The sequence below is a fragment of the Capra hircus genome, chromosome 8 (assembly GCF_001704415.2).
Source record: "Capra hircus breed San Clemente chromosome 8, ASM170441v1, whole genome shotgun sequence".
NCBI lineage: Eukaryota > Metazoa > Chordata > Mammalia > Artiodactyla > Bovidae > Capra > Capra hircus.
In genome coordinates, this window is record NC_030815.1 from 31,351,780 (window position 1) to 31,495,958 (window position 144,179).

At 37.9% G+C, this 144,179-nt stretch overlaps 1 protein-coding gene across 1 annotated transcript; it reads right to left on the reverse strand.

The window, feature by feature from the left end:
* On the reverse strand, window positions 35,163-84,331 carry LURAP1L (leucine rich adaptor protein 1 like). The gene is made up of 2 exons (XM_018051969.1): window positions 83,328-84,331; window positions 35,163-35,868 (listed from the first exon to the last, which is right to left on the reverse strand). Exons 1-2 carry the CDS (start codon window positions 83,631-83,633, stop codon window positions 35,494-35,496), a joined length of 681 nt encoding a protein of 226 aa, XP_017907458.1. The 5' UTR covers window positions 83,634-84,331; the 3' UTR covers window positions 35,163-35,493.

Below are 144,179 nucleotides of genomic sequence, written 5' to 3' on the forward strand. Positions count from 1 at the left end.
CCCATAGCATCCGAACTCCCTCACGTGAGTGTTGCTGTGAGCAGGCTTCCTGGTAAGCCACACCTCACGGTCAACAGGAAAGCCTTGCAATAAAAGGCAAGAGGCCTTATATTAGACATGAACCAAATTGTGCTAACTTGAGCTGGTGGGAATCACCTAGAACTTAGCCCAAGTTGATTGCTGCAGCAGAGTTAGAGATTTAATAAAAGGCAAGGCTAATAGGTGAATAGGGTCTGAACTATGGCATGAATAATGTGATACATCATGCTATTGAAGATGCTTTAAAGCTAGTCTTTCCATAGATATACAATATACTTCATTTCATTGTTCCAGTGATGTGCCCTGATCTGTTGTAACATTCCCTAATTGTTAGATTATTTCCCTTCAATTATTAATATATTCCCAGTAATTTTTTATATGAAAACAGGCATTCATTATAGAACAATTTTTTAAAATTATTTACAAGCTTTAAACCAAAAATACATAACTGAACACACTGACATTGACTTGGTAGCATGGAAACACTTCAGCCCAAAGTGAAGTGAATTTGTCTTTGATGAATTTATATATAATAAATTCTCATGACATGATTCAAAAATATATGTATGAACTGATGTGGCATGATTATAAACATAAAATAAATTTAAATACTGGTATTACTTAACATGATTTCAATTTAAGGTCAATGACTGGAGAGTTGTATTTTTTAAAAAATCTGAGATAAAATATTCTTTAAGAAGCTACCATGTACCTATGTACAACTGAAGATCAAGTGTTAAAAATCCACTCTTTATGAACACATTAAGCAAAGGATACAACCTCCATCACACATCTGTTCCCAAAGCAGCATGTTTCCAAAAGTATACATTTCTCTACAAATAAACATTGCAACATTAATATAGAGAAACCAACAGAATGAGTTCCAAAATATAATCACAGTAATAAAGCTTAGTTTTGAATGACTTATCAATAGGTGATTCAAATTTAACCCAAGCTTAACTCTTGGGGCTTTAGCATTAGATACCCTTATCAGCGTGATATTTTCTGGTGATCTTGATTTGTGGCTGAAGTAGAAATACCCAAACTGAATTCAAGCTGGACTTTCTAAGTGGCATCACTGTGTAACAGAGAAATGGAGGTGCTGCTTCTTTTTCCATTTGATGCCTTTAAAGTCAGTTTTTTTCCTTCCATATTTGTTGAGCCCTTAGTATGTGCCAAGTGCTGAGCTAGAAGTTGGAGATACAAAAATAAGTAAGATATAACCCTCTGTCACAAAGAATCCTGATCCAGTGCAGAAACAGGGTTACTACGAATGTAGTTGTCTAAGAACCACTTCTCAACATTTCCCATCTACATAATAATTTGCATATGAGGGAATATAACATATTATTTGCAATTGAAATGGCTGGATAGTCCATAACAGGGATTCTATTAATAGTTCTTAAAAAAAAAAAAAGGTCAGGTAGGAAGATTATACGGCTTTTGTGGCAGAATGTTTTTCAGAGTTAGGGAACATCGGATTCAATATGATCTCCCAGCAGTAATAACACCACATGGAAAGATAAAATGTTATTGTTCGAACCTCTCATTTCACTTTCATTTCACTGAGAGTTAATTCTCTATGCCAGGATGGAGCTGAGTCAGGTCTCTTCTCTGTGGTTCCAGAGTGAGCTTGCTGGGGTGTGGGGGAAGGAAATTAGCTTCTTCATGGTGATTATTTAAATATGTCAATGTTGTCCTTAATGTGAATTTGAAAATCCTGTGAGCTGAAAAATCAGAAACTTATACCTCAGTGGTTACAGTGACATAGTTTGAGGATGAAGGACATGGGTAAATTGTAATCTGAATTAGGTAGGTAGCCTAACTTGAGTCTGCACGTATTAAACATATTAACTGCCAAACCACATATTAAACACTGTTCCTTTTGTGGGTTAGCACCTTGATACTGTCTCATGCAACGTTAAGTGCTGGTTATAATAAAAAAGAAACATATGAGCTCTCTTCAGTGGCTACTTTTCATAAAAGAGTCATACTCTCTATTCCAAAATCCTGACAGGGATCTCCTAGGAATTACTGGAGTCTGTGTATTTAGAAAATCACACTGCTCCTTTATTGCACTTCCTTCCCTAAAGTGACTAAAACCATAAAATCTTATAAAATGGGACAGAGTAAAGGGAGAAACAGCCAAATTGATATTGGTTGTGGGACTTCTCAAAGCAATAAGGCAAGGTTCTCACTGTTTTTCCTCTCTCAGTTTCTCCCTCTTTCTTTTTCCCTTTCCCCTTCCTCTCTCTCTTTAAAGTATTATAGTACTATGACCTTTTTTCCCATTAGTAAAAATTTCAGTTCTTTCAGTTTTGTCCTATTGCCATCCACTCCCCATCTCTTACATGATGTTATAAGAAAGAAAATTCTCTGCCGAGAAACATATTGTAATTTTGGAATCCTAGCAAAGATGACAACTTTCTTAAATGTATCCTATTGCTCATGACATAAAGTGTAATCCCATCAAATATATTTGTCTTGTTAAATATGCACCAGCATCAGCAATACTTTCAAAACTGAGCTTTGTCAGTGGGAGTACTTGGCTGTACTGACAACACTACTTCATCTTTCTGCATCTTCTGCCACTGAGCTGTAGACTTTCTAAAAGTCAGAACCAAAAGGCCAAAAGAAGAATATTCCTGCTTCCCATTTTCTGTCATGTAGGTCTTATCCATCTCTCTTCTACTAAGTAAATTGTCTCAGGCTTTCTTCCTCTTAGTTTTGTCTAACTGCCCAAATACCTTCTTGTCTTTTGGATTCAAAAGACACCCTCTGACGTTTCCAATCAGATCATCTGAGACTGATGGGATGTATGTACTCTCTCTTGGTTGCTTTGTGAGAAAGTTCTGCTGAAAAAGCCTTGTGTTTCTCTCTAAGACAGTGGCACCTGTCCAGCACTCTGCCCAGTTTGTCAAGAGGGTCTGACTGAAGCTCTTCATTATTGTCTGTTGTGAAATAATTTGCCTGAAGGGGAAATGGCTCCTTAATAAGAGGAATGAATGGTGCATTGTTTTTGCCAAATACTCACAGAGCTTCTTCCTTGTAACTTCTGTTCCTGGCCTTTGCTTCTAAGTGTCTACCTGCTTAGCAAGCTTCTGTGTGAGAATTTAGGCAGTGGCCATGAGCAGTGTGTTGCTAATGCCAGAGTTACCTGAGGGAACTGAATCACAGAGTAGATCAGAAAGCCTTTTGTGTTTTCTGTAAAAGGAACTAATCATTACAAAACACTTGTGTTTAGGTCCTGAGGCCTTTTCTCAGACCCTGAACCTCAATTCAAAGTGAGGCCAAAGGTGGTACTAATGGTGCAGACAGATATTTCAAGACACAAAGGCTAGTTTTGGGTAGGACAGCTTAGAATAGACATATGTAAAGTATTTGACCTTGTTGACAACACCATTTTACGTGTCTGTCTAAAGGTTGGATTTCTAGTAGCCAGATTTGTTTTCAACTCCCTGTGATGAGAAATGTTTAATACCATGGTGAGATTAAGGCAACCTCTTTTTCCCTGTCTTGAAAACTGAGAAGAGACCAAGAAACAATGAATGGATCCTGTGTATGCTGAGAAGTCTAACTTAACTCAGGAACATGGAACATTCATATTTTCCTGTGTGCACTTCAAAGCAAGGAAAGCCAATTTCCATAGAGGAATGTACATAAGGGAAGTTGAGAGGATTCCACCAAGATTCTTGATATCTTTTCTGTCCTGAGGACTGTCTGAATTCCTTCTTTTCCCCTCAGCTGGAGCTAGCTTGAGTAACTGCCAATTATTTGCAGTTAAGAGTCTTGAATAATAGTAATACACAAGTAAATAGAGGTAGATGCTCCTTTATACTCCCAGAAATCAAAATTGACAATTTTGCACAAAGAAACCAACCAGGTGGAAACATTGTATTTTAATAGTATGACACACGTAAAACAGAGAGTGAGAGTTGACAGTTCCCTTGGATGGCACACTGGCTCATGCAGCAGGCAAGGAAACAAACATGGAAACAAGACATGTCAAAAAGCTCAAGTTTCTAAGCAGTGCAATTCCATAGCAACTTCAGTGGGAGTAACTTGGGATAAGCTGGATTGACACAAATATTTACATAGAAGAAAACGTAGTCATGCAGTGGTATTATAATCATTATTTATGAAAATGTGTCACTGCAAATCATAATCTCTGGAGGGATAATTTATAGCCAGAGTTATTTTAGTTGCTTTGTACCACCCTCTGTTCTAATTGTCTTATTAGGAAGATATTAAATAAAAACAAAACCTCTGACAACATGGCTCTTCATTTCTTTAAATAAAAAAATATTCATTTAGCTAAAATATAAACATCCAAGACTTTAAAAATGTACTCATGTTTGTTTGTTTTTACTATGGAGACTGCTCATTCTTAAGAGAAAGGAAAATTCTGTGTATGTGTCATCACAGCTAATGAAGGGAAGAGCTTTATAAGACATTAGAAACTACTCTTGAATTTTTCTCACTTCTTGTCATAAAGTTACACTACCATAGTATATTTCAAAGATTATTTTTGTTAAATGTCTGGACAAATAGGATTTAATTTCTCCTAAAAATGAAGATAGACTTTAAAAAATTAATCTATACTTGATAATTCCAACATATATTTATTCAGTTTTTCCATCCCTTCTAGAAATAGTGATCTTAATATTTTTAGCATAAAATAGCAAAGAAATAAAGCATTAACTCTTTACATATATAACAGTTGCTTTTCACTCCTATTATTTACTGAACCATGAATATCATTTCTATTTTTTAAGTTGAAAATGGAGATACAAATCCACCATGGAACCTGTCCACATTTCTTATAGCCAGGCTTTTGGGGAGGATACTAAGCCCACATTACCTGCAGAGCAGCCTAGATAACAGAGCCTTTCAGAGAGATAGGCACACAGACCTTAGAAAGGCAAAGTATACTCAGCACCAGATTCCAGGGGCAGTAAAGGTGTCCTGTTAGGCAGATGAAACAGAGGCAGGGAACCTGAATTGTGTAGTTTTAACCTAAAAGACTAGATCACTTTATGGTTGTGTCTGGAACAGGAACTAACAAAGCAACATATACAGGAACCAAAGCAGAACGTTAGTGTCAGAGACCAGAATGAATAGGCACTGATGGACTTCAACTTCATGGGGTTGGAAAGTAGACACAGTAAGCTGCTCTCGGTCCTGAAAAAGAAGGAAATTGCTGAAGTTTTTTTCAACCTTGCTGGTTCTACATCCCAGTGATTCAGGGTGTTGGGATGGTAACTGATTGCACAGATGGAGCACAGGGAAAGCAAAGGATTAATCTACAGCTGTTAGGTAAAATATCAATACCTGAATCCTATCGTTGTATCCAGTTTGCTTAGTGTTGAGGGGTTTCTTCTGCTGATAATGTTCTAGCTTAATTCTCTTATTTCTCCTTCCTCACTCATCGGTACAGCGAAACTTATCTATTTGATACCCTACTTCTTTCCTTTTGCCCATACAATTTCATATCTTTGGATATTCCTACCTGCGTCAGTTCTATCTTCAAGTCCCAACTCAGGTTTTATTTTATGCTAATTCTCCAGAGTTGGGAAAAAATTAGTTTTTCATGATTCCTTTAAAATATTGTTATAAAATATATCACATCAGATATAAAAGTACAAAACAATTCATTTTAAAGAATCATCTATGTAACCGCTACCCAGGTGAAGAAACAAGACCCTTTTAACATCTCTTTAAAAGTCCTTTATATGATACACCTCCAGATGATGTCCTCTTTGTTCTTCTTTGGAGGTAATCTCTGTCTTGACTTTGTACTAATCATGCCCTTTTGTTTAATAAACTTATTGTATTTTATTTGGACTTATGCTGCCTATGCACAGTGCTTTAAGTAATGTTGTTTAATGATATAATTGCATCTTACTATGCATATTTTGTTCTTCTTTTGGTCAACATTTATGTTTCATCTGTTTTTATTGCTTGTGGCTAAAGTTCAGTTACATTTTTTATAGGATTCCCTTGTCTAAATATTATATAATTTATTTATTCTTTGTACTATTCATCAACATTTGGGCTGTTTCTAGTTTAAGGCTGTTATGAACATTCTTATGTAAGTATCCTGGTGCATGTGTTCTTAAATCATTTAAATTATTTAACTTTATGAGCAAATATTTACCCTATATTTTAAAATATCATAAAAATTTCAGTTGTTATATAGTATTCTAGCTTGTGTTCTTAGCACAATGTATAGAATTGTTACTCTGTTTTAGGTGTCTTGGTATCTGTTATAGATAACACTCTAATGAATACTCTGAATATTGTTGTTGTTCAGTTGCTCAGTCATGTCCAACTCTTTGCGACCCTGTGAACTGCAGCATACCTGGTCCCTGTCCTTCACTATCTCCTGGAGCTTGCTCAAATTCATGTCCTTTGAGTCAGTGACACCATCCAACCATCTCATCATCTGTCTCCTCCTTCTCCTCCTGCCCTCAGTCTTTCCCAGCATCGGGGTCTTTTCCAATGAATCAGGACTATAGCCCACCAGGCTCCTCTGTCCCTAGAATTCTCTAGGCAAGGATACTGGACTGGGTAGTCATTCCCTTCTCTCAGGAATCTTCCTGACTCAGGGACTGAACCTGTGTCTCCTGAATTGCAGGCAGATTCTTTACCATCTGAACCATCAGGGAAGCCCACTCAGGAATATATTTTCTTCCTATATGAGGTTACTTCTATAGCAAACATCTGCTTATTGGAATTGTCAGGTCAAAGGGTATGAATATTTAAAGATTCTTGATTTAATAAAGAAAAATGACTTGCCAAGGTTGTAACACACATTTATATTGACTGCTTGTTTTTGGTAAGGAATTGTTTTTGGAAGAGACCAAATATGCTAATTGGCTTTAGGAACAACTGATCTTCATATTGTAACCATTACGTCATGTATTCTTTCTTACATAAGTTAGGAAAAAGGAAACCTGTTCTTTTTCTGGATTACTAGGAACTAATTCTCTATCTCTGACTGAAAATTTGTCACACTGTCTTCAATATTTTGTCACAGTCAACTTTTTGATGGAAGGTAAGGTCCAGTGGTCATGTATGGATGTGAGAGTTGGACTGTGAAGAAAGCTGAGCACCGAAGAATTGATGCTTTTGAACTGTGGTGTTGGAGAAGACTCTTGAGAGTCCCTTGAACTGCAAGGAGATGCAACTGGTCCATTCTAAAGGAGATCAGCTCTGGGTGTTCTTTGGAAGGAATGATGCTAAAGCTGAAACTCCAGTACTTTGGCCACCTCATGCGAAAAGTTGACTCATTGGAAAAGACTCTGATGCTGGAAGGGTTTGGGGACAGGAGGAAAAGGGGACGACAGAGGATGAGATGGCTGGATGGCATCACCGCCTTGATGGACATGAGTTTGAGTGAACTCCGGGAGTTGGTGATGGACAGGGAGGCCTGGCATGCTGTGATTTATGGGGTTGCAAACAGTCAGACACAACTGAGCGACTGAACTGAAGAATATTAGACTGATTAGAAATACTAGCCATCTAATAACTCAATCAGCTGGATGAGGAAGAAGTACTCTAGAATAAGATGTGATAATTGTCTATTAAACAATTAAATATCCTTTACTTTGGTAACATCTCCAGACCATAATTTTTGCAAGAGATTGGTACACACACACAAACATACAAGATGTACATAAAGAGGACAAATGCTTGAAAATTAATATTAAGGTGGAGTCTTTTCTCATCCATTTTACCACCTGATTACATCTTCCCCAAATCCATTTGCCAGTTGGTGTACGTGTGTGCTCAATCGTGTTGTCAGACTTTTTGTGACCCCATGGACTGTAGCCTGCCAGGTTCCTCTGTTCGCAGAATTTTCTAGACAAGAATCCTGAAGTGGATTGCCATTTCCTGTTTCAGAGATCTTCCCTACCCAAAGACTGAGCCAGCATCTCTCAAGTCTTCTGCATTTACATCATAATATATTTGCCGCTCTTCTCAGGCTGACTGTGACGGTACATGGTACATCTTTTTTACGTCCCTCAGTGATAGGAACCAGTGGTCAGAAACATGGGAAAATACAAGATGATAAACGGAACTGGCTGTTCTCCAAGCTTAAACGATTGCAAGTATCAGGAGTCTGTACCATTGTGATATTTGTGGAAAGGAGCAATGAGACAATGATTATAAAATAAGGGCCATGTCCTCTGCTAATAAGACAAACTGGTTGAGTTCAGCAGTTCTGCCTTTAAGTGTTCTGTAGGATCCAAACAGGAAAAATCCATTTATCTTACATTTGTGCCTTCCAATTAAAACATGCCTTACTTTCTGTATCAATCTGTAACTCTTTTGGCTGTTATCGCAAAGAGACAATAGTATAAATATATCAACAATGTTTAGCAATATTAGGTTTGATTTACCTTGTTAAAAACTGAAAATGTGCTTTTTGTATATTTTGACCGTAACAGCATGCATGTGACCTTCTTAAACTCATAAATTAATGTTAAAATCACAGGCTCCCCACTTTTAGATTTAGTCTTCTTAAAAGTAATTCTTCCTTACAAATGAGACACTCAGTATTAATCTGCAGGTCCTCATGTCTCAGGTAAATGGCATGGTTCTTTTTTGTGGAAAAATATAGCTTGCTTATTGACATAGGAGCCTTCTGGAGTTCTTAAAGGTAAAGTGTTCATAAGGCTGCAGACAGGGTTTCTAGGTTGTTATAAAATCAGGAGCCATTATCTTGACAATAATCTTATCCCAGTAGAAGCTATGAATTTGTTTCATTTTTTCCTCTCTTCTTCTGCAAGAAACACCTAGATTCTTTCTGACTTTTAATAGTTTTCTTCCATAAGGACACAAATCAGAGGAATTGCAGGTGCAGAAAGTAAGGATATAACATAGATTTAAAGTCACTTGGTGGGTGAGAAACCTGTAAGAGTCATATGTTAAATATGGATTACCTATTTGATTACTCAAGTACTCTCTTTAATGTGTGTCTGTGTGCTCAGTTACTCAGTTGTGTCTGATTCTTTGCGACCCCATGGACCATAGCCCCCTAGGCTCCTCTGTCCATGGAGTTCTCCAGGCAAGAATACTGGAGTGGGTTGCCATTTCCTACTCCAGGGGGTCTTCCTAACCCCAGGATTGAACCTGTGTCTCTTGCGTCTCCTACATTGGCAAGCTGATTCTTTATCACTGTGCTACCTGGGAAGACCCACTCTTTTTAATATTGCCTCTAACCTGTTAGCAGTGGTATTTTTGGCTAAAGATTGCATGAATCCTCTGTCTTCATTACATAAGCCAATCTGAAAATCATATGGACAATAAGATTCTAAAATTGTTTTACTGTTTTACTATAATTTCTCCATTTCAAATCTTTGATGCTTATGAACTCACGCTAAGCTATAGGCTTTTCTTAATCGTGTCCCAGTCAAACTCTGTAACCTTATTTTGCATCATTTGTACCTCATTATGAGACCTAAACATATTGAATGCCTCTCATTTCACTAAAATTAACATTATCCTGCTTAATGTCATTCTTACAAGCCCTATCACCCATTCTTATGCAGACAAGAATTAATTGCCTTATTCCCCATTCATAATCATGTGACAGTCATTTCAGGGGTAGTTTCCCACCTAGATGGTATCCCTAATATCATTAACTATATTATGTTATCATACAGTTCTTGTGTTTGCTGTTCATATAGCTGTTCATATGGTATTATTGTCACAATATACTTGTCTTCTATTCTTTTCTGCTGTTACTCAAATATTATGTTAATTTTAAGAGTGTCTGGCATTTCAGAGTAGGTGTTGAAAATTATTAAATAAGTAAGAAAGTAAATAAAGTGAGCAGCCACAATATAATAAAAAGTACATCTCTAACCTCATAATTCGAGGTGAAGCTTTAGACAGTTTGAAAGTAAAGAACCAACACATTTGTTTTCCTGTTTTTAATTAAGTAAATGCTAAAATCCAATAGCTAAATAATATTAATTTGATTTGATCTATCTATATAGCTTTGCTGTAAACATGGGCTGATTCTTTCAAATCTTAAAATGAAAAGGAATAGTCTTGTTTAGGGAGAGTAAAATGAATCATATGTATAATCTTTGAGAGAAACACTAAATCTACTCCTTCCATTCTGGTGAATCAGATTAAGCATAATGTCTTCAAGGCCAGAATTAAGCCAATGAGCTTAAATTTTATTACCATTATGTCATGATGTGCATAAAGGAGGTTTTTACATCTTTTTATGAAGGAACACAGGAGAAGACTGGAGTGCAGAATCCAAATTCTGTGATTATTTCCATACCTACACTTAAAAGAGATATCAATACAAACATAGATGTTCTGGCATTCATATCATCAAAATACAGAGATGTTGCTGCCTTAGAGGCAATTATACTCCTTTTCTTTGATTTAAACTTCCAGGGAAATTTGTTAATTGAAAATGTTTTGGCAGGGGAATCAAGATGGTGGAGTCAAATGACCTGATCTCACTACCTCCCGTGGGTACACTCAAGGATAGTTATCTATGAGAAAGACCTGAAAACTAACAGGAAATATTTTCTGCAGCTAAGGATATAAAGAAGGAACCACAGGGTGATGGATAGGAGGGATGGAGATGTCATACAGTTAGGATCCACACCTCCCATTTAGTGACTCACACACAGTGAGACTATCACAACCACAGGAATCCTCCCTGAAGAGTGAGGGATCTGAAGCCCACAAGGAGCTCTCAAGCATAGGGTTCTGCACCAGGAGGACAAGCCCTCAGAGAGTTAGTCTGTGAAAATCAGAAGAGCTTACATTCAGGAGAGCCAGAGGGCTGCCAGAGACTCCGTTCTGAAAGGACACATGAAATCTCATATTCTCTGAGTCCTGCAAGTGCAGATGTAGCAGCTGGAAAAATGCCTGAGTCAGAACCATGTGCTGATCTTGGCAAGTTCCTCAGAGAGGCAGGAGGTGGCCAGAACTCACCTGGGAAATGCAGTCGCTTGGCAGCAGTCATTTTTGAGATCTTGTTCTTTCACCACTGGCACCAGTGCTGGGAAGCACCATTTCAGAATCCTTTGTCTAGCCTGCTAGTTCCAGGGGCTTGCCTCACCCTCCAGCAGGCTTGCAGTAGACATGAAGGGCTGAGCCACACAGCCAGCCACATGGGTGAAATGCTCCATCTACCAACAGGTGTGCAGCTGTCATGAACCACTAGGCTGCAGAGCCAGCCTCTCGGGCAGACTGCGCTGCCCACCACTGAATCTACCCCAGGTGTGTACTGTCTGGAATTAAAACCAGCAACGCCAGGTTTCCTGCTCCACCTACCAGCAAACCCATAACAACCACACAAGTTAGGTCCTCACAGGCTGCTGAGCCAGGGGCCCGCTCGCCTATAGATACCTAGTTATTGGCTTTGCCACAATAGAAGAGCATATACAGCTCACTCTGGATGTACCCCTGGAACATCTAGCTCTGATGGCCAGAGGGGAGCATGCTCATGCATCCTGTACCTAGTAGGATATTCCATAAAGCCACTTCTCCAAGATCAAAACACATAGTGGACCTGCTCAGTACATAGAAATAAAACGGGAAATTGGGCAAATTGAGAATACAGAGAAATATGTTCCAAACAAAGGAATAAGACAAAACACCAGGAAAAGAACTAAATGAAATAGAGATAAGCAGTCTGCCCTGTAAAGAGTTTGAGGTAAGGATGTTCACTGAACTTAGGAGAAGTTGGATGAACACAGTCAGAGTTTTAACAGAGTTAAAAAAATATAATCAATTAGAGCTGAAGGTTACAATGACTATAAATGAAAATATAGAGTAGAATGTATCAACAGAAGATGTTGTAGAAGAATGAAATAGTAATCTGGAAGACAGAGTAGTGGAATCACCCAAGATAACAGAAAAAATAATTTTAAAAACTGAGAATAGGGTGAGACCTCTGGAACCATGTCAAGTGTACTAACATTGACTTTATAGGGGTCAAGAAAGAGAAAAACAGGCAGAAAACGTTTTTGAAGAAATAGTAGTTTAATAATTTCCTAACCTGGGAAGAAAACAGACATCCAGATCATGGAAACAGACATCCAGATCTAGGAAGCACAGAAAATCCCAAACAAGCTGAACCCAAAGAAGTCTACATCAAAACATCTACATGTACATTACACTGAGAAAGTTAAAAAAAAATCAATATTAAGAGAGAATCTCTTAAACAGCAAGAGAAAGGAAACTAGTTAACATACAAAAGAATTTCCATAAGGCTATCAGCTGATTTTCAGTGGAATTTTTCATACCAGAGAGAGTGGCGCAATATAGTCAGAGTGCTGAGAAAACTTGCCTTCCATGAAGCCCCACAATGGAAACTCTGCGATGAGGGTGCTAGATTGCTAAATGTAAAAAGCCAGCTTATACTGTGAAGGCAGGTTAGGCATACAGTAAACCTTCCTTTAAGACACATATTGTTGAGAATTGGCTTCATCTCTAAAGATGGCTAGCTTTAAGAAAGGCTATAACCCCGAATATCTTATTTGCAAAACAGACAAATTCAGGGATAGTACTTCTGTTTTTCAGAATACTGACATTGCAGAATACACTTCCTCTGCATATAGTTACTTAAAAATCCATCTCTTTTTAACATCTGAACTGTGAGTCAGTTTTATCTGCCTTGCTGCAGTAACTCACTAATGGGGAAGGTGAATCATATAGAATTCATAATATATGAATAATCATGCAGCTAGTAGAATGGATAATTGAAGAGGATATGCTGCTGCTTTAGATGACAATAATGAACTTGATACACAGATGCTGGATCTGTGTCAGTGAGGAAGACTTCCAGCTAGCAGTGCAGGCAATGTTAGAATAGTATTATATCTTGGATCACAGCACAGTGTTATTGTAATGGACAGAGAAGGCTTTCATGCTAAAGTGAACAGATCCCCCTTTCTAGCTCTGTTACCTACTGGCTATATGACCTTGATTATACATCGATATAGTTTCCCTTGCCCCATAATTTCCTTATCTGTAAAATGAGACAATGACATTTAAGTTGTAAACACATGCCACAAAATAAATAAAATAAATTTACCTCATGTGGTTTCTAATAGTAATTAGTGTATACTAATGGTAGCATTTTAAAATTATTATTCTTATTTATATATTTTGGGAGTGTAAAATGGATCCATGTTATATAGAAAGTGTAGAAAAATGGGATAACAACGTGTGTTGTAACAAGTCTGTAGTTACTAACTATATGTCAACTAAATGTCCTCTGAATTTTATGTGTGTGATAGATGTATTTCATTCTGTGTATCTACAACCTATTTTTTTTAAGCTGTGTTTCTTTTCAGAGATAAACCATTTTTAATTATTCATTCACTTATTTTTAATATTAATGCCAAATCTTATTTTAAGGAAAGGTTAGTGAGAAAAAAAAGAACAACATTCATTTAATTTTTTTTAATCCTTTGCCATTTGTGGAATGGCTGTTTGTTTTGTGGGAGAATGTTTGCAGCCCACTGTAGCTATAGTAAACCCAAAACTAACTTGAGAAAGCCATACTTGTACTATCTCAGTAACATTTAGTTTTCTTTTTTTAAAAAGAGCAAAATTTATTTCTAATAAACGGCACTCATCTTCAAGTTCATTATTGACAGGTCCATTGTGTTAGGGGTACATTTTTTTCTCTGTGCTGGCTTAAAAATATACACATGCATCATGAAGAAGTAAACCTTTTTTTTTTTTTTAGTTTTTTATTTTTTAAATATTAAAATCTTTAATTCTTACATGCGTTCCCAAACATGAACCCCCCTCCCACCTCCCTCCCCATAACATCTCTCTGGGTCATCCCCATGCACCAGCCCCAAGCATGCTGCATCCTGCGTCAGACATAGACTGGCGATTCAATTCTTACATGATAGTATACATGTTAGAATGCCATTCTCCCAAATCATCCCACCCTCTCCCTCTCCCTCTGAGTCCAAAAGTCCGTTATACACATCTGTGTCTTTTTTCCTGTCTTGCATACAGGGTCGTCATTGCCATCTTCCTAAATTCCATATATATGTGTTAGTATACTGTATTGGTGGTTTTCTTTCTGGCTTACTTCACTCTGTATAATCGGCTCCAGTTTCATCCATCTCATCAGAACTGATTGAAATGAATTCTTTTTAATGGCTGAGTAATACTCCATTGTGTATATGTACCACAGCTTTCTTATCCATTCATCTGCTGATGGACATCTAGGTTGTTTCCATGTCCTGGCTATTATAAACAGTGCTGCAATGAACATTGGGGTACATGTGTCTCTTTCAATTCTGGTTTCCTCGGTGTGTATGCCCAGCAGTGGGATTGCTGGGTCATAAGGCAGTTCTATTTGCAATTTTTAAAGGAATCTCCACACTTTTCTCCATAGTGGCTGTACTAGTTTGCATTCCCACCAACAGTGTAGGAGGGTTCCCTTTTCTCCACACTCTCTCCAGAATTTATTGCTTGCAGATTTTTGGATCGCAGCCATTCTGACTGGTGTGAAGTGGTACCTCATTGTGGTTTTGATTTGCATTTCTCTAATAATGAGTGATGTTGAGCATCTTTTCATGTGTTTGTTAGCCATCCGTATGTCTTCTTTGGAGAAATGTCTATTTAGTTCTTTGGCCCATTTTTTGATTGGGTCATTTATTTTTCTGGAATTGAGCTGCATAAGTTGCTTGTATATTTTTGAGATGAGTTGTTTGTCAGTTGCTTCATTTGCTATTATTTTCTCCCATTCAGAAGGCGGTCTTTTCACCTTGCTTATATTTTCCTTTGTTGTGCAGAAGCTTTTAATTTTAATTAGATCCCATTTGTTTATTTTTGCTTTTATTTCCAGAATTCTGGGAGGTGGATCATAGAGGATCCTGCTGTGATTTATGTCGGAGAGTGTTTTGCCTATGTTCTCCTCTAGGAGTTTTATAGTTTCTGATCTTACATTTAGATCTTTAATCCATTTTGAGTTTATTTTTGTGTGCAGTGTTAGAAAGTGATCTAGTTTCATTCTTTTACAAGTGGTTGACCAGTTTTCCCAGCACCACTTGTTAAAGAGATTGTCTTTTCTCCATTGTATATTCTTGCCTCCTTTGTCAAAGATAAGGTGTCCATATGTGTGTGGATTTATCTCTGGGCTTTCTATTTTGTTCCATTGATCTATATGTCTGTCTTTGTGCCAGTACCATACTGTCTTGATGACTGTGGTTTTGTAGTAGAGCCTGAAGTCAGGCAAGTTGATTCCTCCAGTTCCATTCTTCTTTCTCAAGATTGCTTTGGCTATTCGAGGTTTTTTGTATTTCCATACAAATCTTGAAATTATTTGTTCTAGTTCTGTGAAAAATGTGGCTGGTAGCTTGATAGGGATTGCATTGAATTTGTAAATTGCTTTGGGTAGTATACTCATTTTCACTATATTGATTCTTCCGATCCATGAACATGGTATATTTCTCCATCTATTAGTGTCCTCTTTGATTTCTTTCATCAGTGTTTTATAGTTTTCTATATATAGGTCTTTAGTTTCTTTAGAAGTAAACCTTTTTTACAAAAATTTTCACATTTACTTAAATGTAAATTTCACTCTTTTTTTATTGAGGTATAATTGACATGCAACATTATATTAGTTTTAGTTATATAATATAATGGATCACAGCTTTGAGGGTGAGATACAATAGCCATGTAATCAGGCCTTGCTTACAAATGATACCCCTTAGAAGGAGTGGAGAGAAAGGTAAATACTTGTGTTTTTATTATTGTGATTTCTGCCACATTCTTATAGCACTTACCATACTTTATGATTGTTCTTATGTGACTGTGAAATATTCAACATCAAATTAAGCCTTTCCCTTTTTAGCTTAACCTCCAGCACAGCACCCATCTCAGTGAGAGTACAGTTTGTTGAATGAATGATCTCTTGAAAGATTAGATCTGTTTTCATAAAACTGTTTCTCATCTTCCCAGTTCTCTTGCTTTTCTTCTAAAAGTGTGAGTGTTGACCTGGAATAGATTAGTTGTATATTTTATGTTTTTTGTCAGAAATCTTAAAATAGGGTAATATTTTCTTTCATAAAATCACACAGAGATCAGCTTCCTACCATTTCCTTTATTTGTATGTAAACATATTTTTTCTCTTTACAAATTTAAGAAACTCTACTAAACTCTTGGGATTAAAAGGAGGTTCTCAGTTCTCTTGTGAGAATTTGACTTAGACTAAAATGGCGGTTAAATTGTAAGTTAAGAAGAAAGAAAGTAAGCATAAAATAGACATTGAGTGTGGTTTCAATGAAAGCCAATTTAACTCAGAGTTTAATTCTGAAATCAAGCAGAGCCACATGTGAATACGTACAAATCAAAATGGTAACTGTGCCAGTCTAAGAAGTAAACAGCATTATTATTGCAAAATTGTATTATACCAATTCAGATTATAAACTTGTTTTTAAACTAACCAAATAACAACAAAAGGCTTTCTGGAAAATTCCTTGTAAGCAGTATAATTTTATGTTATAATTCATGTAATATGTGCTTACTATCTACTATGTGTTTGGCACTAACTTAAATAATTCCATCATTCTTGGTGAGGACAGAAAAACAATTCTTAGTGATAATAGCTTTCGACCACTGTTTTAAAATTTTTTTCATGGCTAGACATCAGATATTCTTTTGTGACCGTTTCACGGCATGAAATCAAAATATATAAACCTTAGATTTCAATAATAATGGTTCTTAGAACTATGGAATTATCAATGAATCTTGTTTAATAGAACATTTCATTTGAAATAATTTCAAATGAACATCACCAGCACCAAACAATAGTAAATTATTGATAAAAGCTTTCCCGTCGAGCTGCTTTCTATAATTACATCCTTTTTACTCTATTTGCTGCAGTTGTTTTTTTCTGAATCTGTTTATCTTTTTTCTAAATTTCAGAGCTGTAACTTATAAATACACATTTTTTTTATCATTTTAATTCCTGATTTTTATCCCAATGTTTGAAATTTAAAATGTTTTCTTCTCTAGCTCTCTTATGGTAATTTTTAAAACTAACACTATAATGCACATGGGATTAATTTGGCTTATGTTGTAAATTGTAGCTCCAAAGCAAATTTTTGTCTTCAAATTCCCAACATTTTATCTCAGTGTTACTGATTAAATAAGCTGTTTTCCCATTATTTTCAGATGCTTCTTTTGTAAATATTAAATCTTTATGTACAATTTTTCTATTTCCTTGTGGAAGTTTTTTTTTTTTTTTTGTACCAGTGACACACTGTTTTAATTATTATAGGTCCAAAAAAGTTGATTGTCTGGTAAGAAATTTCTTCCTTGCTGAATATATTCTTGCATGTTTTTACCCATTCTTCCTTACTTGATTTAGATATTATTCTTTTTTTTAAAATTCTGCAGCAGTATGTATCACCTGCTTATATAGTTCCATAAATAAACAAATAAACAAATAAATAAACTGGGAAAAAATTGCACATTATAATATCTTTCCATCCTTTCAACTTTTATATTATCTTTCTGGAAAGTTTACCATTTCTTCATTCAGTCAAATAATTTCTCATTAAAATTATTGTTAATTATTTTACATATTGGGGGCAGGAGGAGAAAGGGACGACAGAGGATGAGATGGCTGGATGGCATCACTGACTCGATGGACGTGAGTCTGAGTGAACTCCGGGAGTTGGTGATGGACAGGGAGGCCTGGCGTGCTGCGATTCATGGGGTCGCAAAGACTTGGACACCACTGAGCGACTGAACTGAACTGAACTGAACTGATTGTCAATTATATCTCCTGGTACATTTCTCAAATGACTCTGGTGTATAACAAAATGATATATTTTTAAAATTATTGGCTTATTCATTTAATTTATTTAAATGAGAAGTAAATGGCAACCCACTCCAGTATTCTTTCCTGGAGAATCCCATGGACAGAGGAGCCAGTCCATGGGGTTGGAAAGAGTCAGACATGACTGAGCAGCCAACACTTAACAGCCTTCATATATCACATGCAGCAGTTTTAATTATATTTATCATATTGTGTATTACATCCCTGGTACTTACTTATCATATAACTGAAAGTTTGTGCCTTTTGGCTTCCCTCACCTGATTTCCCCTCATCACCCCCACTGGCCCTGGTACCACAAATCTGACCGACCTCTTTTTCTGTGAGTTTGATTTTGAAATATAATTGACCTACAACACTATGTCAGTTCCTATTACAAAACCCTGTAAATTTTTATTTCTATACATTTCAAAATGTTACTGTATGTCACCACACAAAGATATAATTACTGACTGTATTCTCCACACTGTACATTTCATAGACATGACTCATGTATTTTGCAACTTGAAAGTTTGTACCTCTTAATTTCCTACACCTTTTTTTCCCCTCCCTCTACTCCCTTCCCCTCTGGCAATCACCTATTTGATCTCTGTATCTAGAACGCTGTTTCTGTTTTGTTATGTTTGTTCTTTTTTTTTTTTTTTTTAAGATTCCATGTATAAGTAAAATCACACAGTATTTGTCTTTTTCTCACTTATCTCACTTATTTCAAAATGCCCTCTAGATCTGTCACAAATGGTAAGATTTCATTTTTTTAATGGCTAATTTTCCATGGTATTAATATGTGACATCTTCTTTATCCATTCATTTATTGATTGACAAATAGCGCTTGGGTTGCTTCCTTATCTTGGCTATCGTAAACAATGCTGCAGTGAACATAAGATGCATATATCTTTTCTAATTAATTTTTTGTTTTCTTTGATTAAATACCCAGGATTTAGAATTGCTCACCATATGATAGTTCTGTTTTTATTTGAGGAAATTCCATATTATTTTCTATAGTGACTGCACAAATTTACCTTTCCAAAAGTGGTGCAAGAGGGTGCCTTTTTCTCCACATCCTTGTCAACAATTGTAATATGTCATCTTTTTGGTAACAGTCATTCTGACAAATATGACATGATATCTCATTGTGGTTTTAATTTGCATTTCCCTGATGCTTAGTAATGTTGAGTGTTTTTTTTTTTTTTTGGTATGTCTACTGGCCATCTGCATGTCTTCTTTGGGAAAATTTCTCTTTGGATCCTATTCCATTTTTAAATAGTGTTATTTTTTTGATGTTGAGTTGTGTGCATTTTTAGTGACTTTGGATATTAACCCTTTATCAGATACATAGTTTGCAAATACCTTATCTCATCAAGTGGTGACCGCTTGATTTTTCTAATAGTTTTCTTTGCTGTGTAAAAGCTTTTTAGTTTTATATAGTCCTATTTGTTTATTTTTGCTTTTGTTTCCCTTGCCTGGTGAAATATAGCCAAAACTTTTTACCAAGACAGATGTTAAAGAACTTACTTCCTATGTTTTTTCAAGAAGTTTTATGGTTTCAGGTCTTAAATTTAAGCCTTTAATCCATTTTGAATTTTGAATGTATTTTAAATTTAAACTTAATATTTATAAAATATCCCATTGTTTCTTTCTTTGATGTCTTTTATTTCTCTTCTCATATTTTTTAGCCATCTATTAAAGACAATGACATCTATTAAAGACATTCAAAAAACTAAGATCATGGCATCTGGTCACATCACTTCATGGCAAATAGGTGGGGGAACAGAGGAAATGGTGACAGACTTTATATTTTTGGGCTCCAAAATCACTGCAGATGGTGACTGTAGCCATGAAATTATGACGCTTACTCCTTGGAAGAAAAGTCATGACCAACCTAAACAGCATATTAAAAAGCAGAGACATTGCTTTGCCAACAAAGTCCATCTAGTCAAAGCTATGGTTTTTCCAGTAGTTATGTATCAATGTGCTGCTGCTGCTGCTAAGTCACTTCCTTTGTGTCCAACTCTGTGCGACCCCATAGACGGCAGCCCACCAGGCTCCCCCGTCCCTGGGTGTGAGAGTAGGGCTATAAAGAAAGCTGAGTGCCAAAGAATTTAGGCTTTTGCACTGTAGTGTTGGAGAAGACTCTTGAGAATCCCTTGGATGGCAAGGAGATCCAACCAGTCCACCCTAAAGGAAAGCAGTCCTGAATATTCATTAGAAGGACTGATGTTGAAGCTGAAACTCCAATACTTTGGCCACCTGATGCAAAGAACTGACTCATTGGAAAAGACCCTGATGCTCGAAAAGATTGAAGGCAGGAGGAGAAAGGGAAGACAGAGGATTAGATGGTTGGATGGCATCACTAACTCAATGGGCATGAATTTGAGTAAACTCCAGGAGTTGGTGATGGACAGGGGGGCCTGGCATGCTGCAGTCCTTGGGGTCACAAAGAGTCAGACACGACTGAGTGACTGAACTCAAAGACAATTTAAATAATGGTAATATGTTGATGGTATGAATAATTTTTCTGCTGATTTTAATAACTGTGAAATTTCATTTGATAGTGCTTACAAATAAACTCAAGTAAGTTTCTTCTAGAAATATCTGTTGAATATATACTAAGAATGAATATTATGAAATATGAAACATTAAGGCAGTAAGGAGTAAAGTTTAGGAGTCTACCATCGAATTACTTACACATATATATATTCACATACACATATACTTACATCATATTATAGAAAATTCTTAAGTTCCAAAGCTCACAGTACAGTCAACAAATACTGTAGGTTTGCAGTAAAGGTGACTGCACCTCAAGAAGATATTCAAAGATAAATGGATTTGGATAGAGGACAGGCAGAAGGGAATTCTTGAGCATGGGGAAGGAAGAGCAAAGACATGGATACAGTATTCTCAAGGTATGCTCATATTATAGTCAGACCTGTTCAAGGTGAGAATAGTGGGCATGGCATATCCATGGTTCATTTATCTAGCTTGTCTCACTCATGAGCCACACTTCTGCTCTTCTCTAGAACTGCCCAGTGTTTTGGATAGTGGGTGAGAGTTTACTCCTCTTCCCTGTTTGAACCCTAACCTCTTTCCCTGGTGTCCTTTTGCAAGATTAAACACTTTTAGCTTTGTATCCGGATTTACTCTCTAATGTGGTCTTTTTGTGATTATCTCCCTGGTCCTTTGACTTTGGTTGTTGAGCATGCTTTGTGGCTTTGCAACTGTGTACTATTGGCTTCAATACTGACTTGATGATGAAGAAAATCATTATTTGGTTTTTTCCCTTAGATCTTTATGACAACAGTCATTTTACTCCTCCCGTTGGGAAGGAAGAATATTCTTATTTTGCAGAGCTAACATGGGCAGATAAAATTGCAGGTGTGAATACTAAGGTAAGGGAATTATTTTGCAATAGAAAGCTCTCAAAGGGAATATGTTACAGTATATAACTATAGAATAACTATGATTAAAGGGAAGTTATACACAAAAATGTTTTATAGTTACTTCTTCAAAAAGAATTTAAGTATAATGTGACATACCATAGACTTTCATTCTTAGGAACACAAGCCTCTGTGAAAATATGGAAGTTATTTGCATTACTAAAAGAAAGAATGTATCACAATATTTATTTAAAAGTGAATTGTTTAACATAAAATTAAATAGTTCCCCATTAGCAAATAACAGTGATCCCAGTAACTAGTAATTCAGATTTCCCTGAAGAACTCTTAAGATACAACCTTGTGGTGAAAACTATATATTGTTTATTTTCTGTTCTTCATTCCTGAGCAAAATTTTGACATTGATATTTGAAGGCCTTCAAAGTCTGTGAGTTCATACATATTTCTCATCAAATGTAAGGATCTCAAATTTAAAAAAAAAAAACACACATTTTCTGGTGATATTTTCATTTTTCCAAAAAATATTAAAAAAAACTCAATTTGTCTAATTTTGCAAATTCATCAAGAGTCTCAGGGTTTTAACATTTCTTAGTCATTGTAGAACACACTACATGAAATTTTAACCATTTTCATAGATCTGCCTATCTTTTAGAATTCTGACATAGTCAGGCTTGCTCTTTGATAACTTTTCATCCTAACTACTGGCAGATATTTAAGCCTAGATCCATATTAAAGATCCAGATATTTAAGCTAGTGAAAATCCACTAGAATTTTAATGTTTCAAAGTTCTATAGGTAGTAAGCATTTGGAAGAAGATACAGTTATGATAGGGTTTCAAAAAATAAATCACTGAACTCTTACTGAATTAAATGTACTCTATGACAAGTGGTACTTGTGACTACAAATGATATCACTGGCTATCATTATGTTACCTATTGTTTTCCCACTGATTGATAGGATGAACCTAGTAGGAAAAGTGGGTCTGATACAGTTATATGTTAAATTTTGTTCATATTTATATTGGCTTTGTTTTTCATTCTACAATAAATCAACTAAAATAATAGTTTTCTGTTACTGTATGTGTATGGGAGCTAAAACAAAAAAGTTAAATATAGATATTCCTTTTCCTTTTCTAAAAAACATAGCTCCACATGAATTTGAGACAGCAAATTAACAGTGTTTCAGAAAATATTGTCTAAAGAATTCTCTATGTAGATGATTGGTTTCCAAAAGCTAAATTTGAAAAAAACTAGAATCTGAATTCAGCATTTTCTTGTCATTCTGAAGACTTGACTTGCTCTAAAGCATGTACTATAAAAACAAAAGCTTGTTTGGCTTAAAAAAAAGACTTATTAGCAGTATTATCATGACCCTTAGGGCAAAAGAAAAACAACTGTGTTCAGTTTGTCTAATTCAGTGCTGGCATTGAGTGTTAACAGTCCTAAAAATGCAAGTTGTACTTTTAATGCCTTTACTTGCAAGAGTTTTACAACTGCCATAGGAAATAAGAATGTGAGAAGCTCAAAATATTCTGAGTTCAGGAATGGTTTATATAAACAGCTCAAAGTCAGCAAAAGGGTTTCCAGAAACTCTTGTCAGATTTCTGCTTACAACTTATTGGACAAAGTTTTGTCCCACGACCATGGCTAGCTCCAGGAGAGCTATTTAACTTCTGTTGGGAAGAGGGAGTTTATCAACACAGAAGTTAGTTGTGAATAATATTGGATCATATAGCAGTATATGTACCTATACTATATGCCCCATAATAGGCCATCATTAATTTCTTCCTTCTTCAATTTAAACAAATTCCTTTACTTAACTAGTTGTTATAATAGTAGTAACATAATTTATCAAGCATTTCTGGGTGCTCAGTCATATTTCAAGCACTTTCCAAACAATTCTGGGGCAGGCTGCATTAAGCCCATTTTACAGATGAGAAAACTGAGGCACAAAGAAATAAAGTTAGTTATTTCAAAGTTAATATATGTAGTAATTGGCAGAAGGAAATACTCCGAAACCAGCGTCTTCATACTTTTGTCCCACCCCTTAATTGTAGGTTAATGACTATGCCATTTCATTTCTTCAATGTCTTTCTTTTCCCTTTTTGTATTATGTTATTAACATTTTAAGTAGAATTCATTGTTTTACTTAAAAAAACTTAAGCCATTTATTCTTTGCAGCAAGAACATTTTCTAAAGATCAGATCTAAGATCAGATCATTTTCTAAATCATAATTCAGAAAGACTTATCCACATTGTCTATCATATGTTACAAGCTGCCCAGGAATGCTTCATGTAGCATATTTGCAAAATGATAGATTATTCTCCATGCCCTCTAACAGCCCTTCAAGATCCATCATCATATAATCTCTGATTTAAAAAAATCAGATCTTTGAGGGTCCAGCAGAATATGTGACCTCAGTTCATTTTTTATGAGGGACAAAATTGTCAGATGGTTTGAGAGATTCATCCCTAGTAAGTTTGCAAAGAATCATCAAGAAAGAAAGACAACAATAATGCTTTGAGGTGAGGGCCAAGTGACAAGAAACTGGAATGCATCAGTTATAAAGGAGTAGGAGGTCTTCTGACTTCTTACATATATCCCTTTCCATAGGAGGGAAAAAATGCAGAGTTAATAGCTAAAATTGTATTTGATTTATAGGTGGATTTGGCTGATGTAAAAATAATTATAAATCACTCTGAGAATAATCTAAAAACATCAAGAATGCAACATATCCCTATTGGTACATGATCCCTTATTAGTAAAGAATGAAATAATGCAGGCTCTGATAATTCTTTCTCCCACGTTGGACAAACAGGCAGGATATTAGTGACTTGAAAGAATGCCAATGTGAGGCAATGTTTGGAATTTAACTAGTGCTCATAAATACAGGTAGATGTCATACGATCCTAGCACTGGGTCTGGTTTGGTTTGACCAGGCCTTTGATGAAGCATGCTATACAATAATCCAGAGTAATAGGTGAGAAGCTTTGAAAGAGTGTTGTTTAACATTTATGGGAATGCTCTACTAAACATTTAAACAATGGTAACTGTGGTTCCATAGAAACAGTGTGAGATGTACCAGTCAACAAAATCCAAGCAGAAACTGTATCCTGTGCAAGGAATTAAAACCCTGTGCAAATCAATTCTAACTCCTTCTCTCTTCTTCCTTCATACCACTATTATATTTCCATACTTACTCTGAGAAATCCTTCTTCTTTGCAAAACTGGATTTAAGTCTTCTAGACTTAAACAGATAGCATGATAATGGACTGTAATAAAAATGTTAGCTATAAATATAACTGTACGCAGAAAAGTCTTATTTTGGTACATCTCAGGCCAAGAAAAGATATTTTGAGTTAAGCATAATATTTTTTTTTTTGCTATACTCTGCATGCTGTAAGTTTTGGAGTCTGTAATGCTTAAATTAGCATCTTCGATCTGACCATTATTATTTGAATGAACTTGAGTGATTTATTTAAAGATTTATTTGGGTTGAAAATAACATGGGTTTGCTATTGTATCCATGGTCATTAGACAACTCCCAGCAGAAAAACATTCTTGATTCCATGAGATGCAGTTTCTGGTAGTTAGTATCTGGTAGTAATCATGGAAATAGGTATTCTCATTCTCTCTTATTTTTATTCTGATTCTGTTCAATAAATCCATCCCCTTGGAACAGTAACAAATGTAAGCTATATTAGAAAAAATCTATTGACAAACTCTAAGCCATCTATTTACTAGCATTATCTTAAGTTTTATTGAATTAAACACAATTTAAAGGTAGAAAGATTTATGCAGAAATAGTTGAATTATACTATGTCTCTCTCAGTAATGAGAAAACAAATAATAAATCAGTGTCCCTAAGATATGCTTTTGATATTTACCAAGGACATATTTTACAGATTTTGCATTAAATCACCAATACCACTTCCCATGTTAGACCATACTTCTTACTCAGCAACTATCATACTGTATTGTAATTGTCTTCATTCCTCCTGAGATTATAAGCTCTTATATAAGCAAGACAAATAACTAAAATATTTTAGAAGGTTTTAAAATCTGGGGGCTGTGGTTCAGGTGATATTTAAAATATGAAGAAATGGAGGCAATCTATTGGCTACAAATGCATTTTACTGAAATAATAGTACTGTCTTAATATCCATTTTGACAGTATAGAAAATGTGCCTGAAGCTCAACAGCTCTTCAAACAAATGGCCATCAAATGGTAAACACAAAATGAAGGGTAACTCTGAATGTGTCATAAGGATCACTGAGGAAATAATAAAACAAAAATTGTATTGTTGAAATTAAAAACCTGGTTTTAAAAGGTGACTTATCTCTTGATTAACCAGTGTGCTAGGGAGGAGACCATAGAGTACACAGCTGACTGGTTCATGTAATATGGTTCAAGTCGCCCTCCTACGTGTCCTAAATGCTTCTTAGAAAGATATGACTTTCAGAACATTTTCCCAGAATGGAGGTTACTACTGGCATCACTTCACCTGTTAGGAGCCCAGGCATGTTTATATTTGTCATGTTTATTCATGAAATTAGAAGGAATAGGAATTTGGTCCTACATGAATTATCTTAAAACAGGATTTGTGAAAATTGTGGGTACCTAGCTGCATCCTGTTGTATTCTCTATTATAATACAGCCCAGAACTCTTTCTTGTTGAGTATCTACCGTCTTCTTTGGTAATAATAATAAAAAAAGCACAGAACTACAACAGAGAAAGACGCTTGGGTAGAGGCGTTATGTTAGTAAGGTAATATTAGGTAACATAATCACAGGTTTTTAAAAATTGGGAGGTAGATATCTCTGGGGGTTCATTACACTTCATAACAAAGTCTGCTCTCTGGACCTCACAGTGTATAACCATCTCACATGTAAAATTCATTCACTCCATCTAAACATTACCAAATGTCTCAATTCAACATAGCATCTCATCACCTCAGAAGTCCCACATTTATTCAGCTAAATCATCTAAATCAGGTATGCATGTGGCTTGGGTATAATCCATTCCCAAAACACAATTCTTCTCTATGTTCAAACCTGTGAAACTCAAGAAATAAATTATATGCTCCCAAAATACAGTGGTGGGGCATTTATAGGATAGCAGTAATTTGATATCTCTATTCCTTTCAGTCCAAAGGATTCCTTTCAGTCCAAAGGATTCCTTTCAGTACCAACAAAGGATTTGCTGGTATAAGATTATCAAGAACGTTATGAGTCTCCTGTGTATGTCACAGAAATTCATTCCATTAGATAAGAAGCCCTTCCATGGGCCTTTCTTAGAAAATTCCATCTCTATCTTTGGCTTTCGCTCGCATAGTTGAGGGAATCCATTAGTCAGTCACATGTCTGATCTCTTCAAAGAGACATCACTGTGCTTGAACACTCAGAACTTTGGATTTTTCTAAAGCATTAGAAAAAGCTTGTCCAGACACAATCTTGGCTTTTCCTCCAGATCATTCTTTCTCAACGGTGACTCTCCTAACAGTAGTGTCTTTTGCAATCTAGACAGCTAAGAACTCTCTATTTCATCAAGTCCTGACTTCCTTTTGACTAAACTCTCCTCTTCCTTATCTTTTTCCTCTTGCATTTTACTATAAGAAGCAGTAAGAAACCAAGCCATATCTTCAACATCTTCAACACTTTCCTGGGTTCAGAAAAAATATCCAAGTTCATCACTTAAAAGTTCTGCTTTCCATGTAACTGTAGGACACAGTTCTGCTAAACTTTCCACCTCCATATAACCAGAATTTTCTTTCTGCCAATTTCTGGTAATGTTTCTCATTTCCTTTTGAGCCTTTACCAACAATGCTTTTACATTCCTTTCAAGAGCCAGCTTATGATAACTAAGTATTCTCTAAGAAAATACAGCTTTTCTCTACTTTTCTTCTCACTTCCAAGTCTTTACTAGCAGAGTCATTAAAATCCATATTTTCACCAACAGTCTTTTCAGAGCAATCTGGGCTTTTTCTATCATGCCCCTCAAAATTCATCCAGTAACTATTCAAAGTCACTTCCACATTTTTAGATACTTCTTTCAGCAGCATCTCACTTTTTGTTACAGAAGTCTTAATAGTGTCCTATTGCTACTTAACCAAATTACTACAAACTTCATGACTTTAGTGACTTAAAACAACACTAATTCATTGTTTTATAATTATGGAGGTCAGGAGACCAAAATACATCTTACTCGGCTAAGATAAAGATGTCAATCGAGTTCTAGGTGATATTTATTCCTTTGTCTTTTGAAGCTTCTAGAAGCTTTGCCTATGTGGATAATCCAGGGACACCTTCCCATCTCAAGATTCTTACCTTAGTCACATTTGTGAAGTTTCTTTTTCTCCATGTAAGGCATTCACAGTTTCCAGGGATTAGGACATGACATCTTTGGGTGATGGGAGTGAGTATTATTATTTCCTACCATGAAAACATACTACACAAAAGAGTTTCTTGAGATCAGGGCTTGTACCTTCCTTTTTGCATCACAAATCCCTAGAACAGTCATTGCCTGTTACCTAGAAGGCATTCAGCAAATTAATAATTGTTTCAGTAAAAATAAAAATGTATTTGGTATCTATTGTAAGACACAGATTTTCTAGCTGATGGGAGATACAGTGGTAGATGAAACATAGTTCTTGTTTTCCTAGAACTTATATTCTAGTGTGAGAAAGCACAAAATATACACACAAAATAGGTATCAGATGATAATATGAAGAAAAATAAACTAGGGTAAGAACAAAATGTTCTAGGTGTGCTTTGTAAGAAATCCCTTGCCATTTGATTGGACATTGGAAAGAACTGGGTAATCAAGACTTATGAACATTCAGTAGATGAACATTTCAGAAAGAGGATATAAGAAGTGCAAAGATTCTAATGTAGGAACTTGTATAGATTTTGAAATTTTTAAAGAATTGTAAGGATGTAAATAAGGCTTAAAATGAGAGAGGGTGGAGAATGGTATAAGGTGAGTTCAGACACTAGAAAGGGGAAAGACTGCATAGGATTTTGCAGTCTATGGTAAAGAGTTGACTTATATACAGACATGAAGTATAAAAACGTTACAGCATTGGAATTCAGTTCAGTCTCTCAGTCATGTCCAACTCCTTGTGACCCCATGAACTGCAGCACGCCAGCCCTCCCTGTCCATCACCAACTCCTGGAGTTTACTCAAACTCATGTCCATTGAGTCAGTAATGCCATCCAATCATCTCATCCTCTGTCGTCCCCTTCTCCTTCCACCTTTAATCCCTCCCAGCATCAGGGTCTTTTCCGGTCAGTTCTTCACATCAGATGGCCAAAGTACTGGAGTTTCAGCTTCAGCATCAGTCCTTCCAATAAATACTCAGGACTGATTTCTTTAGGATGGACTGGTTGGATCACCATGCTATCCAAGGGACTCTCAAGGGTCTTCTCCAACACCACAGTTCAAAAGGAATCAGTTCAGTACAGTTCAGTCACTCAGTTGTGTCTGCCTCTTTGCAACCCCATGAATTGCAGGTTGCCAGGCCTCCCGGTCCATCACTAACTCCTGGAGCCCACCCAAACCCATGTTAATCGAGTTGGTGATGCCATCCAACCATCTCATTCTCTGTCATCCCCTTCTCCTCCTGCCCCCAATCCCTCCCAGCATCAGGGTCTTTTCCAATGAGTCAACTCTTCACATGAGGTGGCCGAAGTATTGGAGTTTCAGCTTTAGCATCAGTTCCAAAGAACACCCAGGACTGATCTCCTTTAGAATGGACTGGTTGGATCTCCTTGAAGTCCAAGGGACTCTCGAGAGTCTTCTCCAACACCACAGTTCAAAAGCATCAATTCTTCGGTGCTCAGCCTTCTTCACAGTCCAACTCTCACATCCATACATGACCACTGGAAAAACCATAGCCTTGACTAATCAGAGCTTTGTTGGCAAAGTAATGTCTCTGCTTTTGAATATGCTATCTAGGTTGGTCATAACTTTCCTTCCAAGGAGTAAGTGTCTTTTAATTTCATGGCTGCAGTCACCATCTGCAGTGATTTTGGAGCCCCAAAAAATAAAGTCTGACACTGTTTCCATTGTTTCTCCATCTATTTGCCATGAAGTGATGGGACCAGATGCCATGATCTTCGTTTTCTTAATGTTGAGCTTTAAGTCAACTTTTTCACTCTCCACTTTCGCTTTCATCAAGAGGCTTTTTAGTTCCTCTTCACTTTCTGCCATTAGGGCGATGTTATCTGCATATCTGAGGTTATTGATATTTCTCCTGGCAATCTTGATTCCAGCTTGTGCTTCTTCCAGCCCAGCGTTTCTCATGATGTACTCTGCATATAAGTTAAATAAGCAGGGTGACAATATACAACCTTGATGTACTCCTTTTCCTATTTGGAACCGGTCTGTTGTTCATGTCCAGCTCTAACTGTTGCTTCCTGACCTACATATAGGTTTATCAAGAGGCAGGTCAGGTGGTCTGGTATTCCCGTCTCTTTCAGAATTTTCCACAGTTTGCTGTGATCCATAGAGTCAAAGGCTTTGACATAGTCAATAAAGCAGAAATAGATGTTTTTGTGGAACTCTCTTGCTTTTACCATGATCCAGCAGATGTTGGCAATTTGATCTCTGGTTCCTCTGCCTTTTCTAAAACCAGCTTGAACATATGGAATTTCATGGTTCACTGATTGCTGAAGCCTGGCTTGGAGAATTTTGAGCATTACTAGCGTATGAGATGAGTGCAATTGTGTAGTAGTTTGAGCTTTCTTTGGCATTGCCTTTCTTTGGGTTTGGAATGAAAATTGACCTTTTCCATTCCTATGGCCACTACTGAGTTTTCCAAATTTGCTGGCATATTGAGTGCAGCACTTTTACAGCATCATCTTTCAAGATTTGAAAGAGCTCAACTGGAATGCCATCACCTCCACTAGCTTTGTTCATAGTGATGCTTTCTAAGGCCCATTTGACTTCACATTCCAGGATGTCTGGCTTTAGGTGAGTGATCATACCATCACGATTATCTGGGTCATGAAGATCTTTTTTGTACAGTTCTTCTGTGTATTCTTGCCACCTCTTCTTAATATCTTCTGCTTCTGTTAGGTCCATACCATTTCTGTCCTTTATCGAGCCCATCTTTGCATGAAATGTTCCCTTGGTATCTCCAATTTTCATGAAGAGATCTCTAGTCTTTCCCACTCTGTCATTTTCCTCTATTTCTTTGCATTGATTGCTGAGGAAGGCTTTCTTATTTCTCCTTGCTATTCTTTGGAACTCTGTATTCAGATGCTTATATCTTTCCTTTTCTCCTTTGCTTTCCGCTTCTCTTCTTTTGACAGCTATTTGTAAGGCCTCCCCAGACAGCCATTTGGCTTTTTTTGCATTTCTTTTCCATGGGGATGGTCTTGATCCCTGTCTCCTGTACAATGTCATGAACCTCCGTCCATAGTTCATCAGGCACTCTATCTATCAGATCTAGTCTCTTAAGTCTATTTCTCACTTCCACTGTATAATCATAAGGGATTTGATTTAGAGCATACCTGAATGGGCTAGTGGAGGTAAGGTGAAGTCGTTCAGTCGTGTCCGACTAACTCTTTGCGACCCTGTGGACTGTAACCTACTAGGCTTCTCCGTCCATGGGATTCTCCAGGCAAGAATACTGGAGTGGATTGCTGTTTCCTTCTCCAGGGGATCTTCCCCACCCAGGGATCGAACCCGGATCTCCTGCGTTGGAGGCAGATGCTTTAACCTCTGAACCACTGGGGAAGGTCTAGTGGAGAGAGGCTGGCAAAAATCCAACTTGTTTCTTAATAGATTACTCTTGTTGCTGTGATGGAAATTAACTGTGGGGAGGTAAAGGTAGAAGCAGTTTAAGACAAGACAGGGCTATTTAAATAATCCCAGGGATAAGTGACGCTGACTTGATAAGACTCAAAACAGGGGTAAGGGACACAGATGTAGGGAACAAACATACGGACACCAGGGTGAAGAGGGGGTGCGATAAATGGGGAGTTTGGCATTGACATGTTTACACTACTACGTATAAACCAGATAACCAATGAGACCTACTCTATACCACAGAAAGCTCTATTCAATGGTCTGTGGTGACCTAAATGGGAAGGAAATCCATAAAAAGAAAGGGATTTGTAGTTGTTTAGACACTAAGTCATGTCCAATTCTTCGTGACCCCATGGGCTTTAGCCTGCCAGGCTCCTCAGTTCATGTAATTCCTGAGGCAAGAATACTGAAGTGGGTTGCCGTTTTCTTATCCAAGGGATCTTTCTGACCCAGCGATCAAACCCATGTCTCCTGCTTGGCAGGTCTTCACCACTGAGCAACCTGGAAATTCTACCTAAAATGAAGGGATATATGTATACACATAGCTGATTTACTTTGCTGTACAACAGAAACTAACACAACATTGTAAAATAACTGCACTTGGTAAACATTTTTAAAAATCTATAGCTCACTCTGGATATATTTCTAAGGTGGTTCTTTTATGATTTACATGACAGATTGCATGTGGTAGATGTGATGTGAAAGAGAGCACCTTAAGATATGATTTCAAGGATCTGGGCTGAGCATTTGGTAATTAGAGGAAGCATTTACTGAACTGGGGAAGATTACAGAACAAGAGCACAGTTTCAATGTTGGTTATGTTTTGACTGAGATTTTTATCAGAGATCAAGTAGAGATGCTGTGGAATCAGATGGATATGGGAGACTGGAGTTCAGAAGGGAGACTGGGGCTAGAGATAGACTTGGAGGAATCTCAGCATGTAGATGACATTTAAAGCTATAAAATGGATGAAATCCCTATGGGAACAATTTCAGAAAATAAATGTTGCCAGAACTGAGCCAAGAGACACTCTTGTGTATGGAGGTCAGGAGAATGAAGAAAATCTTGCAACAGAGTATTCCAACAAGCAGGCAGCAGCAATGAAGGAATGCATGAGATAGGGATGTTCCAGATGTCAGGTGAAGACAGTCTTTCAAGAAAGGAGTGATCAAATTTGTCAGTTTTTGCTGAGATGTCAATGATATGAGAACATCAAAATAACCGTTCATTTTGGCATCACGGAGCCAATCGTGGTTTGATGGACTCAGGAATAAGAATACATATTGACGATGTTAATCGCGGAGTCCCAAGTACCTTTACAATTCACTCAGCGACAAAGAATCATATTGCATTTCTTGTTGTTGTTCAGTTGCTAAGTCATCAGCAACCCCATTGACTGTAGCCCACTAGGCTTTTTGGGCCATGGAATTCTCTAGGCAAGAATACTGGAGTGGGTTGCCATTTCCTTCTTCAGGATATCTTCCTAACTCAGGCATCAAATTCAAGTCTCCTGCCTTAGCAGGCAGATTCTTTACCACTGAGCCATCGGGAAAGCCCACATTGCATTTCTAATGGTTGGTAAATACCTAGAACTAATTGATGCTGTGTATGCAGTTTGGGGCTGACATAGTATAAATACTGGAGTTTCTTTGAAATTAAGACTTCTAGGTTGATTATCTTGAGTTTCTTTATTTGCAGAACTCCAAATATGTACTAGCTTTAAATTGCCTAAATTCCTTACCAGTAGAAGACAGTATACCACCAGTATACTTACCAGTATAAGACAGACAAATTCATAAAATGTAGAGGCTACTGTAATGGAGGAAAATCCCATTTTTCTGGGAGAACACAACTCAATGCAGGCAGAATAGTTTGAAGGCACTTTAACTTTTTACCTCATTTCTTCATGGTGCTGACAGAGATAAAGTATCAAGTATTCCAGCTCACACATTGGTTATGGGAATTATTTATTTGAAAATGCATCCATTCTCTTGAGACCAATGAATATGCCAATAATTAGTGTTTAGCTTCATATTCCCCTCTTCTTAGTAAAATCAACTATCAAAACATTGTTGGCTTATATGTGACTCCATATGTCTAAATCATAGACTGTATATTTGGCATCTTCTACGAAAAATAGGAACTACAGTAAAGTACATAAAATCGTGACACTTATATAGCCAAAACATTTTCAAGTTTTCTGCCAGTGTTCCTTATAGATCCCTTAAAATAAGATGCATAAATGAAAACAGTTCTGCACATTTCATTCATATTGTATTCAGGCTTTTTCATTTCCTTTCTATAGAGATGAAATTTATAGAGGGCCTGGGATGGACAGGTAGCAGGGGAACACAACTGGAAAAAGGGGCGTGTGAAAGAAATTGGTCAGATTGAATTTACAACGTGAAACAGTGATCCGAGGACAGAACTCATCTTTCCTGTGCCTGGCTTATTCTAGACAAATCTCAGGTTTTGAAGAGGTTAGAATTTAGCCTTGATGCCTCTTACAGTTTTGCTGTCTCCTCGTTTCCCTCTTGTTGAACACGTTCTTGCAGTGCTGTAGACGTATGGTTACAAACGTCATTGCTCTCTGTTTGAAATTCATTAGTCTTAGTTCTACCGGCTAGATCATAATGCATGTTCTTGGATTTTAATCTGGTAAAAAAAAAAATCTGTGCTGAAAGTTGCTTAGTTTAATTCCGCATTAAAACCAAACAAAATAGCCAACCCACCAGCCTTTACTAAAAGTTTAAAATGAAAGCAAGTAGAAAGGGGTAAAAAAAATGGGGGATAGCTGGCACGTGGCCAACTCCTTGCTTCACCTATAAAAACAACACTGACTGTGGACGTGTGATGACAGGAATGGACTCAAAAACCTCAGGATTTGAGCATGTAGGTCCTACTAATTTAGAGGAAAAATGATAGGTCACTTTTTGTCATGGGTTAAGTTTACTTTCTCATCTCCACTTTATTATTTAACTTCCCTAGGTACCAAGTTTTATTGTTAGAATTAGACAGGCTTAAGTATAAATCCCAATTTTGACACTTACTGGGAGATTTGATCCAGTTACCTACGTTCTTTGTGTTTCATTTTCCTCAAACACAGAAGGGAGACAATCCTGACATCGTGAGATTGTTGTTGATGAGGATTTTATCTACAATTTATGAAAAAAGGACCAGTGTGAAATATAGACCCTATAGATCTTAATTGGAAATTGAATAATATATAACTTGGAAATAATAAATTTGACTGTGTGTAATATGTATAATAACAAAGCAAATTTGGGGGAAATTATTTCTGGAGTATGGCCATTTTTCAGTTACAAGTAGCGTTTTTGGTTCACACTGTGAAGTGTTTAGTGCAGAAACATATATCATTACAGAGAACAGTTTGAAATCTCAATTATATTTACTCATGAGGAATCATCAAGGTAAAAGAAATATAGATTAATATCACATTGAAATTTTCACTACATGAATGATATTTCAGATGTCATTCCAGAAAACAAAGAAATTATTTATTCTTCTCAGAATGAAAGGATCTATTAGGTTTTGTAAGTAAATAGTGATACTACTTCCGACTTCATTCATCCATCATCCATCCATTGTATAAATCTATATTTTTACATATCCTATAATCGTAAAATGCTTATAGTAAACATCAACAAAATCTCAGAATACAATAAATCTAGGACACCTTAACCTCTAATCACCTTCTTACTTAATTTCAGTTATTCTTTGAAATTTGGGAGAATCATATATTTAATTACACAAATTTGTCTACAGCTTGAGTTAGAATCACTGGTGACAAAATGATCATCTACAGTATGAACACAAAGTTGAACCGAGTAGATTCCATAGAGTTGGGGCTTCCTAATGGTTCTCATGAGAAGTGTGTGGTTAACGGTATTATTGATTTCACACTAGGAACTTGTGGCCTCAAAATAATGCCTAGCTTAGTCCCAAGCATGTTGTCCAACCTAATATAAAAACAGTAACAAACCTCAGTGTCTTCTGGAAAACAAACCTTTGAATCATTTAAGAATACAGACAACAAAATCAACTATTATCAGACTTTGGTTTATTGTAAAATTTAGTGAAGTATATCTTGTAATCCCTGACCCCTTGCTCTGAAAACAAAAGCAAAGATATAATTATTGCTTATTCTTTTCCCCCTACTTTATTTGTGCCACTGTGAAAGGGAGAAATCAGTCCAGATGAGAAATACTAGGAGCAATAGAAATACCATCAAGCCATTCAAAATAAGCTTCCTTTTAAAAGGTTGTCGTACTTAAAAAAAAAAAAAAAATTCACACCAAAAATATAGCAGCGGAGAAGGAGGATAAATACAAGTTAATTGCACACCAATCCCATGCATAAAACTGGGGCATTAGCCAAAGCAGTAGTATTCAGAATCCAATTTGGGACGCTTGTACAGTGCATGTGAGTCCCCTATGACTGAACTGTCACTGAACTGGTCCAAGTCTGAGGGGGTGTGGTGGCCTGGGACGTCATCTGCCAAAGTGTCCAGGTAGCTCCCAACGGAGATGCCGTCTAGCCCGTCACTGCCATCGTGGAGGCTGGTGCAGCTGCCATGTAAGGAGGTGCTCTGGCTCTCCAGTAAGCTGCACAGGCTGCCACTCAGACTGCTGCCCCGGCTGGTGATGGTGGCTTTCTCTTCAATCATCCACTTGATGGACTCGATGCTCTCGTTGATGAGGAGCAACTGGCGCATGAGCTTCCCGTCTGTGGCTCTGAGGTTAACCTGTGGAGGGCAGGGAGAGGGGAGAGACCTGCCAGTTATTCTGTGCTCTTGAAAGACCCCAGAGCCATTTAAATTCTGCCTCCTGCAGTCCATCATTTTACATTCAGAGAATAAAATACAAAGTTACTTGAGCACAGGATCTTTTTGAAAACTGCTTACAAAGGGTAGGAGTCATACTCAAAGAACTCACCTCCTTCCAGCCCTAACAGGCTCTGAAAGGGACTATAAACTCTCACTGCATCTCTGACCCTCACCAAGCTGCCTGGAAATATCCTATTGAATGACAGATTCTGTCCAGAGACTTGTTCTCTCTATGCCCAGATTGTTTGTGGTTGTTTTAGTTGCTTAGCTGTGTCTGACTCTTTTGTGACCCCATGGACTGTAGTCCTCTATCCATGTGATTTCCCAGGCAACAATACTAGAGTGGGTTGCCATTTCCTTCTCCAGGGGATCTTCCTAACCCAGGGATTGAACCTGTGTCTCCTGCATTGGCAGGCAGAATTCTTTACCACTGAGCCACCAGGGAAGCTCAGATTTAATAGTTTATCCTTGTTAATTGAGAGTATGTGTATGGCTATTGAGAGAAGGGGGGATAGGAATCTGTAGAAATTAAGGAATCATCATCATCATCATTGTAGCAGCTCCTATTTTAGAGAGATTATGTGACAAACACCATTTATAAAAGCTCAACACGCATTATATTGGGTTGGCCAAAAAGTTTGTTCAGGTTTTTTGATGTTACGGAAAAACCCAAGCGAACATTTGGTCAACTCAGTAATAACCCTGTGCCTTAAGTATTATTATTTTTATCCCTCTTTTATAGATGAAGAAACTGAAATCTGCAAATAAAAAATTAAGAGTACAGAAAATGTCTGCACCTTTCATGACTATACTGACAAATATGTAGTGCTGAGTAATGCTTTCATGTTTAACAGGAACCAAATTGTTTCAATATTTCCTGAATCCAAGAGGCTGATAAATGAGGCTGATCTACTTTACACGGTGAAGTGTACAAGTATTTTCTGTAGATTTCATTATTTCCTTCAGATGTGTCAAGAGCAGCTCCAGTCAAAACTGGGATATGAGACTGGGACAGTTCCCTTACATGACTTCTAGGTATGTAGTCTTTCTGATGGTTTTAAATTACTTCAGAGAAATCTGTCTTCTTAGTTACAAAGCAGAATTTCTCTGTAGGCCCTTCAGTTCAACAGGAATATCTGTTAACATGAAGGGTGTTTCTGAAGGAAGTAGGGGGAGAGACGCTGCAAGATAGCCCTTGTTCTGGTTGGAATTGAAGAGATAAGGCTCCTACAGAGATTCCGGTGGACTGGACTGTGAGGCAAGGACAGATTTAGCCACCAGAGGTCCTAGTCACATTCATCAGGGTTTAAATGAAATTCCAGGTTTTTTCACCTGAGGTCTTTTAACCCAGGAGACTGGACCTTGCTTATTCTCTCTTGAACACACAGGAGAATTCAGATTTGTGCATTTCTAGAATTATCCAAGGCACTCAGTTGTGAGTGACTCAAGTCAGAAGAGAGAAAGAAGCTTATATATGCATTTATATTGTAAATGTATTTCTAGGAAACAATCCATCTCTGAAAGGGAACTTTGGATTGAGTGAATGTGACAGATAGCCGTTAGGAGAGATGAAATTTCTAGGATGACTTCAGAGATTTAAGATTTCAGGTAAACTACATGTGTACATGCACACAAATGCTTACGTATGTATGTATGAAGTATGAAGTATAATTTAAAACCCGTTAATCTATCTAGGATATTAAATAAAGTGACTTAGGAGACTACCTTATCTTCTCTGAGAAATGTACCAGAAATTCTTAGGCAGTCAGCAAGGAAAATCAATTTTCTCTGAGCCATTCATGAACAGAGCTTAGTAAGTCTTGAGATGGTTTTCTATTTGTGGTGTTTTCTCAGTGACCTTGCTTTAAGGTTGTGTGGGGGAAGGAGGTTTTGTGGCAATTTTTTTATATTTGACTTTACCCCCACACCCTATGAGTCATCAAAATACTGTTCAAATTACAAGTAATACAACAAATATTTACAAATCATCAACAATTTGCTTACGTTCACAGAGGAGCCAGGACAATCAATAGAAGTCAAAGTCTTACAAAATTGTTCAGTTAAGCATCTGTAGCCAATAAAACATGCTGTGCCCATTGTAGGCACAGTGCAATGGAAGTGTGGCCATTTCCCAAGAGCTCCCCAGATGAATCACAGCTGCATTTGTTCACCTTCCACCCTGTCCTGTCAGAATGTTCCTGCGCATGCCCAGATCTGGACATACTCCCTGTTACTCCCTTCACTTGAAATACTTGACTGTTTTCCCCTCCAAATCCTCCCCGTTCTTGAAGTCCTAATTCTTCCATGCAGTATCTCTTCTGCTGGCCTGTTTACCCTCCACTGTGTAGTTTGTATCTGACAATCTACCTTAATTGTGTACACTTATGTTGCTACCTATTATTGTGTCTTTTAGCTGTTTCTTCAGCTAAGCTTGCAGTTCCTTAAAAAAGCCATGTCTTACGTTTTGTCCATCTCTTATGGTCTGTTTTAAGGATGGATTGATTTTGTGGAGGGGAAATAGTCGCAATTTTAGGGTCTGAGAAAGTTCAGCCCTTAAGACAATAATGATGCACATTCCCAGCAACTGTGTCACTGGAGGGCTAAAACATACTTACACTTTTTTCCAGCAGTTTTTGTCTGAGCTACCCAGTGGCTGCATCACATAAGAAGTGTTCACTTTTGTTGAGCAATATGAATGAGAGGGGAGTAGACTCTGAAGTAACAAAAGCTTCCTTTGACCATGAAATGATTTATTTAAATAAAAAAATTCTTTTCTTCTGAAAGCAAACATTCACAGGCCATTGAACCACTGTAGGGGAAAATATGACGAAAGCAAGTCACTAAGAATGTGTTGGTCCGGCTGATAATGATTACCCACTTAACTGCATCTAACCCTGTGTCCTCCTGGGGAGAGTGTAAACAGCTTCCCACCGTGGGAGCCCTGAGCCATTCGGTTCACATGGCCGTCTGCCTGTCACCTGGCACTCCACCTAATAGTGCTTTCTCCTGGAATTAAGGTGCAGTTATGCTCCTCCTGGTGAACCTTCAAAGCAGGAACGATCCACCACCAGGACTAAATCACCATGTGGCTGCTGTCTCCAGCAGCTGCCCTGCCTTCCCTCACTGTCATGCACACCAGTCCTTAGGAAGTCTGCCCATCCATTCAGAAGACAGCAGTCTTGCCCAGTGGGCAGGAACCTGTGTGGTTTTCTCACTTGAGGTCTTACAAGATCCCAGGACGTTTCTCTGAGGACAGTGGTTGTTGGGAGGACTTCCTCATGGTCTGAGTTTAAGTGACCCCTCCTTGGAGAGCCCCTTCCTGATCAATCATAGTATCTAATTCCTATGCTTAGTTATACACAGCATTTCTATATTTTTATATTCCCTTCATAATACTTATGACTAATGGAAATCATCCTACTTATTACTTGTTTACTTTTTATTTTCTGTCTCCCATATGAGCATGTAAGCCATCACAGAGGGCAGGGGTCTTGGTCTGTCCTGTTCACCACTGTGCCCAAGACCTCCAAGAGTGCTTAACGCAGAGTCGATGTACAAGTCTTATTTGTCCAAGGCCTGAATGATTGCCATGAGCTGAACCATCTGTCAAGAATGCCCCTCCCTTGAGTTTTGCTATAAGTCAGTAATATCATAGGGCTTTCCTAGTGGCTTAGATGGTTAAGAATCTGCCTGCAATATGGGAGACCCAGGTTCAATCCCTGCATTGGGAAGATCCCCTGGAGAAGGGAATGGCAACCCACTCCAGTGTTCTTGCCTGAAAAATCCCATGGCAGAGGAGTCCATGGGGTCACAAAGTGTCGGACACAGATGACCGACTAACACTTGCTAGTGATACAGTGCTTGAGGGGAAAGAACAAGGTAGCAAGATAGAGCTCTGCAGTATTACAGCATTCCAAGCATGAAATCCCACTCTCACTGATTCACAGAGTTCAAACACTGAGTAACTAGGTCAAAGTTATTCCCAGCTTAAATATACAGGTTACAACATAGTATCTCTGAAAGGAAGTGGGCTTCACGATGTAAATCACACTCCAAGCATTATTCTATAAACACTTAGTGAAAGAAATTAAACAAAGGGAACAAACAAATAGGATGCTACCAAAAAATATTTTTTGTAAGGTTTGCATTAATTGATCCAAAGAGATGTCAATGTCCTTTCCTCTTTTCCTCTTCACTTGTCACCTCTGGCCCTTAGTTATTGCAGTGCAGCCCATCTTCATAATTAATAAGCCTCTCATGCTTTGAAACTGTAGCATAATAGGTCTCTCAACTCTAGACAGAATGGAGACTGAAATTTCAAGTCAATTATAATCAGTGAACTGGTATATAGAAGAACTTAATGGGGGGGGGGGGTCTTGAAAAGCAAATATTCTTAATAACAAACTTTTCCAGATCTATGTTTTTGTCCAATGTATCATTTTACTACTACAAAATTACAAAGGTTATCAATTGTCTCACTGGAATCCAAGAAAGAGAATACAGTCATGCTTTCACTGTATCACGAAGTTGCCAAATAAATTGACTTCTTTGGTGGTGGTGTATAAGGAACCCAGGACAGAGCTCTGGCCTATCATTGTTACAGTCTACCTTTGGGCAAGGTGGCGTGGCATATACAATCTTCTTATATAAGAAGAATCATCCTGGGGATTAATTTTGAGCTCTAGTGAGCTCCTGGACTCAATAGATATAGTAAAGCAGTCTGTGAACAAAGTCTAATTTCTGCTCAATATTTAAAATGTAATTCAGTAGAGAAATCCACGTATCACTTTTCTCTGCTCTCTGTATTGAGGTTTCATTGAAAATGTTATAAGAAGATTCTGTAGATCAGATCATCTCAGGATTTCCCTTCACTCTAACAGTCTCTGATTGTCATTCCTGTGGCCGTTTGATTACTAAATTGTTTCTGCTGTGAGAGAATCATTCAAGCTATACAGGAGACAAAGCAATTAATTTACTGCTCCATTTCTGGCAAATTACTTAGCTAGTAAAAGCTCATGGCTAAAGTTTGAGCTCTATGTGAATTTTAATCACCTTATCAGAAATTCTGTGGCGATAGTAATTTTAGCTCTTGCCATTTGGGTTTCTCTAAAAGTAATATTTGTGTTCTGTGCCAAGATAAACATACATACCATGTTTAATGGGTCTATATATTAACTGAAATGGGTGAGCTGCTGAATATATCTGCCAAATAGGGACTCCTGCTCACTCCTGCAGGCTTGCGTAGCACCAGTGTTCATATCTCTCACAAAGCTCTCCTGTACCATTCTTATCTTTTTATTTATGGGAATTGACTAATCAGATAAAAGCAGGCCATCTCCCAGTTATGCAACCTACTGTAAAATCCACAATATCCATCACCCAAATCCCAAATGCCCAGCAAGCTGTTATAGGAAGAAGACTACTTTGCAAGCAAGTTCGTGATCATGAATATGAAGGAAGGAGAATAAATTAGATTTGCCTTTTAATGTGATGCCCTAATCCTAGTGTCTAAGCTGAAAAAACCAATCAGCATTTTTTTTTCCAAATTTCTAAATGGTAGAAGGCCTTTTTTCTAGCTGTATTTATTTCTAAATATCTAAAAAAAAAATCAGAAGCATCTAATGTACTAAATTAAAAGGCTGTTGTAAAGATACTTAGAATATTGTTTCTCCAATAGTTTATCCCAGTTTATCTGCATGTTCCCTTTGTATAACCTCCTCTTGTCTAAATGTACTCCTTCCTCAAATTCACCACATCCTCAATTTGAAGAATACAGATTTCCTGCCTACTCATCCTTAAAATTTCCAGCAGTTTTATTAATAGCTGTATTTCTAAAGCACTCCTGTTTGGTCCAGAGGACCCTTAAGGATGGCACCATCTTACTGCAGTCTGAGAAGACATAGTATAATACTTGCATCCAATGCTTCGGGTTTAGAATGCTTTAGGAGATGAGCAGGCAGCATTTGCAAGTCAGAGCTAGTCTGCCAAAGTTTTCCTCTGCTTTTGTAGCCAGTTCAAAATTTACAACAAAATTTGTTTTGAATTGGGAAACAGAGGATTCCATTTTTCTATCAGTCAGCTTTGTCTTCCTCCATTTGAATTGTTTTTATGTGGAACTGAACAATAACTAAAACAGTTCACTGTTTTCCCAAAACCTCATAGAGGGGTAATTTCCCCAAAGACTAAATTACATACATAAAAACACTATCATCAGCACAGCTGACCAATTGATATTGTTTTGATAAATCAGATAGCTGCATCTGGTTTATCTGGAAGGGGCACATGTGACTCTCCTGAATCTTGAACATAAATTCCTGCCATCAAGCCTGCTCATGAGATCTCTATAGTGTCTGCTGGTGAGTCCTCTGATTACCAAAGCAAGACAGAGAACTCTACAGCCTTATTCGGTCAGGTTTTAGCTCCAGCTGATACTTAGATGCCTGTGATGAAAACTCTTTTACCATAACCTAATACAGTGAAAATTTTTTTCTGGAGAGATTTCAATATGTATATGCAAAGTATAATTCTGGCTAATGTATGAGACTATAAATCACCTGAGCTGAAATTCATTTGGAATGATGTCACTGAAACATGGACTCCCCATATTTGTAACAGAAGAGCTCCCACACAGAACACAGAGCAGAAGAGTTTCTGCTAACTTATAATAAATGTTCTTTCTGCATGTTCATTTTTCTAATTTAGAATTTAAAGTGCGATTTTTACACGGAAGGGTCGGATTTGGTAACGTGCCCCTCTGTGATTTGTAGTGGCTGTGTCTCCAATGGGAGGGAAGCAGGAGGCAGGGTGGTTTGCTGGGAAATGTTGAACGGTTGGCTCCCTGGAAAGCTACACACACACAAACACGCATACATGCATGTAATAGAAACTGTGCTGATACAAATAATACTAAAATATTTTTATAAAATATATATAATTTATATAAAATATTTTATAAAATAAAATATACAGTACCTTTTATTGTAAACTTCATGTACTGTAACTGATTCTCAGAGACTCCTTTTGTTTATTTTTGTTGAATTATTGTACATACAGCAACTTCTAGTTTCAGTCTAACCACAATTGAACAAATAGAATTGATCTCAGTCCACTAACTCTTTTCTAAATAATTTTTCTTCCTTAAGTCTGATATGTGATCTGTTGTTTAACCATTTTCCACACTAGTGCAAATTATATTCATTAAATTGAAAACTGTTTCAGCCTCAGCATGAGTTACATCTGAGCTTTATGGATTTGTCAGTGATGGGAGCAATTTGGCTGAGTTGGATGAGTTTTTGACTGCATAGAGAGCATTTCCCAGTAATTTTTTTGTGCTATGGATAATGTAATAGCTAAGGACATGACACAGTTTTAAGTTGAATCTGTAGTATCAACATTTTCCCCATTAGATCATTTTCCCCTTAAGATCATTGTCTTAAGATAATCAAAAAAGTTAAGTCAAGTTATGATTTATGAAGTTTTACAGTTTCTATGCTGTAAATACTCCTACAATGGCCAGTGTCCAGCTGCCAACATGATGTCACTAAACATACAGTTGGTATGGAAAGGAATTTTATCTTTTCCCCTAAGTAGAATTTGAGGGAGATGTAAAATATTTACACCAAAGTTATTAGTGGTCTTTTATGGAAAGGTTTCAAATACTGAATATGATTATTCTTTAAGCATCATTGAGATATAAAATCTATTTGGAAAGGGAATAATCAAGATACTTAGAACCCACTTAGTATTTATATTTCTATATTCTAATTTTTCATGATTTCCAAAATATGCTGTGCACTTCTCCATCTCTGTAACTAGAACAAAGTAGTAGAACCAAACAGAATCAAATAGTAGTAAGAGGCCACCACCATGAACAGAGTTTTTCTAATTCAGAGTTATTCACCAATGCACTTAGGGGTTACTGAGGTAGTAGCTTGTTAGTCCTTTTTTCATATGGTCCCTTCTTATAAAAGTGCTCAATTTTCTCTTTCAGTAACTACTAGATATTGATATTGGATCTGTTTGCCATGGTTCTTATGCTGCTTTTTCTTCCTCAGTCCCTCAATTCTTTCTAATCTGCTATCTGCAGCCCAGCAGTACTTCAGGAATACTTCAGTAACTATAATTTTCCTATTTGTTGAGTATGAGAGAACTGAGTTGCAAGGAAAATTAACCTTTGCAATTCTTAGAAAGTGACTTTAAGCAGTGAGTAAAATTAGGTGAAGAAGCAGCCTCTGCAAAGAGTAGAGTATGTGGGCCTTGCTTCCTGGAGCAGTGCTTCTAGACATACACATTCCCTTGGAGTCTTATTAAAATTCAGATTCTCTTCACTAATTCTGTGATCCTGCATTTCTAACAAGTCCTCAGCAGATGCCAGTACAGGTAGGCAGCCTCTAAGATGCCTCCCAGTAAAACCCCCTCTCTCCTGGTATCTATATTCTTGTGTAATTCCCTGCCTGAGTGTAGACTGGACCTTTCGACTGGTTTCTTAGGAATACAGTATGGCAAAAATGATGGGATGTCAGTTCTGAGAAAATATTACAAAAAGACTGTTTTCTGTCTTGGGTACATTCCTCTACTTGCTGAGAGGAGACGCATCTGCCAGGCTGTGAGGTGTACTACTGTGAGATCTCCATGATAAGGAACTGATATCTCTGGACAATAGTTAGCAAGGGGCTAGACGCCAAAGAATTGATGCTTTTGAACTGTGGTGTTGGAGAAGACTCTTGAGAGTCCCTTGGACTACAAGGAGATCCAACCAGTCCATTCTGAAGGAGATCAGCCCTGGGATTTCTTTGGAAGGAATGATGCTAAAGCTGAAACTCCAGTACTTTGGCCACCCCATGGGAAGAGTTGACTCATTGGAAAAGACTCTGATGCTGGGAGGGACTGGGGGCAGGAGGAAAACGGGACGACAGAGGATGAGATGTCTGGATGGCATCACCGACTTGATGGACATGAGTTTGAGTGAACTCCAGGAGTTGGTGATGGACAGGGAGGCCTGGCGTGCTGCGATTCATGGGTTCGCAAAGAGTCAGACGTGACTGAGTTACTGAACTGAACTGAGGCCTGCCCACTACTACTGCCTGTGTGAGTGAGCATGAAGCAGTGAGGGGGCTGTGAAATGACTGCAGCTCCATCTGATGTGCTAATTGCAGACTTCAAAGAGGCTCAAGCCAGAGACAGTCGGTTTACCTGTGCCAGACTTCTGCCTCACAGAAACTGAGATAACACATTTGTTGTTTGCCTTGGTAAAGTTTGGAATATTTGTTACACAGCATGGATAAACATACATCAATGCCATTGGTATATGGGCTACACTTTGAGTAGCAAGGACCTATATATCTTTTCTATTTGTGGATAATTTGGGGTGATAGATGCTGGACCACCATGTCTGTGGAATGCTACTCTCCTGACATATTGTTTTATAGCTTGAAAAAAGTAAAAAATTGAGTAAATAGTGAAATATACTTTGATGGAGACAAGAAATGTTAGAAAGAAGTCATGGTCTTCTTTGAGGGGCCATCTGCATCACCCACAGGACAAATGCATGGTTTATTATCCTGAAGGTGAAATGACAAATGATATCTCTGATATTTAGTGACACAGATGATGCTTTAAATAGAGATCACTTATAAATAATACTCCTATAATTTGAGGACCATAAAAAGTAGGGTATGCAATGATAAGATAATAAACTTAGATGTTAACATTCAGATAGCTTAAGAACTTAGAATACACTAAGACTAGTGACATCTTTGAGTTTTCAATACTGACAAGTTGACTAAATTTTAACCCTGCTTTTCTGAATTCATTTAATTTGAAGGATTCACTTTAATGTGTCCTCACTAGGGGAAAGAAAGGAGGAGATAAGGAAAGCAACGAATGTGTTTATTGTCTCCTATGAACCAGACTTTGTGTTTCACATATTAACCCATTTTTTTAGAAAGGGCCTCTGTAGAATGGTCCTTGTGCATAGGGAATATAACTGAGACACAAACCTTTTGTTAGAACCATTCATTTTTTAGCTAATGTTGATAATTTTATAATATTTGGAATGCTTCCTTTTATGATGAAGATTAGTTTTATTTTTCATATGATGCCTAAACACCAACTAAATATTGACATTTGGGAAAATTTGGGTGGGGCTCTCCAGAACATGAGTTGCAGCGCAGCAGTGATCTCACTCTATAAAGTGTGGCCAGTGAGAAACAACTCACTGATAATACACTGACTTTCAGTGATTTTGTCTGATTAAAAAAATCTTTAGGAATATTAATAAACATATCTTCCATTTATTAGTTGCTTCCTATATATCATGTCTTAAATATTAACATATATTTAATGTCATTATCGTAATAAATCTGTACAGCTAATTATGATTCTCACTGTGGTTCGAGTCTGACATATTAAGAGGTTGAAAGTTATCACTCCTGTTTCCCCATCTAGAAAAAAATGGAATAAACTGAAGATCAACAACTCTTCTTACATCCACCAGAGACTTAAGGTCACAGGGTAAACTGCTGCCCCCAGGAGACAAAGAAGTGGAAACAGAGAATCTTTGCTTACCAAGAACAGATGCCCAGAAGCAGAAGGCCCTGGCTGGAGTTAGTAGGAAAACTTAAAACTATAATTGAATTGCTGGAGATTCATTGTAGACTAGCTTGAGAGTTAAAAACTCCACGTTAAAAACTTCAGGGGAAGCCCCACAATTTCATGAGTTTTATCTCCAGCAGCCCCACTAGGTCCCAACTTTCCCTGATGCTCTGATAGGGGCAGGAGCAAAGTAACCATTCTAAAATATGCCCAAAGCTCTCTGTTCTCTTTCTCAGGGCCTGCTGTCAAGGAAAACTATTTACCAGAGCCTCACTGACTGGGGTTTTCCCAAAGCCTAACCAACCTTTTTTGTTGTTGTTTAGTCACTAAGTCATATCCAGTTCTTTTTCGACTTCATGGACTGTAGCCTGCCAGGCTTTTCTGTCCATGGGATTTCCCAGGCAAGAACACGGGTGGGTTGCTGTTTCCTTCTCCAGGGGATGTTCCTGACCCAGGGATCAAACCCTCACCTCCTGCATCTCCTGCATTGGCAGGTGGATTCTTTACTGAGCCACCAGAAAACCAACTAGGGGTGAAGAGAAATGCCCATCTCAGGCTCACAAAAAGACTGAGACCAAACCGTGGACTCTAGACTGCCTCTCTTCCCTACACCATACACCATGTCGATAGGGCTCCTGAAAATAACGGGGACTGCAGCTGGAAGTCCCACCGGCCTCAGACTCTATTTAAGGAAACTCTAGGAAAACCCAAAGACAAAAAAAAAGACCAAAAAAGAAAAGATACTAGAGGAAATATTAGTCTCTGACACCTACAGCTAACAGTAAACACAGTTTAACTCCTATTCAGATAAATATAAAACCTCACATTTCGGGTCTCTCTCAGTTCCTTTTATATCATACACAGCTTGCAACAAAAAATTACAGGACATTCTGAAAAGCAAAAAGTCTGAAGAGACAAGTCATGCATCAGAACCAGACTCAGATATGGTACAGATTTTGATATTATTAGACTGGGAATTTTAAGTAAGTATGATTAGTTTGATAAGGAATCTAATATAGAAAGTAGACAACATGCAAGAAGAGGTGTGTCCCGTGAGCAGAGAGATAACATTTGGACAAACAAAAGGAAATGCTGTAAGTTAGAAACACTGCAACATAAATGATGAATTCTTTTGATGCATGTATCAGTAGACTGGACACAGCTAAGGAAAGGATTCATGAGCTCAAAGAGCTTAACAGTCTCTTCAGCAATGTGTTGAAGCATAGCCTAAGAGGCTTACCAAAGCATAATTTAATTACCAATGGAGAGATATGCTTGTATGACCTGTAATTTACTACTAATTTGGCTCAGACTTATGAATTTGTAAGTTGACATGTAGATTTGTGTTTTGAAGACCTGAAAATGATTTTGGCCCAGTGGAAAGAAAAACATCTCAAAGTTATGGTTTTATTGTCCTGTTTGATGTTAAACGGCTTTGTCTCTAAGCAGATTATTTCATATGTCTTTCCTGAGAAATTACATAAACTCTAATTCTCTTTTGGGCCAGCTGTATCATCTTGCTGCTTTTTTCATTAAATAAGCTAAATTAATCTTCAGCAAGTGCTCCCTCTATGTTTGTATGAGAACCATGTTTTCAACTATTTAAAAATTACACTTTGATAGGGTTGGAGGTTGCCGTCAAAATTCATAGTATGCCTGCCTGCTGGAACTGGTGAAACAGTTCCAAAGAAAGGGCCTCTGGAGTAAAATTCTGACTCTCCATTTTCTTCTGATTTGGTGCCTTTTATTCTGGTTTGCTTGCTTCATCATTATTGTTTTGGATCCTTGGCTAATAGTTACCAGTTTTGGTTAACTCAATGTTTAGGTAATGTCCATTTTCTCAACTGGGTACTGAACACTCCTGTATTAAAAAAAAAAAAAAAAGTATGCAAAACCAGCCAATTCCAAGATTGCAGTGAACCAAGAGGCCAGTCAAGGTCCCATAATCTATAAATGATTTCCTGTTTGGGGTAGCACTAACTGGCAATCTGGTTTCATGATGTATTCACTTGGGATCTCTATAGGATGATGGGAATCTATTCTCTGTTGGGCGAGAGATGACACAGAGTTTGGTCAGTTGGTCTATATTGTTTGTCTTTTGTTGTGCTCAAATCCACATAGAAAATATTATTTCCACTGAATAGGAGAAAAGCACTTTGAGAATGTGTGTTTTGTATTTTCTACCATCCTGTGCCTAGGGTGGTAGAACTGAAGTTTTAAGTCCTGTTGGTGGCTGTGTATTTGACAAAAACATTTTACTGCTCACAGATAAAAAAATGTCTCTACTTCTAGAATAAATTAAGTTATAGTGTCTTAGGAAAAAAGAGAATTTTCTCATTACAGATACTAATAAATACTTGGAAAATTTAATATTCTCAGAATTCCAAGAACATAAATTGAACTTTAATATTTTGAATGTACTGACATTTTTAAGGGAAAAAAAATCCTTCACAATGTTAGCTTAGAAACATCAAAGTGAATTTTTAGACATGAATTGGTTTGGTAAATTTAGGTTATAAATAACTAAATGTCTTTTCCTTGCTTTTTTCAATATGGAGACTAAAATGTAATTTAATTTTTCTTGTTTAAGATTTGGATTTATTTTCTAATGAAGAGACTAGTTAATGCTAACTTCCTGAATTCCTTTAACTGGTTTACTGTTGAAATAAGCTAAGGTTTCTTGCATATATTGAGATTAAGAAAATATGCAATTATGTATTCAACTATATTTTCTTGGGCTCCAAAATCAATGAGGATGGTGACTGCAGCCATGAAATTAAAAGGTGCTTGCTCCTTGGAAGAATAGCTGTGACAAACCTAGATAGTATACTAAAAAGCAGAGACATCACTTTGCTGACAAAGGTCCATATAGTCAAAGCTATGGGTTTTCCAGAAGTCATGTATGGATGTGAGAGCTGGACCATGAAGAAGGCTGAGCGCTGAAGGATTGAGGCTTTGGAACTGTGGTTCTGGAGAAGTCTCTTGAGAGTTGCTTAGACAGAAAGGATGTCAAATCAGTCAATCCTGAAGGAAATCAATCCTGACTATTCATTGGAAGGGCTGATTCTGAAGCTGAAGCTCCAATACTTTGTCTGCTCATGCAAAGAGCTGACTCACTGGAAAAGACCCTGACACCGGGAAAAACTGAGGACAAGAGGAGGAGGAGGTGACAGGATGAGATGGTTGGATGGCATCACCAGCTTGATGGACATGAGTTTGAGCAAACTCAGGGAGATAGTGCTGGACAGAGAAGCCTGGTGAGCTACAATCCTTGTGGTTGCAGAGTCAGAAACAACTTAGCAACTGAACAAAAACAATATTAAGTTATAATTCTTAATCTTTTTTATTCAACTGTAATTGTGTTCTGTCAGTTCAAACATAATTTGGAGGATATTAATTATAGAACTTAAACTAATATAAATCAAGTTAATAAATAAAAAGTTATGGCTATAAATAATTTCTAAGGAAAATAGAATTTTCAGATGTATCACCAGTTGTTATGTATATCATTGCTTTTTATTTACAGAGTGGCTGAATCTTTGGGTCATTTTAATAAACATATTTTTGCATCCACAAAAGTGTTAAAGGTGTACACTTGGCTGTGAAGATCTTATAAGGTAGTTGTGTAAGCTTCGCTGGTCTCCTTCATGCTTGTGTATGACAGTGGTTACTCTCCAGTCTTTCTCTGAAAGGTTAGTAAGTTTCATTAAAACCTATGGCTTATATAGGTGGTTCAGACTAGACTAGAAATAATCATGGCAAAGAACTATAACTAAGATATACTTTTGCTTGTCAAAAGAGAAGAGTATTTTTGTTCTCAGTAAAAGTGGTTTGTTCCAGAATGTGAAAGGAGATAGTAAAGAACAGAGCTTGAATTGAAATTGAAAACTGACTATACCAAAAATTCCAAAATTATTTGCCTTTAAATATCATATCTACAAAGGCTTCCCTGGTGGTTCAGATAGTAAAGAATCTGCCTGCAATGCAGAAGACCCAGGTTTGGTCCCTGAGTCCGGAAGAACCCCTGGAGAAGGAAATGGCTAGCACTCCAGTATTCTGCCTGGAGAATTCCAGGGACAGAGGAGCCTGGCGGGCATAGATAGTCTATGAGGTTGCAAAGAGTCAGAAATGACTGAGTGAATAATACACAAAGAATTATACGGGGAAAAAGTAATATAATGTGTAAAAATGTCAGTAAATTTATCTCTGGGCTTTCTATTTTGTTCCATTGATCTATATGTCTGTCTTTGTGCCAGTACCATACTGTCTTGATGACTGTGGCTTTGTAGTAGAGCCTGAAGTCAGGCAAGTTGATTCCTCCAGTTCCATTCTTCTTTCTCAAGATTGCTTTGGCTATTCGAGGTTTTTTGTGTTTCCATACAAATCTTGAAATTATTTGTTCTAGTTCTGTGAAAAATGTGGCTGGTAGCTTGACAGGGATTGCATTAAATTTGTAAATTGCTTTGGGTAGTATACTCATTTTTACTATATTGATTCTTCCGATCCATGAACATGGTATATTTCTCCATCTATTAGTGTCCTCTTTGATTTCTTTCATCAGTGTTTTATAGTTTTCTATATATAGGTCTTTAGTTTCTTTAGGTAGATATATTCCTAAGTATTTTATTCTTTTCGTTGCAATGGTGAATGGAATTGTTTCCTTAATTTCTTTTTCTACTTTCTCATTATTCGTGTATAGGAATGCAAGGGATTTCTGTGTGTTGATTTTATATCCTGCAACTTTACTATATTCATTGATTAGCTCTAGTAATTTGGAAATAAAAGCAAAAATAAACAAATGGGATCTAATTAAAATTAAAAGCTTCTGTACAACAAAGGAAAATATAAGCAAGGTGAAAAGACAGCCTTCTGAATGGGAGAAAATAATAGCAAATGAAACAACTGACAAACAACTAATCTCAAAAATATACAAGCAACTTCTGCAGCTCAATTCCAGAAAAATAAACGACCCAATCAAAAAATGGGCCAAAGAACTAAATAGACATTTCTCCAAAGAAGACATACGGATGGCTAACAAACACATGAAAAGATGCTCAACATCACTCATTATTAGAGAAATGCAAATCAAAACCACAATGAGGTACCACTTCACACCAGTCAGAATGGCTGCGATCCAAAAATCTGCAAGCAATAAATGCTGGAGAGGGTGTGGAGAAAAGGGAACCCTCCTACACTGTTGGTGGGAATGCAAACTAGTACAGCCACTATGGAGAACAGTGTGGAGATTCCTTAAAAAATTGCAAATAGAACTACCTTATGACCCAGCAATCCCACTTCTGGGCATACACACCGAGGAAACCAGAATTGAAAGAGACACATGTACCCCAATGTTCATCGCAGCGCTGTTTATAATAGCCAGGACATGGAAACAACCTAGATGTCCATCAGCAGATGAATGGATAAGAAAGCTGTGGTACATATACACAATGGAGTATTACTCAGCCGTTAAAAAGAATTCATTTGAATCAGTTCTGATGAGATGGATGAAACTGGAGCCAATTATACAGAGTGAAGTAAGCCAGAAAGAAAAACACCAATACAGTATACTAACACATATATATGGAATTTAGGAAGATGGCAATGATGACCCTGTATGCAAGACAGGAAAAAAGACACAGATGTGTATAACGGACTTTTGGACTCAGAGGGAGAGGGAGAGGGTGGGACGATTTGGGAGAATGGGAATTCTAACATGCATACTGTCATGTAAGAATTGAATCGCCAGTCCATGTCTGACGTAGGGTGCAGCTTGCTTGGGGCAGGTGCATGGGGATGACCCAGAGAGATGTTGTGGGGAGGGAGGTGGGAGGGGGGTTCATGTTTGGGAACGCATGTAAGAATTTAAGATTTTAAAATTTAAAAAATAAATAAATTAATTAATTAATTAAAAAAAAAAATGTCAGTAAAATTTGCTCAGTTTTGATGGCTTTATTAGGAGATAAAATTTTTAAATCTAAAAATACATTTAAAATAATGAATAACAACAAATTTCATTAAATGTTAAACAGTTTAGTTATCAAAGACATTTAGTCAATATGTTAGGAAACAAATTTTTAAAGGAGTTTATGGATGAAATACTACATTACCAATGCAAAGCTCAAAGTTGCTTTTTTGCCCTCTTCTGTTGGAATGAAAAATTGGTGTAGAATTTAGTTTGCTCTTAGTAAGAGATAGTAAAATGTCATTCTTCTGTTATCTGCCCAGATAGTAGAGATGCCTTATCTAACCTGAACATTTTCCATTCTTTGGGCTGATTTTGGCTTGTCCTTGAAAAAAAAAAACAAAACAAGTTACTTAAAGAATTACTTAAAATTGTGACGCATTCTTAATGCCAAACAATGACCATTCATTGTTTCCAAGCACATAATGCTAGTGTTTTAATCAAACAAGTAAATATATGCTAATAATACTTTAACTCTTTTAATTTTACCTTCCCAAGATAAGACCCTAAATTCAGGGGGAAATTTTTAAAATAGCTTTTATGCCCAAGCTGTTCTTTATGGGCTTTGCAAAGGTCCCCATTTGCTAGACAGCAGGCACAGCAAATGACTGAACAAGCGTGTGTTCCAATAAAATATTTACAAAAACATGTGAACTGGATTTAGGCAGTGGCTGCCAGGGTCCTAGTCTTACAGGTATTAAAACAAACCAAAAAAAAAAAAAAAAAAAACACCACATCCTAATGAATTTAACTCAGTATATTTTTTTCAGGGACTTATTTGACCTCTGTGCCTCTATTCTTCCTTTATCCACCTTTTCCATCCTTACGGTTTCCCCTCATTAAAGGGCTAAAGACACCTTAGCATATGCTTGCTTTAGGTTTGTATGAATCATTTTTTTCCCCTTTACTTTATTTTATCTTTTTTTTGGGAATAATGTGCTTTGGTAGACTCAAACAGAGCCACCGCCAGAAATCTACGTAGAAAAGGCATAAATGCAGATGGGTCCAGGAAAGTATCTGCAGCACAGATGATGTATGTGAAGGAACTGAAAAATGTGACTTTGTGTGACAAAAGTTTCTGTTAAGTATGTATCACTAAGTCTTTAACTCCTTTTTATCTTTAATCACTTTTAATCTCCAATTTATTCCATAAAAAGTTGCCTTTATTGTGTAAAAGAACATGCATACTCTGAATTTAATACTTTAAGCAATACTCCATAAGCTTTGTTTCTTCTGGGTGGGTCAAGGTGAATTCCAGGAGGAAGGAATGGATTAGCTCTTCATTTTGGCTGGCTTCCCCTCTGATTATCTGTGATTCAGCATATTTCTAGTATTGTGATGATCCACTGCTCTTCATTTTACTGAGCGCTTTACATTTTCCACAAATAGCTTAATGATATCTCAGTGCCCAAAGATTATCAGTAACTAAATTTATATGCTTCTATCTTTAGTGTTTTAGAAACTCAAATGTTTAAACTGCCCCTTTGCATGATATTATTTTGAAAAATTATTGTTTGCTTTATTTTAAATGAAATTTGTGAGCTCTTTAACATTGCCTCAAATGCTATATTCATTTTCCCAATTTAGTACTCTCCTAGAATTTTACTCTAATTAGATGATTTCACCTGGATGTATAAGAATTTGTTCTTTTTTGAACAGTGATGTAGTTTGTCATGTTTATATCTACACTGATCTATTTCTGGAAGAAATTACATACAATGCGTTTAAAACAGAGGTGATGGCTGAGTTGTTACTTATTGATACTAGTGATGTCCTGTGATTCAATTACCCATTGATGGTGGGGTTCAGTGAGGATAGCAAGAAAACCTAAAACTTTGAGTCTAGTCTTGGTTCTATTAGTAACTTAACTTGTAACAAGTCACCTAATCTTCCCATGCCTCCATTTCCCTATTAGATTCCTTTCAGCCCTAAATTGTCTTGATTCTCGAATGTAATGTGTTAATAGTAAATGACCAGTATACACTTTGCAAAGGACATTGGAAGTTCCTCCATTTGTCCAATAGAATGCTGTCGGGATGATCCCAGATTTCGATTCTGGTAGATGACTACATCAGTAGAAAGAGTTTATGCAAGAACGAGGGGATCTTTCAAGATAGAGGATTTTTCAAGACATGGCAGCAACAAACTTAGTGGTAACAATAGAATATAGAGACAAATGACAAGGAAGTAGTAAGCAGGGCCTCCTCCAGTGCAGTGGGTCTGTCCTGTCCATTCATCCTAGTTTCTTACTGGGATTATTAGTACATGCCAAATCTATAAAGTATGTTGAATGAAGAAATGAGTGAGAATGGAAAAAACAGGTCCATATGTATATGATAATATAGCAGAGAATAAGTATGTATTAATTTTCTTTGGGAAAAGAGGATATATTTCAGTTGCCTAATGGAAAACAAGATGGATTTGGATAGAGAGATGGGTACGGGTGGCCAGTCAGGAAGGACATTATAATTGGAGCCTGTAATGAGGAAAATAGGCAAAGGTCTAGAAATGTATAAGTTCACTTCCTGCTCAGGCAGTGGAAAGCCAACCAGAGGACCTGAGGATCAAGAATGTGGTTGGAGGTGGGAATGTAGTTTGAAAGCATATCATGAAGGGAGTCTGGAGTGCTGGACAAGGATAAGATGCTGTGATAGTCCATGCCTTAGAGGTGTTCACCACATTCTCTTTAACAGAAGCTCTCAATCAGAGTCTCTCCTCACTGCTGTAATGTGGGTTACTAAATCTAGCTGCCCTCAAGAGAGCTTCAGAGGGCTTCATTAGTATCTCAGGCCTATTTTTAGTACGGGCAAAATTTTACTAGCTGCAGCAACAAAAGATATTACAGAAAACAATTTGGCCATGTAGCGACATTAGCTAGGACTGGAGCTTAAACTGACACCAGAAAGCTTTATTGTGTGCATCATTTTCTTCTTGTTCAGTTGCTCAGTCATGTCCAATTCCTTGCGACCCCATGGGCTGCAGCATGCCAGGCTTCCCTTGTTCTTCACCATCTCCCAGATCTTGCTCAAACTCTTGTCCATTGAGTCGGTGATGCCATCCAACCACCTGATCCTCTGTCATCCCCTTTCCCTCCTGCCTTCCACCTTTCCTAGAATCAGGGTCTTTTCTAATGAGTTGGCTCTTTGCATCAGATGGCCAAATATTGGAGTTTCAACTTAAGCGTCAGTCCTTCCAATGAATATTCAGGACTGATTTCATTTAGGATTGACTGGTTTGATCTCCTTACAGTCCAAGGGACTCTCAAGAGTCTTCTTCAACACCACTGTTTGAAAGCACTAGTTCTTTGGTGCTCACCCTTCTTTATGGTCCAACTCTCACATCTATACATGACTACTGGAAAAACCATAGCTTTGCCTATACAGACCTTTGTTGGCAAAGTAATGTCTCTGCTTTTTAATATGCTGTCTGCTAAGTCACTTCAGTTGTATTCGACTCTGTTCGACCCCATAGACGGCAGCCCACCAGGCTCACCCATCCCTGGGATTCTCCAGGCAAGAAAACCGGAGTGGGTTGCCATTTCCTTCTCCAATGCATGAAAGTGAAAAGTGAAAGTGAAGTCACTCAGTTGTGTCTGACTCTTAGCGACCCCATGGACTGCAGCCTACCAGACTCCTCCATCTATGGGATTTTCCAGGCAAGAGTATTGGAGTGGGTTGCCATTGCCTTCTCCGAATATGCTATCTAGGTTGGTCATAGCTTTTCTTCCAAGGAGCACACATCTTTTAATTTCATGGCTGCAGTCACCATTTGCAGTGATTTTGGAGCCCCCCAAAATGAAGGGGGGCTGTTCACTGTTGCCATTGTTTCCCTATCTATTTGCCATGAAGTGATGGGATCAGAGGCCATGATCTTCATTTTTTGAACGTTGAGTTTTAAGCCAGCTTTTTCTCTCTCCTCTTTCACCTTCATCAAGAGGCTCTTTAGTTCCTCTTTACTTTCTGCCATAAGGGTGATTGTCATCTGCATATCTGAGGTTATTGATATCTCTCCTGGCAATCTTGATTCCAGCTTGAGCTTCATCCAGCCTGGCATTTCATATAATGTATTCTGTACAGAAGTTAAATAAGAAGGGGGATAATATACAGTCTTGATGTACTCCTTTCCCGATTTTGAACCAGTCTTTTGTTCCATGTCCAGTTCTAGCTATTGCTTCTTGACCTGCATACAGGTTTTTCGGGAGCCAGGTGAGGTGGTCTGGTATTCCCACCTCTTTAAGAACTTTCCACCCTTTGTTGTGATCCGCACAGTCAATGAAGCAGAAGTAGATGTTTTTATGCAACTCTCTTGCTTTTTTGACAATCCAGCAAATATTGACAATTTCATTTCTGGTTCCTCTGCCTTTTCTAAATCCAGCTTGAACATCTGGATGTTCACGGTTCATATAATGTTGAAACCTAGCTTGGAGAATTTTGAGCATTACTTTGTTAGCGTGTGAGATGAGTACAATTGTATGGTAGTTTGAACAATATTTGGCATTGCCTTTCTTTGGAATTGGAATGAAAACTGACCTTTTCCAGTCCTGTCACCATTGTTGAGTTTTCCAAATTTGCTGGCATACTGAGTACAGCACTTTCACAGCATCATCTTTCAGGATTTGAAATAGCTCAGCTGGAATTCCATCACCTTCACTAGCTTTGTTCATTGTGATGGTTCCTAGGTCCCACTTGACTTTGCACTTCAGAATATCTGGCTCTACATGAGTGATAACGCCATCATGGTTATCTGGGTCATTAAGATCTGTTTTGTATAGTTCTGTGTATTCTTGCCACCTCTTCTTAATATCTTCTGCTTCTGTTTGGTAGATACAATTTCTGTCCTTTATTGCACCCATCTTCGCATGAAATGTTCGTTTGGTGTCTCTAATTTTTTCTTGAAGAGATCTCTAGTCTTTCTGATAGTATTGTTTCTCTATATTTCTTTGTATTGTTCAGTTCAGTTCAGTTGCTCAGTCGTGTCTGACTCTTTGTGACCCTATGAATTGCAGCGTGCCAGACCTCCCTGTCCATCACCAACTCCTGGAGTTCACTCAAACTCACGTCCATCGAGTCAGTGATGCCATCCAGCCATCTTATCCTCTGCCATCCCCTTTTCCTCCTGCCCTCAATCCCTCCCAGCATCAGAGTCTTTTCTAATGAGTCAACTCTTTGCATGAGATGGCCAAAGTACTGGAGTTTCAGCTTCAGCATCATTCCTTCCAAAGAACACCCAGGACTGATCTCCTTTAGAATGGACTGGTTGGATCTCCTTGCAGTCCATGAGACTCTCAAGAGTCTTCTCCAACACCACAGTTCAAAAGCATCAATTCCTCAGCGCTCAGCTTTCTTCACAGTCCAACTCTCACATCCATGACTACTGGAAAAGCCATAGCCTTGATTAGATGGACCTTTGTTGGAAAAGTAACGTCTCTGCTTTTCAATATGCTGTCTAGGTTGGTCATAACTTTCCTTCAAAGGAGTAAGCGTCTTTTAATTTCATGGCTGCAATCACCATCTGCAGCGATTTTGGAGCCCCCCAAAAGAAAGTCTGACACTGTTTCCACTGTTTCCCCATCTATTTCCCATGAAGTGATGGGACCAGATGCCATGATCTTCATTTTCTGAATGTTGAGCTTTAAGCCAACTTTTTCGCTCTCCTCTTTCACTTTCATCAAGAAGCTTTTTAGTTCCTCTTCACTTTCTGCCATAAGGGTGGTATCATCTGCATATCTGAGGTTATTGATATTTCTCCTGGCAATCTTGATTCCAGCTTGTGCTTCTTCCAGCCCAGCGTTTCTCATGATGTACTCTGCATATAAGTTAAATAAGCAGGGTGACAATATAGAGCCTCGACGTACTCCTTTTCGTATTTGGAACCAGTCTGTTGTTCCATGTCCCGTTCTAACTGTTGCTTTCTGACCTTCATACAGATTTCTCAAAAAGCAGGTCAGGTGGTCTGGGATTCCCATCCCTTTCAGAATTTTCCACAGTTTCTTGTGATCCACACAGTCAAAGGCTTTGGCATAGTCAATCAAGCAGAAATAGATGTTTTTCTGGAACTCTCTTGCTTTGTTCACTTAGGAGGGCTTTTTATGTATTCTCTGGATCTCTGCATTCAGATAGGTGTATCTTTCCTTTTCTCCGCTGCCTTTTGCCTCTTTTTTCTCAGCTATCTGTGAGGCCTCGTCAGACAGCCATTTTGCCAATTCGCATTTTCTTTTCTTTTTCTGGATGGATGCAAACTCTTTCTAGGACTAATTTGCCAAACTAAATAACCTACTAGTTCATGCTCCCGAATGCAAAATGATAGATTCATGTTTAGGAGGAACTGGGATGAGCATTAAAAAAATAAATAAATAAAAGTCTGTTTGTACATGTGAAGCAAGGCTGTTTTCTGTTTTTCAATCAGAAGCAAAGATGTGGGTGAAGTGACAGAGAAAGGCCCAGAGGTCTTGACTCCAAATTCTTATTCTGATCTCTGATTTCCTCCCCATAAACCCAGTCTTACTGTTCTTAAAAATTCTCATAAGAAATATGCATTTCCTCTTGAGTTTTGACTTGTTCTCCCTATTTAGGGACATATTTAAATTTCTCTGAAGTCTATGTTTATGCTGCCTTTTTTTGTGTGACTACAAAGGAAGTTTGTTACATGCCTTTCAGATGCAATAATGTTGTTTCTAACTTAATTACTAAACAAACTATGTTTTAAATTGCTAAACAAACTTTATGTTTTAAATGAGTGCATTTAAAGTGTTCTCAAGAGAACAAGCAAGATTTCATTTTGAAATTGCATCCTTACAGCAGTTTAATGAAGTTAATGCAGTAAATATTTCTTAAAAGGAGTGATAACTGAGAATTTCTGTTTCCCTTTAGAAGAAGAAATGTCTGATCCTCCATCCTATAAACAAGGATATAGATTCCTCAGATATACAGTGACACCTGGCTCATTTCATTGTGAGCCAGTTTCTTGACAGCTTTAGCTATCATTTATATATTTAACCACTTTCAAAATAATATCCTGAGGCTACCTTAGAGACTCTGCTAGCTGGTAGAGTTGTTAGATGGTCTTGGAAAAAAGATGCTGTGTGGAATAGCAATGTGATTATCATAATTAAGAAATCACATTCTCAGCTTATGCAACTCACTGGGGAAATTTTTCGTACCAAGGGTAAGAATCTGATCCTTATCTCTATGTATTAATAAAAGACCTAAATAGATTCAGTTGCTTTTACACCTTAATTTTATGATTAGTCCAAATTAAGAGGTATCAGTTTCTGTTTGAGCTTCTCAAGAGAGACTGCTGTTCAGAAATAATTTCTTTTTCAATGTTAAAATTACAAAGATACCAGACATTCGAATGATCTTAATAGATTCTTGCTCACACATTGGCAATACCATTTTACACAAAGACTTTACCTCTTTCCTCTAAATAAACTAAGAGAAGTAGACATTTTTGCTTTGTCTTTTCCTTTTTGACTTAGTATATTTGGGCATTTCTTTTCTTTATGAAGTTCCAGTCTCAAACAGGCAGGAAAATGGTATCCCAGGCAGTTTGGTATCCCAGGAAGAAGTAGAGTTTGGATCTTGAAAGTTCAGGTATAAAATCCAGTTATTCCATTAATTAGCTCTTAGGATTCATCAGTGAGACATGCTATTTAATATTTTCTCTGCACCAAAATTTTAATCCATAATATGGTATATGTTACCCATTAGATTACTGTATTAGTATGGCTGGAAAAACTGCATGAAATAATATATACACATAACATAGAGCCTGGCCCAATGGTGCTCTCAAAGTGTAATTAACTCCTGAAGTTTGCAGCAGTAAACACCGACTTGGAAAAGAAAAAAAAGTCTCAAATCAACAACCTGATGTTATATACCTCAAGGAACTATAGTAAGAACGAACTAAACTGAAAACTAGCAAAATGAAGGAAATTAAAAAAAAAAAAAGAACAGAAATAAATAGAAAAGAGAATAGCAAAAATGATTAAAAAAAAAAAGAAATCAATGAAGCTAAGTCTCTCTTTTAAAAGATGGAAAAAATTGACAAACCCTTAGCTAGACTAAGGAAAAAAGAGAGAAAACTTAAATAAGAAAAATTAGAAATAAAAGAGGAGAAGCCACAGAAACAAAAAGATTTTGAGACTACTATAGACAATTATACACTAACAAATTGGATACCTAGTGGAAATGTCTACATTTCTAGAAAACCTACCAAGACTGAATCATAAATAAATAAGACAACCTAAAAAGACCTATTCATGACAGGCTACCTCTAAGAAAAAGGCACTTTGGTATATTGAATATTTCAAGCTGAAGGAGTTTGAGAAGATAGCAGAAGGAGGAAGGTCACTCTGACCATCTTCCCACATTCTTCTCCTGAAACATATGCTAAAACTCTCAGGTGAGAAGCACCTTCCCTTTCTTTAGAAGAAAGACGCATCCCCGTCTTTAAAACCCAAGGGTATGCTAAAAAGAATCTGAACAAATAGGCCTTGTTAAATTTCCTCCAGTTCACTATACTGAGCTCATACTCTTCAGCCTATGCTATTTCTCCATGAGTGTCCATTCTTCAGCTAACCCAATATAAAATAGTCAGTTTTAATCTTTTCTTCAGATGTTTATTTCCTTATGCAGACTCCTGTGTTATATAAACTTTATATTAAATAAATTTGCATGCTTTCCTCCTGTTAATTTGTCTTTGTCAGTTTAACTTTCAGACCCAGTTAGGGCACCTAAGAGGGACAGGAAATTTTTTTCTCTCTTATAAATTAGTAGGAAAGTTGAATTATCAGTCAAAAACCTCCTTACAAGAAAAGACCAGAACCAGACAGCTTTACTGGAGAATTCTACCAAACATTTAAAGAATTAAGTACAATCCTTCTCAAACTCTTCCAAAAAACTTGAAAAGGAGGAAATACTTCCTTAGTCATTTTATGAGGCAGCATTACCCTGATACCAAAATCAAAGACACTATATAATATGAAAACTATAGCCCTAATAGCCTTGATTAACACTGTTGCAAAAATCCGCAACAAAATGCTAGCAAATAGAATTACAATACAAATTAAAAGGGCCTATGACCAAGTAGGATTTATTCCTGGAATGCAAAGATGATTCAAACATAGGAAAATCAATTAAATATACCACAGTAGCAGACTGAAGGACAAAAGCCACATGGTCATCTCAATTGATGCAGAAAAAGCATTTGAAGAAATTTGACATCCTGAATTGTTTCTAAAAAGTCTACCACATTTGAGGATGCTGAAATTCAAGGTAATTTAGCAGGTCAATGAAACTGACTGAATTTGTTTCCAATAAAAATCTGGTTGTTCCCTTGCTCGAAAAGATTATACTATGGTTTCAGGATAGAAAATCTACACGATACACGTGAGTTAAGTCATTTTTATTTTCATTTTTAAAGTCATTGATATTTCAACCAAAATATCTAATATCATTGATACATATTATACTTCAGAATTACATGTACACAATGAAAAACTAAATGAATTGATGAATGCATGCATGATTAATTCCATGAAACCAAAAAGTATATACCTTAAAGACAGGAATAAGAATCTCAGATTGCTAGTGGTAAAAGAAACCACAGTTAACAATTAAATCAGGCTACCACATTCTATGAGACCTGTATGTCAACTTAAGATTGACGACTTGCTCCACACCGTATCACCACTTAGTGGCAAAAATAGTACTGACACCTCTATCTTCTAGTTTCAATTCATTGATATTTCCACAACACTAAAAAGCTGAGATATGTTAAATTATGGTCTGGTCTGTAGTATTAGCCTTTAACAGATCATCCACACCTTTTGATGATAGTTTAAGATTGGATAAAAATGAATCATTTTTTTTTTAAAGAAATCTACTTGGATTAAACAGGTGCTGATTTGAATAAGGATTCATGAACTATTTGATACTATTATATTTGATGTTATATTTCTTTGATCTAAATTTAACATGTATTTTAGAACCAAGAATCCTATCTCACATTTTGCAGTTGAAAAATTGGAGCCGTGGAAGTATTATAATTAACTAAAACTTACATACCTATTCAAAAAGGTAACTAAGAATAAAAATATATTGTTGATTTCTATTCTTATCCTTGCATATTCTGTTCCACCTGAAAAATCACTGAGGCCAAATTAAATGGTTTGCAAATAGCTGTTCTCTTACAGTAGAAAAATTAGCATAAATTCAATGTTAATTCATCACTTCTAGCTTTGAAAGATCACAAATGAGGGTGATAAAAACAGATGCCTGGCATACGGCAACAGATGGGTCACCACATTTAAAAAGAGCTACTGGGAACAGGATGGTTCATTTTACTTAATTCTTATCACATAAGGTGAAAAGGATGGAAAAGGAAACAGTCAAGGCAATGCAGGCATAACTGGGTCCAGTTTTCCTATAGTTTTAAAATGTGTTTTTAAAATACAGGACTTAGTTTGCCCCTATGTTTTACATCATAATGTTGTCCGTAACCATGTAGAAAAATCAATAATAGAAAGAGTCAAACAAATATGGATAGAAACCTACAATACCTATTGGCAAAAAATAAGTCTGCTGGTGGCAAGATTTATTGAACAGATGGCACATGATGAATTCATCAGGACATGTCTAGACACCCAGATTCATAATAATATGAAGTGTTACTATTTTTACTGAGATGATGCCTTATCCTAATATTACACTGAAAATTTCATCTATGAAGCAATTACAGTTTTATAAATATACATGCCCCTTTTTTATAAATTTGAAATAAGAATGATGCCTATGATAAAACTTACTTAATACCCATAAACCACTACAGAGATACCCTAACATGCGATGATGCTTGCCTAAAATACTAGCCTCTAAACTACTGTTCATTTTCAAGAAATAGTCAATGATCTATTTGGATTTGGTTCTATAAATACAACTATAAATTCAGGGGATAAAAAAGAAACAAAATATTTGCATTCACACATGTTATATTGGCTTCCCTGGTAGCTCAGACAGTAGTGGGCCAGCAATGTGGAAGACCCGGGTTTGATTCCTGGGTCGGGAAGATCAGCTGGAGAAGGAAATGGCAACCCACTCCAGTACGCTTGCCTGGGAAATCCCATGGATGGAGGAGCCTGGTAGGCTATAGTCCATGGAGTTGCAAAACGTTGGACACGACTAAGCAACGTCACTTTCATTTTTCATGTTATGCTACATAATAGCTGGCTTTTATATAACTGTGTGCCACAGAATTAGCAAAGATGATGCCAAATCATTTCTTTTCCTTTGGGTGTCAATCTTCTTAATAAAGCTATTAATATCTATTGATATCTGTCTATTAAAGAAAATACATAATTCCAACTGAAATAAAATCCTTGAATTTTCTGAAGTTAAAAGTCAACAGCTTATCCTATTATTGTTATTGTCGTTGTTTAGTTGCTCAGTCTACCTGGCTCTTTTGCAACCCCATGGACTGTGTGTACTCCACCAACCTCCTCTGTCCATGTGATTTCCCAAGCAAGAACATGCCACTTCCTTCTCAAGGGGATCTTCCTGACCCAGGGATAGAACCCGAGTCTCCTGCATTGGCAAGTGGATTCTTTACCGCTGAGCCATCAGGAAAGCCCCATAAAGTCCCATTCTATATTGTTGTTGAGTTGCTAAGTCATGTCCAGCTCTTTGTGACCCCATGAACCACAGCATGCCAGGCTTCCCCGTCCTTCACAACAATCAGGGAAGCCCCATCCCACATTGTGCTGGTGGTGGTTTAGTCACTAAGTCATGTTGATTCTTGAGACCCCATGGACTGTAGCCTGCCAGGCTCCTCTGTCCATGTGATTCTCCAGGCAAGAATACTGGAGTGGGTTGCCATTTCCTTCTCCAGGGGATCTTCCTGACCCAGGGATCGAACCTGGGTCTCCTGCATCGCAAGTAGATCCTTTACCAACTGAGCTATGAGGGAAGTCCCCATCCCATATTTTAATACAGAATAAAAGCAAAACTACTATAATAAAAGTTCAGACATACAGTCAAATATCACTAGAATTTATAATCATTGTCTAGAAGTTAAAATTTTGTTGGATGCAATTTAAAACATAACCAATGTTGTGCCTGCTGCTGCTGCTGCTAAGTGGCTTCAGTCGTGTCCAACTCTGTGTGACCCCATAGAAGGCAGCCCACTAGGCTCCTCTGTCCCTGGGATTCTCCAGGCAAGAATACTGGAGTGGGTTGCCATTTCCTTCTCCAATGCGTGAAAGTGAAAAGGGAAAGTGAAGTCGCTCAGTCGTGCCCGACTCTTAGTGACCCCATGGACTACAGCCTACCAGGCTTCTCCGTCTAAGTTCCTCTAAAACTAGGGAAATTTTTTTTTTTCTTTTCCCATTGTCCATCTTCTGATTCAGAGATGTTATTCTTGCAATCAGCTAAAACTTGACATTGGTCCCACCTAACAGTCTATATATGGCTTCTCTAAACTTATCAGAGTGATTCCCATTACCATTCTTCAGTAATAGCATCTTTCTAGGCTGGTTATACAGTGTCAGAATTCACTGCTCAGATAAAGAGCAGCTGGAGGTTATGTATTGAACTCTGGGAAATAAGCATAGGTACCATAAGTAAAGCCCTGTGACCGATGTCAGAAATAGGAGGAATCCTGGTAGCAGTGCTTTTTAAATGTAGTGGAGGTTTTATTTTGATAAAAGTATTCACAGTTTGAATTTTTGTTATATTGTTTACATAATCCCACTTAGAAAATTTAATAAGTTTTAATAAGTTTAATAAGTTTTAATAAGTTCAGAATAACTTCCAAAGTGACAACAAAGAATTCTAACGATAATCATATTGCATACAAAATTAGTAAAGCACTAGTTTATGATGTGTGTGTGTCTATGTATTTCACCTAATTTTCACAAAAACTTTGATGGATATCATCCTCTTCAAATTGCAACTCAAAGAGGATCTGTAACTTGCCAGCTTCATACAATTGGAAACTGATGGAGCTGGGATTCAGTCTGAGATCTATAATGCGTGGTCACGCAGATGCTTACCTGCTCTTTTCCCCTCTGCAAGAGATCAGAAAACAGTATTCATGCACACCTTAAAGAAAAACAAACTACTCAAATATTCAGTCTGACAAAAGAAAAAGGAATGAAGAGTTGGAAAATCATGTTGCAAGAGGAATGACAATTATTCTGCCTGCCTAGGAATTATTAAGGAAATATTACATCATTACAACAAAAATATAAGAAACAAGTTAACTATCCAGTATTAGGGAAAGGCACGGAAAACTGAGTATTTTTCAGGGAATAAAAATTAAGTTTAGAAAGATCATATAGGAAAAGGCTTATAATACAATGTCCAGCAAAAAAAAAAAAAATGAGCTACAAAAAGTAAAATATAAGGTGTAACTTCAACAATGCAAAGGAAAAATTACAGGAGAAAAATACTTTAAGACAAAAATGTTACACTAGTGGCCTCAGGGTAATATAATAATTTTTTGGTCCCTCCATCTTTTCCTTGTATTTTATGTACTTTCTAAAATGTGTATCAGGAATGTATATTACATTTTAATCAGAAAACTACTTTAATTTCAAAATAAAGCAGTCAGAATTATACAATTAGTGCATAGATGTCATTTGGATACTTAAAACATAATTTTTTTGCTTAGAAAATATCAACATACTAATAAAGGCAACTTAAATTTATTGAGGGCATATATTATAATCATATAATCTGTAATTATGAAATTATACCTAGTAGGAAGAAAACAAAAATTTTTGACATATTTATATTTTGAATAAGTATAATCTTTTCTCTTTCCTTGTTCCAAAAATACTTTTGTCATTTTGTTATTCTGCTGCATACTTTCATTGCTCAGTAATAAACAGCATGCTTCCTTGTTTATGAGTATTTCAAAAAGACAGCATACTTTAAGGATCCCGTAATGTAAAACACATGGAAACCATTTAGTTCTCAAGAAAACTTAAGAGAAAAATAATATATTAAAAAATACAGCTTTTGTTACATGGTCTTTAGTGAAAAAAGTGAAAGTGTTAGTTGCTTGGTTGTGTCCAACTCTTTGTGACCCCATGGACTATATATAGTCCACAAGGCTCCTCTGCCCATGAAATTCTCTAGGCAAGAATACTGGAGAGGGTAGCCACTATTGGTCCTTAGTGCCAGTCAAATCATATTCAAACTTCTTAGATTAGTATTTTCTATTCATTTGGGTAATTTTACCTTTCCAATATTCTTTTCATTGACCCAGCATAATCTTCTCATCCACCTCAATCATTCTCATTACAGTTGAACAGGCAGTCAGTGCTTTATACGATCCTAAATTTGCTCAAGCTGATATTACTACTGACAGTTATTCTCCTAATTACTTTCTAGACAGCTTTATTCATTTATTTCTCCACTACTGAGCTCTTAAACTTTGCTGAATTCTAGAAATGAAATAACTGAATGAGATTCTGGCTTTGAGAGAACATATAATCTTATGAGGGATATAAAAAAAAACAAAATACAGTATTATCCATGATATGACTGGAACAATAAAAAATCAGAGTTAACAGGAAGTGGGAAGAATGAGGATGGGAAAGAAAAAAGATGCAGACAAAAGGAATGGCATGTACAAATGTCAAGACAAGAGTGTACACAGAGGACATTGAAGAAGTTGAGGTGGAGTGATATATTAAGATGTAAAAGATAAGTGTGTATGGACAGTATAAAGAGTTAGATATAATTTGTTTCCAATAAAAATTACATTTTATTATTGGTCAGAACCTTTTGGCATTAGACCAGAATTTTCAATAATGTGGAGGTTAAATATTGCTATTGTTTTAGTAACAACCTCATGCCTTATCTGATTGATTTGCAAGTTACCTGAAATTCTTGTCTGAAATTCATTTGTATTTTTCCTGGCGTTTATATGGTAGTGGGATAAAGATGATGTTTAGGATGTGTTTTATTTACTTGATCTCTATTCTAGAAAACATTTCTAGAAGCAGAGATGGGGAATAGTGTCCAGGGTGGACATTTACATAGTTAAATGATTTGCAATTGAGAGTTTCCATCTGTCTTTAAGGGCCAATAACGAGTGAGGATTTGGAAAGATGTATATTTACTATAGATATTGGAACAACTAAAATATCTGGCTGGGGCAAAGTTAATTTCATGTATAAGGTCAAGAGAGAGAAAATAGATTCACACACTTGGAAATGAGTCTAACAAGAATCAACTTGACATTCTTAGTACACACTTATTTTATTTGTTCTCAGAGGAGTTAGTGTCCTTGAGTAGCACAGAATTCTTACAAAAAGGCACTGGGTTTCATGTAGATAAATTTTTCAAGTTATTTGATCCTATTGACAAAAAAATCAACTCAAAGATGTAAAAGAAAAACTAAAAAGGCACAGTGTATCTCTCCTTAAGGAATACTGGGTGAAATCCAAACAGAATCAGTTTGTCATAAGACTGAAAGCAAACAAACATAACACAACAGTTAGTATTAAGAAATTACTGGGCATTCCCATAATGATATCTGGACTTTGGGAATTAACATATAAATGGAAATGCATCTCCTCTATTTATGTTGGCTGCTCCACAGTATCCGGAACAACCGGTTTGGAAAGTGGGAAGTCTGGCCTGGTCTCAGTCTACTGTAAATCGCTCTGTCTCTATATCTCCATTTCCGACTCAGTAATGTGAGCCTTTGATAGTGCTCCTAGGAAGCTTAGTTAGTCGTTCATGGCTTTAAGTAAAAGTGTTACAGACTCTTAACAGTAATCATTTTAACCCACCTGCTTGTTAATGCCAATAAGGTAAGATAGTTGTGCTGGGATTATTTAAAAGTATCCAACACAGAAAGTAGTATCCTTTGGTGAATTTAGCCTTGTTGTTTAATTTATTGACTGCTAATGACATTATTCTGAACTCATTTTGTTTATTAATTAAATCAAAATGTTTGGGCAATTCCATTTTGTGTCGGCACCATCCTCCAAAGCCTGTGGATTCTCCTTGTCTATTGCCAAGTAAAGTTATGGCTCACTAAAAAGATTGCTTTGTATTGTGACTGGAAGGAATACTGTTTAAAGAAATTCTTTCACTGTCTTCTTAAATTCCCTTTAAAGCTATAGTATATGTTAATATTGGAGAAGGAAATGGCAACCCACTCCAGTATTCTTGCCTGGAAAATCCCATGAACAGAGAGCTTGACATGCTACAGTCCATGGGATCACAGAAGAGATGATACAACCTAACGACTAAACAACAATACTACATTAATACAATACATGACAACCATTAAGATCTCTTGATCTTAAAAATTCCTCCGAAATTCCTAATCTCATCATGACTGCAAATGCAGGAGGCCAGGGTTTGATCCCTGGGTCAGGGACATCCTCTGGAGGAAGGAAGGGCTACTCACTCCAGCATTCTTGCCTGGAGAATTCTATGAACAGAAGAGTCTGGTGGGCTATAGTCCTTGAGGTTGCAAAGAGTCAAAGACGACTGAGTGACTAGCACTTCTTATCATGTATGAATCCAGATGACATTTTAACTGCAACAGAATAGAAGTAGTCAATTGCTTCACTGAATAAGTTTCCCATCTTCTGTGAAACTGGTGTTTTTTAATCTCACTTATAAATGTAAGTCATAACTTGGTTGGAAAGGAGGGCCATTAAAAATTACTGCCAGTGAGCAACTGAACAAGTTCAAAAAATGCTTACCAGGACCCACAGGATATTCATCAGACTCCACTTTGAAGTACAGATCAAGGCAATGGACAATACTATGCTGATAAAAATCAACTCAAATAATAACCCAAAGAAATTATACCAATACAGACATCTAAGAAAATAGTTTCATTATGCATAAGCATACTGATATGAAAAATTCAAATGCCATTTCCCTGTGGTACCAGATTATCTTGAAGCGGGACACATGATGGTAGAGATGGCAGTTTAACTTCTGTATAATTTCATAGGCTGAAGGATGGTGGTTAGAGGGAGGGAACTGGACAGAGTGGAGGAAATTTCAAAATCCATTTCTAAGTCCTTATGTAAGTTTGGTCCCCATGAAAACTTGTGGGTTCATCCTCATGGGTCCAATGTCTACCAAAATAATCCTTGTCATATTCTAGTTCATTTGTTTCCACTGACAAAAAATACACATAGAAAGAAAACTATAAATCTCAACTCTTCATTATCCTGACTTTCTTCTCACATATTTATTCTGGCTTTTCCAAACTAACTTTTAAAAACTTCCAAATAAGGAATAATTGGAACAAGTATTACTTTATAAAGGAAACAGAAATTTTAAAACTGAAGTAGTAAACTCAAAATTAACAAGCAGAATATAAAAGTTAAAATTCTCTTTCATCAAGCTTGTCAGAGCCGTAGTTCTTGGCAAACTCTTAACATAGCCAGAGTAAAGGAAAAACAAGTGGGCATTTTTCAAGACTTATTTCAATATATGGATTTTACTATTAAATATAATGGCAGCCCACTCCAGTGTTCTTGCCTGGAGAATCCCAGGGACGGGGGAGCCTGGTGGGCTGCCGTCTATGGGGTCGCACAGAGTCGGACACGACTGAAGCGACTTAGCAACAGCATAATCCCCCAAAGGGGTTTGTCTGAATTTTAAATACTAAATTTAATATAACAAGATGATGGTCATAGCAAAGCTTGATTTATTACTTCTTTAGCCAAGTGAGTATAATATCAGGCAGAAGGCTATTATTATTAGCCACATTTACTAGGCAGATACTATACTTGAACAAATGAATGCTATAAACACTGTAAAATAGCATATGCTGCAAATATTACATTCACTGTCTAGTTGTTGTAACCTCATAACCCCATGACTGAGAAAGGAAGATGGCATATGTGAAAATGCTTTGTAAACTATGGTTTACAGTGCAAAATAACAACTCCAAGGAGAAATATTTTCTTAGACCAAAAAAAAAATGCTAAAAGAGTATTTACTTTTCCTGCATAGTCTTCTCTGCTCTTCCTCACTTAACAAAACTAGCTTCCAGCATCCTTGCCCCTATACAGCTTAAATGTCAGTAGTAGAAAGTGTCTAACATTCAAAATGTATTTACTGAATACCACCTAAATCCAAAATCTTCCAGTTACCCTTTCATTTTTTCATATGGAGCCCAAACTCTGTCTGAAAAGATGATTTTGTAAGAACAGGGTTTCTGGCATTAAGTCAATAGGAAGGTAGGAAATTGAGAGCATATTCTTCCAATTGTCCCAAATACGCTTCAGGTAGACACACTTGTACAATTTAACTGAGTGCTGGCCTGAGGTATGCTTCTGATTGATGTGAGGTGGCACCCTGTAGTGCTCTGTTGAAAAATATTCTTAGGACAGGTCTAAATTCAGCAGGAAAAAGTGATGTCAGTCATTAATTATGAATATACTATACATAGGAGGGAGGAAGGGCAATATTTATAATTTCTTGTGCTGAAACTTTCACTGAAGTATCTAGAGGGAAACTTTTAAGTTGAAGAATGTTTAAGGAAAAGTTGTGTTTTTGTATGTGTATGTGGATATGTGTGTAGGAGGATGTGGGAGAGCCTGCTGCTGCTCCTGCTGCTAAGTCGCTTCAGTCGTGTCTGACTCTGCATGACCCCATAGACGGCAGCCCACCAGGCTCCCCCGTCCCTGGGATTCTCCAGGCAAGAACACTAGAGTGGGTTACCGTTTCCTTCTCCAATGCATGAAAGTGAAATGTGAGAGCGAATTCACTCAGTCGTGTCCGGCTCTTAGCGACCCCATGGACTGCAACCTACCAGGCTCCTCCGTCCATGGGATTTTCCAGGCAAGAGTACTGGAGTGGGGTGCCATTGCCTTCTCCATGATTTCAGGACTGTTTTTGTAGCTTTTATGTAAAGTCCAAAATTATTTTAAAATACAGGTTTAAAAAAATTCCCCACATATTTGTAAACTTTTCCTGTTGGTAATATAAACAAGAAGTAGGAAGATTAAAAGCCGCAAAAGACCATGCAGTGTAGCTTCTTGGAGGGGAATAAAACCAAAACCACTTTGGGAAAGTGAGTAGTATTTAAAAGTTCACATAGGGACAAAAAAATTCTGAAGGAAACCCATGCAGTTGCTAGGTTAGTAGTGATACTAACTTATCTGATGCTGGGAGGGATTGGGGGCAGGAGGAGAAGGGGACGATAGAGGATGAGATGGCGGGATGGCATCACCAACTCAATGGACGTGAGTCTGAGTGAACTCCAGGAGTTGGTGATGGACAGGGAGGCCTGGCGTTCTGCGATTCATGGGGTCACAAAGAGTTGGACACGACTGAGCGACTGAACTGAACTGAACATATCTGATAGCCATTTTTCATCTTTGAAATCTACTTACAAATTAAAAACCGAAAACTTGGTTCATTCTTTGAAACAGTCTCCAGTTCTAGAATCTTATAATAAATCCTGAGGAAACCTAACTTTCCTCATTCCGTCCATCTAATTTACCCATCCGGACATTGCTGATGATGTCCACTGCGAGTTTGCAGACTGCCTTGAACACCTCAGACACAGTGTTCCCAAGCCTGTATTGAGGATGTGCCAAGGAGAGGCAGAGGAGTGTGCCCCAGAAATCAGTGCTCTCTGAGTACCAAGGTGGACTGCAAAATAAATTATCATTTTCAACCAAAACCACATAAACTGTGTTATATATCAATATGTATTGTATATAATATTATAAATGATGTCTCTCTTTAAGTTCCTTTTTTTTCTTTAACTCTGGGACTTCAGAACCTCATTCCAGAATAGGAAAAGAAGACGGCAGAAACTAAAATGTGCATTTCTGTGTGCACCTAATGGAGATGAAAAGCATCCTTTCATTCCTATGTGGCCAGTATCCCTGAGAGTAACAGATTCTGAAACTGACCATATGTGAGAATAGACTAGGTCCTGAAACCAAGAAAAATTCTTCTGCATCACTTCACAGAGGAAAAAAGGTTCTTTTCTTTTCCTTCCTCCTTTTCTTCAACCTCCTTACCCCACTTCCTCTCTCTTCTCCCCACCCTCCCTCCTGTTTCTCTCTCTTAAGTCAAGTGTCACAGTAACAGATATTAGGAAGAAAAATGTCTGTCTTTCTTAACTAAGAACTTAAGTTCCAGGTGACTGGGCATGGCTGGTGGGAAGCAGTGGAGGGATTGGGGTTCTATGTTTGAGTCCCTAAAGGCAATGTTGTTAATGCTTTCCAAAGCCAAAAATTAGAACCAGGACTAAGATGTACTTTGATTTACACATTAAACAAATGCTGAGTCCTAAATGATTGCTTGGGCATTAGGGAAACAGAAGAAGTGCTTAATCATAGCTTCTGCCCTCAGGATTATTATAGAGAGGGAGAAGAAGATAGTCGTTTTCTTAACCAAACTGAAATATACAGCCAAAATTTGGCGCTAATACAAAGTGACAAATGAAGTCATTTACATATAGATAGGCAAACAGTGGAAACAGTGGCTGACTTTATTTTGGGGGGCTCCAAAATCACTGCAGATGGTGACTGCAGCCATGAAATTAAAAGACGCTTACTCCTTGGAAGGAAAATTATGACCAACCTAGACAGCATATTAAAAAGCAGAGACATCACTTTGTCAACAAAGGTCCGTCTAGTCAAGGCTATGGTTTTTCCAGTAGTCATGTAAGGATGTGAAAGTTGGACTATAATGAAAGCTGAGCGCTGAAGAATTGATGCTTTTGAACTGTGGTGTTGGAGAAGACTCTTGACTGCAAGAAGATCCAACCAATCCATCCTAATGGAGATCAGTCCTGGGTATTCATTGGAAGGACTGATGTTGAAGCTGGAACTCCAATACTTTGGCCACCTGATACGAAGAGCTGACTCATTGGAAAAGACCCTAATGCTGGGAAAGATTGAGGGTGGGAGGAGAAGGGGATGACAGAGGATGAGATGGTTGGATGGCATCACCGACTCAATGGACATGAGTTTGGGTAAACTCCAGAGTTGGTGATGGACAGGGAGGCCTGGCATGCTGTGGTTCATGGGGTCGCAAAGAGTTGGACACAACTAAGCAACTGAACTGAACATAGGATTTTATCAGACTTTCACATTATAGAACTCTTTAGCTCCAGAGATTTATAAATATATCTTAAAGAATCATGTGCTTTTTCTGCAGAAAAATTGTATCAATGAACAATATTTCAAATACCATTAAATCATTAAGTTTTATAGTGTGGTTATAAAATCACTGATTTAAGTGATGAAACTGGTGGCCTTCTGGCACCACTATTTTATCATCATCTTGTAAAATGGTAAGTGGCTTCCCTGGTGGCTCAGCTGGGAAAGAATCTGCCTGCAATGTGGGAGACCCGGCTTCAATCCCTGGGTCAGGAAGATCCCCTGGAGAAGGAAATGGCAACCCACTCCAGTACTCTTGCCTGGAAAATCCCATGGACAGAGGAGCCTGGTAGGCTACAGTCCATGGGGTTGCAAAGTTGGATGCGACTGAACAACTTCACTTTCATCTCCTTTCCTTTGTAAGATGGTAAGAGGCTAGAGTATGTTTTCAGATGCTTACCCATGAAATCCTATAAAGGGCTTTGTCTGTCTATAATCAATTACTTTTGTCCTTTTCTGCATTCTGAGCAATGACTGCTTTTCTCACTAAAATCCTATGTAAAATCTATCAGAGTCAATATTTTCTACCCACCTATTTCTGGCAGGAGGCATGGGCTCATAGGAGGAAACTGTGGAATGCTGGTAAATGTTCTCAAAGTAGTCGTCCAGTCCATTACCTTCCTTGTGGTGGTCTTGTCCACGATTACCATCAGCCAGATCCTAAGGAGTCAGTTGATCTGTAATTCACCTTACTCAATAGGAAGGATTTGTCAGTGTTGAAATGATCATTTCCTACTTGGGCAATAATAATTTCAGATGTTGCTTTTGTGAAAGTATGTTCCAGGCCTATTTAGCAACCTGGATATAGTTCATGCAGGACAAGAAGTTGTTTTGTGTGTGTGCATGCTGAGTTGCTTCAGTCATGTCTGACTCTTTGCGACCTCATGGACTGTAGCCATCCAGGCTTGTCTGGCCATGGGATTTTCCAGGCAAGAATACTGGAGTGGGTTGCCATGCCCTCCTCCAGAGGATCTTCCTGACCCAGGGATTGAACCTGCATCTCTTGTGTCTCCTGCCTTGGCAGGCAGTTTCTTTACCACTCGTGCCACCTGGAAGCCCTTTAATATCTCACTCTTGTGATTTTTTGCTTTGCAATTTTCCAACTCTCCATAAGATGTGCCTTCAAGGAGAGGGCAAATTGGTCAGTAGTATAGCTCTACTTTTATACATCACTGTCATGTAAGAATCAGCTTGAAGGATATTAGTTATTTCTTCAAATAAAGAATCCAGTGTTATGATTATGCCTGGCCTCTGCGAGTAGAATCTGTTTTGTCCTCATGAGCCTTCCAAAGTCTGAACAAATCTAAGATGGTTTTGAGACATGACCACAGAGGCACTTTAGTTTTAAGGATGGCCATTCTAGTTCCTGGATGTGGCATGAATCATCTTGTGCCATGTTAGCATTCTGACCCAACTTTAAAAAGTTTTGTTGATATTATTATTTTAAAAAACTTAACACAGAGATTATGTTAAATGGCAAGTGACTGATGAGAAGTACATTCCAGTTTGAAGACTTGGTTACTTTCTTCAAAGGAGTGATGAAGTGGTCTGATTAAGTCAGATTTCTATGGGTAGAATTTGATTCTAAAAGAACTACTGAATATTTGGATAATAATTTATTATTAAAAGCAAACTAATGGCTTTTTCATTTTAATGAGTGACTAGTTGAGATTCATATAAGTCAATTGACAGAATAAGATACAAATTGACTAGATAAATATTTCTTAAACTCTTATCAGTAATCTGTTTATATTACCTAACACCCCACAGGTCTTACCTCACAAGTGGGTTAGAAGTGAGAATGAAATGGCACAATTCAGGAAACCTATTTACAGTTCCAACTGGTACATTGTACTAATCCAATAAATGCCAGGTGACATGATAAAATATTATTGTGTAAAATAAGAAAAATAAAATCCACACATGTTAAATTCTGTAAGTGTATATATGCCTATACATGTAGGCAAAGAGATAGAGAAACACCCAAGAGGATTCACACCAAATTGCCAGCAGTGGTTTCCTTTGGGTAAGGAGTAACAGGGAAGATGTGTTAAGGGTAGGTGAAAAGAGACTTTTGTTTTCCTTTATATAATATTACTGAAAGTTTTATAATAAGAGAGCATATATTTAAATTAAATAGGAAACAATAATATTTTAAAGGGATACCAAAATATCCACTGGTAGTTGTGTGATGAAATTATTCTAAAAATGTCCATTCACAATAAATGCACATGTCATGGTGCTGAGATATAGCACTGCTTGGGAATAACTTGGATCCAGAAGATACCCAGTGGTTCTTGTTTGAATGAATGGCTGGGAAACCACTCATGGTGACCTAGTCAAATTATTAACCCCTGTGAGCCATAGTTTCCTTATCTGTAAAATTAACATAATAAATATTGAGCACAGTATTTATTCCCTTTTTTAAAAGGAGAGTTACTTGGGTTTTATTTTAAAGACTGAGACTTTTGAAATGTATGTTTGAAAATATAATTTTTCTTTATGAAATTCTATGACTAGTTTACACTGAGCACAGTTTGGATCAAGGTGTTTTGAGCACATATCTGTAAAGTCCAGGCAGGTGTAAGGATTTCTCATTTCTACTACTTTCTAGTGAGTTATCTAAGAGCCAAGCTTAATTTCAGAGAATGTCTCAGGGAACTAAAATGCTACCAGTGGTAAGTTTTTAAAACTCCAAGTCATGAACACAATTGAGCTCCAGCATTGAACTCTGAGCCTTGAGCTAGTCAAGGCAGGGCATTAATTCACCAGCAGCTTTTGTACTAAAGTATGTATGGGAATGTTGGTGATGGTGGCAAAAAGAAAGGGTACAAGTACTGGAAACAAGCTGATACTAAACATGTTCGTCCAAATCTTGGTTGTTCCTAAGATAGATGTCTTTAGTTTTTCTTCCTCCTTGGAGGGTTTATGGTAAATAACCACACAGTTTAACTCATTTGTAAATTCTAGAAGACAATCACACATGTACACTTAAACCTGAGTGTCAATATGGGCAACAGGGTTCTCTAAAGGGTGAAATGTAGCAACACAGGCTTAAAGCTCAGATTCTGACCCCAACCTACCTTATCCCCACTCTCTCAGTAGTTTTGAGCACTAATAGCAAGCCTCAATGCTTTATCTATAAAAAATATTTGTGAATAATATATTTAGTTATGATTATTATAAGAATGGGATAGTACATATAACTGTTAAACTAACACAGTGCCTTCTACATAGAAAAGTCTCATGATAAGTAACCAAATACTAGTCTCAATTCCTCAGATTTCCTAAAGAAATTAAGTTCTGCAATTCTTTATGCTACTATAATTTGCTTGCACTAAAGCTGGGGAAAGGCTTCACAGGTTTCTTTTTTGCTTTTTATGGAAAGGCGGTCTCTATGGAAGATCTGATGCATAAGTGCTGTGATGGTCAGTCTGATAGAAGAGGTGCCCGCACTTTCATCAGTCCCATCAAGGACTCTCCTTGTACGATCAACAGAATAGCCATGTCATTGACAGAACACCTATTACTGTCATCATTCTTACTGCTCTTGGATGCATCAATAATAGCTGATTTTTTAAATATTATTTCATTGGATTCTTATAATGCCTTATGAGAGATGCTTTAATCACTATGTTAACAGAAAGCAGAGTCCTAGAGTAGTTACATAACTTGCAGATGCCACATAGCAGTGAGTGAAAGGGCCAAGATTAGAATGAGGGTTGCTGAGAACTGGGCAGGCCCTCCCACCAGGGAAGATGGACTAAAAGTCTCTGCAAGAACAGAGTTCAGGACCTTGGCAGGCTGGTGGGCCCTGTGGTTTGTCTGCACTCTGACTTGCTCTAGGCTTGACTGGGAATCCCAGCTTGTCCAATTCCAAAGTTTACGAAGGTTCTACCGAACCAGAGGTTCACCACTTGAGTAGTGACTGAATAGCTTTAAAAGATAATCAAAAAGGAATGTTCTTCAAAGAACTGTCCCTGCCCCCCTGCAAAAGAAACAAAAATAACAACTTGTCAGGAATCCCAGAGATTCCAGCCATGAATCACGGTTTCAGAAGTAGTATCTTCAAAAACTAAAATCTTATGTGAGAAAGTGTTTTAATTATGATTCATTACCATAAAATGGAGGGTAAACAATGTTTTTATGCTACCAAGGAAGTAAACATAATCTTTTATGAGAAGTTAAAAAATCCTCATAAAGTTTGTGGTCTCTCAAGACTGAAGCAGTATGGTTGTACAACTTGAATGGAAGGCAATTCTTTCCATTTGGTGCACATTCCTGGGGACAGGGCAGGGCTCATCGGTTCTTTGATATGTTACTTTTTTTAAAGTTTTTCATAAATCCTCTAAATTCTATGTGTTTCTACCAAAGAATAATTACTACCTTTGCCTACACTGCTGTCAGTTTTAAGTCACTGTGTAAGGAAACACAAACCAACATAATTTATTAGATTAAGTATAACAACATTCCATGTGCAAAATAACAGAAGAAGCTACTGTTTAGGAATCAGATTTCTCATCTCTTTGATGTCTTTATCACTAATATTTAGCCCTTAATTTGCATGGTTATCAGCACTTTTAATTCCTTGTACAAGACACATTTGTCAGGAGAAATCTCCTGAGCTTCATCTTTTAATCTCAGCAGTTATGTCCGATTTCTACTATGGCATGCTGACATATTGGTTTGTAATCTTTCCCCGGCAAAATTATATCCCCGTCTTATCTTTTCAGCTGTCCTGTGAACTCATCAAGGAAAATGCCTTCCATGTATGACTTCTCAAGTATTTACCCAAGAGTTTTACATAAAGTTTTGTCCAATTGGAAAAAAAAAAAAAAACAACTACATGATAAAACAGTAACAATACTACTGAAACAGTATTATGGAACAAATGATAGAAATCTCCTAGCCTAATTTGAAACATGTCCAAAGCAATTGTGAAATTAATTTAGTGAAATTATTATCACTTTCTGAGGAAATATAGAGTAACTTTATTTTTTATTAAAAAATAGACAAACCATTTGTTATGAGAAGGGGCATGGAAAAGATAGACAAGAGAAAGTATTGATAAAAACCAAATACAATTCTATCCTTTTCAAAAGTTTTCAATTTATGTTCTAGTATTATTATGTGCCTTGTATTTATGTGTGTGTGTGTCTAGCCCTGGGTATTATCTAGAAAACTTTATTAAAGCAAGAGTTGAAGAATTAAGTGGAGTATTTGAATGCTTTAATAGTAAGACAAATAACTTAACTTGAAATTGTTTATCCCTCATTATTACACAGCTGCAAAAGCAGTTGCTAAAATATGGGATGAGGAAACAATATTTTCAGATTAGTCATTCTTAATGGCACAGCATTAACCATTCCAGTATGACACAGAATTGACTAAAATTCCAAAAATCTGGAATGTGGCATAAATAGGTAGTATATACTTCATTCAGCATACTTTGTTGTTCTGAACAGTAATTATCTAGGAAAGCAAACTTGGATGGGTCCATTAGATCCCTTCTAACTCCAGACTCTGATTCTTGAGTGATTACCATTATAACCTTATACATTTCAAAAATTTTCCAGAGTAAATCAACACACATAATGTTCAGTCTTAAACTAGAGGTATGGTACAGATGTTATTGAGATAACACTAAAATCCCTGGAACATCTTGTTAAAGAAAACTGCACTATAAAATTTACTACTAACTGGTAAACACAGATTTTGACAGAGATTATTTACATTTATTAGAAAAATATTTCAGATATTATGTGATGTTCTATAACTTAGAACAGTATTTGATAAGCAATATTTTAAGTCTTATTCTTAAGAAACCTTTGCAAGTGGAGTCTGCATAGATAGTAGAATGAAAAGTCCAAATGTAGGGCAGAGCCTCCAAAGATTGACTTTTTAAAGTAAGCATTTTGTACCAAATCCCCAATGTCTCAAGGCAGGCCTGGTACATTGTTGGCAGTCAATAAATATCTGTTGGTTATTGAATGAACCAATATCTGAAACTACCCATGACATGACATCATGATGACTTCTTTTTGTTGGTCCTTTAAGTACTGTAGGGGTTGTGACTTATCACAGATTTATGAAAATTATTCTGTATTTTGAAGAGAATTTATTGGGATGCAGACTAGAATGGGGGAAAAGCATAGTACATGAAGTCAGATGATATGCATTCAAATTGTGATTCTGTTTACTAACTAGCTGTGTGACCCTGGCCTGTTTCCTCAACCACCTCTAAGCCACAATGATCTCATTCCCAAAATGTGAAGATACTTCTTTCTCAGTTATGACCTGAGACTCAAATAATATGGCAGATAGTAAAACACTCTGTGAACTAAAGAGCAGTGAACAAATATTACTGGGCAGACTTTGCACAAGATATCAGACATCTATTTCCAACTTTGTTATAAATTTCCTATATATATCCCTGCATTTGCTTATTGTATTGTCAAATTTCCTTATCTCTAAATTGAAAAATATTTTACCCATTGGGAAAATGTGCTCTCTCTCAAAAATATCCTGATGGTTACTCTGAATTGCCCTACTGTATCAAATATATGGGCTTCCCTGGTGGCTAGGTGGTAAAGAATCCACCTGCCAATGCAAGAGACATGGGTTCCATCCCTGCGTCAGGAAGATCCTCTGGAGAAGGAAATGGAAACCCGCTCTGGTATTCTTGCCTGGGAGATCCCATGGACAGGGGAACCTGGTGGGCTACAGTCTATGGGGTCACAGAAGAGTCAGACATGACTTAGCGACTAAAACAAAAACAGCAGCAATCAAATATATGCCTGAAAATTTCCTTTTCCAATATTTTCCTTCCCACACTCTTCCTTCCCATGTGAACATATGCTATTCATGTTGCTAACAAGAGTTTCAAGGTTAAGAAGTTTGGCCACAGAAACAGCTCCTCCCCACTTCAATCTCTTTCATCTTCCTTCCTTTACGCCTGAGTCTCACAGACCTCTAAGAGCTTTGATTATAATATTTACAGATAAGAGTTAAGGTAATGATTCACAAAACCATAAAAGGAGATGAGAGAGAGACAATGAGAAAACCAGGTGTGTGTAAAGAACTTAAAGTGTTGAGATTCTATCTTAGAAAAGTCTATGGTGCCTTTTGTCAATGGTTAGCATATACATTTTAAGAGGAAAAGAAGGAAGTCTTAATTCCTGCAAGTGTCCAGAAAGTCTTGTACAAGGCTAAGGTGTTTCACAGGAAGGAGTTCTGAGGGCAAGACCCAAGCCTGATAATTCCAGATCATCCAGAAGAAAAATCTGTGAACACAAAGTAATGAGCATAAAATGTGGGTCAGGCATAAGTCCAAACAGGCTGACTCAGTGCTCACAGGAGAGGGCAGAAAAGAACATACAATTCACAGAGGACTCACCCCAGCTTCTCTTCAGGAGGATGCTAGGAGACAGAAAGAACTGTACAACTACATCTGTTCCACATTTATAACAAAAGTGCCAAGTCTACATAAAAACAAATATGTTGCTTTACAATTATGCTGAAGCTGGAGGTTTTAGCACCCACAAGAGTTACATAAAATGGGGGAAAATTATCTCATTGGCAGGGGAATATACCTGTTTTTGATTCCTTCCCTCTAAACTCCCATGGCCAGTGTTAGTGTTATCATTTGCTCAGTGGAGACCTTTATTAGAGGACAAAGTTGAAGACAAAAACATCTGCTCTGGCATAACTCCTCCCAGATGCATAGATAACTATGCTTCACGTAGAAAGTATAGTCAGTTTAATAATCTGCTCCTGCTGTTGCTGTTTCTGTTTGTTATTTTTAATGTATTTATTTATATAACATAATCATCATATATAGCAAGATCTGGCTTGGGAAAACAGATTTCTATGACATTTTCATGGAGAAAAACAAACAAGGCTAGAAAATACCTTTCATTGAAAAATGACAATTTTCTAAAAATCTTACAAAATTCTTCAGTACACTTGGCTTGATACACAATTAATATAAATAATAAATGGTGAGTACAAGAGATTTGAGAGCCCTAAATGGCAACCCACTCCAGTGTTCTTGCCTGGAGAATCCCAGGGACGGGGCAGCCCGGTGGGCTGCTGTCTATGGGGTCGCACAGTCAGACACAACTGAAGTGACTTAGCAGCAACAGGAGAAGCAAATAGGCTCCTTGAACTTTTATGTTGTGTATTTTGAACACCTGGTTAATTACCAGATATAGTAAATGTGCTTACTGAATAATTATTGAGTAATATGTACAACCTGTGGTGTGTGTATATATTTAGTGAAATATCGTAAGAGTGAATAGAGTAATGATATCTTTGCCATGCATACATAGAACTATGTATATATGAATCTCTACATGTTTGCTTTCAACATCTGGTGCATTCCAGTTGGGAAGAAAATGAATACTTGAGGCATAAAAAGTAAAGTTCTTAAGTAGACCAGTTTAAGAGATCTTAAGAGAGGTTTTTGGAGCCCTTTTGTTGATAGTGTGGTAAAAATTCTGAATGTAGGACATGATCTCTGAAGAATGGCTTTTTGTACAAATATGTTTGCCAAGATTACTTTATGCTGTGGAATTTATTCCCTCCCAGAGTTCCAACTGCAAAAAGAGAGGAGCTAGGGTAACACTACCGGTTACTTCTTTTTCATGCAAAGCCCCTATAGATAGGATGTATGTGGAAGTGGCTGAGGCTCCTGTTGTTACTTTCCTCATTTTCAAGCTGGTGGGAAATGCGGTTTTGTGGTGTGGTCATCTTAAAAGGATTTGGGAAGGAATTATTTCCTCCAACCAGTTCATTGTAAAAAATAAACCGAGGTCCAGAGAGGTTAAGTAATTTGCCCGAGTTCATGGCAAGTAAATAAAGTGTCTCTCTCTAAGTACATCCGGAATAACAAGTATTCTAGGACCCTTGTTAGCCCCATTGTCCTATCCTTAGGCTAACGTTTGCAAACAGCACAGAAAACAATTGCAGATTGAGGACTGAGGGGGAAGGGTAGGAAGTGGTTATTAGCAAATCCCTGGGCCTGGGGATCACCTGCTCTTTCGGATCAACCGTGAAACAATCTATTCATGAGGACACCGAGGACGACTGAGCCATTGTTTTCAGAACCAGCAGTGGGGAATCAGCTCCACAGTGGCTTGGGGGTTGCACCAAAGGGCGGGAGCAGCAGTGGTGTAAGAGGAGTGAGCCAGGAAGAAGGGCTGCAGGGACCCCGCCGCGCCACCTTTCGGCAAACCAGGAAGTGTTTTTGCAATAAGCACGACGACGGACCGACCCACGTTTGGAAACGAAAGTGTAAACGGCAGACAGAAGGCCCCTGATGCCTGCAGTAACTGCAGACCCTCGGGCGGGTTTACGCCTGGGAGGCTGTGGACCGGCAGCTGAATGGTCAGAGCCGGCAGCAGCGAGTTGGCTTCAGAAAGTACACAGAGCAGGGCAGGCTTTCCGGTCTTAGCGAACTGCGACTCAGCAAAGTCTCCCGTAAACAAGCTTCCTGCAGCTACATCCATATGCGCGCCCGCTGCGCCCCTCTCACCAGTGTTACCCATGCACCCAGCCCTCTGCTCGGCCGCCCCAGTCGCCCTCTCTCCCCGGCTCCACCTCCCGGGTCTTGCTGCCCGGGTTCCCACTCCCACAGCCGCGCAACACACTCACCATCTCTTGCCTGAGGAGGTGAAGCTTGGTTTCCAGCCTCTCCAGGGTGCTACTGGAGTGGCTGGGTCGTGGGGAGCCAGAGGTTGGGGAGGATGAAGAGGAGGACGACAAGGAGAGAAGGAAACTGCAGCAGCTGCTGCTGCTGCTGCAACCGCTGCCGCCGCCCCCGCTCCCCCCTCCGGGGTCTCTGTCCCTCTCCGGGGGAACCGGCTCCTCCCCACGGAGCGAGCGCACTAGGCTCTCGGGCACTTTGCGTCCCAGCTTCAGCTCGATGTCTCTGAGGTCGGGCAGCGGGCCGTCTTCCATGACTTTTCAAGAACGATGAAAATGGTAATAAAATACCACCGATGAGAGTCAGCAGCGGCCTCCAAGGCTGCCTGGAGATCGGCACACCCCTCCCGAGCCCGGGTGTCTATCCTCCGTGGTTCAAATGCACTGTCCACTCCATAGCCGCCTGCGCGCGGTTTAAGTCCTGAAATCCGCACAGGACGCAGCGGGTCGCAGCCGCAGTTCCCGGGGCGCTGTGACTCGCCCAGCACTTACAAGATTATAAAGCCCTCTTCATCCTCTTCCTTTTTGGCCACCCCACTGCAAAGTTGAGTTAATTGATATTGCAGAGAGGGGGAAATTCCGAGTGCTAGAGACCAAAAGACAAGAGAGGGAAATGTCTGTTTCAGCTCTATTGGGGGAAAAATTCACGTTATAAAACTGTCCATTCACATCCCAGCGCCATTCACCGACTGCCCATCTGGTACCATGCGACACAAAATAATGATGTGGCCACACTCCAGGGTTGTTTCATTTCCCAGCCATATGTCTTCAAGCTTTTGGTATATTCTGGATTATCAGAAATAATTTCTGGTCCATGAGAGAAGAGGTCTGTCGTGTGCCCAGACACACTAAAAAAAAAAAAAAAAGTTTGCTTAACAGTTTAGCGGCTTCCTCAATGCTGCAGAAATTCCCATCTCCCCATTTAGGCTGTTAGATCCAAGTCACTGTGTTCCTCCAAGCCTCGGAAACTTTAAACTCTGCTGGCAGGTGGACCAAACCAGGGCCAACCCTTGTACCGTAAAGCATAGGCAAGAAGAGCAACAGAAAATTTCCCACCCCTGCTGCTCTCTGTAGTTTCAACGTCCTGTCTTAGTTGAAAGCACCTACACTTTGATTAGACTTAAAGGTTCAGTTTTTCAAAATTGCCGGGTAACGACAGCGTCTAGAACTGGTAACAAATATTAGAGGCAGAAAAATGTCTTTAACTATAGTATCATTCCCCATCCCTCATCTTCCTATATGGCAAAAATTTTGCTTCAGAGAAGCCTTTCCTAATAATTTTGTACTAATGTAAGGTGTAATAATTCCACCAAAAGTTCATTGAGAGTGTACAACCAAAGTTAATTGTCTTATCAAACGTTACACTATGGCAGCACAAGCAAATGTGAAAAATTAAATAGCCAGAATAATCTATATGATTACTGAGTGGTAGATTTTAAAAGGGGAAAGTTGCTGATATACTTTTACCTTAATTATGGAGGAAGAATATTGACTCTAACTGGTAAAAAGTTGTCTTTGGTAATTTATCTTTTTTTTTTTTTTCCCAGCTATTTAAAAGAAACCCAAAGCATGCCATCTATGGATCTGAGATACTTCTACCAAATAAGTTATTATGAACTCTGTGGATTATAGTTTTGATTTAACATTGAATTTGTGTTAAGAATCTTCAAGCAGAGGGTACTGTTTTTCAGTCTACTAAACTACTATTTGGGATTCCATTAGGATTTTTCAAAATAGGGATCCCTCTCTTTCTGGGACAAATAAGTACTTGTGTTCTTGGTCTTTCCCAGAGATATCACTCAGGTTTTACACTTATGAGAACATGGGCAGCTACATCTCAGAGTATGTTTTTAGCAGAGCCATATCCAAGAAGCCTAAGGATAGAAAATAGGCCTTCTCAGTAAAATATTTCATATCGAGGAGAAAGTTGCTAAAGTTCTCTTGTCAGCATGTCAGAAATTATAGGTTATTTCTTCTCTTAGAAAGAAATGAAATAAAAAGCTGTAAATTAAGTGACTCAATCAAAGGGGAAAAAAACTAAATCTCACCTCACTGATAAAACTTCATGCTTTGTCCTATATTTGGAAAACCACAAGATCATTGGGTAGCAATTATAACGAAGAGGTTTTTTTTTTCTTTTTTAATATTTTTTGTCATAAAGCCCTTACGAAGTTCAGCATAGGGCTGGTTGAGAAAAGTAGCATACAAACACAGTATCTAACTTGAACTTGGTCCATAAAAATAGTTTATTTTAAAATTATCATCGATGTAATTGTACAAAAGAGGAACAACTCTTTGCTGTGAGTCAAAGACATTGATACTGAAGGTAATTAAAAAATAGAAAATGGTTTTTTTCTGTTTTAGATTTCTGCAGAGAAAGCATCTCCAGAAGTAAAAATATGATCTATATGTAATTTAATACTTTGTGCCAGTGCAATATAAAACAAACATAAACTTTTTAGGAAAAGTTTAATTATGTTATACCTTTAAAATTTCTCATTAATGCTTTATGACATTTTAGTTTAAAATAGAGATGTTTTGAATGACAAAATGATCAGTTTCACAACGTGTTAGAATCACAGTAGTCTTAGTAGGCTACTAATAGATTGTATGAACGCTGTCACTACTGCTTTATTTGGTTTGATCTGAGGACATTCCTTATCTAAAATGTTCAAAAATAAGGGTCTTTTTTACTTTGGGGTCTTGAGAATATTTTGTTTTCAAGAGTTTTCTATGATGAAAAAAAATGTGTTAGAGCTTTAACTAATTGCTGTTAGCCCTATATCACACATTGATTTGGGGGATTAGTTGACAAGAACTGCAGTACTGGGTCTAGGATGCAGGCTGAGGAGGAAGTAAGGTCATCAACAAGAAGAGGGCACATGGGGAGTAAAGAGAAAAAAAATAGGAGGGAAAAACTCTTCAGAGCAATTTTTTTTCCCCTGTATTTCGCTAAGCCCTCAGTCTTAGCAGTGCTGACTTCCTACCCCTGCTTTTCTCATCGTCTCCAACCTCCTCTTATTTCCATAATTGATTGTATCTTCCAGCAACAACCTAAATTAAGGATGTTTCCCCAAGCCTAACATATTAAAAAGTAAAATCCTAAAAGTTAGGATTACTGTATTATTTGTATTTGTAATATAATTTTCTAGACCCAGAGTACTTGATTATATGCATCCTTTATCTGACTGCATTATATATGAGCTGTATTTGCCCTTTGTCTGTTTAAATGCCTAAGGAATCTAGGACTTCCCTGGTGGTTCAGATGATAAAGAATCCACCTGCAATTCAGGAGACCTGAGTTTGATCCCTGGGTAGGGAAGATCCCCTGGAGAAGGGAATGGCGAAACACTAGGTATTCTGGCCTGAAGAATTTCATGGACAGAGGAGTCTGGTAGGCTACCATCCATAAAGTTGCAAAGAGTCAGACACTACTGAGCAACTAGCTAGGAGTCTAAGAATGGTCATTAAACTATGGGGAACTTTAAGAGACTGGGTTTCTTCCCTAGTTGGATTATGTTCACAGAGAAAGAAAGAGAGCCTTTTATTTATTATCATTAAAAAAAATCCAGTAGCTAATGAAGTGGGAACATTGTTGAACTCAGAAGACAAGTTTTAAAAGAATGCCTCAGTCACAAAAACAGAGTGATGTGATGTAAGCTTCACACATTCCTCCCTTAGAACACTTCCTGGTATGAGACAGTGTTTAGGGCAAAAGTACACTCTCTAAGACTGTGTATGTTGTGAGTAATGTCACTCTTTAATCTGCTGCTGCCCTTGTGGTGAAAGGGGAAAAATAAAAAAGGCCTTCTACCTTCTCTCTGTCACTGATTGGAAGTTTTCAGCTTTCCCAGCTCTGCCAGCACGGAGTTCAAGGATTAGGACAAAGTCTCTAACCTGAGATTCTTCTCCCCACAGTTCAGAGGAATATCAAGCAGTTAACAGCCTCAGGTTACCTTTAATAATTTTAGGAAGTATCTTTTATATTTAATGAGTGTGGGGTTCTTTAAATCTTTGTTTTAAATGTGTAGAGGTGTTGTTCCTCTTTTTTTTGTTGTTGTTCAGCTGATTATGTGTTTAACAAGGAAGGTGTCAGCAAAACTGAAGACTGTTGATCTTATTCATTACATATCTGCTAAAGCTGCAAAGATTTTTCCCTGCCTGTTTATTGTCATTCAATTTGTGTATAATTTTGTAGCTGAGTTGGGTCTGTTTATCAAGTAAAATCATCTGGTTTGTTACCAACTTGAACAACATGTGTATTCTCTATATATCCATCTAATATATTTCTGACATCTCTTCCTAAGAAGCATAGATCCTTTAAATAGTACTCTGATTGGAATCTAATTAATATTTATAACCAGAGCTAAACACTTTCCTGAGAGGTTCACTAGACAATGCTAAAGTAGGTCACCAGCATTTAAGTCTGTCTTATCCCCTCTTCATAATCCCTGTCAAATCTCTCTGCCTTCATTGTTTGTAATAGAGTCTTTTATTTCCTTTTACTTGATGTCCTAAACTCTGAATTTCTACTGAATGGTGCATAGCAGGGCCCAGAAAATTGATATCTTTAATAAACCTAATTTGCTCTTTTCTTCTGTAGCCATCCCAGTTTGAATGGACTTAAAGGTTGTTTCAGTGGAGTGCTGGTAAATGTTTATAATTAGCTGTTTGAAAATATAGAAATAGCTGACTTGTAGCTTTTGACAGTTTTCATAGTGTAAATATTTCTACCATAGCTGATTTCAAGCTTCCAGTGTGAGCTGGAAAAAAATGGGCAGTAGTACATTTTTTTCCCTACTGTTTCCATTGAACAGATAAATTGATATAAGTAGTGTCAAGAGCACGGATTGTAGTAAATTGTAGTCAAATAATTAGGAAGTGATGAGTTTTGATATTCATTACCTTTGTCTTAGTATAATTCACCTAATTTAAAGCTTATACAATGTAATTTTAAAAATTATGGCTGTGTTTAGCAATTGGCTAACAAAATTCCAATTGGTTGCTCTAAACTGGTATGGGCTGGCTCCGGTGTACCTGTGTCTCATAAAATCCTGGGGGATGGTCATTAATTATAGTTAAGAGATAAAAACTAAAACCAGAGAAAGAAGTGCAGCTTTAAATCTAAGGGCTGGGTAAAGTGGTAATGGGAAAGTGAGTCCTGACGTTGGAGCCAGAAGTTTAGAGGACTCATAAAACTGTGTTGGTTTCCTGGAGCTGCTTAACAACACAAATGGAGAGGCTTGAAACAAAATTGTCTTATAGTTCTGAGAATAAGAAGTCCAAAATCAAGGTTGACAGAGCCATAAGGCCTCTGGAGAGTTTAGGAAATGATCCTTCCTCGCCTCTTCCAGCTTCTGGTAGCCCTGCATATTCCTTGGATAGCATAACTCCAATCTCTGCCTCAGTCATCACATGGCTATCTTCCTTCTGTGTCTGTATCTCAATTTCTCTCTGCTTGTAGGAGGTCAGTCATTTTGGGTTAAGGACCCATCCTACTCAAGTATATCTTCACTTAGCAAAATAAAACAGTAACAACTGTATCCCCAAATAAAGTCACATTCTGAGGGATGATTGTTCCAACTCCCAGAGATACTGAAGGACAGGGGAGCCTGGCGTGCTGCAGTCCATGCGGTTGCAAAGAGTTGAACGTGACTGTGTGACTAAACGGGAGTGTGATAGGGCTAGGATTTCAACATAGCTTTTCCAGCGACACAATTCAACCCATAACACTGTGAAATAATGTCTGGTCTTACAGATTTGCTTCAGGCATGAGGCTGTGAATCACATGAAAGAACTGGAAATTTATTTTTATTTGGTACTTTTTTATTTTTGGTAGTGATGTATAGAGGTCACCTTAAAGGTGGAAAGCCACAGAAAGGAAATAGTTAAAGGACTCTTTCCCTTCTATTAATAATCACTTATGAGTTAGATAATAACAGCTATTAGCTTTTATAGACTAGGAAACTTTGATCACTGAAACATCCTGATCTTGAAATGGCATAGTCTTTGACATAATTCATATAATCCACTTTTGATATCTTTCATCCAGTACCTTGACAATTTCTGAAATTGAATTTGAGGTGGGCTCTAATAGTGTATGCTGCTGCTGCTAAGTCACTTCAGTTGTGTCCGACTCTGTGCGACCTCATAGACAGCAGCCCACCAGGCTCCCCCAGACCTGGGATTCTCCAGGCAAAAAATACTGCAGTGGGTTGCCATTTCCTTCTCCAATGCATAAAAGTGAAAATTGAAAGTGAAGTTGCTTAGTTGTGTCTGACTGCTGGCGACCCCATGGACTGCAGCCTACCAGGCCCCTCCGTCTATGGGATTTTCTAGGCAAGAGTACTGGAGTGGCTTGCCATTGCCTTATAACACTAAAACATAAAGGTGGCACTAGTGGTAAAGAACCCACTTGCCAATGCAGGAGACTTAAGATACGGGGTTAGATCCCTGGGTCAGGAAGATCTCCTGGAGAATGAATTGGCAACCCACTCCCATATTCTTGCCTGAAGAATCCCATGGACAGAGGGGTCTGGTAGGCTACAGTCCTTGGAGTCGCAAAGGGTGGGACACAACTAAGCAACTCAGCACCAGCAAAACATAAAAGGACTAAAGAATATCATCTTTCTATGTCCTAGCTTAGAGGCAAACTTATACGTTTGATTTGAAAATGATTTGACAAATTTTATTTGAAGTATTGCTTTTATAGAACACAGAAGCTAAGCATATCGAACTAGAACCTCAGTCATGGTAGAAAAAAGCAATGGAATGCTCACAGAGAGGAAATGTCCAAAAGTTTACAGAGACCTATGCTTTTACACAAAGATTTCGACCTCTAGATGTGGCTCACGCCATAGAATTTGAACCTGGATGCACGGCTTCAGGATCAATGCCCATTTCTGGCAGTGTCCTATGAATATCTCAATATCTATCTGTATTCTAGACTTCTAGTTTCTCCTTATTCTTAGGGTTACAGGTACCGACAGAAAAGCAAAAATGCCTTTCGAAAGCATGGCAGGAAGAGAATAAGGAAAACAAGTTTTATGCATTTTTAATTTCAAAAAGATCATAACGATTCTCTATAAAGACACACATAAAGTGAGTTAGTATTATTTGCGAGTGAAAACTCAAGAACTTCTCATAGTAGAGTTATATAGATCTTAGTCTTAAGACTTAAGAGCATTACTCAACAGTTGAAATGAAACCTTGTTGCATGGAGAGTCAGAGAGAGAGAATATAATTTTCTTTCAGAAGTCTGTGTGATTCAATGAGAATACTTATGTGACCAGAATGAGACATATTGAGCATATGCATCTTATATAAAAGATAATAGTGTAATTACATCTTCAAATATTAAGGCTGAAAGTTACTGGTTATAACACCCATTTAATGAATCAGGCAAGAACCTTTTTGGAGTTTTAAAAAGCACTTTTAAATCAGAGCAGCACAAATCACAGTGACAAAGTGGAGAATGTATCTGTTCTATATGTCTGCATCTACAGCAGAAACTAACACAACATTGTAAAGCAATTATATCCCAATAAAAAAGTAATTAAAAATAATTTAAAAATAAAGAGGAAACTCTGAAAAATAACTGGCTAAAGGAATAAGTGTTATATGTTAGACATTATTTTGTGAGATTCTTTACATGTTTTGTATCGTTTAATCCTCAAAACAACCCAGAGAAGCAGATGTTATTAACCCTGATCTCAAAAGATTCATTTGAGGCTCCAAGAGGTGAAACCACTCACTTAATGTTCCAAGAGCATAAGTGAGAAAGCCGGGATTTGCCCTCAGCTATACTGACCCCCAGGGCTTCCCTGGTGGCTCAGCTGGTAAGGAATCCACCTTCAATGTGGGAGACCTGAGTTCGATCCCTGGGTTGGCAGGATCCCCTGGAGAAGGGAACAGCTACCCACTCCAGTATTCTGTCCTGTAGAACTCCATGGACTGTTCCATGGGGTCACAGAGCCAGACACGACTGAGCAACTTTCACTTTCACTTTCATACTGACTCCCAAACTCCTATTGCTTCCATGTTTTATTTTTTGAAGATAGGCATTAGCCCTCTTTCAGAACTGTTATGGGTTCCACTGCTACACACATATTTTTAAGAAACCAACATTGAATTAGTGCTTCCTGTGTTCTTAGAGAAACTCATATTCCAAATGAGGTAGAGTTAAAAAGTAAAATAGATTAGAAAAAATAAAAGTGCTTTCATGGGAGATCCATTTACAGTGCATCATTAGGGAGCATTAGGGTGTTCTAGAATGCTGTTCCCATTCTCCACCTTTGATTTCAAATGAATTATTACTCCTCTAGCATGGAGCTGGAGTTTGAAGCTGAATCTGGCACTTCAAGGAGCCCAGATTTGAATGTATGTGGGAGTTAATAATTTGGTTCACAAAGTGATGGCCCTATAAGAAATGATAGACATGGGCAAGCAGAGAGGTCATGAAAAGGTGCTGTCTGAAAGCTTGTGCAATAGTCAGCGCTGTGCAGAAGGGTTTACGACCTTTTGTCCAGGGAGTCTGCTCTTTTCCAGTGTGATATGACAACTGCCTAGGGCAATGCAAATTCATGGGGTTAGAAAAAGCCCAAAGGCCCCAGCCATTCCAGAAGATGAAAGGCAACTGAGATGGCGTGGCTCAGTCTCTTCTTGCACCATTACATACCCAACCCACGTGGTGTAGCTGATTTTGCAGTAGCTGATCCTCCTTTCCATAACCTTTGGCCTATCGCTTGAGGTTATGCTTTGGGACTTCAAATATGCCCTGGTTTGATTTAAGAACATTGCTCAATTCTATGTAAATTTCAGTATGCTGTACCAGAAACGCTTCATATTTGAATTGAGTTTGCATCAGTGCTGGTCCTTAGGAGTCAGTGGAAATGACACGATCCTAAATATCCAAGGTGCTGTAGGACACGATGTGGTCTCAGAAAGAGAGAGAGAAGGAGGGAAAGAAGGAAGGGGGGAAAAAGGATGGGTAGTGGAAACTGGGGGAGAGGAATAGCGCTTCTGACAGGTGCACACCTAGCAATTCCACGCAGACAGTGAAGATCACTCTTGCAACAGCAACCAGTTTCATCCAACAGCTGTGGAGAAATGGGGAGCAGAAGCACTTTTCATTTCATTCTCATCCTCTCAGTTTTGGTTTTGTGCTGCAAATGATTTAAGGAGATAATAGGATTCTGAGAAGACAAATTTTGATTAGGATTATTGCCTGTTATAACCCAGAATGCCATAGTTGAAAGCAGACTATGTGTGACATAAATAATGGGTGCTCTATATTTTTAGTAAACGATCTAGCAAAGTTATCTTCCTACAGCATGAGCACTGAACTTTATTATTTTCTTTTTCACATTCCCATTCAAATATGTTAACTAGAAAGGAATTCACCTATGAATGTTCAGGAACCCTTTAGCCTGGTTAGTTTGTGCCATGTTGGGTAACAAATAACTTGGTAGGGGTACTTAAGAGATGGGATAATATTATGGGAAGGGTCCAAAGCCATAAATGGAGTATAGGGACTTAGTTTGGAGTCCTGTGTTTGGAGGAGACATAGATGAGCATCTGGGTACATGTATCTGGATATATAGGAGGAAAAGAGAGTTGAGAGGAGATGGGTCATCAGATACAAGTGCTGATGCTACAGTTTTCCCTGTGGTCATCCAGGAATGTACATGCCTTACATATTAAAGTCTCTTGGCCATCAAATCTGTAATTCTGTTTATATGAATCATTTCTCAACTCAGAAGAAAACTGCGTGTTTTATCTCAATAAACTTGTATCACTAATTCATCTTCATTTCCTTAGTGTAATATGAGCATTGTAAATTGAATCATTTTTGGTTCTTGTGTGAGAACTGGAGTAATCCATAATATATAGATATACCATGGAGTTTATTCATTTCTTCAACATGCTATTAACTTCAGACAGACTCCTAGGCATTTGGGTCAGAGATTCATTGAAAGAATGGCTCAGTTGACATATAACCTGGCATTACATCATTCTGAATTGTGTATGAATAGGGATTATAAAAAAAAATTTGCTAGTTGGCCAGAATGTAGACTCCGTTTTATAGAAGTTAAGTTTCCTGGTGTAATGTAATATCTTCGCTTTGTATTATGGTACCTTTCCTAATTATATGTGTACTTCATTTAAAAGAGTGTATAGGGCCAAACCATATTTGACTAAGAAGGCTTGCAGCGCACATTATTTAAACAAGCATGTTTATGTAGCTATAGAAATATGAAAAAGAACAGAAAATAATCAGACGAAATTATATTCTTCTTTTAATCAATTCCCATTTGTACAACGCTAAGGTTTTTTTTTTTCCTCCCTTATGTTTTTGCTCTCCAACTAAGCTTTCCTTTGCCATTAAATTTTTTTTCCAGTTTTGTTCATAATTTTATTGTGTTCTACTTCTATTTCAATGACAGAGGAATGATATGTGGAAATGTCAACTATGACTCCTTCTGAAATCCTAAAGAGAGAGGATATATGTACATGTATAGATTATTCACCTTACTGTACAGTAGAAACTAACACAGCATTATAAAGCAAATACACTCCAGTAAAATCAATTTGTTAAAATATGTAAATAAGATTCCCTCCCTTGTCCCCTTTCCCCACAGCTCTTTTCAGTGCTTGCCTGTCACTTTTTCCCCATTCTTCCTCATGTTTATCATTTTTCCTTTCTCAACCTATTTCTCATTTCTCAACCTATCCTGGTTGCTAGCCCTTCTCTCTTCCCTCTTGCTCTCCTTTCTTTTCTCTTTTTAATCCTTAGATTTAAAGACTGAAAACAATTAGTGGTGTCTCATGCTGATTGGGGCTGATCTAACACTGTTTCCTTTTAATAATGCTATTTAGTGTTTCTTGAGTACTTGCTTATATTTCATCTTATCTTCACAACTCTAGGAGGTGGGTATTCTTACGGTGCCCATGTTACAACGTGTGGCTCAGTTAACTTCAGCAGTTTTCCTGTGGCCACACAGCTAGGAGCTGTGTTTTATCTCAAGATAAATGCTCTTCTGATTCCAGAGTCCATGCACTTAACTTAATCATTATTGAATGTTTTCCCTTTTCCTCAAAGGCCTGTGATCAGGTCCTTTCCTTCTAATTGATGCTATCTCCCTGTAGGCTGGTGTAACTCAGCTGTGTACCCCTGTCACTTATAACTACTTTCTCCCTCTTCCACCCTCCCAATGACCTGTCCTTGTGTTTGCTGAAACTTGTAGAACAAATCAGTTAAATGAGTTGGGGTGTCTTGTTCTTAATGTATAGTTAGGAAAATAGGGGTAGGTGCTTGGTTGACAAGAGAAAATTAAGTCTATCCTAAGATATGGGTGTTTTTTGTTTTTTGTTTTTTTTTTTTTTTTTAGAAAATTACTCCTATGTTCACTGCAGTTTTATCTTCCATCTCTTTGAAAGTAGATATGGGTGAGTAACAACCTCTGTAAGACCCTAGAAAGAGCAGATAAGCCACTTCTATGTGAATCAGGCAAAAATGTATACCTCTGCCTTAGATCTTGAATGTATAACTTACATAAGATTTGACAATAACCAAGAAATCGAACTATCACCATCTATTTTATCCTAACAGCATTGTAATTATAACAGGAATTTATGTGCTTTTTAAAATATTTTAGGAAACTTAAATACCCAGAGATATTAAATGACCTAATGAAAATGATAATTCAAAAAGTATCTTCTTCATGCTCTGCACAGAGCCGGAGACTTTGCTTATTTTATCTCAACTATGATGTTTTTTCCACTACTTCATGCTACATAGAATCATCATGTCTCAAATTTGTCATATTTTCAAACTAGCTAGTTCTGTACTTTCTTATTTTAATTTGTGCTGTGTTGTACTCAGTCACTCTTTTGTGTCCAACTCCTTGTGACCCTCTAGACTGTAGCCCGATAGGCTTCTCTGTCCATGGGGATTCTCCAGGCAAGAACACTAGAGTGGGCTGCCATGCTCCTCCAGGGGATTTTCCCAACCCAGGGATCATACCCAGGTCTCCCATATTGCAGGCAGATTCTTTACTGTCTGAGCCACCAGGGAAGCCCATTGTACCACAGTTTGTGAACTCAACCTCTTCCATCATTTACAAGTTTGAGAATATTTACTATGCCTTTATCTCTTTTACTCTTATATTCAGTTAATCATCAAACTCTATTGATACATTTTAATAAAAGGTTTTCTATTTTGGTGACTCTGCTATAGTTTCAGGTTCATCACCCCATGATTACATTATCACAATTGGATCTAAATGGATTTTCCACCTTTAATGTTTCCTCTCTCTCATCTACTTTGCATGCTGCTGTTTTAAGTAGTTTTCCTAAAAAGGCTTTTCATCATCTTAAGAACCTGTAATGGCTCCATTGCTTCTGGTCCCGGTTCTAAATTATTCATTCTAACTTTCACCGTTTGACCTCTACAGCATGAAAAATATCTTCCCTGTTCAACACAAAGTCACATGTCCTCACAAGGAAAATTGCCTGTTCCAACTGGAATGCCTTCCACATAGTTTCACATACATGTACCCACTCACGCACTGCCAATTTAAACCACTTTGCCTTTCCCGATAATGTCCTTCTTGTCTAGGATTTCCTACCTTTTTTCATGAGTCCATTCTTCGGTAAACAGACTTATTCTTCTCTTCTTCCAGTTCTTCTCCCCTTCTTGCTTTCCTTCCTTTGTCAAACATTACCATTTCTACTATGTCAGGAACCACACTAGGATGAAAATAAAGGACGTGTGTGAAAAAGACCTAATCCTTGTGCTAAAGAAACTCAAGATCAAGTGAATCCAATTGTTTGTAACATAACCTCATTCATGTAAGTGTTGTTCCTGTGGTGACTCCATTCTGTGAATTTATACTTCTCACTAGCAATTATCATTGTTTTCATGGTAATCAGGAAAAAGAATCAGGAGTACATCCAGTGTGCAAAACAAAATATCTGGTTTTGAAGATATAATAAAGGATCATACGTGGTTTTTGATCAAGAGACTTAAGATCTAGTGGAGGAAGCAGGTTGTATATTAACAAATTCACAGATATATGTAATAATTGACAAAAGTTGATTAAAATGTGGCTCAAATAAAAAGTGATCAAGGAAGGAATCTATGAATCAGAAAATTTGGGAAAAACTTCCCAAAGTAAATGGAGCTTTAGTTGTTTTGGGAGAAAAATATGACTAACAATAGTCACTAGATGGGGGCAACATACCATTTGATTCTATTAATATATTGTCTTCTAGTGCACATTGATTCTTTTATGTCTGGAAATTCTATCTCCCTAACTACCTGGTAGGCTTCTCCAGGAGACCATGTGTTTTCACATGTTTATTTTTGTCTCCTAGAGCATCTAGATCTGATGTGGGCAATAAAGGACCATCCGTTGATTGTGTATAAGCATTAAATTATACAGGCCATAATATTGTGAATTTAAGTTTACCACCATCTAGTTATTCATTATTTTACAACTCACCCAAGTTGTATAATTTTTATTTTATAGCTGGTAAAACCCATACATAAAAGGATTAAACAATCTATCCAGTAGTAGAAAAACCCTCAATGTGACCTGGGATTAAAACATTCACATCTTCCCATTTTCCACTAAAATTCTTAGGAGTTATCTATGAGAGAAGATTATTATTTGCATTTAAAATGCATCTATTGACTTTCAAAAGTGTTCACTGAATTTTTTAAATTTCTCATATGTACGCACATACCTAATGAAGACTGAGGACAGTAAACACTATTGTTAGTTGTGCTGTTTGTCCTCGTTAAATATTTCTTAGACAAAGTTGTTCCCAAAACATTATTTCCTGAGCCATGCTCGTGAATGCAGTACAAGACATAGAAAAGTCCAAATTAGGAAGAATCAAACAGGGCTTCAGAGTAACTGTTTTAATTTAGGATTTTCTATTTTCAGACTGTGGGTTTGGTGCAAATTGATTTACCCCTCTAAATTCAACTTTTATTGTTCATAAAATAAACCTGATAATACAGCACAGAATTCTTCGAATGGTTACATTAATTTTATCTAACAATCTTGTTTTAAAAAGGTGACTTCTTATTTCATATCAGAATATTTTTCTCCATGGAAGAAAAGATGATAGTGCTTAAAACTCACATGGTCTGAAATTAAGAATTATGTGGTAATTTTAAGAAGGTTGCCCAGTCCAAACTTAGCTACTGTAGTTTCTCCATAGCCTATGAGAGAATGAGAAGAACTCTGGGTTCTCTTTGAGTGTGTCTTCTGAAGTGGTTCAGACTTGAGCATGACTCACTTGTTGTAGCCTTATTTCTGTATGTTTAGAAGCACACAGACAGAGAAGGCAATGGCACCCCACTCCAGTGTTCTTGCCTGGAAAATCCCATGGATGGAGGAGCCTGGAAGGCTGCAGTCCGTGGGGTCGCTGAGGGTCACACATGACTGAGCGACTTCACTTTCACTTCTCACTTTCATGCACTGAAGAAGGAAATGGCAACCCATTCCAGTGTTCTTGCCTGGAGAATCCCAGGGATGGGGGAGCCTGGTGGGCTGCTGTTTGTGGGGTTGCACAGAGTCGGACACGACTGAAGTGGCTTAGCAGCAGCAGCAGCAGCAGAAGCACACAGAATGAGTGAAATTTCTAAGGTCGACAGAGTTGTTAATATGATAGAAAGTCCTGGAGCAAACACTCAAAATGAAAAACAGCTGTCCCAAATGTTCTCAGAAACCATGATATGTACTCTGTCGTCATAGTAATCCAGCCATTGTGTTTTAATTTTCCTCACAGAAAACACCATCTACTGTGCTATGGGTTTCCATCTCTCTCTCTCTCTCTCTCTCTCTCTCTCTCTCTCTCTCTCTGTGTGTGTGTGTGTGTGTGTGACAGAGAGAGCTGATAATGCACTGAGTATTGTGTTTCTGCCACTGTTTCTGATGCAATGAGAGATTTTTGTTCCATTTCATTGCTACAAAGAGAAGTTGAATAAAAGAAGAGATTTTTGTGCCATTTCATTGCTACGAAGTTGAATAAAAGAAGAGTAAATGTGAAGGTTTTCTACTTTATGTTTTAGTCCTACATTTTTTTTGCTTTAGGTCATATAAAGAGTATTTGAGAGTGAAAAAATGATATGAAAATTAAAAAAAACCTTGTATTTTGGAAAATGGATATATGGGTGTGATTTTATTTTTCTTTCCACGTTGGCCATTGCTGTAAATACCCTCTCTTCATAATTTTATCTCATATTCATTTTCTTTACTAAAAAAATAAGAGTGTTGACCTACATAGAAGTAAGAAGAAAGTAGTTGTTCCAGCATCTATTCAAAGAGAAGGACTAAATCCTGAAGAAATAAAACATATGCAGATGTATGTAAAATTAATGTCCTATTAGTCTCTACTCAGAAAGAAAACTGGTATAGGAAGGTTGTCTGCTCCCAGAATTTGGGTCAAATAATATTGCTTTCTCTATGGAGTGTCGAAATAGATGTTTATTGAATTTTAACATGGCATAAATCTGAATTAGCTTGCAAAAGGTGTTGAGAAAATCAAGGCTCTCTTAGCTTTGATTGCTGTACACATGGGCACACATGTAACCCTTAAAGACTTAGATTTTAATGACTTGTCAGCCATGAGACTATTCCTTACATAATTACTACTACGTTTGGAAGACTTACTGGGTGTTGTGTATTTCCATCTTGTGTTAGTCAGTCTTCAAATAACTATTACAATCCCACTTAACAAATGAGGATAGCACATCCCATTAAGTAACTTACTCAAGATATCTGGAATCCACCCTGTTCTGTTTGACTCCAAAACCATCTCAAATGTAATACCAACATTCCTCCCAAATTCCTGTATTATGAGTAGGTCATTATGGGTTAAGGGATAAAGTTGATTATGTATATTTGCTTATGTATTTTTTTCTGCTTATTTAACATAGTACCTTGTGAGCCTAGGTCACAATTACTTTTTACTACTCCATAGAATGGGAATCCTTAATGGCTCAGTGGTAAAGCATCTGCCTCAATGAGGCAGACGTGGGTTTGATCCCTGGGTTGGGAAGATCCCCTGGAAAAGGAAATGGCAACCCACTCCAGTATTCTTGCCTGGGGAATCCCATGGACAGAAAAGCCTGGTGGGCTACAGTCCATAGGTTTACAGAGTTGGACCCAACTTAGTGACTAAGCCATCACCACCTCTCCACAGAGTACAAAATAAAACAAAAGCATGAAAGACTTCCCTGCGGGTCCAATGGCTAAGAACCTGTGCTGTCACTGCAGGGGGCATGGATTTGACCCATGGTCAGGAAACTACAATCCCACATGCCACGTGGCATTGCCTAAAAAATACAAAAGCATGAAAATTGTGTCTGTACATTTGGCGCTAGTGGTTAAGAACCTGTCTGCCAATGCAGGAGACATAAGAGATGAGAATTCGATCCTTGGGTCAGGAAGATCCCCTGGAGAAGGGCATAGCAACCCACTCCAGTATTCTTGCATGGAGAATCCCATGAACAGAGGAGCCTGGTGGGCTACAGTCCATAGGGTTGCCCAGAGTTGGGCACAACTGAAGTGACTTACCACACACGCATACGTGTGTATGGAGGCAGGAAGCAAAGTAAGAGACAAAAATTGTTCCCCAAATTATCCTGTGCTAATCCTTATGTTGGAATTTTTAAAAAGTGGTGTTTTAACCAAAGAAGCTTCGGATCAGTGTAGAGATAAATGCCTAATCAGTGGAATTGAAGACATTATTAAATCAACCGCATACCCCTCACAGTGACAGGAAAAACAATTCAACAAACTGTTTTAATAAGAAGTTTAATTTAATTTATGGTGGAAATTATATACTACAGAGTTTTTCATGACTTTCAGCTCAGTTCAGTTCAGTTGCTAAATTGTGTCCGACTCTCTGCAACCCCATGAATTACAGCACGCCAGGCCTCCCTGTCCATCACCAACTCAAACTCACGTCCATCGAGTCCGTGATGCCATCCAGCCATCTCATCCTCTGTTGTCCCCTTCTCCTCCTGGCCCCCAATCCCTCCCAGGATCAGAGTCTTTTCCAATGAGTCAACTCTTCGCATGAGGTGGCCAAAGTACTGGAGTTTCAGCTTTAGCGTCATTCCTTCCAAAGAAATCCCAGGGCTGATCTCCTTTAGAATGTATGACTCTGGGGATTTATAAAACCTGCAGGATATATCCCTATGAAATGCCAAGAATCCACCGGAATGTTCCCCGTAGTGTGCTATGCAGTACACTGGCTCACAGTGTTAATGAGTGTCGTGTGAAGAGAAGAGTTCAGCAGTCTAATCAGTTTAGGAAAAGCTTGGCCAAAATTGTTAGATTTCTACAGTCTAAGTAGAAATATAGAACACACATATGTTGTCAACTATAATAAAATAGCTATTTGTGAGTGAACTCGATCTTTTCTCTGTACTTATGAGCCTATTGATATGACTGAAGAATTTGAAGTATTTTGCAAATTATTGCAGAGCTTTATTATCACCACATATAGCTTGTGAAGTTGTTTGTTTTGTATTCAGTTTGAGTAGGAGAATCCAGAGATGCATTTTAAGGGAAGTTACTACATTTCTGTCACTCATTTCTACATCTGATCTTATAAGTATTTTGAAATTTAGAATATTATGGACAATGAATTGTAAAAATTATCCTCCTCCTAAACTCATACAGACACCTCCCCTCTCCAGTCAAACAACAAAACACTCATATCATTTTTAACCCTTTGTATTAGCAGAAGGATTTTTAAAAATTAGGGTCATCTCTGCCTCACACTAACCCACCATTTCAGGTGTCAGCATGCTAGAAAATCCAGAATTAAGAAAGTAACATGTCCTGACAAGCTCATTTAAAATGCAAATACTCTCTGAAGGAGTGTGACGTGAGCAGTTCAATATGATTTCATTTATCTAAAAATTTCCCATCTTATACAAGAGGGCAGACAAGCCTGGGAATTTTGGCTAGTTAACTAGCTTGAGCTAAGTGCAGAGGGGACAAAAAGAACTGCAAGCAGAGACAGAATGTAGCAGGCAATGCAAGACACATCTCCTACTTAACCATTTGGTTTAGGACTAGTTCTGGTATTCAGATGATGGGTTTTCCAGTGTTAATATGCACAAAGACCAATATAATTCACTGCTTGTGAAAAGAAGAGAGGCTATTCAAGTGAACGCTGATGTGCTTTTTCCCTCATGCATTTGATCTGAGAAAGTAAGATTAAGGCATAGTCAGACAATAGTCACTGTTGCCAGGGGATAGATGATAGATATATGATAAGTCACTGGGCCAGGGAGACTATATTCTGGTGGACATTTCCAAAGAGAGAGAGAGAGGAAAGAAGGAAAGTTGAGTAAGGGAAGCCTGAATAAATCCTTACGAGGCATTTAGGGTGGAATTGAGTGAAAGACCATGAAACATGGATAGAAAAGTTTGGGTGACTATCTCACCGCTTCAAAAACTTAAGTGGAATGAAGAACATGAATGGTTACTAATTTGATAAAATAATTTTTTTTAAAAAATGAGCAAGTTAGTTGAGTGGAAACAGCCTGTGAAAATGATCCCATAAAATGCATTTGAATTCTTGGGCTCACCCCTGAGCCAGGAATGGATATGATGCTAAAGAATGTAGTAAATGCTTTCAGAATTAAACTGTGAGGTAGACACAGCCCAGGTCCCAAGCTGGCCACTGGGTGCGTGACTCACGGAGAAGTTGTAAATGGCAAGCAAAGACTTTGGATAATCAATTTATATTGGAACCACAGTCTATAGAATGTGAATCAGAGCATGTGGAGAGTCTAACTAGCCTTCTAAAACAACACCAGGAAAAAAACAACTACAGTGGGACTTTCCTGATGGTCCAGTGGCTAAGACTCCATGCTCCTATTGCAGGGGGCTGGGTTGAATCTTTAGTCAGGGAACTGAATCCCACATGCCACAAATAAGAGTTCTCATGCTGCAACTAAGACCTGGTGTAGCGAAGTCAGTCAGTCAGTCAGTTCAGTGTTTCATTCATGTCCAACTCTTTGAGACCCCATGGAATGCAGCATGCCAGGCCCCCAGTCCATTGTGAACTCTCAGAATTTACTCAAACTCAGGTCCATTGAGTCAGTGATGCCATCCAACCATCATATATTCTGTCGTCCCCTTCTCTTCCTGCCTTCAATCTTTCTCGGCATCAAGGTCTTTTCAAATAAGCCAGTTCTTTGCATCAGGTGGCCAAAGTATTGGAGTTTTAGCTTCAGAGTCAGTCCTTCCAATGAATATTTAGGACTGATTTCCTTTAGGATGGACTGGTTGGATCTCCTTGCAGTTCAAGGGACTCTCAAGAGTCTTCTCCAATACTGCAGTTCAAAAGCATTAATTCTTCGGTGCTCAGCTTTCTTTATAGTCCAACTGTCACATCCATACATGACAACTGGAAAAACCATAGCTTTGACTAGATGGACCTTTGTTGGCAAAGTAATGTCTCTGCTTTTTAGTATGCTGTCTAGGTTGGTCATAACTTTTCTTCCAAGGAGCAAGCATCTTTTAATTTCATGGCTGCAGTCATCATCTGCAGTGATTTTGGAGCCCCTCAAAATAAAGTCTCACTGTTTCCACTGTTTCCCCATCTATTTGCCATGAAGGGATGGGACCAGATGCCATGATCTTAGTTTTCTGAGTGTTGAGTTTATAATCATGATGGTGTGATCATCATGACTGATCAATCAAAAGTTGATCAATCAACTTTTTCCCTCTCCTCTTTCACTTTCACCAAGAGGCTCTTTAGTTCTTCTTTGCTTTCTGCCATAAGGGTGGTATCATCTCCATATCTGAGGTTATTGATATTTCTCCTGGAAATCTTGATTTCACCTTGTGCTTCATCCAGCCCAGTGCTTCTCCTGATGTACTCTGCATATCAGAGAAGGCAATGGCACACCACTCCAGTACTCTTGCCTGGAAAATCCCATGGACAGAGGAGCCTGGAAAGCTGTGGTCCATGAGATCTCTGAGGGTCAGACATGACTGAGCGACTTCACTTTCACTTTTCACTTTTCACTTTCATGCATTGGAGAAGGAAATGACAACCCACTCCAGTGTTCTTGCCTGGAGAATCCCAGGGACGGGGGAGCCTGGTGGGCTGACGTCTATGGGGTTGCACAGAGTCGGACATGACTGAAGTGACTTAGCAGCAGCATCTCTGCATATAAGTTAAATAAGCAGGGTGACAATATACAACCTTGACATACTCCTTTCCCTATTTGGAACCAGTCTGTTGTTCCACATCCAGTTCTAACTGGTGCTTCCTGACCTGCATACAGATTTCTCAAGAGGCAGGTCAGGTAGTCTGGTATTCCTATCTCTTTAAGAATTTTCCAGAATTTGTTGTAGTCTACATTATCAAAGGCTTTGGCATAGTTAATAAAACAGAAATAGATATTTTTCTGGAACTCTCTTCCTTTTTCGATGATCCAGTGGATGTTGGCAATTTGATCTCTGGTTCCTCTGCCTTTTCTAAATCCAGCTTGAACATCTGGAAGTTCACGTTCACGTACAGTTGCAGCCTGGCTTGGAGAAATTTGAGCATTACTTTGCCAGCCTGTGAGATAAGTGCAATTGTGCAGTAGTTTGAGCATTCTTTGGCATTGCCTTTCTTTGGGGTTGGAATGAAAACCGACTTTTTCCAGAGCTGTGGCCACTGCTGAGTTTTCCAAATTTGCTGGCATATTGAGTGCAGCACTTTCACAGCATCGTCTTTCAGGATTTGAAATAGCTCAACTGGAATTCCATTACCTCCACTAGCTTTGTTTGTAGTGATGCTTCCTAAGGCCCACTTGACTTCGCATTCCAGAATGTCTGGCTCTAGGCTGGTGATCACACCATCATGATTATCTGGGTTGTGAAGATCTTTTTTGTACAGTTCTGTGTATTCTTGCCTCCTTTTCTTAATATCTTCTGTTTCTGTTAGGTCCATACCAGTTCTGTCCTTTATTGAGCCCATCTCTGCATGAAATGTTCCCTTGGTGTCTCTGCTTTTCTTGAAGAGATCTCTAGTCTTTTCCATTCTATTGTTCCTCTATTTCTTTGCATTGATTGCTGAGGAAGGCTTTCTTATCTCTCCTTGCTATTCTTTGGAACTCTGCGTTCAAATGGGTATATCTTTCCTTTTCTCTGCCTTTCAGTTCTCTTCTATTCACAGCTATTTGTAAGGCCTCTTCAGACAATCAATTTGCCTTTCTGCATTTCTGTTTCTTAGAGATGGTATTGATCCCTGGCTCCTGTATAATGTCTTGAACCTCCATCCATAGTTCTTCAGGTACTCTATCAGATTTAATCCCTTGAATCTAGTTGTCACTTCCACTGCATAATCATGAGATTTGATTTAGGTCATACCTGAATGGTCTAGTGGTTTTCCCTACTTTCTTCAATTTCAGTCTGAATTTGGCAATAAGTGTGAGCCACAGTCTGCTGCTGGTCTTCTTTTTGCTGACTGTATTTTTTTTAATATTTATTATTTGGCATAGCCAAATAATAAATATTGAAAAAAGATAAAATGACTACAACAATCCAACATTTCCCATATGATTTAAGTAAACTGTGTTAAACATAAAAGGATGAAGATACAATTCAAATACCTCAAAATATAGCTAGAAAGTAACTTTTGAAACTTGTCTCCTATATTTGTTGAAACAAGGTAACATTAAGTTATCAAGTACAAAGAACTCAACACCCTCAGTCAGTTGGATCTACCTGATATCCATGGACACCCTATCCAGCTACAGTAGAATATACATTCTTGTTGGGTGTCCAAGAAAAAATCATGAATATATTAACAGACCAAATCTTACATCATAAAAAAAAACACAACAAATGTGAAAGAATTGAATTCATACAAAGTACATTGTCTGAAAACAGTGCAATTAAATTTGAAATCAGTAACGGAAAGATAGCTGGAAAATCCTCAAATAAAAACATTATTCTTTATAATCCATGAAGTCAAAGATGAAGCCTTGAGGAAAATTGAAATATATTATTTTTATCTGGATGAAAATATAAGTACAATATATGAAAATGTATGGAATGAAGCTTGACAGGGTTCCAAAGGAAATTTGTAGCATTAAATACTTGTATTGGAAAAGAAGTGAAGTTGCTCAGTTGTGTCTGACTCTTTGCGACCCAGTGGACTGTAACCTACCAGGCTCCTCCGTCCATTGGATTCTCCAGGCAAGAATACTGGAGTGGGTTGCCGTTTCCTTCTCCAGGGGATCTTCCTGACCCCGGGATTGAACCCGGGTCTCCCGCCTTGCAGGCAGACGCTTTAACCTCTGAGCTACCAAAAGAAGAAAAGTTGCAAATCAACAGTTAAAGTTTTCACCTTAGGAAACTGGAAAGTGAAGAGGAATATTAACCCAAAGAAATCAGAAAGAATCAAAAGGTAGGTCAGAAATACACAGAAAGCAGAACAAAATAGTGAAAAAAAAAAAAAAAAGAAATAGGAAATTGTATATTAGAATCAATAAAATTGATATATGTATAACTGAAATTACCAAAAAGACAAAATTATCGTTTTTAGCAATGAAAGAGAATATACCTTACAGACACTGAAATATTAATAAACAAATACCAAGAACAGTTATATGCACATACATTTAATAATGTAGATGAAGTGGGTCAATTCCTTGAAAGCTATGAAATATTAAAATTCAGCAAGGAAGTAGGTAACATGAATACAGCTATGTCTATTAGAGAAATCGAATTTGTATTTTAAAATTTTCCAGAGATCTCCAGTTCCAGATGGTTTCAATGGTGAATTCTGCCAAACATTTGAAGAAGGAATCACACCAATTGTACACAGTATCTTCCAAGAAATTAAAGAAGAGAGATTATTTCCAAGCTTATTTTATAAGGGCAGGATTTCCTGGATTCCAAAACACAGTACAAGAAAAGAAAACTAGAGACCACTTTTCCTCATGAACATAGCCACAAAAATCCTCAACAGAATATTAGCAATTCAGAGTCTAGCCACATATGAAAAGAACAATATATAATAACAGAGTAAGATTTGTCCTGGGACAGAATGCTAGTTCAACGTTTGAAAAGCAATTTATGTAACCCATCACATTAATAGACTAAAATGTTAAACCACATGTTTTTAGCTATTCATGCAGAAACTACACTTGATAAAAAGTAACAAGTATCCATGAAAAGACCTCTGAGCAAACTAGGAAAAAAATGGGAACTTCCTTAGGATGATAAAGGACATCTACAAAAAAATCTTTTTGCTAATGTCATACCGTGACTTATACTTCACACTATATAAAATTAATCCAAGATGGCTTATAGATTTAAGTTTAAAATTTAGAACTTCAAAATTTTTATTAAAAAATATAGGAGAAAATACTTAGTGACTTTGAGTTGTGCAAAGTTTCTTAACCTGACACCAAAAGCATGATCCATAAAAGAAAAATAAAACAACTTGGTAAATTGGACATCATTAATTAAAAAAACAACAACTTTTTGCACAAGGCCTATAAATAGAATAAAAGGATAACTAGAGACTAGGAAAATTTATAAATCTCATCTTTAACGAAAGACATATTTAGGGTATATCTTTAAAAATCTCTCAAAACTTAATAAGAAAGCAAATTTAAAAATGGATCAACAGTCTGAACAGACACTTCGTAAAGATCATAGACAGATATCAAGTAAGCTTATGAAAAGATATTCAACCTAATTAGCCATTAGGGAAATGTGACATAAATAAGCCACCACACATCTATTATAATATTTTTCCCTGTAACAAAACCCTCATTTTTTAGCTTATTTATTTTAGTAAAGGAATAAGAACACTGCAGACCTTAGTGATTTGCTGCATCTGTGAGGCAGTATCAGAATAAGCCCTCTTTTTGGAAAGATCTGCTGGAGAAGGAATAGGCTACCCACTCCAGTATTCTTGGGCTTCCCTGGTGGTTCAGGTAAAGAATCTGCCTGAAGTGCAGGAGACCTAGGTTCGATCCCTGGGTTGGGAAGATCCCCTGGAGAATGGAATGGAATGGCTACCCACTCTAGTATTCTAACTTGGGGAATTCCACAAGAATAGCATCCCAAAAGGCTCAGAAAGAAGTGAAAGTGAGTCATTCAGTCATGTCCAACTCTTTGTGACCCCCTGGACTGTATAGTCCATGGAATTTCCAGGCCAGAATATGGAGTGGGTAGCCATTCCCAAGGGAGAATGGACAGAGGAGCCTGGAGGGCTTCAGTCCCTGGGGTTGCAAAGTGTCCGACATGACTGAACGACCAACACTTCTCAATTATCTCTAGTTGTTTTAACCATGCAGCGAACACCCTGACACCTTGGAGCTATTTGAGTTTATTACTTATTTGACAGATACAGCAACCAAGGTCCTTTTTCTTTTTTTTCAACATTTTAAGCAAACATTTACTGAGCAATAATTACATGCCAGGTGTCATGCTAAGTGTTTTTTAATTAGTTAATGAATATTTAAGTTTTTATTGGCGTATACTTGCTTTACAGTGTTATATTAGTTTCTGCTGTACAGCAAAGTGAATCAGTTACATGTATACATATACCCACCTCTTTTTTAGATTTCTCTTCCATTTCAGTTGACACAGAGTAGAGTTCTCCGTGCTTTACAGTAGGTTCTCATTAGTTATTTCTTTTATGCATAGTAGTGTATATATGTCAATCTTGATCTCCCAATTCATCCCATCCCCTCTTCCCTCCTTGGTATCCATGAGTTCTCCACATCTGTGTCTCTATTTCTGCTTTGCAAATAAGTTCATCTGTTCCAGTTTTCTGGACTGCGCACATAAGCAATGTTATATGATATTTATTTTTGTCTTTCCATGTCTCTTCAAATTGCACTATTCTTTTTGTGGCCGAGTAATAATTCTATTGTGTATATGTAATACATCTTTTTTTTTCCATTTATCTGTTGATGGACATTTAGGTTGCTTCCATGTCCTGGTTATTGTAGAAACATGCTAAGTCTTTTTTTAAAAATCATTATCTCCATTAATCCATATAACCCTATGAAGTAATTTATTTTATCATTGCATAGTTGTCATTTTATATTTGAGTAAACTGAGATTCAGGTATAATATATGTTTTCTGTAAAATTATTTATTTGGTAGGTTGAATTACTTTCACTAAATACTGCATTCTAAATATCCTCCCTAACTGAAGATTCTGCTCTGATTAACTCAGGAGTGGCCATTAGTAATGTGAGTGACATTCTCAGGAAGATGCTTTAAGAGTCAGGGTGCAGATTGTCATGTCTGTCTTCTCTTTGTCTCAGCGACAGCAGTTTTCCTGATTTTTAGAGTGATGGCAACATGAAAAAGGGTTGTGGCTGACCCACGATGAGTCTTGCAGTGTAAGTGAGACAACTACAGTGTTCAAGATAGCTATTACTGCAGCAAAATCCAGCTTCCTCTCACTGATATATACACATAGCTAGTCAACAACAGACTTGGGGCTCCATCTACTTATTAGTGTACTTTCTTTACAGAATCTCAACAGTGTGTTAGAAATTTAGTATGTAGACGATGAACAGTAGATTCCATGTAGGACACTATCTTGAGAAGATGTGCCTCAAAGGTCCTACTATAATCATTCTTTCAATCTTCATATATAAGGAAGCTTAAAAATATCTACCAGGTGTTTATTATTCTTTCCAGGAAGTTTTTTCCCCCTCTGTTCTGGAACATAGGAAGATTATTACAGTTTCCAAACCAAATGATCAAAGGCTGTGGGATCTCAGTTCAGTTCAGTTGCTCAGTCGTGTCCAACTCTTTGCGACCCCATGAATCGCAGCACACCAGGCCTCCCTGTCCATCACCATCTCCTGGAGTTCACTCAGACTCACGTCCATCGAGTCCGTGATGCCATCCAGCCATCTCATCCTGTGAGATCTAGTAAATATAAATATACTTAAGTGTAAGGTGGAAGATGTTTGACATTTACACTACATTGGAAAATTTAAATTCTTTCATCCAGAAAATCTACTATTGTGGTTATTGTTTTGACTTACTAAGGTGCAGAGAAAGATAGGTTTATACTTTCTAGAGGTTTATATTGAGAAGGCCATATGTGAGAAGGAAAGAGATGATGAATAATCAGAAGACTGTGGATAAGTGATATAATCCATTATGACCTATGTGCATGGGTCATCTAGGAGAGAATATTTAACACTATTGAGGAGGTTGAGGAAAGTCCCTGGTGATGTGAATAGAATTTCTTAGACATTAGGACAAAGGCATTATGAGCAAAGAAAATAAGACATGCAGATCCCTGGGAGTGAGAAAAATCTGGACTTTTTTGGATCTAAGGATTTCAGAATTGCAGAAGGCAGGGTATTTGTTGGAGAGTGGTAGGAGATGCGCCACCCACAAACCACAGCTGGTGAGTGACACTAAAGGAAATGCCCTGTGAATGAAAGCTAATTCATTGCTTTCCTGGATCTCTGAATCATCAGAGTTGTTCATCAGAGAACAGAGTTGTTCTATTCAGTGTAATAATCAGAATTTGTCTGTGAAAGGAAGATGACAACAAGGGCCAGATTCAACTGGTCTATTACGACTGGCTTTTGCTGGGGGAGGATGAGAAAGTTTTGTAATATTTACACAAAGTAAGAACTGCTCACTTGTTTTACATTTCTCTTTAAAGTGAATAAGAGCATAAAATTGTATCCCCCCACCCCCCCCCCAAAAAAACCAACAACTGTATTTCAAGAAGTACAGGAATGGTGGGAAGGCAATTCCTTGTCTGGGGAAGTAAGTCTTACCAGGAAATGGTACCAAGTAACTTGATATCATTTTTTTTTTTTTTTATAAAAAGGAAAAGAAGTTTGACCTTTGTCTTACTCATACCCCAAAATAAATTCAAAATGTTGACCTATGAGCTTAGTGTGCTTAGTCGCTCAATCATGTCTGACTCTTTGTGACCCCATAAACTGCAGCTCACCAGGCTCCTCTGTCCAGGCAAGAATGCTGGAGTGAGTTGTCATTCCCTTCTCCAGGGGATCTTCCCGACCTCAGGCTCCAACTCGGATCTCCTGCAATGCAGGCAGATTCTTTATTGTCTGAGGCACCAGGGAAGTCCCCAGCTAAAGCTAAAAACTTTGGGAAGAAAACATGGAAGGATCTTTTTTGATTCAGTGTTAAAAGATATTTGTGTCATAAAAAGAAATAACCATAAAAGAAAAAAAAATGACTTCACTGAAATGTAAAATGTCTGATTATTATCAGAAATCATTAGGAAAATATTAAATAGTCACAGGACAGTAAAAATACTTGCAAGAAATGTACCTGAGAAAGAACTGGTGTCAAAGATTCATAAAGAACTCTTAAACTCAATAATAAAAAACAGAGACAACCTGATTAAAAAAATAGGCAAAAGATTTGAACAGGTATTTCATAAAAAGAAATTATACAAATGGTAATGAGCACCTAACAAACAATTGTAAATGCCATTAGTCATCAGGGAAAATGTATACTAAAATCACAGTGATGTGATAACTCACTGAGACATCTAGAATTTTAAAAATAAATAAACCAAATGTTGGTAAGAATGTGGAGCAACTGAAACTTTTATTGGTTGGGATGTAAAATGGTACAACTAATTTGGGAAGGGTTCTGGAAGTTACTTAAAATTTTAAACATGCAGCTACATAATGATTCTGTAATTCTAATCTTAGTTATTTATCCAAGAGAATAAAAATGTATTTCTACAAAAAGACTTGTTTAAGAATATTCATGGCAGTTTTATCCATAATAGCAAAGCTTGGAACATTTCAGATATCCATCAAATAGTACATTGGAATACTACTTATCAATAAAAAGGAATAAAATACTGATTTACATAACATGGAGAAACAAAATTTACCCAAATAAAAATGTTATGTATGTGTGCTATGCATTTGTGCTTGGTTGTGTCTGGCTCTGTGATCCCATGGACTGTAGCCCAGCAGGCTCCTCTGTCCACTGAATTTTCCATTCAAGAATAATGGAGTGGGTTGCCATGTCCTTCTCCAGGGAATCTTCCTGACCCAGGGATTGGACCTGCATCTTGTGCGTCTCCTGCATTGTCAGTCTGACTCTTTACTACCACGCCAAAATGTTATGCTGAGTCAATAAAACACACATACACACACACAAAGAGTATATTCAGTATGAATTCCTTTCTAATAATTCTACTAATTTTAGAATGAAAAAAATCAGCACAGTGGTTGCCTCTGGGGAGGTGGAAGCAGAGGTTGAATTGGAAAGAGTATGAAAAATGTTCTAGAATAATGTTGATTTTCTTTATGTTGACATATAGGGATTTGGATTTCACAGATGTAAATATTTATCAAAATTCAGTGAATGTACAGCTAAGAACTGTGCATTACATATATAATTTGTCATTGAAAGAAAAACACAAACATTGGAGTATGCAGGGTGGGAAATGTACTGTTTTCACTGTTTACTTTGAAATGCATTAAAAGTTAAGATAAATTAATAGAAGGAAAGATAAGTGATAAATATATCATAAAGCACCTTTGCTAAAATATTACTGATAGAATTTAGGTGATAGATATATAGATGTTCACTGTAAAATCTTAAAAATTTCCTTTGTATTGAAATTTTTCTGAATAAAGATATGGAAAATGTTCTTTCTTACATTTTCCAGCATCTGCTAGGCTTAAGATAATAATTTAGTCTTCCGTTTCTTAGGCAGACAATGCACCCACCCTTCCATTAATGCAGAAATGAAGTCACAGGGTGGGTGGATACTGTTATGACTAGTTAATAAGCACTCACTTACCACTCCCCATTCCAGCATGCTGCCTCTGGCCCAGGGCTGCCAGTAACCGAAACACAAGTCCCCACTGGGAACACAAGTACAATGAGACAAGAGTCTCATCAGTATAGACAGTGAAGGTTGAAGTTCCTGCAAGATCGTACAGGTTTATTAGAATATTTTTATCTGAAAAAATCGCAGTTAATTAACACATTCTCCTTTAGCACCCAGTGTTTCCTGTTCATGCTCTTATTTACTTCCTAAATAATAATTGCATAGGTTATTAGAAAATTTTCAAGTATAAACTGTATTTGTCCCTACTCCGCTAATTTCCTCTTTCACATCTTAGAAGAATTATCAGTCACCCAGTAATACAGTGCAGAAAAGTAGAAGTAATTTCTGGTTACCCAGTTTTCTTATCCCCAGTGCTCAACCTATCATCAAGTCTTGTTAATTCCATGTGATCTCATATTCTTCCATTTTGTCTTTCCTGTCTTCACCTTTATTCTAGATGATCATAATTTTTTACTTGAACTATAGCACAAGTCTCCACTAGCCTGTTCACTTGGTCTTTTTTCTCATTCCAATCCATTACCTTCATAGCAGTGGAATTTATTTTTCTCAACATGTAGCTGCATTGTGTCACTATTTTGCTTAAAACCTTTCATTGTTATCGCCTGTGCATAGCCTTTGTTCCCCCCAATATTTTTTATTGATGTATAGTTGATTAACAATGTTGCATTAATTTCTGCTGTACAGCAAAATGATTCAAGTCAGACACGACTGAGCAACTGAACTGAGTGAGATGCGAAGAGCTCAGGTTTATCTCTCATACACTATTTAGGTAGTTCCTCACTTAGGTTTGGAGTTAGTTCAAGGGATCCAAGAATCTTTATATAAACTAAGCATTGCTTTTACACTGAGTGAGTTTTATTTTATAGGTATTATTTTTCAAGAGTGTGTGGATGCTGCTCTGATTAATAAAATTTTACTTAAGTATTTTGTGAATTTCTGGAAGAATTAGATTTTGTTTTTTAATCCATTTATAAACAAAATAGACATACTTTCACGTGAGATTTATTGTATTTTCTTTAAAAAAAAAAGAGCTTCCCATCCATAAAGTGTTCTGAACCACTGCTGCTTATTATTGAACATAAATAAAATTAATTCATTTCTGTGACATATTTTACTTTTCTACTAAGTTAGAGAAATTTTTCTATGTTTAGTACTAGAGTGTTAGAAATTGAAGGAACCCTTGAGGCACTTCAATTTAGTTCCTTTATATTACAGAAAAGGACATGGTAGGTTGGAGATTTAAAGTATTTATCTAATCCCACAAATAGTAAGAGGGTAGAATGAAGACCGGTGCCCTGTCTTATAGTCCAGTGTGCCTTCCATCCTTCAGCCTCTTTCAGACACTGCCCTCTCAAAATGCAGTGAGAGACCAGATTTCTGAGACAAGTGTCAATTGAGCGGTCTAGTCCATTCATTCTCCTTCTCACTCCCTCCTGCCCTCGTCCTCTCATTTATCCAGGCTGTAATCACACTGTATGAAGTGTTTATTTTTTATGGGTAGTTAAAAAAATATTTAGCCAGCTGCACATTAACATGAAAATGACCACACAAGAAAAATGGTTGCTAAGCAAAGGTAGTGTGACTCCCTCCAAATAATCAAGTAATTGTACCGAGAGCCATAAAACATGCGCAGAAGCATATGTCACCACTAAAGCGTCTCTTCTACTCACATTTTTCTCACTGCCTCTTAGATCCGCATAAAACCCAGTTCCTGGATGCCAATGGCAACAGACTTAAAACTTGACTTGTAATAGAGCTTGGTTCCCAGATGTTCCTATTGGCTATAAAGTTACACACCAGATTTAATGATATAGTTGAAATGCTTTCATAGATTTCTGCTGTAAAATCAAATTGAAGTCAATTTTAAGTAGGAACATAAAAATATTAAAACCCAGATGGACTAGTACTCAATCTGTTAGATTTAAGTCAACTCTGAAGACATGGGTTTCATTGAGTTAGAGTTTCTAAATCCACAGAAAAGGAGGGGGTAGCTTTCTCTGCATTTAAATTTATTCTCAGACCAAATTAATTTCCTAAGAATAACTAGATACCACATTTAGATAACTACTGTTGTTTAGGGACTATTATATTATCACTCTACTTTCTCTCATGTTCTCAAATGAATATGTCTAAGATTGCTCAGACAGTGTAGATTCCTGGGTAACACCCTCAGATACTGTCATTCAGTAGATCTGGGTTGAGATCCAAGACTTTGTATTTTTAACAAGCACCCCAAAAGGATTCTGATGAGGTGTTCATGAGCTACCCTTGTAGGAAGCATTGTGAGCTGGTTGTGATGGTGACTGCATAGCATACAACCTGTCCTCATCCAGACTTGTGTAAGACCAGAGTGACTGGAGACATGACAGCGACCCCAAGCTTTCCAAGGCAGGCTTGGTTGAAGGAATCCTCCTTGGGATACAATAATTAGAGCCAGGCCTCTGCCAGTTAAGGGGCTCTACTCTTCACAGATTTTGTGAGAAGATGAAATACAAAGCTGACAAGAAGATAACATGATCCCAAATTTGGTTCATGTCGTATTTGTTTATTTATTATTTTCAGCTGTGCTGTGTCTTGCAGGCTTTTCTCTAGTTGCAATGAGCAGGGCCTAGTCTCTAGTTGTCATGCACAGGCTTCTCATTGAGGTCGCTTCTCTTGTTGCAGAGCATGGGCCCTAGGGCACGTGGTCTCCAGTTGTTGCAGCATCCAGGCTTTAGGGTACAGGCTCAGTAATTGTGGTACACAGACTTCATTGCTCTGCAGCATGTAGGATCTTCCCAGACCAGGGATCAAATCCTCGTCTCCTGCATTGGCAAGTGGCTTCTTTGCCACTGAGCCATCAGGGAAGCCCTCATGACATAGCTTATTCAGCCCACCTAGGCATGAGGGAGAGCCACAGTCTTTTTACAATGAATTACATAGGTCAGGAGGACTGTTAAACATTCCTTCTGAAGGGTCTTATTGATGGCAGAGGCTATATATAAAATGATATTATTCTATTGTGAGAGATGCAGAAGTCCCGTTAAGAAGACCTGAAATGAGCAGCAGATGTTACTGCTTCAGCATCTGGTTAAGATTCCTAAAGGGTCTCTGAGGAAAGAGAGACGAGGTTCATTTAAAAGTGAGCTCATTAAGAGTAATGAGGAGTAATGAATTTCACAGCATTAATAGCAATAATAATAATCATACTAGAAACAAAAGGCAAGGGAGAAAGGGAAAGTTATCCCAACTGAATGCAGAATTTCAGAGAATAGCAACAAGAGATTAGAAGGCCTTCTTAAACGAACAATAAAAAGGAATAGAGGAAAACAATAGAGTGGGAAAGACTAGAGATCTCTTTAAGAAAATTGGAGATATCAAGGGACATTTCATACAAGGTTGGACAGGATAAAGGACAGAAACGTTAAAGGCCTAAGAGAAACAGAAGAGATTAAGAAGAGGTGGCAAGAATACACAGAACTATACAAATATGGTCTTAATGACCCAGATAACCACAAAGGTGAATCTTAAAAAAACGATGCTATTAAAGTGCTGCATTCAATATGTCAACAAATTTACAGAACTCAGCAGTAGCCACAGGACTGGAAAAGATAAGTTTTCATTCCAATCCCAAAGAAGGGCAATGCAAAAGAATGTTCAAACTACCATACAATTGCACTCATTTCATGTGAGTGCAAGTTTGTGCTCAAAATACTTCAAGCTAAGCTTCAGCAGTACATAAACCAAGAACTTCCAAATGTACAAGCTGGATTTGGAAAAGCCAGAGGAACCAGAGATCAAATTGCCAATATTCACTGGATCATGGAGAAAGCACAGGAGTTCCAGAAAAACATCTACTTGTGTTTCATTGACTATGCTAAAGCCTTTGTCAGTGTGGATCACAACAAACTGTGGAAAATTCTTAAAAGAGATGGGAATACCAGACCACCTTCCCTGACTCCTGAGAAAACTGTATGCAGGTCAAGGAGCAACAGTTAGAGTCAGATATGGAACAATTGACTTGTTCCATATTGGAAAAGGAATGTGACAAGACTATATATTGTCCCTCTGCTTATTTAACTTATATACAGAGTTGTTGTTGTCTATTTACTAAGTTGTGTCCAACTCTTTTATGACCCCATGGACTGTAGACCAGCCCCCACCCCTCCCCAGCCTCCTCTGTCCATGGGAGTTTCCAGGCAAGAATCCTGGAATGGGTTGCCATTTCCTTCTCCAGGTCACCTTCCCAACCCAGAGGTCACACCCATGTTCCTGCCACATCTCCTGCATTGCATGCGGATTCTGTACAACTGAGCCACTGGGGAAGCCCATATACAGAGTATGTCATGTGAAACACTGGGCTGGATGAATCGCAAGTGGAATCCAGATTGCTGGGAGAAATATCAACAACCTCAGATATGCAGATGATACCACTCTCTTGGCAGAAAGTGAAGAGAAACTAAAAAGCCTCTTGAAGGTGAAAGAAGAGAGTAAAAAAGCTAGCTTGAAACCCAACATTAAAAAAAAATCAAGATCATGGTATCTGGTATCTGGTCCCATCAACTTCATGACAAATAGGAGGGGAAAAAGTGGAAACAGTGACAGGTTTTCTTTTCTTGGGCTCTAAAATCACTGCCAACGGTGACTGCAGCCATGAAGTTAAAAGCTTGCTCATTGGAAGGAAAACTATAACAAACCTAGATGGTGTATTAAATTTAAAGCAGAGATATCACTTTGCCAACAAAAGTCCATTTAGTCAAAGGTTTTTCCATTAGTCTTGTAGGGATGTGAGAGTTGGACGATAAAGAAGGCTGAGTGCCGAAGAACTAATTCTTTCGAACTGTGGTGGTGGAGAAGACTCTTGAGAGTCCTTTGGACTGCAGGGAGATCAAACCAGTCAATTCTAAAGAAAATTAACCCTGGATATTCATTGGAAGGATTGATGCTAAAGCTCTAGTATTTTGGCCACCTGATGCAAAGAGTTGACTATTGGAAAAGACACTGATGCTGGGAAAGATTGAGGGCAAGAAGAGAAGGGGATGGGATGAGATGGTGGATGGCATCATTGACTCAATGAAAGACAGTGGAGGATGGGAATCCTGGAGTGCTGCAGTCGATGGGTTTACAGAGTTGGCTACGGCTTAACAACTGAACAACAAAAAAGAGTAATGGGGGAGTAATGGGCTTCATCCCATTAGAAATAATAATAAATGAATTCCAAGGATACATTATCAGGATCATCAAACTGATTCATCCTGGACCCAAATTTGCCTCAAAGTCCAGTCAAGTTCTGTGACTCAAAATGAGTTCAACTGAAGAGGCTTTGTGTCTTCAGACACATTTTCTTTCTTGGTGCCATTGTTTAATGGCTGTAAATAGAGTGCTAGAATCTCATTTTACTAAAGCTAGGCAGAAATAGACTCTTGGTGGACTGTTGTCCTAACTCATATGAAGAAAAATATTTTGTAAGAGAGCTCATACCCCTGAAGTCAGTGTCCTTGAAGACACAGAACCACTCTCTCTTCTATAATACTCAGTTAATGTCCCAAGTGCTATCCATTTTGTCCGCATTATACTATGGGCAACATGATACTTATGTTACTCTGTGTTTGTTGGATTGTAGTCATTCACAATCCATGCTCCTGTGCAATGCTTGTCTTCCACAATGAAATGAAATTCCACAGCATGAGTCTTATAGTACTCAGCAAAGTAATATTGTAATTGAAGATTTTTCTAACTTTGGCTTTTTCTCCCTTAATATTTTTTGAAACAGTTAATGTCTGCTACTATTCATCCGGTATTGGTTTGCAACTCATTTAGACTAAGACATGGTATTTGTTCTTTAAGCAAATGCTCTGTGGGATATTACTAAAACATCTGTCACTTCCTGGTGTCCTGCCACCTGCTTGAGGAAAACCACAGATGTGTTGATTTAAGATGTAATTACAGGGATGTACCTGAATTACAGGTGACTCAGATGGTAAAGAATCTGTCGGCCAATGCGGGAGACATGGGGTTGGATCCCTGAGTCAGGAAGATCCCCTGGAGAAGGAAATGACAACCGACTCCAATATTTTGCCTGGGAAGTCCAATAGATAGAGGAGCCTGGTGGGTTACAGTCCTTGGGGGTCACAAAGAGTTGGACACAACTTAGGGACTAAACACTACCACCACCCACTTGAATCACAATGTAGTGCTTCTACATGAACATGTTGAGGGCTCACCTTCAAAATGAGGTCATTGCCAGGCCAATAATACGATAAGAATAGTTTATTCAGATGGAAAACCAGAAGTGAGATGGAAAGTTCTGGTGGGAGTTCTAGGGGAATCTCCAAGTCTTGGAGGTGCCAACATGTTTGGAAGGATCTCCCTGGGAGTTGTGTGTGTAATTTGATTCCCTTAATGAGGAGACTGGAGGTCAGAGCAGCTCTGTGATTCTAAAGCTCCAGGGCTGCACAGAGCTTTTCTCTCTACTTGGAGCTACAGATGTGCTTACATCAGACCAAATGTCAAATTTGTAATCAGATTAGCTACTTAAAGTTAACACAGATCCAGAGTAAACTCATACCTACATTAGAAAAAACAGTGCTTTGAATTATCTCATGTTAGTTTAGCAGAATAAATGTTTTCTAAAAATGGTTTAATATTTCATCAAAATAACCTTATCATTTTATGTAATTTCTGATCATTCATTCTTATAGTAATTGACTATAAGTCTAAATTGTCATAGTGCATTTTTTGAAACACAGTCTATTAAGCAAAAGTTTAAATAACAATAAATGAAATGGCACAGAGAAAATATGATCACATATTTTTTTAAAATGATTGTTAGATGTACAAGTTTGGAAATATGACTAAAATATTGGGGCAGTTAAACTATAAATATTCTTAATTTTTTTTATCTCTGTTTCATTGTCCTTGATGCCTACAAGTATCATGTTTAAAGCATTTTGAATTACCTTTTGAGTGCAAGCAGATGGAATTGGAAAGGTGAACAATGGTCTTTGTCCTTTTGCCTGTATTTATAGCTGTTGAATGTGAATGTGCTTTTGTGTATAGCTTTATATCCTGTTGCTGCTGTCTTCCTATGCCAAATGCTGCTTTAAAATTATTAGTGGATCTCAGTAACCACCTTCAGGAAATCCCCCAAAAGTATTTCTGAAACTTCCTGCATCCCGAGTGCAATTTTACTTAGGATATCTTGAAAAAAGAAGCATGCTTAGTTCCTCTTACTGTGCTAACTCAGATTGGTTTGCTACTTGTTCAGTCTAGTAAAATGACCTCATGAAAGCACAGTAATGTAAAGCTATGATTTAATGTATAGCTAGTAATAGTTGTTCAGCATTCCATTTTCACAATAACTTTGAGCCTCTCACATATGTACACTTAGATCTACTTGTAAACTGACAGACATGTCCTTTTACTTTTTAAGACCACACAGATATGTTCCAAATAGATTAGTCAAAGCACTGTTATTTTTCTGTCAAAACTACTCCACTGATAAATATGCAAAATCTAACCCAAGGGTCTAGGAAAATGAACCCTATTATGATAGCATGAGACTGTCAAATTTCCATTTGGTTTTAGGCATTATAAGGGAAAGGTCATGTAAAAGCTCTTTGCCCATGATAATTGGTGAATTAGTCTCTCACTGGAGAAGGCAATGGCACCCCACTCCATACTCTTGCCTGGAAAATCCCATGGACAGAGGAGCCTGGTGGGCTGCAGTCCATGGGGTCGCTAAGAGTCGGACATGACTGAGCAATTCACTTTCACTTTTCACTTTCATGCATTGGAGAAGGCAATGGCAACCCACTTCAGTGTTCTTGCCTGGAGAATCCCAGGTATGGGGGAGCCTAGTGGGCTGCCATCTATGGGGTTGCACAGAGTCGGACACGACTGAAGTGACTTAGCAGCAGCAGCCTGTTTATAACTTTCTGAACATAAGAAGCATGGTAGATTGTTTGTCACAGAGGGTCACACCTACAGCCATATTTAGGGGAAATTGCATATTTATGGGATCCCTGCCAAAGGACCAGCCATAAGCAGCCATTTGGTGCCATGAGACATGAGCTGTAGCTGATAGGATTGTAGTTATAATCCCAAAGAAACTAAAGTAACGTATGATTTGCTAGGTCAGTTATTTTCACTCTTTTAGGATTTTGAACTGGAAGGGACTGAAATGACTTGGCAGGTGGAGATATGAATTAACACATAACGGATGAGAAGAATGATTCTATCAATTGTAGGTGGAATGAATTGCAAGCTAAAACTATGAGGTAACACAGACTAAGAGCTGGTGGAAACCATGAGGTAGAGAACTAAAGGTAGCAGAGGAGAAAAACTCCATTGAGAAGAAGAACAGGACAGAATAAAAAGCTGGGCATTCTCTATAGGAGAAATACCAGGAAATGGACAATGTCTGAAGTTACCCAGATCATTGATAGCCTATCTGCTTTAGTTCCATTCCTGTTTAGTCTCCTGTGGCTGCTGTAAGAAATCACCATGAGTTTGGTAGCATAAAATAAGAGAAGTTTATTTTCTTAAAATCACAGAGACGAGAAGTCAAAAATGGAAAGCGTCAACAGGGCCATGCTCACTCTGCGGAATCTGGGGGAGAATCCAGTCCATGCCTCTTTTACCCCCTGGTGACTCATGTCGCCTGGCTTGTGGCCGCATCACTCTAACTTCTGCCTCCATTTTTGTATTGCCTCCTCTTCTCTGTGTATCTGATCTCCTTCTGCCTGTCTCTTATAGGGACACTTGCTGTGGCATTTAGAGCCTGCGAAAATAATCCAGAAGAGTCTCCTTACTTTAATATCATTGAGTTCATACATTTGCAAAAAAACCACATTTTTCCAAATAAGATAACATTCACATGTTCCTGAGCTATAAATTTATGGACATATCTCTGGGAGCATATTATTTTCAGTTTACCATGACAAGCTCATTTTTCTGACAGAGGCTTGACTCTATCAGACTGGGTCTTCATTAATAAAATTAAAGAAAATTATGTGTCACTTAGTGTAAGTACACACCGCAGAAGGAACACTCCATCGGTTACCAGTTATTCACACTTTTATAAGAATCACTTTGTCAGGTCTTTATACAAGAGCAGGCTTCTAAAAAGAGCTGGGTAGAGAGTAAACAAGGTTGATAGAGTCAACCTGTGTGTGTTTGTGTGTGTGTGTTTTGAAGAATCATTGGAAAAGGAGAAAAAAACTATCATTATACATTGAGTTCATTCCTAGCACTTTGCTTAATATTTTATACTATCTCAATTAACTGGCTCAATATTCCTATGAGATATATATTTTTATTTTATTGCTTCAATTTTATGGGTGAAGAAGGTGAAATGAAAAATGTTGCCCAAGGTAACACAGCCAGTAAGTGGCAGATCTATTATCTTAAAGTTACTCTGTCAGGATAAGATCTACTCTAGTTTTCAAGAATAGATTGCGTAGGGTATAGAGGCATAAAAGAACATGGTGTTATTTAGAGATTGCTAAATAATGCAATAAGTCTGAGTAAAAGTATAAATGAGAAATTTCAGCATATGAGGAAGTAAAGGTACACAAAAGTTAGCTCTAAGTGGCTTTTCACCAACTGAGAATTATGGAATTAGATCCAGTTTTCCTCAAATTCCATGAATATTCAGTAGGAGATTGCTTCCCACACATCCACTATTGACAGTCCAATGGCAAATGTCACGGTTCCTTCTGCTTTCCATGTGTAGCCTGCTGTAGCCTACCCATACCCTCCTAGTTTATTATGGTAAGACTTTGTGTCTGGACAATTACAGCAGCTTTCTACCTGTGTTTTTCCACTAGCTTCGGTGACTTTCTGTTCTTCCTTAACAACACTGCAGGTTTAATCTTCTAAAGCACGTACTACTCTCTTGAGCAAAAAAAAAACAAAACAAAAACAAAAACAACAAAGCCACATGTACACACACACACTTTATTCTTAGACCAGTTTTAAGTTCATGGCAAAACTGAGCAGAAAGTACAGAGACTTTCTGTGTAATCCCTGTCACCACATATGCACAACCTTCCCCATTATTAACCTGCTAGAGCGGTGCATTTGTTACAATTGATGAACTTATACTGGCACACCATTATCATCCAAAGTTCCTAGTTTGCATGACAGATCACTTTTGGTGTTGTACTATCTGTGGGTTTTGATAAAGTACAATGACATATATCTACCATTGTAGTATCCTACAGAGTATTTTCACTACTCTAAAAATCCTCTGTCATCCTTCACTTTCACCAACACCCTGGCAACCATATTGCCTTTTTGTCAAAGATAATTATTGTATCCTTTTCAGATTGCCTTTTTTCACTTAGTACTATGTATCTAAGTTATCTTCATACCCTTCCTGGCTTGAATATATTGTATTGTCAATGAATGATATTCCATTGTCTGAATACAGTACTGTTTATTAATTCATTTTCTCAAGCACATCTTGGTTGCTTCCAAACTTTGGCATTTATGAATAAACCTGATGCAAGCATCCATGTGTAGGCTTATTTGGGTAGATACCAAGGAGTGTGATTGCTGGATTCTATGTTTAATTTTGTAAGAAACTGTCAGACTATCAAAGTGGTTATACCATTTTGCATTGCCATCAGCAGTAAATGTGAGTTCCTATTGCTTCAAATTCTCATTAGCATTTGGCATTAGCAGTGTTTAGGATTTGGTAATTCTGCTAGTTATGTAGTGGTAACTTTTTAAAAAATTCTCTAACAACATATGGCATTGAACATCTTTTCATATACTTACTTGCCATCTGTACATCTTCTTTTGTGAGGTGTCTCTTAAGGTCTCTTGCCCATTTCTTAGTAGGGTTGCTTGTTTTCTTATTGTTGTTTAAGAGATCTTTATATACATTGTATGTGTGCTGTGCATGCTCAGTGGCTTAGTCATGTCCAGCTTTTTGCAACCTCACAGACTGTAGCCCACCAGGCTCCTCTGTCCATGAGATTTTCTCAGCAATACTGCCATTTCCTTCTTCAGTGGATCTTCCTGACCCAGGGACTGAACCTGGGTCTCCTGCATTGCAGGCAGATTCTTTACCGTCTGAGCCCCCAGGGAAGCCCTGTATTAGATAGCGGTCATTTATTGATATATCTTTTGCAAATATTTTCTTCCAGTGTGGCTTGTCTTCTCATGCTCCCACATCTATATTTAATTAATATTGTTATATATTTAAACCTTTCAAAACCCATTTTAGAAAAAAATAGCATGCCAAGTTTTTTTTTTTTTTTTTTTTTTTAAGAGTTAAAAACATTTGCTTAGTAAAGTTCAGAGTCCTCATTTTGGCATTTAAGATATCCGTAGTTCAGTCCAACCTATGTTTCTAGTCTTACCAGTCATCAGCCACATATACTTTTGTGCCACCCTAATAAACACTTCCTGAAACTCAGACCCTGCTGGAAGAAGTATGAATTGATATAGCAATTCTGGTTGGAAATTCAGCATTACATAAAAACAAACCCAAAATGAACATTAAAAACAATCTCCTTTGCTCCAGAAATTCCTCTTCTTGGAATAACTCCTAAGGAAATAATTGTGTATTAGGTTGGTGCAAACATAATTGCAGTTTCAGATGGTAAATTTTAAATCCTTTTTTTTTTAATTTTTATTATTATTATTTTTTTTATTTTTTTAAATTTTAAAATCTTTAATTCTTACATGCGTTCCCAAACATGAACCCCCCTCCCACCTCCCTCCCCATAACATCTCTCTGGGTCATCCCCATGCACCAGCTCCAAGCATGCTGTATCCTGCATCAGACATAGACTGGCGATTCAATTCTTACATGATAGTATACATGTTAGAATGTCATTCTCCCAAATCATCCCACCCTCTCCCTCTCCTTATAACTAGGCTCAAATGCATGGAACTGTTACAATCAACACATTTTTGTCAATGAGAAATAAGTTTGTTTATTCCTGTGGTGTAAAAATCCATGCTTTGGGATTTGATGAGCTCTTAGAAAGCATTTTCTGCCTCCTGCTGATTGTGGAAGGATTTTCCCTGGAAAAAGTTGTCGAGATGCTTGATGAAGTGGTAGTTGGTTGGTGAGAGGTCAGGTGAATATGGCAGATGAGGCAAAGCTTTGTAGCCCAATTCATTCAACTTTTGAAGCGCTGATTGTACGATGTGTGGTGGGGTGGTGGGGTGTTGGTGTGGGAAGAATTGGGCCCTTTCTGTTGACCAAAGCTGGCTGTAGACATTGCAGTTTTTGGTGCATCTCATCGATTTGCTGAGCACTCTTCACGTATGTAATGGTTTCTGCAGGATTAAGAAAGCTGCAGTGGATCAGATGGGCAGCAGACCACCAAACAATGGCCATGACCATTTCCTGGTGCACGTTTGACATTGACTTTGACATGAAGTGCTTTGGCGCTTCTTCTCTGTCCAGCCACCGAGCTGGTCATTACCAGTTGTCATATACAATCCGCTTTTCTTCATACGTCATGATCCGATTGAAAAACGGTTCCTTATTGCATAGGATAAGAGAAGATGACACTTCAGAATGACAGTTTGTTTGATTTTTATCAGCTCTTGAGGCACGCAGTTACCAAGCTTTCTTCACCTTTCCAGTTTACTTCAAATGCTGAGCAACCCTAAGATAGTTGATGTTGAGTTCTTAGGCAACTTCTCATGTAGTTGTAAGAGGATCAGCTTTGATGATAGCTCTCAGTTGGTTATTGTCAGTTTGTGATGGGTGGCCACTGTGCTCCTCATCTTTAAGGCACTCTTCTCCTTTGCAAAACTTTTTGAATCACCACTGCACTGTAAGTTCGTTAGCAGTTCCTCGGCCAAACACATTGCTGATGATGCGAGCTGTCTCTGCTGTTTTAAGACTCATTTTGAATGCAAATAAGAAAATTGCTCGAATTTGCTTTTTGTCTAATATCATTTCCATGGTCTAAAATAAATATAAAATAAACAGTAAGTAATAAGTCATTAGCAAAAAACATAAAGCAAGAAATATACATTAAAATGATGTATAACATAGCTGCATTTGTTTAATAATGTATTCCAATACCAAATGCAAATTTCACCAATGCAAAGCCACACTTACTTTTGCACTACCCTAATACAGTCACATGGACCTCAACCTTTCCTTTCCTAAGGGTGTTTGCTGCATTATTTATTGTAGTGAACATCACTGGTTGCTTAGCTAGTCTATTTTCCCCTTCCCAAGTATTTTTTACTTGCATCCATTTATCCATCTCACCCCTATTGTTTCAGGGCTGACATTTTTCTGTTCCAGTCCTGCAGAGCCTTCATAGGTCTTGTGGTCAATCCACTTTCTATTTCCAATGATTACTGAAAAACACTGGCCTTTGCCAACCTATTGATGGCCTTCTGCCCATCTCAGGAAATGGTTCACAAGTGGGTATATGAGACATAAGAGACCTTCTGTTGGGAGCCCTGGAAGAGGTGATTTCTGTTCAGGATGTTGCTGTGTTTGTATATGAAGCCCAGAACTGTTGCTCTCATTTCTTCACCAGCCAAAGACTAAGCAGAGCCTTTCACAAAAGCAGAGTCAAAAGGATCTCAGAGACAAGAATTCTTAGCTATGATTGAACCACAGCTGACCTGTGCCCTACATCTGGAATTTTAACCAGTTATGTGAGCCTTAATAAGCTATTTAATGTTGTTTTAGCAGCTTGACTCAGATAATTTCATTTGGTTGAATTAATCAAATTTGATACTTCATAGAAGGCAAATCTGCAGACATTGTAAATATCTATCAATAGAGAACTGACTAAAAAAATCACAAATACATGGAATAGTAAGTAGGAATTAGAAGGTAACACTGTGGAAGAATTAGAAGATGTCACTATGGAAGAAAATATTTTTCCTGTGACTAGGTTCATAGAATGGTATTAATAATATTTTTGTATGTAGATAAATTAAAAACCATATACATATGATTAATTTTGGCTTAAAATCTGTATTTACATAAAATGAGGTGAGGACTTGAAGAGTGCTTAGTACAGTGCTTATAGTATATTATATGTGCATAGCTAAATTAGTGAGAAAACCAGAATGAACTTTTTGGCCAACCTATTAGAATATTAGCTATTATAATTTAAGAAAATGTTAATAGTCACTATATTTAGGCTATGGGAAAAGGATCATGTTATTTTCTTATCTTGGCCTACCTGTATTTTCTTAAATTGAGTACATTTCATTTTGTAACAATAAGAAAAAACAACTCTTTCAAAATGGTTAAAATCTCGTGTCTGACTCCTTGCGACCCCATGAATCGGCAGCATGCCAGGTCTCCCTGTCCATCACCAACTCCTGGAGTTCACTCAAACTCACGTCCATCAAGACGGTGATGCCATCCAGCCATCTCACTCTCAGTCGTCCCCTTCTCCTCCTGCCCCCAAACCCTCCCAGCATCACAGTCTCTTCCAATGAGTCAACTCTTTGCATCAGGTGGCCAAAGTACTGGAGTTTCAGCTTTAGCATCATTCCTTCCAAAGAACACCCAGGGCTGATCTCCTTCAGAATGGACTGGTTGGATCTCCTTGCAGTCCAAGGGACTCTCAAGAGTCTTCTCCAACACCACAGTTCAAAAGCATCAATTCTTCGGTGCTCAGCCTTCTTCACAGTCCAACTCTCATATCCATACATGACCATTGGAAAAATCATAGCCTTGACTAGATGGACCTTTGTTGGCAAAGTAATGTCTCTGCTTTTGAATATGCTATCTAGGTTGGTCATAACTTTTCTTCCAAGGAGTAAGCATCTTTTAATTTCATGGCTGCAGTCACCACCTGCAGTGATTTTGGAGCCCCCCAAAATAAAGTCTGACACTGTTTCCACTGTTTCCCTATCTATTTCCCATGAAGTGATGGGACCAGATGCCACGATCTTTGTTTTCTGAATGTTGAGCTTTAAGCCGACTTTTTCACTCTCCTCTTTCACTTTCATCAAGAGGCTTTTTAGTTCCTCTTCACTTTCGCCATAAGGGTGGTGTCATCTGCATATCTGAGGTTATTGATATTTCTCCCAGCAATCTTGATTTCAGCTTGTGTTTCCTCCAGCCCAGCATTTCTCATGATGTACTCTGCATATAAGTTAAATAAACAGGGTGACAATATATAGCCTTGACATACTCCTTTTCCTATTTGGAACCAGTCTGTTGTTCCATGTCCAGTTCTAACTGTTGCTTCCTGACCTGCATATAGGTTTCTCAAGAGGCAGGTCAGGTGGTCTGGTATTCCCATCTCTTTCAGAATTTTCCACAGTTTATTGTGATCCACACAGTCAAAGGCTTTGGCATAGTCAATCAAGCAGGAATAGATGTTTTTCTGGAACTCTTTTGCTTTTTCGATGATCCAGCGGATGTTGGCAATTTGATCTCTGGTTCCTCTGCCTTTTCTAAAACCAGCTTGAACATCTCAAAGTTCACGGTTCACGTATTGCTGAAGCCTGGCTTGGAGAATTTTGAGCATTTCTTTACTAGTGTATGAGATGAGTGCCAGTGTGTGGTAGTTTGAGCATTCTTTGGCATTGCCTTTCTTTGGCATTGGAATGAAAACTGTCCTTTTCCAGTCCTATGGCCACTGCTGAGTTTTCCAAATTTGCTGGCATATTGGGTACAGCACTTTCACAGCATCATCTTTCAGGATTTGAAAGAGCTCAACTGGAATTTCATCACCTCCACTAGCTTTGTCTGTAGTGATGCTTTCTAAGCCCACTTGACTTCAATTCCAGGATGTCTGGCTCTAGGTGAGTGATCATACCATTGTGATTATCTTGGTCATGAAGATCTTTTTTGTCCAGTTCTTCTGTGTATTCTTGGAACCTCTTAATATCTTCTGCTTCTGTTACTTCCCTACCATTTCTGTCCTTTATCGAGCCCATCTCTGCATGAAATGTTCCCTTGCTATCTCTAATTTTCTTGACGAGATCTCTCGTCTTTCCCATTGTGTTGTTTTCCTCTATTTCTTTGCATTGATCACTGAGGAAGGCTTTCTTATCTCTCCTTGCTATTCTTTGGAACTCTGCATTCAGATGCTTGTATCTTTCCTTTCTCCTTGCTTTTCGCTTCTCTTCTTTTCACAGCTATTTGCAAGGCCTCCCCAGACAGCCATTTTGCTTTATTGCATTTCTTTTCGATGGGGATGGTCTTGATCACTGTCTCCTGTACAATATCATGATCTAGTCCCTTAAATCTATTTCTCACTTCCACTGTATAATCATAAGGGATTTGATTTAGGTCATACCTGATGGGTTAGTGGTTTTCCCTACTTTCTTCAATTTAAGTCTGAATTTGGCAATAAGGAGTTCGTGATCTGAGCCACCATCAGCTCCTGGTCTTGTTTTTGTTGGCTATATAGAGCTTCTCCATCTTTGGCTGCAAAGAATATAATCAGTCTGATTTTGGTGTTGACCATTTGGTGATGTCCATGTGTAGAGTCTTCTCTTGTGTTGTTGGAAGAGGGTGTTTGCCATGACCCGTGCTTTCTCTTGGCAAAACTCTATTAGCCTTTGCCCTGCTTCATTCCGCATTCCAAGGCCAAATTTGCCTGTTATTCCAGGTGTTTCTTGACTTCCTACTTTTGCATTCCAGTCCCCTATAATGAAAAGGACATCTTTTGGGGGTGTTAATTCTAAAAGGTCTTGTAGGTCTTCATAGAATCATTCAACTTCAGCTTCTTCAGAATTACTGGTTGGGGCATAGACTTGGATTACTGTGATATTGAATGGTTTGCCTTGGAAACGAAGAGAGATCATTCTGTCTTTTTAGAGATTGCATCCAAGTACTGCATTTCGGACTCTTTTGTTGACCATGATGGCTACTCCATTTCTTCTGGGGGATTCTTGCCCTCAGTAGTAGATATAATGGTCATCTGAGTTAAATTCACCCATTCCAGTCCCTTTTAGGTCACTGATTCCTAGAATGTTGACGTTCACTCTTGCCATCTCCTGTTTGACCACTTCCAATTTGCCTTAATTCATGGACCTGACATTCCAGGTTCCTATACAATATTGCTCTTGACAGAATCGGACCTTTCTTCTATCACCAGTCACATCCACAAGTGGGTATTGTTTTTGCTTTGGCTCCATCCCTTCATTCTTTCTGGAGTTATTTCTCCACTGATCTCCAGTAGCATAGTGGGCACCTACTGAGCTGGGGAGTTGCTCTTTCAATATCCTATCATTTTGCCTTTTCATACTGTTCATGGGGTTCTGAAGGCAAGAATGCTGAAGTGGTTTGCCATTCCCCCTTCTCCAGTGGCCCACATTCTGTCAGACCTCTCATCGCCTGTCTTACGTGGCCTCACACAGCGTGGCTTAGTTTCATTGAGTTAGACAAGGCTGTGGTCCTAGTGTGATTAGATTGACTAGTTTTCTGTGATTGTGGTTTCAGTGTGTCTGCCCTCTGGATGCCCTCTTGCAACACCTACCATCTTACTTGGGTTTCTCTTACCTTGGACATGGGGTATCTCTCATGACTGCTCCCGCAAAGCGCAGCCACTGCTCCTTACTTTGTACGAGGGGTATCTCCTCACCACCGCTCCTCCTGACCTTGAAGGTGGAGTAGCTCCTCTAGGCCCTCTTGTGCCTGCGCAGCCACTGGTCCTTGGATGTGGGGTTGCTCCTCCCGGCCGCTGCCCCTGACCTCGGATGTGGGAAGCTCCTCTTGGCTGCCGCCCCTCGGGCATGGGGTCCTCCTGGCTTCTGCCCCTGACCTCGGACGTGGGGTAGCTCCTCTCGGCTGTGCTTGTGCGCCGTCGCAGCTGCCCGCTTATTGGAGGTTAATTGCTTTACAATATTGTGTTGATTTCTGTCATACATCAACATGACTCAGTCACAGGTATACATATGTCCCCTCCCTCCTGAACCCCACTTCCATCTCCCTCCCAAGCCCTCCCCTCTAGGTTGTCACAGAGCATGGTATTGAGCTCCCTGTGTCACACAGCAAATTTCCACTTGCTATCTGTTTTACTTAACATAATGTATATCTTTCCATGCTATTCTCTCAAGTCATCACACCCTCTCCTTCCCACACTGTGTCAAGTCTGCTCTCTATGTCTGCATCTCCACTGCTGCCCTGCAAATAAGCTCATCAGTACCATCTTTCTAGATTCCATATGCACATGTTAATATACAATATTTGTCTTTCTCTTTCTGACTTACTTCACTCTGTGTAATAGGCTCTAGGTTCATCCACCTCATTAGGACAGACTCAATACATTTTTATAGCTGAGTAATATCCCATTGTGGATAAGTACCACAATTTCTGTATCCGTTTATCTGTCCATGGACATCTAGGTGGCTTCCATGTCCTAGATACTGTAAAAAGCACTGCAACGAACACTGGGGTACATGTGTCTCTTCCAGTTATGGCTTTCTCAGAGTATAGGACCAGATGTGGGATTTTTGTCATATGGTACTTCTATATATAGTTTGTAAAGGAATCTTCATACCATTCTCATATTGATCTATATTCCCACCCACAGTTCAAGAGGGTTCTCTTGTCTTTACATCCTCTAGATCCGTAGTTTACTCTGATCACATTACAAAGAATTCTGAAAATATTAAAAAAGAAACCCACTTATTTGTTTCCTTAATATATTTTCTAGCCACCTTCCCCTTCTTTAAAACTTTCTCTCCGTTTGGAATGCTTATTTTTCACATCATCTTTTGACAGTGTTATTTCTGCATTAAGACACAGCTAAAATACTGTCTTTTGTACATAGCCTTTCTAGGTCATTCTGATCAGATGTGGTTCCTTTTTCATCTGAAAACTACAGAATTTGCCAGCTGATTTTTATTTTGTCCTGTGTGTGTGTATTTGTAGAGTATCTTAAAAACTCTGTAGATAACACTAATTGAATACTGGTAGATTTCCACATGAAAAATCTGAATCTTCTTTCTTTTATTTGCGTAATAACATTTAACCTAGATTGAATGGGCAACTGCCCTTTTAAAGTGTGTATGTTTTTTGAAACATTTCTTTCGTTTATATCAACTTGTTCCTCCGGTAGACATTTGACTCCTACAGTAGTTTAGTGGAGCTCTTAGAAAGGCGAGGTTGGTTGGGCCCTTGCTTATTATACACTGTTTTGCAAGCTGTTTTCATATGTAAATTTCCCATGAGTTTCTTGCAGCCAAGGCCCATTCCTTATACATTTGTCAACTCATACCACCTTGTGCACAGTAGGCTTGTAATAAATTGCTTGCTGAATAAATTAAAGCAATTAACAACTAAATAAAACTTTTGCCACATTCTATAAATTCTTTACTTGAAAAAGATTTTTTTCATAGTTGCTTGCATTAGTCAATTGAAGAAAGCACTTTAGAAAACCACATTTGTAGACAAATAAGAAAATTGTGCCATAGATCATGATTACCGAACAGGCCCTGTATCATTGTTGAATGTTAACAAAATGATTGATCTCTTAAGGTGACATATGAGATGTGGCCCAGCATTGCAATAACAAATGTTATTTGCTTACAAAAGATTTTGATAAATTCACTCTTATCCTTTTACTAGTAGAAATGTGTTTTACCACCTGTCAACATAGTGACAGAAATTCTGAAAACTTCATGATAGAGCCATCACTTTTTCAAAATGCTATTAGATATGTCAAGCTGTGATGGCAAAATTTCTTCAGGAATTTTAACAGAGGTTAATTTCAACGTCTATGTTTAGTTTTGTGAAGGAAAGTAGGAATTTATTCATTTTAGGATTCCATACAACATCTCTTCTATGTTGCAGCTGCTTTGAGTTGGGGAAGGGAAAGTAGATAGCAAATGAAATAAATGTTGGTTACTCAGAAAAGTTCAACAAGTAACTCACTCCTAGTTATAATATTTTCTGGGAACCCTTATAGCTATATGAAAATAACCTACAATTTAAAATACATTCTCCAACTTTCTTATGTATATTAAATTAAGCTTGATAACATGTGTGGAAGGATAAGGGAGGAAAATCTGAATGTATGGCTAAGAGCTGTAAAGTTGCAGTTGTCTTTATATCATGGGTGTTTTATTCAGAGTTCCTTTTCTTTTAAGTGTCCAGTATAAAGACAGTGAGACAGAACACCCAACATAGAACTTTGGCATTGATGAAGTCAGTCTTCTCTTGTTCTCAGAGTCTGAACTTTGAATATATAAAATTTAGAGATAAAGATTTCATCTCAATACAGATTTACCTCATTTTATTGCACCTGGCTTTATTGCACTTTGCAGATATTGTGTTATTTTACAAGTTGAAGGTTTGTGGCAACCCTGCATCAGACAAGTCTTTTGGTGCCATTTTTCCAACAGCATTTGCTCAATCTATATCTGTGTCACATTTTGGTAACTTATAATATTTCAAACTTTTTCATTATTGTTATATGTGTTATGATGATCTGTGGTCAGTGGCCCTTGATGTTACTATTGAGATTGTTTTGGGCACCGTGAACCATGCTCATGTAAGACAGCAAACTAAACCTAAATGTGTTGTCTGTGTTTTGACTGCTCTGTTCCACTAGACCGGCTGCTCCTCAATCTCTCTCCATCTCCTTGGGCCTCCCTATGCCTTGAGACAAACCAGTTAGGCCAATTAATAGTGTTCAGGTGAAAGGAAGAGTTACAAGTCTCTCAGTTAAAATAAAAACTTAGAAATGACTAAGCTTAGTGAGGAAGCCATGTTGAAAGTTGAGACAGATTAAAAGCTAGGTCTCTTGTGCCAGTTAGAGAAATGCAAAGGGATCATCTTGAAGAAAATTAAAAGTGCTTCTCAGTGAATACGTAAATGACAAGAAAGTGAAATAGCCTTGTTGCTCTTATGGAGAAAGTTTGAGTGATCTGGATAGGAGATCAAACAAGCCATAATGTTCCCTTAAGCCAAAACCTAATTCAGAGTCAGGATCTAACTCTTTCCAATTCTACGAATGCCAGAAGAGCTGAGGAAGCTGTATAAGAACCGTTTAAAGCTAGTAGCAGTTGGTTCACGAGGTTTAAAGGAAAAAGTCAAGGAGCTTCCATAACATAAAGGTACAAGGTGAATAAAGTAGCAAATGCTGATATAAAAGCTGCAGCAGGTTATTCAGAAGGTGTAGCTAAGATCATTAGAGAAGGTGGATACTTTAGAAAATAGATTTTCCATGTTGAAGAAATAGCCGTATATTAGAAGAAGATGCTATCTAGGATTTTTATAGCTAGAGAGGACAAGTCTGTTCCTGGCTTCAAAGCTTCCAAGGACAGGCAGATTCTCTTGCTGTGGTCTAATATCATTGGCGAAGCTGAAGCCAGTGTTCATCTCCCATTCTGAAAATCCTAGGGCTCTTAAGAATTTGCCTGTATCTACTCTGCCTGTTCTCTATAAATGGAACAACCAAGCCTGAATGACAGTGCATCTGTTGACAATATGGCTGAATGAATATTTTATGCCCACTATTGAAATTTACTGCTCAGGGAAAAAAAGAGATTCCTTTTAAAATATTCTTGCTTACTGACAATGTACCTGGTCACCCAAGAGCTCTAATGAAGATACATTAGGAGATTAATATTAGTTTTATGCCTAATGGGGCTTCCCTGGTGGCGCAGAGGTTAAAGCGTCTGCCTGCAATGCGGGAGACCTGGGTTCGATCCCTGGGTCGGGAAGATCCCCTGGAGAAGGAAATGGCAACCCACTCCAGCATTCTTGCCTGGAGAATCCCACGGCTGGAGGAGCTTGGTGGGCTACAGTCCATGGGTCGCAAAGAGTCGGACACGACTGAGTGACTTCACTTATGCCTAATAACATAGCACTCATTCTCAGCCCATGGCTTCAGGAGTAATTTCAATTTTGAAGTCTTATTATTTAAGAAATACATTTTGTAAGGCTATCACTGCCATGAACTATAATTGTCCTAATGGATCTGGACAAAGTAAAAACTGAAAATTTTCTGAAAAATATTCACCATTCTAGATGCCATTAAGAATATTAATAATTTATGGGAAGAGGTCAAAATATCAACATTAACAAGAGTTTGTTATAAGTTAATTCCAACCCTTATGGATGGCTTTGAGACATTCAAGATTCAGTGGAGGAAATAACTGCAGATGTGGTAGAAATAGCCAAAGAACTATAATTAGAAATGAAGCCTGAAGATGTGTCTGAATAGCTGCAATCTCATGATAAAAACTTAAATGGATGAAGAGTTGTTTTTTATGGATGAACCAAAAAAGTGGTTCCTTAAGATTAAATCTCTCTGCAAAGATGCTGTTGAAGATTATTGAAATTACAGCAAAGGGTTTAGAATATTACATAAGCTTAGTTAATAAAATAGCATCAGGATTTGAGAGGATTGATTCCAGTTTTCAAAGAAGTTTCAAAACTTCCTCGGTAGTTCAGTGGTTAAGATTCTGTGCTTCCCCTGCAGGGGGCATGGGTTCCATCCTGCATGCTGTGTGGTTCAGGCAAAACAAAACCAAGAAGTTTTTCTATGGGAAAATCCTGACAAACAGCATTGCATGCTACAGAGAAACTGGTTGTGAAAGGAAGAGTCAACTAATGCAGCAAATGCAGAACTTCATTGTTGTCTTATTTTAAGAAATTCCCACGGCCACCCCAGTCTTCTGCCACCACTGCCTTGATCAGTCAAAAGCAATGAAGCATCAGTCTACCATCAAAAAGATGATGACTTGCTGAAAGCACAGGTGATGATTAGCATTTTTTAGCAGTGAAATCTTTGAAAATTACTGTATATACATTGTTGTTCTTAAAAGACACAATGCTATTGCACATATAATAGATTACAGTACAGTATAAACTTAACTTTTATATGTACTAGGAAACCAAAAAACTCATGTGGCTTGCTTTATTGCTATGGTGTGGAACAGAGCCTGCGATATCTCCAAGGTTTCTGCCTGTGTAAGCTCTGTCATTTGATTTTATATGGCCTATCTGAGCTCCATTTTACCTATAAAATGTAATTAACCCTCTTAAAAACATGAACTTTGGGGCATGGTTGAGAGTATTTAAAATCAAGTAACTAATGTACTCAAAACAGCCTCTCCTTTGCCTTCCAGCTTTTGGAGACTTTATGCTTCCTCCATTCTTACCTTTTCCAAACCTTATGAGAGGAAAGGATCTGATAAGACTACTCATATTGATATACAAATAACTGATATTGCATCAAGTATACTTGCCCTCGTATATGTTTGTTGTTGTTTAAGGCCTGTCAGACTCTTTGTGACCCCATGGACTGTAGCCTGACAGGCTCTTCTGTCCATGGATTTCCCAAGCAAGAATACTGGAGTGGGTTGCCTTTTCCTTCTCCAGGGGATCTTCCAGACCCAGGGATCAAACCCAGGTCTTCTGCACTGCAGGCAGATTCTTTACTGCTGAGCCATCAGGCAAGCCCTTATATAAGTTTATCTGGGGCCAAAGGTCTTAAGCTCAAAAAATGAATCTGTAACTGTGAATTTTGAGGAATTAAATTCTAATTAATTTTAATATTTTCAACACTAATTATTGAAGGAGATATTCATTGCTCAGATATTCGCTTCGCATGATTTCTGCTCCACTTCTGGAAGTGGTATGCAGTCTGCATGCTTAGTAGTCAAGCACCCAAGTGGGCATTGGTGACTAGTAACTAAGACTTAAAAAAGAATGATCTTCTTGGCGGTTACGTTTTAGCTTAAAAAGACACCTGGTTTCTTCTCTTTCTATTTTAGAAAGAAGTGCCTCATCCATAATTAGGAAGGGCAGAACTCCCAAACGGAATACTGTCACTGACAATGACACTGTTACTCAAAAGTTTTTTCCACTCAACTAAGGGAAGCACTGGGATAGGAATTAAGGCAGTATCTGAATAGCTGCAATTGCCCAGGAGATATAAAGACGAGGCAGATGAGGCTTTGCTTCCTTAAAGGGAAAGAACACCTTCTTACTGGAGATAAAGGGCATAAAACAGACATTAAGTTCAATTTTTCAGCCGCATTGAAAGGGTTAAACATAATTATCTGAATTCAACATCACTGGTGGGATCAGCATTCTAAACTGAAATTTCAGATTTAGATAATAGTATGAGATTAATGGATAGAGGTTTGGGCAAATGGCTACATCCTAGACTCACTCTTGCTTCACCATTACCATTAGACTAATAATCATTTCTTTTTAATGACTAATTTTTAAGTCAGTCCCCCTAGCAGTCACATGTGGCAGAGGTTGGTACTAGGTTCATTTTACAACTGAGAAAAATAGGTTTGCGTGGCATGTTTAACATCAAAGCAGCAGGTGAAACAGATTCTGACCCAGGCAGTCTGTTGAAACCAAAAGCAGTTTGAATTCTTTAAATTTGCTACAGTAATCAAACCAGGAGGCCTTTAGACAAAGGTGGTTGTAATGCCATGACAGGCTACCTAAGCAAAGCAACATCTCAGTTTATAAACGCCTCAAGGTTACAAAATAAAAAGTTGAGGACAGACAATCACAAACAGCCAACTCGGCTTTAATCATGAAAATGAAAAGCCAGTACTTGGTTGTGTCCAACTCTGCGAGCCCATGGACTGTAGCCCACAAGGATCCTCTGTCCATGGAACTTTTCCAGCAGGAATACTGGAGTGGGGTACCATTTTCTATTCCAGGGGATCTTCCCGAACCAGAGATTGAGCCTGCATCATTGCATCTCCTGCATTGCAGGCAGACTCGTTACCACTGCACCAACTGGGCTTTAAGCTATAGCCAATCAGCCTGTTTCCTTGCCTTCCTCCCCTCCCCGTTCTCTCTAAAAGTCTTCCTCCTGGCTCCTCTCTGCAGAGTGCTCCTAACTCCTTCCTGTTTGGTGATTTGGCTTGTCCTGATTCCTGCTGGGTTGTTTTTCTCAAATAAACTCTTCAACTGTTTAGTATGCCTCACTTTATCTTTTTTTTTTTTTAATTTTTATTTTTACTTTATTTTACTTTACAATACTGTATTGGTTTTACCATACATTGACATGAATCCAGCACGGGTGTATATGCGTTCCCAAACCTCACTTTATCTTTTGATGAACTTTGAGAGCAAATGAAATTTATGTTTCTTGATCCATCTAATTTCTCTGATAATAACCATCATCCACATCTTCGGTTTCTTTACTGTGCCAGGTACTTTATCATAGGTTACATAGTGTGTAGGCTTTTAACATCAGATTTTAAAGGTAAGCATCATTATCCAGATTTTATACTTAAAATTATGAATCCTTAAATTCGTACAAAGCAAGGGCTCTTTGCTTGTAACCTGCCTGCCTCCGATCTTTCTATCCTCCTGTCTCTCTAGCTGGGAATGACTTGAATGATCTCAAGAGTAGAAATTCACTGTCCTGTCTACTCTTCAAAACCTTTGAGTAATAACACTATAAATGAAAAGGAGACCAGGTCCCTTTTTGTTTAGGAAAATTGACTCTAATAACTGCCTTGTAATTTAGTATTTTTTTCAACTTTGCATGTGAAAAGATCAAAAAGGTACCAAAATTGACTGTCCGTATGTTGCATTAGTATAAATGGGTAGCGTGAACAGAGTTCCATACACACACATATACGTGCATGGGATACAAATACACAGTACTTCTTTCCAGTTTTGTGATTGGATCTCTACTGAAAATAAATAGTGCCACCTGGTGGAGTTTAGCAGACGTGAAAACCTGTCCTTCAAGCTCACTGGACTCAGTTTTGTTCAGTTTGAGAGTATATACGTTTTTATATTGCGCTAGGTAACCTGCAGGGTATCTGTTCACAAAAATAAGTAAGACATGATTTCTGCCCTCAAAGAACATGCAATATTGTGAGGCTGCTAACATTGAAATTGCCAAAGCTATGCCTTGGGGAAGTTGTGTTGAAGAGGGGAGTCTAGAGGAGGTGCGGCTCTGGGAAGGATACCTGGCTTGGAGGGTTCTTGCCTGAGAAGTAGTCAGCAGCAGAGATGACGGACCAGAGAAGATATCGTGAACCATAGCACCGAAGTAAGAAAAAGCATCGGTCTTTCAGAAAAGCAAGTAGTTTGTAATCCTAGAACTTAAACTTTGGAAAAGCAGCAGAGACAGAAGACCAGTCTGCAAAGCGATTCCAGACTGGTCCCAGAAGCCTGGCTGAGGACACTATGTTGAGAAGAGGGCAAGTTCCTGATTGTCCTTTGTGAGGCAGGGAGATGGTTAAGGTTTAATACATCAGTCTCTTGGTTGAGAAGAGGATAACTGAGGAGCAAGGAGGCTTTGGTTGATCAAGCTTTGGGTCCCATTGATCTCAGAGAGATAGCAGTGAGCAGTCCTGAAGAGGAATCTTAGTTCCTTGCCCAGGAATTGAACCTGAGCAGCCTGGATGGAGGAGAAGGAAATGGCAACCCACTCCAGTATTCTTGCCTAGAGAATCCTGTGGAGGAAGGAGCCTGGTGGGCTGCTGTCCATAAGGTCGCACAGAGTCGGACACGACTGAAGTGGTTTAGCAGCAGCAGCAGCCTGGATGGAAACCCAGGACTTCTAGCCACTAGATCACCAAGATCTAGAGTCTAGAAGCAAAATGGTCCTGGGCTCTTGCCTCCTTTTGAAAGCAAGAATACTTCAAAGAGGCAAAAACTATAAAAACAAGCACAAAGTTTATTATCAGAGACAGCACGATAAGTGGGAAAGCATACAGAGACACAGTTTGCTTATTTAAGACTGAAGCTAGGCAGAAATACGCATGTGGAGAGAAAGGGTATGAGTGTCCTCTCTAATGAGAAGGAGCGCAGGAAAGAGGTGATTTAAATCATTTCTATAGGGCTATCTTTATTTACCAATTATCCTGTTTCTTTTTTCACACCTCATCTGCCCTAGGATCCTCCCCAACTGTGTGCACAACTTTTTGTTAGGATGGATCTTACTGCAGATGCCTGTGGGGGTATGTCCACAGTTCTTATGGGGTGGCGCCCCTTCCCTTTTGACCTTCAAGGAACCTTTTGAGCATATGCAGACAGGGAAGTTTTTTGTTGTTGTTTTCTTTTGTTTTTAACGTTAGACTGTGTCTATTTATTACATATAAATTGTGCCTCAAATAAAATTGATTTTTAAAGTTTAGTTATAGAAATTAACAAAATGACTAGACAGTGAAGTTTTCTTTGACCTCAGGAGTGGTCCTCTTATCTCTCTGTTTCTTCAGAGCTCAGCTTCTCCACTGGCTTTGTCTTTGGAGTGTCTAGGTAAGAACAAAGCTTCAATTTTACTTCATTTCATGAACACCAGCTGTTCAGCCCAGGGGCCCATCTATCTCCAACGTCACCATTGATGATTCAGAGGCAGTGCAGAGGGAAATTACAGAAAGGCCAGGTGCTATTGCACTCACATTCACCAAGGACTTCAAGTATAGGTTTTTTAAATATCATCTCCACATGAGATAATACATTCAGACTCAGATAAACACTGAGAGGTTCGCAAGAATACAGTATCAAATGATTTTAAATTCATGTTCCAATATTAGCTATACTTCTTGTAATATAGCCTGAATTTTTGTAAGACCTGTAATTGTCTCATGAATCACAGTTTCACATGCATTTTAAAAAATATTTATTTGATTCCACTGGGTCTTAGTTGTGGCATGTGGGATCTTTGATCTTCATTGTGGCCTGTGGGATTTTTGGTTGGCTTCGTGTGGGATCTAGTTCCCTGAACAGGGATTGAACCTGGCCACCACCCCACCCCAATCCCCGTATTGGGAGCACAGAGTCTTAGCCACTACATCACCAGGGAACTTCCCTTTTGAGAACTCTATTCAAATTAAGTGTTTAATATATACTCTACATTTTATAACTGATTTGGCTTTTTTCCCCTTGTTAATATACTGAAAATGTCACAAGGTAAAAATATCTAAGACTTTTCTTATATAGTCAGTGTTAAAAGGATCAGAGAAAGAGAGAATTGGAGGATGAATGAGCAGAAATGGTGTGGATGAATTACAAAGATGGGGTAGCTGACTGGAGGGTGAAAGAGAAAGGAAGAACCCAAAATGATTCCCAGATTTCTGCCTAAACTTCTCATAGATGGTGGCAATTTTAACTGAGTCACAGGGTAAAGGAAGATGAGGCATTTTAATGTAAAGGAAAGAAATAGTTCCATTTTGGATATATAGAGTTTGAAGTTCTTGAGAGTCAGGCAGATGGATTTTTTTAACCTGCAGCTAATTATATGGAACTGAAGCTCACAGCAGTGGCTAGGGTGAACTATAGACAGTTTGGGAATTAGTAGCATAAAGAACAGTTGGGATGACCTAAGGAGAATTTGCACTTTGCAAAGAGCAGTGGACTGTGGGTGCCCCCCAGGACCCTCCTTAATTCTGAAAGGTGTTTTAATAAGGGCAAGTGGGTTAGTTTTCTTGTGAAAGCTGTGACAAATAAAGCCATCTTGATTCCATGAAAGTTTATTTTTAAAAAATATCTATTTGGTCATGCTGGGTCTTAGCTGTGGCATGTGGTATCTAGTTCCCTGACCAGGGAGCAAACCTGGGCCCCCTGCATTGGGAGCCTGGAGTTTTAGCCAATGGAGCATGACGGACAGATGGAAGATTTATGAAGACAGAGCAGAATCCTGTAATTTTTACCGTCTTGATTCAGCATCTTCTCTCATTGCCAAAAAAGAGACTAAGTATAAGCTTTTCATGGCAGTTTAATAAAGAAAAATGAAAAATTTGGAGCTGGCTTCATTTTTCTCTGTTGGTAATAACTGAGCCAATTTCCCAAAATGGGCATACAAAGAAAGTATTTGTGGTAGGATGAAAAAGAGCCTCCCATGGTAGATAGATCCTGATAGCTGGAACCTATGAATGTTACCTTTTATGACAAATGGATTTTGCAGTTGTGATTAAGTTAGGGATCCTGACATGGGGAGAGGTTATCCTGGATTATCTGAGAGAACTCTGAATACGGTCAGAAATATCCTAAGAGAAAGGCCGAGGGAGATTGACAGAGGAGAAGAAGGCCAGGTGGTAGAGCAAAATCAGAGCAAGAACGTGTATGCTTTGGCTACAGAGATGGAGGAAGGGACCATGAGCCAAGGGAAGCAGGGAGGAAAACTCGAAACTAGAGAAGACAGGAAAAGGCATCCTCCTGTAAAACTCCCTAAGGGAGCAAGCATGGTCTTGCCTACACGTCAGTTTCTGTCCAGTGCAACTGCTTTTGGATATCTGTCTTCCCGAAAGTGGGAGAGTAAATTTGTGTTGTTTTAAACCCATCAGTTTTGTAGTAGTGATTTGTTAAGAGGCAAGTGGGAAACTAAAACAGGATTTTAAACTCATATCATAATTAATGTAGAGGTCTCCTGAGTTATTAGAAAGAAACAAAAACCAAAAAGCTTTTGTTTAGGCAGAGAGAGACATTTTTCTTTATATGTTTTGACAAAGTGCAAAATAAAGCCTTCCAAAAAAGTGAGCATAGTTTCAATCTTACTCTCTGGGGAACTTTGATACATGAACTTTCACCTTAACCATGAAAGACATGGTCAATAGAGTTGGCCACAGAGCTATGGAAGCAAATTGAGTAGGACTGAGATTTAGGGCCCAGCACAGGCTAATCATTTGTCAGCCATTCAGACTGTTAATGAAAAAATATACAATGTATTCATTTATTTAATAGACAGCTTTAATTCTATCATAGAGTTTAGTTTCATTAAAAAAAAAAATTCTCATCTCATTTGATCGGAGAGAGACCCCTCTACATTTCGCCAGTAGTTGTCTGTAAGGTCATTAGAACCATTTTTTTCTGAATTTTCCAGTGATGTCTTCCAGACCTGTATAGATTGGTAACCCAGGCCATCTAGCCCTCTCTGTAATTTCTCCCTCCTCAGTTTACAGAGTAATGTTAATGGTGTAAATCGTGAGGGGATCTGAATGTTCAGAGGAGACAGAGGTTGTGCTTGCTCTGTAGTGCGAGCTCTGGAGGCACTGCAAAGATCCTCTTAGTGTTTCGTGATTGCACTGTACGTTTATCTGTCTGATTCAGGTTTCCAGCCCTTTCTGGGGACTACAAATCATCCTAGTAGCCAACTAGACACACTCATATATTCAGGGACACTTTATGTGTCATATAGAATAATAATTATACTGAAGACATCATGAATAACTGTCAGGCTTATTTACATTCACCGAAGTTTTTGATTAACAAGAATTTTCTATTCCTCAGAAATATGTTCTACTTAAAATTAAGTGCCAAAGTGCTTGTTTAGAGAGCTAAAACATGTCATAAAATGTTAGTAACTAGTGAAATGAATGAAATGTTTCATTGTTTTGCTTTTTCAGTTTTTTGAGGATTTGATGATTTTAAAATAAAGTTTGGAGAAAAATGAAAAGGTAAGGTGAAGACGTGTCACTGTTATTTTGAGTCTGATCACTGGGAGGCATCAAGATGGTATATAGATAACTGGGGAAGCTTAGTTTGCAGAGAAGACAGAAGAATTTTTCTTATGGCTGAGGAACTGGGGATTCTAGTGTTTCAATACAGTACATTTTGGGATACATATCAACTACATACTCATTAGAATCTTTGTATGTTGTTGTGTTGCTTTTAAAATTCTAACTAAACAAATCTACACAGTTGGTGATAAGATATAATTCAAGACTCTGCCAGTGGGTATTACTGAATTGAGTCCATTTATTGTAAAGGATATCAGTAATTATCTAAGATAAAGTTTATTGAGTTTTTATAACATGTTAATGTCTATATAAAAAGAAGAAAGTAAATTATAGTATCCAAAAATGAATGTTAAGATCTTACTGTGCCAAAAAAGATATGGAAAACAATGTATGTTTGCCGAAATATAGCCACATTTTATTCTTTCTAGTATAAAATCCACTATGTCATCTGCAGATGAACATTCACAGTTGTAAATTTAGCTTAGTTTTCAAAAGAAAAAATCTTTCAAATGTATAAATAGCAGGGATTGGTAATAAGAAATTTTTTTGGGTGCTCTTAGTTTTTCATTACAGCTAAGGTTTAAGTTCTGGGACTATACTGCCACCTAGAGGAAATCAGTTTTAAGTATCATATTTGCAGAGCTTTTCCCAGTTCCTTATCTTATGGATCAACCTCCTCTACAGTGGTGGCTTATTTCTAAAGCTTTATTTTTTTCCTTCTTTTTTAAGCAAACTTTGAATTTAGTTTCTATAGGAGTATCTCCTAAATTATAAAATTTATAAAAGTTAAAAAAAATTATGGCACAACAAGGAGAAAGGAAGAAAAGTTGAGAAACTTCATTAATGGAATAAGAATTTATATCAAGATTAAATTGTATCTTTGTCATTTATTAATGTGCTGTTGCTGATTCCATAGTCGTACTATGAAGTTGGTTGAAAATAATTTTAAAAATTTGAATCAAATTTGTTTTTTTTTTTTTAAAGTATGTATGATGTAATGTATTTGGAAGAATACAGTATTGCTATGGAATTATGATATTATATGTGCATGCCTAACAGTTTCGGACTCTTTGCTGTGTGTCTATACATGCATTAACATTTTATTTGTGTACTTTAAATCTAAATTGGAGAATACACTCTCCTTTAATTTGGAAAACTAGTTATATGTAATCTGATTGTATCTTAAAAATATGTTCTTTTAGGGTTTAAACAGACACATCATAGTCATTAAACAGGGTGGATCAAATGTATTAACATAAATACGACATGAATATGGGAGAGATGTATTCTGAGGTCTCCACACAAAATTGCGGAAGCACAAAAGAGGCAGACGGTGCGGCCGCAAATGAGACTTCGGAAAGGAAATGTTGCCAAACCCAGGAACTCCCATAGCTATTTGCATAAGTGCTAGCAAAGTTCCTCAGCCGATCTGGTCCTGCACCCCAGACGCGGAGAAGCAGATGAGGCAGCAGATGACCGTCTGCATTGCCAGGGTGTGTGGACCAGCGAACATCCCCCACATTACTCACTAAGTGATGAGGAGGGGCTTCAGATATGTTC

What these genes read in the sequence shown, in the direction of transcription:
- LURAP1L (XM_018051969.1), bottom strand. Translation starts at nt 83,633, where the DNA reads ATGGAAGACGGCCCGCTGCCCGACCTCAGAGACATCGAGCTGAAGCTG. An exon ending in ACCTCCTCAGGCAAGAGATG is followed by an intron (nt 35,869 to 83,327) that starts GTGAGTGTGTTG and finishes TGCCCTCCACAG; the next exon opens with GTTAACCTCAGAGCCACAGA.